Source organism: Felis catus, chromosome D2 (assembly GCF_018350175.1).
Source record: "Felis catus isolate Fca126 chromosome D2, F.catus_Fca126_mat1.0, whole genome shotgun sequence".
Classification (NCBI taxonomy): domain Eukaryota; kingdom Metazoa; phylum Chordata; class Mammalia; order Carnivora; family Felidae; genus Felis; species Felis catus.
Window position 1 is genome coordinate 19,565,267 of NC_058378.1, and position 117,129 is coordinate 19,682,395.

At 54.6% G+C, this 117,129-nt stretch overlaps 1 protein-coding gene, 28 non-coding genes and 1 pseudogene across 29 annotated transcripts in view; 28 read left to right on the forward strand and 2 right to left on the reverse strand.

Annotated features, from left to right (window-relative positions):
• The window catches only part of RHOU (ras homolog family member U), a 9,629-nt gene extending 4,039 nt beyond the window's left edge, over nt 1-5,590 (reverse strand). The window contains exons 1-2 of the mRNA XM_023240449.2: nt 5,107-5,590; nt 3,378-3,436 (exon numbers count right to left, since the gene is read on the reverse strand). Of these exons, the coding sequence (XP_023096217.1) occupies nt 3,378-3,436; nt 5,107-5,368 (321 nt within the window). The 5' untranslated portion in view covers nt 5,369-5,590. The remainder of the gene's footprint in view (nt 1-3,377; nt 3,437-5,106) is intronic.
• A 43,590-nt stretch (nt 5,591-49,180) lies between these two features.
• On the reverse strand, nt 49,181-50,591 carry LOC123380772 (annotated as a pseudogene).
• An 18,068-nt stretch (nt 50,592-68,659) lies between these two features.
• Nucleotides 68,660-68,778, forward strand: LOC111557201. The gene has a single exon (XR_002737057.1). It is a non-coding gene; the product is annotated as a 5S ribosomal RNA (ribosomal RNA).
• Nucleotides 68,779-69,895: 1,117 nt separating this feature from the next.
• LOC111557141 lies at nt 69,896-70,014 on the forward strand. The gene has a single exon (XR_002737000.2). It is a non-coding gene; the product is annotated as a 5S ribosomal RNA (ribosomal RNA).
• Nucleotides 70,015-71,149: 1,135 nt separating this feature from the next.
• On the forward strand, nt 71,150-71,268 carry LOC123381067. The gene has a single exon (XR_006587564.1). It is a non-coding gene; the product is annotated as a 5S ribosomal RNA (ribosomal RNA).
• A 1,119-nt stretch (nt 71,269-72,387) lies between these two features.
• On the forward strand, nt 72,388-72,506 carry LOC123381075. Its single transcript, XR_006587567.1, has one exon. It is a non-coding gene; the product is annotated as a 5S ribosomal RNA (ribosomal RNA).
• Nucleotides 72,507-73,630: 1,124 nt separating this feature from the next.
• On the forward strand, nt 73,631-73,749 carry LOC123381076. The gene has a single exon (XR_006587568.1). It is a non-coding gene; the product is annotated as a 5S ribosomal RNA (ribosomal RNA).
• Nucleotides 73,750-74,880: 1,131 nt separating this feature from the next.
• On the forward strand, nt 74,881-74,999 carry LOC111557209. The gene has a single exon (XR_002737064.1). It is a non-coding gene; the product is annotated as a 5S ribosomal RNA (ribosomal RNA).
• A 1,132-nt stretch (nt 75,000-76,131) lies between these two features.
• LOC111557147 lies at nt 76,132-76,250 on the forward strand. Its single transcript, XR_002737006.1, has one exon. It is a non-coding gene; the product is annotated as a 5S ribosomal RNA (ribosomal RNA).
• A 1,129-nt stretch (nt 76,251-77,379) lies between these two features.
• LOC123381050 lies at nt 77,380-77,498 on the forward strand. The gene has a single exon (XR_006587549.1). It is a non-coding gene; the product is annotated as a 5S ribosomal RNA (ribosomal RNA).
• A 1,124-nt stretch (nt 77,499-78,622) lies between these two features.
• Nucleotides 78,623-78,741, forward strand: LOC123381051. The gene has a single exon (XR_006587550.1). It is a non-coding gene; the product is annotated as a 5S ribosomal RNA (ribosomal RNA).
• Nucleotides 78,742-79,869: 1,128 nt separating this feature from the next.
• On the forward strand, nt 79,870-79,988 carry LOC111557169. The gene has a single exon (XR_002737028.1). It is a non-coding gene; the product is annotated as a 5S ribosomal RNA (ribosomal RNA).
• Nucleotides 79,989-81,108: 1,120 nt separating this feature from the next.
• On the forward strand, nt 81,109-81,227 carry LOC111557202. The gene has a single exon (XR_002737058.1). It is a non-coding gene; the product is annotated as a 5S ribosomal RNA (ribosomal RNA).
• A 1,125-nt stretch (nt 81,228-82,352) lies between these two features.
• LOC111557200 lies at nt 82,353-82,471 on the forward strand. The gene has a single exon (XR_002737056.1). It is a non-coding gene; the product is annotated as a 5S ribosomal RNA (ribosomal RNA).
• Nucleotides 82,472-83,591: 1,120 nt separating this feature from the next.
• On the forward strand, nt 83,592-83,710 carry LOC123381055. The gene has a single exon (XR_006587552.1). It is a non-coding gene; the product is annotated as a 5S ribosomal RNA (ribosomal RNA).
• Nucleotides 83,711-84,835: 1,125 nt separating this feature from the next.
• LOC123381056 lies at nt 84,836-84,954 on the forward strand. The gene has a single exon (XR_006587553.1). It is a non-coding gene; the product is annotated as a 5S ribosomal RNA (ribosomal RNA).
• Nucleotides 84,955-86,079: 1,125 nt separating this feature from the next.
• Nucleotides 86,080-86,198, forward strand: LOC123381057. The gene has a single exon (XR_006587554.1). It is a non-coding gene; the product is annotated as a 5S ribosomal RNA (ribosomal RNA).
• Nucleotides 86,199-87,323: 1,125 nt separating this feature from the next.
• LOC123381058 lies at nt 87,324-87,442 on the forward strand. The gene has a single exon (XR_006587555.1). It is a non-coding gene; the product is annotated as a 5S ribosomal RNA (ribosomal RNA).
• Nucleotides 87,443-88,567: 1,125 nt separating this feature from the next.
• LOC123381059 lies at nt 88,568-88,686 on the forward strand. The gene has a single exon (XR_006587556.1). It is a non-coding gene; the product is annotated as a 5S ribosomal RNA (ribosomal RNA).
• Nucleotides 88,687-89,811: 1,125 nt separating this feature from the next.
• Nucleotides 89,812-89,930, forward strand: LOC123381060. The gene has a single exon (XR_006587557.1). It is a non-coding gene; the product is annotated as a 5S ribosomal RNA (ribosomal RNA).
• A 1,120-nt stretch (nt 89,931-91,050) lies between these two features.
• On the forward strand, nt 91,051-91,169 carry LOC123381061. Its single transcript, XR_006587558.1, has one exon. It is a non-coding gene; the product is annotated as a 5S ribosomal RNA (ribosomal RNA).
• Nucleotides 91,170-92,307: 1,138 nt separating this feature from the next.
• On the forward strand, nt 92,308-92,426 carry LOC123381062. The gene has a single exon (XR_006587559.1). It is a non-coding gene; the product is annotated as a 5S ribosomal RNA (ribosomal RNA).
• A 1,125-nt stretch (nt 92,427-93,551) lies between these two features.
• LOC111557180 lies at nt 93,552-93,670 on the forward strand. The gene has a single exon (XR_002737038.1). It is a non-coding gene; the product is annotated as a 5S ribosomal RNA (ribosomal RNA).
• A 1,135-nt stretch (nt 93,671-94,805) lies between these two features.
• On the forward strand, nt 94,806-94,924 carry LOC123381063. Its single transcript, XR_006587560.1, has one exon. It is a non-coding gene; the product is annotated as a 5S ribosomal RNA (ribosomal RNA).
• A 1,125-nt stretch (nt 94,925-96,049) lies between these two features.
• On the forward strand, nt 96,050-96,168 carry LOC123381064. The gene has a single exon (XR_006587561.1). It is a non-coding gene; the product is annotated as a 5S ribosomal RNA (ribosomal RNA).
• A 1,138-nt stretch (nt 96,169-97,306) lies between these two features.
• On the forward strand, nt 97,307-97,425 carry LOC123381065. Its single transcript, XR_006587562.1, has one exon. It is a non-coding gene; the product is annotated as a 5S ribosomal RNA (ribosomal RNA).
• Nucleotides 97,426-98,563: 1,138 nt separating this feature from the next.
• Nucleotides 98,564-98,682, forward strand: LOC123381066. The gene has a single exon (XR_006587563.1). It is a non-coding gene; the product is annotated as a 5S ribosomal RNA (ribosomal RNA).
• Nucleotides 98,683-99,806: 1,124 nt separating this feature from the next.
• LOC123381068 lies at nt 99,807-99,925 on the forward strand. Its single transcript, XR_006587565.1, has one exon. It is a non-coding gene; the product is annotated as a 5S ribosomal RNA (ribosomal RNA).
• Nucleotides 99,926-101,054: 1,129 nt separating this feature from the next.
• On the forward strand, nt 101,055-101,173 carry LOC123381069. The gene has a single exon (XR_006587566.1). It is a non-coding gene; the product is annotated as a 5S ribosomal RNA (ribosomal RNA).
• A 1,127-nt stretch (nt 101,174-102,300) lies between these two features.
• Nucleotides 102,301-102,419, forward strand: LOC111559098. Its single transcript, XR_002740109.1, has one exon. It is a non-coding gene; the product is annotated as a 5S ribosomal RNA (ribosomal RNA).
• Nucleotides 102,420-117,129: the final 14,710 nt, after the last annotated feature.

Consider the following 117,129-nt stretch of genomic DNA (forward strand, 5'->3'; position numbering starts at 1 on the left):
TTGGTACCATAGAGATTTTTCCTTTTTTTTTTTTTTTTAATTTTTTAATGGTTATATTTATTTTTGAGACAGAGAGAGACAGAGCAGGGGAAGGGCAGAGAGAGAGGGAGACACAGAATCCGAAGCGGGCTTGGGGCCCTGAGCTGTCAGCACAGAACCCGACGCGGGGCTCGAACTCACAAACTGTGAGATCATGACCTGAGCCGAAGTCGGACGCTCAACCGACTGAGCCACCCAGGCGCCCCCCATAGAGATTTTTCTAAGTGCCTCAAGGGTCAAAAGGCTGAAGAACTTTCAGCTTCTCCTGGTAATGCCACCGCGAACTACTCCTATTCCAGTGACGGTCCTCTCTCTTCTGCCAAAGGTATGTTTTGCAGAGCCCTCAGTCTCCGATCTATTCTCACTCAAGACTGTGAGTCCAGTGTTAAGAGCTCCTCGTAAGGTCTCATACGCTCACCTACCTCCCTGACAGGAAGACCCGAAGGCACAAAAAGCGATTTCTAGTTCCTCATGCAGCCAAGGAGCGCCGCATTCTTGCTCCGAGCTTCCATATGAAACCAGGGCATTTGGGCCCCAGGTTAGGGCTATCTGTGCTCACGTTTCCCTGGGTTGGGACTCAGACGTGACACAAGTCATAAGGCTACGGTGAGGACTGCCTGAAGGGGTGGGGGCGGGGGGGGTTCCACTGGTTGAGTCAACATCAGGGAAATACAGCAGGTGTCAAATCAAGTCCCTTAAAAGGCAGTTTATCAGATCTGGATTAACTAAGGAAGTTGGGAAAGAACTACCACTTGGACCGGCTTTGCTGTGAGTCCAAATAAGTCCCAAATGACACCTGGGGTGTAGGGGACAAATGACTTTATCTTACCAACCGTGTAGGTTTCATAAATAGTTTTTGAAGTTAGTTTTCTACACGTCTTTAGATGGTCACCTCCTCCGTTACATAATAAGGTACGCGTTACTAACCAATACGTCAGTTAAGAAATACAGTCCAGGGGCGCCTGGGTGGCTCAGTCGGTTGAACGTCCGACTTCGGATCAGGTCATGATCTCACGGTTTGTGGGTTCGAGCCCCGCATCGGGCTCTGTGCTGACAGCATAGAGCCTGGAGCCCGCTTCGAATTCTGTGTCTCCCTCTCTCTCTGCTCCTCCCCCACTCATGCTCTGTCTCTCTCTCTCTCTCTCTCTCCTTCAAAAATAAATTAAAATAAAAAAAGGAAATTCAGTCCATCTCAACGAAAACATCACTGGGAGAGCAAGAAAAAAAAAACAAAATAATTTCCAAATAAACCAAAACGTACCAACTTGCACCAAAATCCTTCTATTTCCTTAAACAATTTCTTCATGAAAATGTCTCCAAAATTATTCTCGTGCTTCCCCCACTTTCAGACAGACCATACCTCGACAAATCAAACCCCGCCTCAATAATTCAGGATCGTTTCCACAAAGCGGTCCCGATGAGACTCCGAAGCCTCTTCCAAAACTGCTCAGAGGTTTTCTCCCCAGACCCACCTGTCCTGCACCCCGAGCCCACGTTGCCTTCCGCCTTATGGAACTTCGCTGGTTTCTTTTCACAAGTTCTCCCCACTGGTCTGTCTTCCCTCCAGACTGCAAAGTCTTGTGAGGGGCGGGCCCAGGACCTCAGTTAGCACTTCCCCAAGACCTAGCTCTCCTTTGTCTGTCTCCATGCGAAACCGAGACTCAGCCCTATTATGTGGCAGGCACCATGCAGGCAGAACCCCAACTTAGGAAGCCGTGTCTGCGGCAAGAACCAACATGTAACAGGAGAGCCCCATCAGTGGGCAGGGATGTCACTGAGCTGCTTGCTCCCCGGCTCCCCCCCCCAGGGGTCCCCAGTAACTGTGCCTTCTCGGGCCGTTAAGCTGCTCCTTCCTGCTTTAGCAGGGATGCCTATATTTATCGATGTGCTCCTCTGACCTCACCTGGAAGGTCAGAAAATCAGACATGGAGCAGGAAAAATATTCCCACTTTATGCAAAGCCATACAGCGTTCGCTATAAATACGAGGAGGGCGTCCAGAAAAGATGAAACATTGCAACGGCGGTGTTCTTTGCGTTCTCTGTTGCACAGACTACACACGGTGTTTGATTTTCCCTGCTGCGGCTGAAGGGGAAGGATGAGGAGAGAAAGAAGAGGCCGGGCTACCACTCCCGCCGCTGTGGCCCCCGCCAAACCAGCGATGAGCTGGAGACCAGAGCTGCTCAGGCTTGTATCACCTGGAGGTTTGAACTCGCTGTCCCCAGGCTAGGTGAGCAGTGTGGAAGTCCTGGCTGGGACGAGGCACTAGAGAATACTGGAAGGCCAACCTCTTAAACACGGAAGGTCACGTGACGATACCTCAGAGAGTGAAGTGGGCCCTTTTACGGGCCTACAAAGTGCCCCTCAGCATCTGCTCTAACAAAGTACAGGAAGGACTACGTGTTTGTTAACTGTCACTCTGACCAACTCAAGAGACAGCACCCTGGGTTCTCACAGGGAACGAGGAGACCTCGGTGACGAGCACCATGCCAAGGGAGGACGGGGTGATGATGAGTCCCTGGAGCTCGTCGGGGAACACCCGAATCCCCATCGCTCCCTGGGTGTCCGATCCAAGTGCCTAACCTTCCCACGATTTGGAAAGACTAAGTCCAGGTTCATTCATGACTCTGGTGCAGGACAGCTTTGACCCCTGCATCTGCTTCAGGGAACGAAGGTGGCCCTAGCGAGTCAAACCACGGCTTAGGAAACGCCATCTTTTTCTTATTTATTTATTTACTTATTTATTTATTTATTTATTTATTTATTATTTTTGAGACAGAGAGAGACAGAGCATGAGCAGGGGAGGGTCAGAGAGAGAGGGAGACACAGAATCCAGAGCAAGCTCCAGGCTCTGAACTGTCAGCACAGAGCCCGACGCGGGGCTCGAACTCACAGACCACGAGACTATGACCTGAGCCGAAGTCCGACGCTTAACGGACGGAGCCACCCCGGTGCCCCAAAACTCCATCTGTCTCTTGAGCCAATTTCTTTAATATGTGGCTGGTTGACTTCCAATGAAATGATTACATCGCCAACTAACTTTGAGTAATGATCACAGAGCATCAGTGATAATTTTTAATAAAAACCAGAGAGTAAATAAGGTCAGAAACGCCTGTGAGAAGAGAACTGTTCTTCACCCTGTTGTCCCCGTCCTGCCCACGCAAAGCTGGGCCAAACCCGGTTTTACTAGCTCAGGGCTTTACCCCCCTCCCCGTCACCCTCTCAGGGGTGGGTCTACTTCCTGAGGCTTTAGAATGACCCCGTTTATGCAAGGAGGGTATTCTGAGGCTTTTCAAAGGCTGGTTCCCTTCCCACCACTGAGCCGCGACGATACACTAACCTGCCCGGCAGTGTCACAGAGCTGGAGTCTCACAGGCCGTCCGTCCACAGAAACCACCGCTTAAAAACAAGATGAAAACAATGATCAGGGGGGGTGTCCTTTAACCCCTTTCAGGAAAACCATCGTTTTAGCTGCAACTACCAGTCTCCCTCCAAACCCTTCGGTTATTCTCGGTCCCCTAATGAATTAAAGACTGGTCTAAAACAAGGAGGCCTCCATGCAGGCACTTTTGTATACAACCCTCCTGGGCCAGCACCTCACGGCACTGCCGGGATGAGGCCGCAAGCCCCTGAGCCATCGGATGGCACCCCAGAAGGGCCTGCACTCTTCTCCCAGCCCCGGAAGATTTATTTGCCTGTCACGCTAGTTTCAAAACACCTAAAAGCAACACTGGGGGGTAAATGGGAACCAACCTTGCCGTTTTAACTCAGTGGGAAGGCTCACAAATAATTCTGTTTTCCCTTGGGATCTGTTCCAAGACTTCATGGTTTATCAGAAAATTGTAGCTTGTTTTGAGAACACGAGCAAACACAGGCTGCCTGCATTGTCCTGTTTATGGAAGCGGGCCCTACTCATCTCACCCTGTCGGCTCAAAGAGAGGATTAAAAAAGAGAAGAAAGCCTGTCCACCTTTCCACTGGGATGGGGTACTGGGCAGGGGCCTGCCTCAGGGCACAGCCTGAGGTTTCTATTTGAATTAAGCACCCAAGTTTGTCTCAGTACAACTTTCTCAGTTCTTTTAATGTTTACACTGATCAGCTGGGAGGAGGAAAGGGGGGGGGGGACCCAAAACTGTTTAGGTGGCAAACCCATTAGGTGTGGCACACTTTCATCTAGAGTACCCAAGCTCTTGCCATTGGGACTACGTGGTCAAGAAACATTTCTTTTTTTTTTTTTTTCCTTGAAGAGCAAGAGGGAATGTTTCACACTAGCCTCTGTGGATTTTCACGTTTTTGTGAATTTCAAAAAAAAAAAAAAAAATCCCCGAAAACCCCTTTATCTTTGTTTCTACCAAACTAAAACTCAGCATACCATACTTAAGAGCTGTAAATAGCTTAGAGATAACTGAAAAGATACTAAGCCATCAGAAACACAGCCAATCAGGGAGATGGAAGTAGGGGCAGTGGGGCCAAGGGAGAGGGACTCGGAAGAAACTGGGTTTACTCTCCAGGTTTAATCCGGACGGAAGCCTTTACCAGGGCCGTTTTCACCAAAGCGAGTATTTTCTGCCGTCTCCGTGGCTCTTTAAAGCGGAGACGCCCATTGTCACGGGAACCGCCAAAAGGAAAGGACCGACTCTCCGGGCCACAGGTAGGGCCACCTGCGCGTCACCTTCCCACTGAAAATCGGCAGCGGCGCCAGCAACGTCGACCTGACGCAACTTTCCTACGCAGCAAACTGACCAGGCAACCTGAACTCGACCTGTCTGATACTCGCTCGTCTGCTACTAAATTGCCCGACCATTTCTTTTCGCGTAGGCTCTGTCCCCCGTACCCCGCCCCCTCCGCCAGGCTCCGGCTTTAGGGTTCCCCACTGCCTCTGGAGGCTCCGCGCTCGCCGGGTCCCCGAGGCTCGGGAAATGCCCGGCGCTCCGCGCCTGGTCGGCTTCCCAGCTGGAGCCCTCCCGGTCCCCCACCCCCCCGCCCCGGGACCCTCGCGCCGCCCTCCCCGCCCCCCCCCGCGGCCATCGGCACCGCAGACCGCGGCCCCGCGCCCCCGGCCCCGCTCACCCGAGAAGTTGTCGAAGGCGGTGGGGATGTACTCGGTGGGGTAGCCGTTGGTGGTGTAGCTCACCACCAGGCTCGTCTTGCCCACGGCGCCGTCGCCGACGAGCACGCACTTGACGCCGCGCCCCTCGGCACCGCCCGCGCGCCCCCGGCCCCCCGGCGCCCCGGGCCCGCGCCCCCCGCGCGCCCCGCGCTCCCGGCGCGGCGGAACGGGCGGCGCCTCGCAACGGCCCGGGAATGCGGGGTCCCCCTGCTGCGGGGGCATCGGTGCGCGCGCTCGGGCGTGCAGGCGCGAGCGAGCAGGGCCCGGCCCGCCCGCCCCTCGGTCCCGGAGCCCTCCGAGAGGGACGAGCTGTCACCGACCGCGGTGGGCGCGTGCCCGGCCCCCGAGAGCGGCGGTTCCAGGCCACACGCTCCCAGACAAAGGCGGCCGGGGCGGGTCGCGGCTCTGGGCTCGGGCGGCGCCACCTGGCTCCGCTCCGCGCGGTCAGAGGACTGCGGGCCGGCCGAGCGCCGTGGAGCCCGAGCGCTCTGTCTCCTCCCGGCTTCCCGGCGACACGACGCGTGGGGGGCGGGAGGGGAGGGGAAAGAGGCGGGTCCGGCCCGGCCGCTCTGTCCCCGCGCCGAGGCCACAGCGCCCCCCGCCTGCGCGCCGGGCCCCTGCACCCGGGCCAGAGGCGGTGCTACGCCGGGCGGGTGAGGAGCGCGGTCGCCGGCTCCGGGCCGAGCGGACCCTCGCTGCTGGGGGCGCGGCTGCCGCCCGCTCTGGGGGTGGACCCTGAACACCCACTCCGGGGCGCGTGGCCCGGAGGCGACGGGTGGCCGAAGGCAGCCTCCGCCCACTCCCCGGCGGCCGAGACTGACACCACCGCCGGAGTGACCGAAGCGGTTCCGCCTTGTTGCGCCCACGCGGGCGGGGAAGCCTGAGCTTCCTCCGGTTCCCCTGGCTCCCCGCCTCCCCTTCCCGGCCGCAGCCTGTGCCGTGGGGGCCCCTTGCTGGCCACAGTGCTTCACCCAAGGGGGAAATGAAGCGTCTTGGGGACACGCCCGCAGGAGACTGAATTAAAAGGCAACTTTTTAAAGTCTTCGCTACATACAGCCCATCGTGTGATTTTTCTTCTAAGATCATTTGTCCTCCAATAGTTTGGGGACAAAATGATGTCAGGTCCAGCGCTATTGCTCGTTGGGCATGCCATGAACCAGCAAAGTAATTTGTAGATTCAATTTCTTCTTTTGCGTAAATGTTGTTTGGAGACATTAATATAATGGGGGGCGGGGAGTCCCATTTGTCTCTGACGCCTTCCTCCTACATTTAGTCAACAGTCCACGCAGAAAACAGGGGAGCCTGGTTCTAGTCAGGACGCAAAGGCTTCTCGGGGTTTACAGGTGGTTTAAGAAGCGTCACATACTATTCACATAAATACTGGCGCTACAACAGCGACAACAATAACAATAACAGCAGGAGCTAATAAATATTGAGCCTTTATGTGACAGACACTGTTGGAAGCACTCTGCCTGAACTCATTTGTTTAATCTTCACGTGACTTATACCCATTCTACAGATGAGAAAATCTCAGGCTCAGAGATATTTTAGAAATGCCCAGGTTCCACAAGGTGTCAAGTGGCAGCGACAAGATCCAAACCCAAATAGTCTAGCTCCCGAGCCTAAGCTCTTGGTTTTTCCAAGTTCTTACTTACATTCCAGTTAGTTAACATCCGGTGTAATGTTAGTTTCAGATGTACAATATAGTGATTCAATGATCCTATACATTTCAGTGCTGAGACTATGCAGCTATAGGGACACGGGGAGATTCTGTTCAAGGGACACAAAGCTTCAGTTACACGAGATAAGTTCTGGAGATCTAATGTACAGCGATGGGACTATAGTTAACAACATTGTATTGTCCTACTTGAAATTTGCTAAGAGGGCAGATCTCAAATTTCTCACCACCCACACACAAAGGTAACTATGTGAGGTGATGGATAATGTTAAGTGCCTTGACTGGGGTGAGTATTTCACTGCGTATATAGGTATTAAATTATCTTATTGTATACCTTAAATGTGCACAATTTTTAATTGTCAACTATACTGGAGGAAAAGGATACGCAGGTAAAAGAATGTTGAAAAATAGTATTATGGAGCGGTGTGTCAGGCAGCTTATTAAAATGTTTTCTTGCGGGTTTCTCTTGATGTTTATGGTATTTGTTGGCCTTTTAAGTTTTATAGCTTGTTGTGATGCATTGCTCATTTTAAATGAGTATTTTTTTAATGTTTATTTATTTTTGAGGGGGAGAGAGAGACAGACCGTGAGTGGGGGAGGGGGAGAGAGAGAGGGAGACAGAATCTGAAGCAGGTTCCAGGCTCTCCATGTTTTCAGCACAGAGCCTGATGCAGGGCTCGAATTCATGAACTGTGAGATCGTGACCTGAGCCCAAGTCGGACGCTTAACCGACTGAGACACCCAGGTGCCCCTGAATATTTATTTTTGTACCTAATCGTCGAATTGATATTTTTCTCTTAAAGAAGGCCCCCAAATTTGATAAGCTTTTAGGCTGTACAAAATTTTGCTTTACCCCCTACATCTGGCCATATGTTAATTTTTGTATCCTATAGCCTTTGACTCCTGCTTTACTCCCTTTTTAAAAAGTTTTGTTCAATTTATTTAAACTGAAAAAAAAAATTCCCCCATTTCTCCCACCCCCACCACCTCCCACCTCTTGCAACCACCAATTAGCTCTCTGTATCTGTGGGCTTATTTGGTTTTTGTTTGGTTGATTTGGTTGGTTGGTTGGTTGGTTGGTTGGTTTGTTGGTTGGTTGGTTTAGATTTCACATGTGAGATCATACAATATTCGTCTTACTCCGTTTGATTTATTTCACTTATCAAAATGCTCTCAAAGCCCATCCATGTTTTCACAGATGGCAAGATTTCATTCTTTTTTTGTGTGTGTGGCTGAATAATATTCCATTGTGCGTGTATATATAATACATTTTCTTTATCCATTCATCCATTGAAGGACACCTAAGTTGTTTCCATGTCTCCATTAAAAATAATGTTGCAACAAACTGAGGGTTGATGGAGGGGGTGGGTGGGAGGGAGGGGAGGGTGGGTGATGGGCACTGAGGAGGGCACCTGTTGGGATGAGCACTGGGTGTTGTATGGAAACCAATTTGACAACAAATTTCATATTTAAAATAATAATAATGTTGCGATGCCTAGGGAGGTGCAGATACCTTTTTGAACTAATGTTTTCACTTTCCTTGAATAAATTCTCTGAAGTAAGATTGCTGGATCATATGGTGGTTCTATTTTTAATTTTTTGGAGAAACTCCATACTGTTTCCATAAAGACTACACCAATTTACTTTCCCACCAAGCAATGTACCCAGGGTTCCCTTTTCTCCGAATCCTTAGCAACACTCGTTCTTTGCGTCTTTTCCATTACAGCTATTCTAACAGGTGTGAAGCGGTATCTCATGGTGGTTTTGATTTGCATTTCCCTGATGATTAATGCTAGTAAGCATCTTATCAAGTACCTGTTGGCCATCCATATGTTTTCGGGAATATGTCTGTTTAGATCTCCTGCCCATTTTTTCATCGGATTGTTTGAGAGTTTTTTTCGCTGTTGAGTTTCTATGCGTTGTTTATATATTTTGGGTATTAGCCCCTTATCGCACAGATGACTCACAACTACTTTCTCTCCTTCAATAAATTACTTTTTCATTTGGTTGATGGTTTTCTTTGCTGTGTGGAACCTTTTTAGTTGCACTTCTTTTTTTATGCTGTCCCCTACTAGGTTGAATATTGTCACATCCCCACTCATTTCGCCCCCTCTTTCTCGATGCAGCTTAATAAACTGCAGCCTTATCAAAAATACCCAGAACGAATTCTCCCCCTATTTATAAGAATCTGATGCTGGTGACTCAGGAGAGCAGGCTCCACGCTTCACGGTGTGGTACGTCATTCCAGATGAAAAGTGGAGAAGTGGCCTGGAGCACCAGAAACCCAACTGCGGTCCGGCCCTGCCCTCCAAGTATGTGGGTCCAAACCGAATGATACTTTTTAAATTTATTTTCTGTCTGTTTCCTCTCGCAAGGACTTTATTTTGTTTATCCCTACACCCCACACTCAGAATCACGTGGGGCAAATAATAGACTACTATTTCTATTGCTTCTGTTACACAATCAAATCTGTGTCTTGAAGCAATGACTAGGAAAGACCATGTCTCTGCTCTCTTTTAAGAATGCATTACCCCTCCCGTATCCCAATTTGACTTCACCATGACTGCACAATTGATTCAATGTCTCCACTGGGTCTTGAGGGTAGGAAATATGGGAAATGCTGGCAACTGCCTGGGCACAGAATTTCCACTCTTTTTTTTTTTTTTAATGTTTTTATTTTATTCTTGAGAGAGAGCACAAGCGGGGGAGGGGCAGAGAGAGGGGGACAGAGGATCTGAAGTGGGCTTTGCGTGGACAGCAGAGACCCTGATGTGGGGCTCAAACTCACGAACTGTGAGATCATGACCTAAGCTGAAGTCGGCTGCTCAACCAACTGGGCCGCTCAGATGCCCCACAGGATTTCCATTGTTTTTTTAAAATGTTTTTTTTCAACGTTTATTTATTTTTGGGACAGAGAGAGACAGAGCATGAACGGGGGAGGGGCAGAGAGAGAGAGAGAGAGAGACACAGAATCGGAAACAAGCTCCAGGCTCCGAACCATCAGCCCAGAGCCCGACGCGGGGCTCGAACTCCCGGACCGCGAGATCGTGACCTGGCTGAAGTCGGACGCTTAACCGACTGCGCCACCCAGGCGCCCCAGGATTTCCATTCTTAAGATCTCATCCCTGGGGCGCCTGGGTGGCTTAGTCACTTGGGCGTCCGACTTCCGCTCGGGTCATGATCTCGCGGTTTGCGAGGTCGAGCCCCACGTCTGGCTCTGTGCTGACAGCTCAGAGCCTAGAGCCTGGTTCGGATTCTGTGTCTCCCTCTCTCTCTTCCCCTCCCCTGTCTCTCTCTGTCTCAAAAATAAATAAAACATTAAAAAAAAAAAATCTCATCCCTGTTTGGCCCTCCAGCTCAGGTGTGAACATCTTCCACCCCACCCCAAACCCTTCTTCCCACTCTTCCAGAATCCCACCATTGCCCGACACACCCAGGCCAGGAGCCTGCACCCCTTTCCCCCTTCTTCCTCTGACTTATCCCTGTTTATGACACAGGTCTCAGCTGAGACGTCACTTCCTCCGGGAAGTGTTCCCTGACCCCCTGACATTGACGTACCTGTGCTTTGCTTCACCAAACTCCTGAACTCCAACACATTTTCTAGTATTTTTTTTCCAAAAAGTTCTTCTACCTGTTCCACTAGCAAAGATTATCTAATTTTGAAATCTACTAATTATCGTGAATTTATAACTTGTTTACCAATATAGTAAAACAACCGTCCTGGGGCGCCTGGGTGGCGCAGTCGGTTAAGCGTCCGACTTCAGCCCGGTCACGATCTCGCTGTCCGGGAGTTTGAGCCCCGCGTCAGGCTCTGGGCTGATGGCTCAGAGCCTGGAGCCTGTTTCCGGTTCTGTGTCTCCCTCTCTCTCTGCCCCTCCCCCGTTCATGCTCTGTTTCTCTCTGTCCCAAAAATAAATAAACGTTGAAAAAAAAATTTTTTTTTAAAAATAAATAAAACAACCGTCCTAAGGGAATCTTCACTGTGTATCTTTCACTTTTCTATCTTTTCACATATTCAAGAAGTAAGCTACCATAATTTTTTAATTAATGCATCTCTTGCCAGGATCCATCATCAGATTCAATACAAAGGTGTTTTTTCTGCTATTTATATAATATTTCACCATTTACCCATCTCTACTAAATAAATAACAGCAGATAACCAAATCAGAAGTGCATGGTTTCTGGATCTGTCATGTTAACAGGGCACATAGCTATGTGTGTTTACTCTTGTTTGTTTGTTTTTAATTATTTATTTTGAGGAGGGAGAGCGCAAGTGAGGGAGGGGCAGAGAGAGGGGGAAAGAGGATCCAAAGCAGGCTCTGCGCTGACGGGCTGACAGCAGTGAGCCCGACGTGGGGCTCGAACTCACGAACCGCAAGATCATGACCTGAGCTGAAGTCAGACGCTCCACTGACTGAGCCACCCAGCCTCCCCTCCGTGTGTTTATTCTTTCTTCAAGCCTTAACTCTTTGCCTTGGACAAACTAACCTCGTATCTTTTCTTCAGCAGTGCCCTAATTTTAAAATGTCCTATGAGAGTCCACCAGTTAGAAAATTACTTCTCGTAAACTGAAGATTCTGAGCTGTGTTGTCTGTCGCCAACAGGACACCGCTGCTTCCACTTGAGGCTGGGACTGCGTTTCCCAGAACATCCTTCTCCGCGTGGTTGCAGGCTAAAGATGTCCAATAAGAGGAGCTCCCCGGGGATTTGGAAGGTGGCAGGGTGGTAGGAGAGGGTCGTATGGCCAAGCATGATGGCAGACACACACAGAGGGACCCGGCACGCCTGCACTCTCCTCCCACTCTGTGCCCACCTCCCCATGCTTACAGCAGCCCCGAGCCTACCCCCTGTCACTGCCCCCCCAGAGGCTAGAGCTCCCACACTCACTTGTCAAGCTCGCCTTTCATGGCCACATCTGCATGGCTACTGGGTTTTCTCTCAAGTTCTAGCTGGTACCCTACACCAGTTAGCAGCTCTCTAGTAACTCCCAAATTCATGAAATCTCCTCTTCTTAGCCCCTGTACCCTGCAGTGGCTGTTTTCCTAACTGAGCCCTGGCCATACCCTTAGTCTCTCTTTTCCCACTGGGTATGCCATCATAGGGGGAAAAAAATTGACAAGGAAACTAATCTTGGCATTTCCCACTGGAAAAGGAGGGAGGAATCGTATAAACGGCATCAAACCATCAGCTGGTCCACGAGTAGGTCCTTGTCCGTCATCACAGACCCCTTAACTCTTCCATCAGCTAGTATTATGGTAAGGGGTCACGGATGTGGTTCAACATGTTGGTTTAGGTGCCCCTGTTTCCAGATGTCCTTTTGTCACTTGCCATCACCCTGTTGGTAACTGGAAAGAATAAATTAAGAGCTCCCATCGGCAGGATGAAATTTTCAGATGTGAAAATCAATCGTTAACTTGGATTGTAAGAAATATATCTGAGGGGCGCCTGGATGGCTCAGTCAGTTGAGCGACCGACTTCGGCTCAGGTCATGATCTCACAGCTTGTGCGTTCAAGCCCCGCGTCGGGCTCTGTGTTGACAGCTCAGAGCCTGGAGCCTGCTTCAGATGCTGTGTCTCCTCTCTCTGCCCCTTTCCCACTCATGCTCTGTCTTTCTCTGTCTTAGAAATAAATAAAAACATTAAAAAAGAGAAAGAAATATATCTGAAAATAAAATGTATTGTTTCTACTGATCAGATATTAGCTAGGCTGTACAGCAGTGATAATAAACTCAAAATCTTAATGTCTGGAAACATAGGAGCTATTTTGGGGTCATGCAAAGTCCACTGCAGACCTAGTGGTTCTCCAAGGCAGCTCCCTTCCAAATAGTGACTCAGGGATCCGATCTGCTTGTGTCTTGTAACCTGGGACACATGGTTTCCAGGAAAGAGAAAACGGCAGGTCGCATGCCAACTATTAAATGCTTCCTCTCAGATATGACTTCAGCCTACAGCTCTCTCTGCATGCACCATGCATGCGACAGCAATTTTGTATGGGTTCAAAACAGGAAATAATCTAAGTGTCAAAATGGTAAAGTGGGTAAGTTCATTTTGGAATTTATGTTGTACTATTTCAGTCCAGAAAATGAATGAACTGCAGATAAATACAGCGCTAACGAATCTCACTCACATAATGCGGAGTGTGAGAAGCCAGATACAAAAAAGTGTGAACGATCTGATTTGATGTATATAAAGTTTAGACAGGAGACAAACTAAACAGCATTAGAAGTCAGAGTAATTGAGGATAACTGTTACATTTGGAAAGGAGAGGGGGCCATAGGGGGCTTCTGATGTTCAGATACATTCTGAGTGGTGGTTACATAGGTGTTTGCTTTATAGTAATTAATTATTACACTATATACTTGTTTTATTCACTTTTATGAATTTCATTATATGAATGCATTCACTTTTATGAATTTCATTATAGTCATTATAAATGATTAAAAATATTCAAACCGGGGCGCCTGGGTGGCTCAGTCGGTTAAGCGTCCGACTTCAGCCAGGTCACGATCTCGCGGTCCGTGAGTTCGAGCCCCGCGTCGGGCTCTGGGCTGATGGCTCAGAGCCTGGAGCCTGTTTCCGATTCTGTGTCTCCCTCTCTCTCTGCCCCTCCCCCGTTCATGCTCTGTCTCTCTCTGTCTCAAAATAAATAAATGTTAAAAAAAATTTTTTTAATAAATAAAAAAAATAAAATAAAATAAAAATATTCAAACCTAAAAATTGTATTAAGTAGGACTGATGGGTGTTTGCATTTAAAGAACTATTTGCTTTAGCCCTAGCACAGTACTAACACACCTTTTGAACTAGATAACAAACTCTTAAAGTGAAATTTAAACAGTTTTTTAAAGTTTATTTATTTTTAAGAGAGAGAGAGAGAATGTGAGCTGGGGAGGGGCAGAGAGAGAGGGGGACACAGAATCCGAAGCAGGCTCCAGGCTCTGAGCTGTCAGCACAGAGCCCGACGCGGGGCTCGAACTCACCGTGAGATCATGCCCCGAGCGGAAGTCAGACGCTTAACTGACTGAACCACCCACGCGCCCCTTAAAGTGAAATTTAAATGTGGTGGGATTGCCCCAAATCCTATCTAGACAAACCGTTCCCACATATCATGAAGTCCTGCTGTACGTAATTTACATCTCTAATAGTTATTTTTAATATGTGCATCATCTTCCAACAAGTGCTGTTTATAGGTGTTTTAAAATTTTTAACAAACTAAACTGGTCCTGCAGGATTATTGCAAAAGACGGGAATGGCAATTTAGAGACATAAGTTCCGGGAGGAAAATGAGAGCACCAGGGAGGGCCCTCGGAGGGATGGCAGGCAACTTGGCACTGAGAACTCGCTGGAGAGGAAAGGCCGGAATCACCGCCAATGTCAAAACCAGACGCTGTGCAAGGCAGGCTGAGCCACACTGCGGGCACCTGTCCCCCTCCTCAGCCTTGGTTTATTTTCCTCTTTAAAATCCCCACTCTGGGGGCACCTGGGTGGCGCAGTCGGTTAAGCGTCCGACTTCAGCCAGGTCACGATCTCGCGGTCCGGGAGTTCGAGCCCCGCGTCGGGCTCTGGGCCGCTGGCTTGGAGCCTGGAGCCTGTTTCCGATTCTGTGTCTCCCTCTCTCTCTCTGCCCCTCCCCCGTTCATGCTCTGTCTCTCTCTGTCCCAAAAATAAATAAACGTTGAAAAAAAAATTTTTTTTTAATAAATAAATAAATAATAAAATCCCCACTCTGGGTCTTCCCAGCTGTTGCAACTCTGCCATTGGTGGGAAACACCAAGTCCGTACCCTAAGACCTGTTGCAACATTCTGGATTTGCCCTCCCAGCTGTTCTGACCTTTTTGATAGAAAAGCCTCCTTCCCAGACGTTTGCAGCAACGGATATGCTTCCAACTTCCCTCCCCAAACACACATCACAGAACCTCCCCAGGCCAAACATTTCCCAGCCGTCCAAATCCTTACACATGATAAGAACTCCTCAGAAACCCTTCTTAGCTGTTGCAAAACCTTGACCTCCTCTCATTTCTCAGCCACCCTGAAGATAAGAAGTACCATGCAATCATTTCCCAACAAGTGTAATCACCCAAGCTAGCAATTCTGAAAGAACAGGACTGTCCTGCTCCCTGCCAGAAACTGCAACCATCTCTCTTTTCGAGATCGTCCCCGCCGAGGGCCAGGAAGCACCCCCAATCCTACAACAGGGAAGAGAAGGGAATTTTCCTATTTTCCCATAGTTGTCAGAGAATGCATTGCTGGGTTTGCAGGGACAGTGTAACACACAGAATGAGCGTGTGCACGTCCAGATGCTTTACAAACCTGCCTCAGTTCGTCTTTGAGAAGAAATCGTGTAGCAGGAGGCCCGTCTTTTCTGTCATATATATCCAAAAAAGAGTGGGTCAGAAGGTGAATACTGTGTCTGCACATTGGAATTGTGCCATGAATTTTATTTGCAAGGTAAAGGAGTGTGGATGTTAGCTACCTTATTGGATGGAAGGATCCAACTCATAAACTTGATATGAATCAGCAATAATGAATCAGTTGGTTAAGTGCCTGACTTCGGCTCTGGTCATGTTCTCACGGTTCCTGGGGCCCACACTGGCGCTATGCTGACAACTCAGAGCCTGGAACCTGTTTCGGAGTCCGTGTCTCCCTCTCCGTCTCTGTCCCTCCCCCGCTTGTGCTCTCTCTTTCTCTCTCTCTAGTAAATAAACATAAAAAAAAATTTTTTAAGAGTAATAAAATTAACAAAAAGTAGAATATATGTACATCATGCCCTGTTGAAATGTTTTCAGATGCGCGTATTGCAAATTTAAAATCATTTTTACCTACGCATTAAAGTAATTCCAGAGACACTGATTGCGGCCCTTTGTTAACATAAGGACTTGTTAAGGACCAAATATTTTGTTTACAATTTTTCCTGTCGTTCTAAAATTTTGTTGCTTCAGGTGGCTCTCTAATCAATCAAAATTGGAAATCAATCAAAATATTTTACAGAGTTATCCCAGTCCGGAGAGCCCTTTCTTTTTTTTCAACGTTTATTTATTTTTGGGACAGAGAGAGACAGAGCATGAACGCGGGAGGGGCAGAGAGAGAGGGAGACACAGAATCGGAAACAGGCTCCAAGCTCTGAGCCATCATCAGCCCAGAGCCCGACGCGGGGCTCGAACTCACGGACCTCGAGATCGTGACCTGGCTGAAATCGGACGCTTAACCGACTGCACCACCCAGGCGCCCTGGGAGAGCCCTTTCTATTGTCTTTACCTACCTGACGAAATCTTAGGCATCTTTGTAGGTCTAGCAGGAGCCAATGGCCAATTTGCTATCTTTCTGTCCTCTGTGCTCACCACTTTGGGAAGTGCCCTTCTTGGTATGCTCACCCCTCACAGATGGGCTCTGCAGACATGGAGGGTAAAGAAAGGTTCACAGTTTCACTAGGGAGGCTTCCAAAGCTGGGAGGGTGGGGGTAAGGAGGAGGGGCTCTGTGCCAATGGCCCCGGGTATGGCGGCCACCATGGGCTTCTGGAAATGACTCCTAGAGCTGTATACCTCCCAAGCATGGCAGGGAACCAGATTTGGGCACCACTGGGTGAGAAATATTTCTGGGCCATTCCTCCCCTAAGAACATAGAACGAGCCTTATTATCATTGGGATCTAGTTTCTGTAGAATTTGAAACCCTGCCCTTGGGGACTCGAGGGTGCGGAGCGAATTCCTACCACACATTCTAAGAGAGCGCCTTCAAATTCCTGAACCTGAAATAACCCAGAAGATGAATACGAGCAGCAGGCAAGATTTCTGTTGATTAAAAATCTTAGTTTCCTTTTCCTTGAACCCTTCTAACAGTAGCCCTGAGATTTTGAAAGCACGTGGAATAAAATGAGATGAAATGAAATGAAATGAAGTGCAGAGAAAGGCTACCAGACAAGACGGAAAAACAGCCAACCAAAATAGGTGCTTTCGCTTGGCTCCAGCGAAGGACATGACGTCAATCCACGTGATTTGGCTCACCTCGGCCCATATCTGTTGAACGCGTCTATGTGTCAGGGGGTATATTTAAGGTCTAAAAGAACAGAGATCAACCTAGTGAAACAGGAGCTTCCAAATCATACATATTTAATATAAATACAAACGTTACCTTATCTTAGGAGGGAACTTCAAAACCCACACCCACTAGATTTAGATTAATTCAAAGGGAACTTTCTCGAGCCACCACGGGTGTACCCTTTCTTCCCAGGCAGTGGGACTTTCCTCTCTACAGAAGGGACATTGTGTGGGAGGAATGTCATTAAATTCACTCACTTAGGACATATTGATTAAGCTGCATGTGAGGCCTATGGTTCTGAGGACATGTCAATCAGCACAACAGACAAGTAAGTGAATTACGTATCATGGTAGGGGATGAAAAGCACCATAGAAGAGAGCAAGCAGGGAAAGAGAAGGGGGATGAAGCATGTTTTGTTTTTAATGTTTTATTTTATATTTGAGAGAGACAGAGAGACAGAGAGCGAGCAGGGGAGGTGCAGAGAGAGAGGGAGACACAGAATCCGAAGCAGGCTCCAGGCTCCGAGCCGTCAGCACAAAGCCCAACTCAGGGGTCGAACTCACGAGGAGTGAGATCATGACCCGAGTCGAAGTCAGACCCTCGACCGACTGAGCCACCCGGGCACCCCAAGGGATGGAGTATGTCTTAATCAGGTAGTCAGAGGAGGCCTCACACAGGTTACATCTAAGCAAAGACTTGGAAGGATGGAGGGGAGTAGGTGTGTGGGTGTCTGGGGAAGGAGCATTCTGTTGTGTTAGTCATAGTGAGCTAGTTTGATTCACCATGGAATGGGGAAGGAGCATTCTAGGCAAAAGCAACAGCAAGAGCAAAATCTCTGCTAGCAGGGACTGGGTCAACAGGTCCGAAAAACAGCAAGGAGCCTCGTGCACCTCGGAAGATGTTAGCAAGGGGGAGGATCAGGCCATGGAGGAAATGAAAAAAGGAAAATGAACCTAGGCCATGGCAGACATGGTGTCAGGTCTTCCATGTTGGATGTTGGAACTGAGATGGGTAGTAGCACCATGCGACCTGGGGTCCCGGGACCCCTGGGGCTACAGATGAAGAGCCACCGTCAAGGACGAGGGGAGCAGGGAGACCAGTTTAAGAGATGAAGAACTTGACTGGGAGTGCGGAAGTGGCAGTGGGAAGGTTTGGGACACGCCTTGAAGGCGGAGCCAGCAACGACCCTCCTGGGCGTTGGGTCTTGTGTTTGAGGGCACACAAGGAGGCAAGACAAGTCCAAGGATCATAGCCTGACAAACTGAAGTTGTCATTAACTTGGATAAGGAACACTCCAGCAGGTAGCAGGTTTGGGAAGAAAGATTAGGAATTCAGTTTGAGCCTAGGAGGTTGAGTTGCCTAGGAGATGTCCAAGAGGAAATATTGAGTGGACAGTTGAATATACAAGTCTGGAGTACACAGAGAGATGCCGTCTAGGGACGTAAGAGAGTTTCACCAGCACATGGATGAAGCATGGGAGGGCATTAGATCATCAAGGAAGGAGTGTAGACCAAGAAGCGGAGAGGCCCCAGGGCTAACCTGTGGGACTCCGACATTAAATGAAAAGGACAGACATTTAAAAACCTACAAATATTAAGTAAGACCAAATATCAGATGCCAGGAAGGGAGAAACGGAAAAGTAACCGCTACGTGCACCACCTGTATGAGTGAGAGCTTATCTGCATGGGTGCCTCCAGCCTCCCTGCACAGTAAGCCATTTGGCCCCTTTCAAATTTGAAACAATCCCTGTCTCCTTTATTTCTTTTTTTTTTTTTTTTCAATAGAACTTTACAGAAGAGTGAAGTTCCTTGTGTTTCCTAGTCCCTGTTTTTTCGTTTTTTTTTTTTTCAACGTTTATTTTTTATTTTTGGGATAGAGAGAGACAGAGCATGAACGGGGGAGGGGCAGAGAGAGAGGGAGACACAGAATCGGAAACAGGCTCCAGGCTCCGAGCCATCAGCCCAGAGCCCGACGCGGGGCTCGAACTCCCGGACCGCGAGATTGTGACCTGGCTGAAGTCGGACGCTCAACCGACTGCGCCACCCAGGCGCCCCTGTCTCCTTTATTTCTAAGGTGGCCGGTAACAAATCCAATATGGCGCTGTAGCCACCCTGTTTACAAACCGATTGCTTCATTAGTTTCTAGCTCTGGGTTGAATTTCAGCGAAGGCAGGGACGACCAAGGTCAAAACAAAGTCTGGGCAGTCGTGGGGGTGTGTCCTGAGCGCACAGCCCTGAACCAAACAGTCTGGTTTTCTTTGTTCAGCACAACCCCTGGACCTGCGCGTTGATCTCGTTGTGTCGGTAAACAGACCTGCCCAGAGTTCATTTCGCCGGATAAAATCCATGTGTGCTCCAAGCTTACTAGAACTAAGGGACAGATTTTGGGGGGCTCTACTTTGACTAATCATGAGCCCTCCAGTCTTCGATATCCTTTTAAAAAGCACTCAAATGGGGTGCCTGGGTGGCTCAGTTGAGCAGCCAACTTCAGCCCAGGTCATGATCTCATGGTTTGTGGGTTCGAGCCCCACATCGGGCTCCGTGCTGACAGCTCGTAGCCTAGAACCGCTTCAGATTCTGTGTCTTTCTCTGTCTCTCTCTGCCCCTCCCCCACTCGTTCTCTCTCTCTCTCTCTCTCTCTCTCTCTCTCTCTCTCAAAAATAAATAAGCTTTTTTTTAAATAAATAAATAAAAAGCATTAAAATATTCTGCTTATCTTAGGAAGAAAGGCTTGTAGGTGGCTGTCCTGTCTTCACATGGTCTTTCCTCTGTGCTTTTCGGTGTCCTCCTCTCCCCTTCTTGTAAGGACAATAGTCAGATGGGATTAGGGTTCTCCCTAATGACCCCATTTCTTCTAGTGACCTCTTCAAACACTGACACATTCTGAGGTAAACAGGGCGTTAGGTCCTCAGCACGTGAATGTTGGGAGACACAGTTCAGCCCATAACGATGTGGATAATATACTTGGAGACAGAATGTTTTGAGTATGTGTTTTGTATACACAGCAGTATATATTATCTATTGAGAATTACATCTGACAACCAAAGCCCTGTTTTTAAATGTTTATTTGTGGACACAAAAAATTTTTTGCTTAAGTGGCCATTATCTATTAGGAATTCTCATAATTACAGTGTGAGACCAAAATAGATATTTACAAAAGCGTACTTAAGTTTTCCGGGGGTGGGGGGTCTAGGTGGCTCAGTCAGTTGGGCATCCGACTTTGGGCTCAGGTCATGATCTCGCAGTTCGTTTGAGCCCCGCGTTGAGCTTGTTGTTATCAGTGCAGAGCCTGCTTTGGATCCTCTGTCCCCCCCCCCCAACTCTCTCTGCCCCTCTCCCACTCTCTGTCTCTCTCAAAAAAAATAAAATAAAAATAAACATTAAAAAAAAAAAGAAAAGCAATTTTCTAACATCTCCCAAAAATCCTACATCTGGGTTTCAAGACACCTCGTAGCCACGTTGCATAGTTTTCCCTTCCCTCCCCTCTTAAAGTTCCCTAAGAACGTCTAATACCGGTCCCCCGATTTCTTCACCTAGTTGATAAGGCAGTTCTCACCTTCTAGGCTGGCATCCGGCATAACCTCCTGCAGGTAGCTGGCCCCCAGTGTTGTCACACCGTGTAGTCCTTTTGCACACTAGGACTTTCACACTAAGTAGGGATGATTCATACTCAGATTATTCATAGGATATGGCAGAAATGATGGCGTGTGGCTTGTAACTCTCTCTTACAAAGCCAGCTACCATGTCATGAGGACACCAAGCAGACATATGGAGAAGAGCACATGACAAAGAACAGAGGTGTTCTGCCAATAGCCATGTGAGCGGAAGTCAAGCCTTCTGAAGATTGCAGCCTCAGCCAATACCTCGACTACAGTCTCATAAGCAAGAACCACCCAGCTAAGGTGCTTCCTAATTCTTGCCCATAAACTCAGAGATAATAAATATTTTAAGCTATGTGCTAGGATAATTTATTAGATGACCATCGATGACTAATAAACCTCCTAAGCTTGCCCCAAACCTTCATAGTGGATTCCATCTGGCCTTGAAACTTACTTGCATCATCCTGACATCTCCTCAAGTCTAGAAGCAAACTCTTGACTGTTCCTGTTTCAAAGCTCTGTTTCTTCTTAGCCCATTTATGAGAAATCCACGGATGGATAAGCGGTTCTTACTGAGGGTCAGGAAGCTCAAGGTTATGTCTTCCTCTCATTGTCCCAAATTCGCATGTAAATTTCCAACATAAGTGACGCCATGAAAATGGTCTTCTGGAACTTATTCCCGAATTCCTAGTTAAAAAATAGGATTTTATAAAATACCGAATCATCTTTACTGGAGTATCTAGTCAATATTTTATACATAGAAGAAAAACAAATGTAATTTTCACAAAGGAAGTCGATCCAGATGAAAGGATCTATAGGCATATCCTATATTATATTCAGACACGACTCAACCTTGTTAATCAAATGTGCTCATGAGGGGTTTCAAATTACCCTGATCCCTTGCTTATATCTTCTTCTGATCTGGGATAAACTTTTTCAATAGCTAGCTGGTCTCAAAGGTGCTGTGTCTGGTCCCAGAACCCAGAACTGGATTTATGCTGACAAGAGACTAGGACACTGCTGTCATTAACTGAGATGACAGGCCAGCAAGCATCATCTCTGATAAGATCATTTCCCCAAAGCTCATTCTCAATTTTTTCCTATACCAATATGCCAGAGGGCATGGCTCCAGCATCACTCGGTAATGGTAGCTCACCTTGGCAAAGGCTTTTCACGATGATGGATTAGGCGGGGTAAGCGATAAAGATACCCTTCTCCCCATTCTCCCCACCCCACCCCCTCCATGGTAGTCTGAAATATACTCTTTGGGAGTATATAGCTCACGGGTGGCAGATATTCTCGCTAACCTCTGAGAGTCTACACTGAAGTGACGCTAAATACCATAGGTCCCTAGAGGCAGAAAGACGTCATCTCCGTTCGGGGGAAGCTGTTGCTCATACAGACTGTGTTTTGAGACTTTCTGGCTCTGTCCTTGTAAAGAGCTCTGTACTTCGCAGCCAGGTGACTGACGCACAGCTTTATTATAAGGACAAGCAGAGCAATTCCACGCACCCTTTAGAGTAGGTGTATCAGGGGCGTCTGGGTGGCTCAGTCGGTTAAGGGGCCGATTTCGGCACAGGTCATGATCTCACGGTCTGTGAGTTCGAGCCCCGCGCCGGGCTCTGGGCTGACAGCTCAGAGCCTGGAGCCTGCTTCGGATTCCGTGTCTCCCTCGCTCTCTGCCCCTCCCCCACCGGCTCGCGCTCTCTCTCTCTCTCTCTCTCTCTCTCTGTCAAAAAAATGAATAAACGTTAAAAAACATAAAATTTAAAAAAATTTTAAAGTAGGTATATCAAAAAAAGCACTCTTCGACGGTTTTGAAGATCTGAAATGTTTTGGTCTTCTAAAACCCTCCTGGGACAGGCACTGCTTTTGTTTCAGTGTCACGAAAAGACTAACTCTTAACTCCAGCCCCTTCCAGCGCTGTTACAGCCTCTGATAGCACGTCCTCAGCACAGGCCTCCTAATAGGCCACAGCCCGTCCGCGTCAGGACGCCCGCACAAGTACCAGCCTCTTCCAAGTAATCCCTAGATAAGAAAATAAAAGTGAACTCTTTTATTCAAAGGTTAAAACACCGGAATGTGTGCCTGGATGCAATGTGAAGCCCTCCCTATCTTTCATGATATTCCCTCATGATGGATTTCAGATAGCACCTGAGTAAGAACAATGTACAGTTGAACTGAAAAAAAATAAAGTGTGTGTGTGTGTGTGTGTGTGTGTGTGTGTGTGTAATAGTAACTGGTTTCCACTAGTCTGGAATCTGAAACATACACAATATAAAAATAAATACAGGCAGATCTGTAGATTCATTTAATACATGCTTACTGATTGCCCACCATATGGCCCCCACTGTACTAAGTGCTGGGGGTTCAACCGTGAACAAAACACACATGGTCCTTCTGCTCATGAAACGTACTGACAGTAAACAGACAGAAAATATGAAACCACAAATTGGGTGAAGCCTTAGGAAAGAAAAATGGTGACTGGAAGCCGATAGGCAATATCCAACCACAAATTGTGTTCAGTGTTTGAAAGAAAAATAAATGGTGACAGTTCCTGGCTTTCTTATTTACAACTGCTCTCCCAATACCTGGAACCATGGCTGGCACACAAGAGGAACTTAACACGTAGAGAAGGGTTTGATGAATGCATATATTCTTCCTGAGAAATGATAACAGGAAGACAAATTATGGGAAGTCAGGGGAAAGTATGGCATAAACACTAAGGAGAAAAGTAAGCAGGAATTACCCACATGAAGTAATTCCAGGAAGAAAAAGTTCAATGGGCTTTAAGAAACTCTACATTGTTGGGGGGTGGGGGGGCGCCTGGGTGGCTCAGTTGGTTAAGCGCCCAGCTCTTGATCTAGACGCGGGTCATGATCCCAGGTTCGTGGGATCCAGCCCCCTGAAGGACTCTGTGCTGAACGTGGAGCTTGCTTAAGATTCTCTCTCCCTCTCTCTGCCTTTCTCCCCCGCTCTTTCTCTCTCTCAACACAAAGACCTCATACTTACAAAGCAATCATTACAAGAGATGCAAAGAAGCATCGATAAAAATGCACTAATAATGGAAGACTTCATTTTTTTTAACGTTTATTTATTTTTGAGAGAGAGAGAGAGAGCGAACAAGGAAGAGGCAAAGAGAGAGGGAGACAGAAAATCCGAAGCAGGTTCCAGGCTCTGAGCAGTCAGCGTGCAGGGCTGGAGCTCACAAACCGTGAGATCGTGACCTGAGCCGAAGCTGGTTGCTTAACCGACTGAGCCACCCAGGCACCCCAATAATGGGAGACTTTAATAGGCCACTCAGAACACGACAAGTCTAGTGAATCAAAGATAAATGAAGATATAGAAGAGCTAAATAACATAATCAATAAGATATAACTTATGGCTATATATTAAAGTTTTCACCATGACAGTGGAAGATACAACTCCGTCTCAAGGTATAAGGATTATTCACAAAGTGAATCATGTATCAGGTCGCAAAGAAAATAGCAAGCTCCATAAAGTAGAAATATTATATGCTAAGTGAAATAAGTCAGACAGAGAAAGACAAGTACTGTAATGATATCACTTACATGTGGATTCTAAAAAAATAAATAAATAAACCTGTAAAAGAGAGAAAGTTAAAAAAAAAAAAGGTAAAAAAGAGAGAGAGAGAAGAGAGGGAGGGAGGTGTGTGGGTGGCTCAGTGGACTAAGTGTTGAACTCTTGATTTCAGTTCAGGTCATGATCTCAGGGTTGCGAGACTGAGCCCGAACTGGAGCCTACTTAAGATTTTCTCTTTCCCTTTCCCTCTCCCTCTTCCTCTGCCCCTGGCCTGCTCACACCCATGCATTCTCTCTCTCTCTCTAAAAAAAAAAAAAGAGAGAGAAAGAGGGAAAGAAAGTAAAATGGTCATTACTAGGAGACGCAGGGTGGGGTATGCAAGGGCACAACCTTGTGCTAGATAATAAATAAATCACAGAGATCTAACGTAGAGCATAATGCATATAGACAATAATATTAGAGCATAATGAATATAGACAATAATATTATAATTATGTAATATGACAAAATCGCTACATCAGCAATCATACTACCATTATAAATGTATTAAAGTAACACCTTGTACACTTTAAATTTATGCAATATCACATGTCAAATTTACTCAATTAAACAAACAAACAAGAATCAGTTGTAGAATTCAAGGGTCGTTTTCAATGCTATTATGCATAAGACCAGTTCTCAAAAGACCTGAAGCAATCTCAGATAATCAGGGAGAATGGATTGTTGACCTAGTATATCCAATCAGAAGGGCTTAATTATAGAGGAGCCTGGGCATTATGTATGAGTGGCTTACTGGGTGTCTGAGCAGTAATCATAAAAATGAAAGGACTCGTGAAACTGGTAAATGACCAGGACCCTTACCCTTGCAAGTAAATAACAAAAGGGTCAACCAATGTCTAGGATGCAATGAAAACTCTAAGGCGTTCAGACATTGGAAGGTCAACAAGAAGGAGCCAAGAGAAAGCCATTTAAATAAAATAGCATATCAGGCTGAAGACCAAGTGGTCTCGTAGTTAACTATAATAGCAAAAGAGGGGGCGCCTGGATGGCGCAGTTGGTTAAGCGTCCGACTTCAGCCAGGTCACGATCTCGCAGTCCATGAGTTTGAGCCCCGCGTCGGGCTCTGGGCTGATGGCTCAGAGCCTGGAGCCTGTTTCCGATTCTGTGTCTCCCTCTCTCTCTGCCCCTCCCCCGTTCATGCTCTCTCTCTGTCCCCAAAAAAATAAATAAACGTTGAAAACAAAAAATTAAAATTAAAATTAAAAAAAATAGTAAAAAAGGATTGATGTGGCCTATTTGAGTGTAAATGTTATTATTTTTTTTTCCTTTTGATTGCTGAACTAAAAAAAAACAAAACAAAACAGAAGAAATGTTACATATAACAGCTCTGTTCACAAAGGAATAAAACTAAAGATTATTACTGACAAAAAAAAAAAGAAATAGACACTAAAATTACAAAATGACAACAAAAAAGAAATAGACACTAAAATTACAAAATTTCTAAAACATAACAATAATAAGAGCATAATGTATCGGAATATGTGATACACATTTAAAGCCGTGATCATAGAAAAATTCATCCTCTTAAACACTTTGATCAACAACAATAAAGGAATTAAATTCCCAGATCAAAAAGCTAGAAAAAGAACAAAACAAAGCAAACTAGAGGAAAGTACAAGGAAAGAAAACTTAAAGATAAAAAAAAAAAAATGGCAGCATGTGGGACACCTGGGTGGCTCAGCTGATTGAGTGATCGGCTCTGGGTTTGGGCTCAGGTCACGATCTCACGGTTCATGAGTTCCGGTCCCGCTTTGGGCTCCGCACTGACAGCACAGAGCCTGCTTGGGATTTTGTCTCCCTCTCTCTGCCCCTCTCTGGCTCGCTCTCTCTCTCTCTCTCTCTCAAAATAAATTAATAAACTTTAAAAGGAAAGAGTGAGTTCGGTAGAAAAACAGTAAATCTGACTAGTAAAACAAATTCCTGGTTTTCAAAAATAATGAAGAAAATAGACGAGCCGCTAGCTAAATTAATCAAGAAAAAAAGAAGAAAACACAAACATATGAAATAAGAAACGGCAAAGGGAAAATAAGTATCGAAACAGGAGGAATATAATAAATCATACGAGACTATTTTGCAGAACTCGTAGACAAATTAATTTGAAAACTTAGGTGAAATGGATAATTTTCGGGGAAATACAGTTAACCAAAATTAACCTCTTCAGATTTAGGAAGCTCCAACAGACCGATATCTATAAAATATATGGAGAAAGTTATCAAGGAACTATACCCCTGAATACACCAGGCCTACGTGGTTTCAGAGGGAAATCTTCTTCCAAAAAAGTTAATCTCTTAATTGTTCTAGATCTTTGAAAAAGGAAGAAATTTTCCTAACATTTTATGAAGAAAATATAACACTGGTACCTGAACTTGGTTTGTCTGCACTTTTTAATTTTTTATTACTTTTTTTCTTTTTTAAATAGTTGTTACCTGAACTTGCTGAAAACAGTGCAGAAAAAGAAACATTGCGAACCCATGTCATAATGAAAATTGAGATAAATTTTCAAAATGAAATACTGGTAAATAACACCATGCTAAGAAAATAATACACCATAACCGAGTTGGAATTATTCCAGGAATCCACGATGGATTCAATGTTAAGAAATCCATTATAGGGGCGCCTGGGTGGCGCAGTCGGTTAAGCGTCCGACTTCAGCCAGGTCACGATCTTGCAGTCCGTGAGTTCGAGCCCCGCGTCAGGCTCTGGGCTGATGGCTCAGAGCCTGGAGCCTGTTTCCGATTCCGTGTCTCCCTCTCTCTCTGCCCCTCCCCCGTTCATGCTCTGTCTCTGTCCCAAAAATAAATAAACGTTAAAAAAAAAAAAAAAAGAAATCCATTATATAATAAACCCTATGAATCAATTTAAGAAGAAAAATCATATGATCGCCTCCATAGATGCTACAAAACTTTTTATAAAACTCAATATCCCTTCCTGTAAAACACAAATGAAAACAGAAATTATTTGATACCTTCTTAATCATAGGTAAATAGATACATATAATTACATATCTTCGCCCTAAAGTCCGGAAGCCAGCATCTTGCTAATGGGACAACACTAGAACACCAGAGGCATTTCTGCTGGGAAGAGGAACAAAGAAAGAATGCCCATTACCACCACCACTTGCAACATTACACGGTGAGTGTGAAGCAATGCCATTAGGCAAGAGAAAGCAAAGACAGACGGCACAGATAAGACACGAAAAGAAGCAAAACTGCTTCCACTTGCAGAGGCTATGATCGTGCACCTGTCAAACTCTAGATTATCAATGATAAAACTAACTCAAACCGACTCAGACAGAACACTGACCCACAAAAATTGTTAGCTTTCATACCCACAAACAATGAGCAGTCAGCTGATGAAACCCTAGCAAAAACTCCCTTTACAATAGCAACAAAGTAAATAACATACCTAAGAATGTGCAAAACCAATATGAGGAAAACGTTTTAAACTTGCAAAAAACCCCACAAAAGTAGACTCAAATAGGTTTTGTGTAAGTCATTTGGTATTTTTTATTACGTTTTCATTTTTAAAAATTTTTTGAACGTCTAGTTATTGATTTTGAGAGGGGAGGGGCAGAGAGAGAAGGAGAGAGAGAATCCCAAGCAGGCTGCATGCTGTCAGAGCAGAGCCCGATGAGGGGCTCAGTCTCCCGAACCGAGAGATCATGACCTGAGCCTAAATCAAGAGTCAGAGGTTTAACCAACTGAGCCACCCGGGTGCCCCTGAAATTACTTGTTCTTCAGTAAGACACCTGAGCATCACGAAGATGCAGTTCTCCCCAAGCTACTTTATTAATAAAAAAGAAAAGATTTTGTCTGTAACTAATTTTTTGTAAAGAATTCCTCTTTGGGGGGCGCCTGGGTGGCGCAGTCGGTTAAGCGTCCGACTTCAGCCAGGTCATGATCTCACGGTCCGTGAGTTCGAGCCCCGCGTCAGGCTCTGGGCTGATGGCTCGGAGCCTGGAGCCTGTTTCCGATTCTGTGTCTCCCTCTCTCTCTGCCCCTCCCCCGTTCATGCTCTGTCTCTCTCTGTCCCCAAAAAAATAAATAAACGTTGAAAAAAAAAATTTAAAAAAAAAAAAAAAAAAAAAAAAGAATTCCTCTTTGGGTGTAAAAGAAAGTACTAACCCAAATAATTTTTGAACACAATATTTGGAACATATGCCTTCAGGGTAATCTAAAAAGACTTTTTAAGGGCACCTGGATGGCTCGGTTGGTTAAGTGGCCAAAGGCTCAGGTTATGATCTCACAGCTCATGAGCTCAAGCCCCGGGTGAGGCTCTGTACTGACGCCTAGAACCTGCTTGAGATTCTGTCTCCCTCTCTCTGCCCCTCCCCCACTCACACTCTGTCTCTGTCTCGCTCTCAAAAATAAATATTAAAAAATAAATAAAAAGATAAAAAGACTTTCGGGGGGGAGGGGGCACCGGACTGGCTCAGTCAGTTGAGCGTCTGACTTCAACTCAGGTCATGATCTCACTTGTTCTTGAGTTCGAGCCCCACATCAGGCTGGCTGCTGTCCTTCTGTCAGCGCAGAGCAAGCTTCCCATCCTCTGTCCCCCTCTCCCAGCCCATCACCCCCTTGTGGCCTCCCACAAATAAATAAATATTTAAAAATAAATAGAGACGGAGAGATAGAGATAATATTTGCGATGTACCTCACAGCTAAAAGAATAATCTTTCTTTTCATAATTTTTTTAAGTTTATTTACTTATTTTGAGAGAGACAGAGACAGCACAAGCCGGGGAGGGACAGAGAGAGAGAGAGAGAGAAACCCAAGCAAGTTCCCCGCTGTTAGCTTAGAGCCTGATACAGGGCTCAAACTCCCAAAACATGAGATCATGACCTGAACTGAAACAGAGTTAGACGCTCAACCGAGTGAGCCACCCAGGTGCCCAGTGAAATGGGTAATCTTTCTCTCGGTATTTATTTGTTTTGGGGAGAGAGAGAGACAGAGTGCAAGCAGGGGAGGGGCAGAGAGAGGGGGAGACACAGAATCTGAAGCAGGTTCCAGGTTCCAAGCTGTCAGTACGGAACCCAACACAGGGCTCGAACCCATGAAGCGCAGGATCGTGACCTAGGCCGAAGTCTAGGGCTTAACTGACTGAGCCACCCAGGTGCCCAGAGGCTAATCTTTCTTAACTGTAAACCATTTTTTTAAACAATGAAGAAGAAACAAAAGATGAAAAACCTGAAAAAAACAAAAACAGGCAAACAACGTGAGTTTGACAACTCACACAAAGATATAAACATGATTCTTAAACACACGCGAAAAATGTTCAACCTCACCCATCATAAGATAAATGCAAACCAAAAACTATACTGAGATCCACATTAAAGACACAGCACGTAACTATTAAGCAAACACTAATCAAAAGAAACGTAGAATGGCTAAATCAATATCAAAGTAGACATCAGAACAAAAAAATTATCAGGGATAAAAAGGAGTGGTGCATAACAATAAAAGTGTGAACTCACCACAAAAATGTATTAAGGCACTTAATAAAAACATTTCGGAATGCTAACATAAAAAGAAGAAAAAACTGGAATGCCTGGGTGGCTCAGTCCGTTGAGCGTCCGACTTCCACTCAGGTCATGATCTCACAGTCCCTAAGTTCGAGCCCCGCGTCGGGCTCTGTGCTGACAGCTCAGAGTCGAAAGCCTGCTTCGGATTCTGTGTCTCCTTCTCTCTCTGCCCCTCCCCCGCTCATGCTCTGTCTCTCTCTGTCAAAAATAAACATTAAAAAAAGATTTTTTTTAAATAATAAAAAAAGAAGAAAAAACTAATAGAACTGAAAGGAAAACACAGATAAATCCACAAGTATACTTGGATATTTCAATACTCTTCTCTCGGTAATTGATAAAATGAGTAGACAGAAAACTGGAAAAACTAAATGCTACCATCAACCAATTGGATCTAATTGACATTTATAGAGCATTCCCGGACAACAGCAGAATATATCCTTTGTAAGTACACATAAACTATTCACCAAGATAGACCATATTCCAGGCCCTAAAGCAAACTGTATCAAATTTAAAAGAATTGAAATCAAACAAAGTATGTTTGTTCTCTGACCATAGTGAATGAAATTAGAAATCAGTAATGGAAACCTCGAAAATCCCCAGTTATTAGAAAAAGTACACAGCTCACTTCTTAATAGCCCATGAGTCCAAGTCTCATGAAAAATTAGAAAATATTTTGAACTCAATGAAAAGGAAAACACAACGTTATCAACAGCCGTAGGATACAGACTGAGCAACACTAAGAGAAATTTATAGCGTTTGTTTTTTGGGTTGTTTTTTTTTTTTTTTTTTTTGGAGAAACTTGGAGCATCAAAAAAATGCTGTGCTAGAAAACTAACAGAGCTAAGCCTCCACCTTAAGAAACTAGAAAAATGGGGCGCCTGGGTGGTGCAGTCGGTTAAGCGTCCGACTTCAGCCAGGTCACGATCTCGCAGTCCGTGAGTTTGAGCCCCGTGTCAGGCTCTGGGCTGATGGCTCAGAGCCTGGAGCCTGTTTCCGATTCTGTGTCTCCCTCTCTCTCTGCCCCTCCCCCGTTCATGCTCTGTCTCTCTCTGTCCCAAAAATAAATAAACGTTGAAAAAAAAAAAAAAAACTAGAAAAAGAGCCTGGTTACAACTCAGAAAACTTGTTCTACTTTTCTTCTCCTGGGAGTCTTCATATGACAGGGGCAATGACATTCTCCTCTGGCATAGTTAGGTTTAGGCTTTGGCTTTTCAAAACTAAACCGTTTATGACCGAGGGCCCATACGTGAGCGGTAAAGCTATATGGAAAAAGAAGGGCATTATTAATAAAGTAATTAGGATATACTTACCCCTTGTTGGGTGGGGTGGGGTGGGGTGGGGACAAAGGGAGGCCCTTGACAAGAGCTCAGTAAGGAAGGGACTTTGGCTCAGGTCCTGATCTCACAGTTGGTGAGTTCAAGCCCCGCATTGGGCTCTGTGGTGACAGCTCAGAGCCTGAGACCTGTTTTGGATTCTGTGTGTGTGTGTGTGTGTGTGTGTGTGTGTGTGTGTCTGCCCCTCCCCCACTCCTGCTCTGTCCCCCTCTCTCCAAGAATAAATAAACATTAAAAAAAATTTTTTTTGACTGAATCCTGAGATACTTGGCATCTTCACCTGAATCCTGGGCTCGTTTTATTCTTTTTAATCTACAGGCTTTGGTGTGCATATGACACATTTTCTTCTTTAAAATTCGAAAAAAATGGTGTGTATTAAACATTGAATCTCTCTGTGCCAAGCTTTATTCATCTCAGGGACAACGTTTCTTTTTTTTAATATTTTTTTTTAATTTTTTTTCCAACGTTTATTTATTTTGGGGACAGAGAGAGACAGAGCATGAACGGGGGAGGGGCAGAGAGAGAGGGAGACACAGAATCGGAAACAGGCTCCAGGCTCTGAGCCATCATCAGTCCAGAGCCCGACGTGGGGCTCGAACTCCCGGACCGCGAGATCATGACCTGGCTGAAGTCGGACGCTTAACCGACTGCGCCACCCAGGTGCCCCTTTAATATTTTTTTTAAAAACTTATTCATTTTTGAGAGACAGAGAGAGAGAGCACGTGTGAGTAGGGGAGAGACAGGGAGAGAGGGAGACACAGCATCCAAAGCAGGCTCCAGGCTCCGAGCTGTCAGCACAGAGCTTGATGCGGGGCTCAAACCCACGAACTGTGAGATCATGACGTGTGCTGAAGTCGGACACCCAGCCGACTGAGCCACCCAGGCGCCCCCTCAGGGACAACTTTTCATGTGACCGCAAAACCCACCCCTGAGAACTTACTTCTAAGATAACCTTTCTAGTCAGACTTTTTTTTTCCTATTAACTTAAACAGAATAAAGAAGTTATTCTTCCAAAAATAAGTGGTCTAACCATCTGGATTTGAGGCCCCCAAGTAGGTTGCCTCTTCTGCCCGAACATGGGAGTTCAGAAGCCCAGAAGGAAACAATAAATGCAGAAAACAGATCCTTCTCTTTGTGATGGGTTATACCCAGACTTCAATCTGTAGCAAGTTTTTGTTGGGTAAGAGTTGCTCTTTACCTGTCCTCAAAGGGACTTAACTGAGTCCCTGGCCCTCAGGGACCTCAATCTAGCCTCAGGCTTGCTCAGCCATGGCCTGGGAGGGAGGACCAGGCTGTGCTGACAGGGGGTGACGTGTCACCCAGACTGCAAAATGAGTGGCTCAGAGAGAGTGATGCTGGGCTGGAGTTCCAACTTCTCAAAAGGCCAAGGCTGAAGTAGAGGAAATGTCTCTATCTGTTTGCCTATGAGAGCTGTTAGGAGCACGACCCAGTCTAGCAACTTCCCCCCGGGACTTTTGAAGATGGTCAAAAATCTTTTGACATTCCTCAGCCTAGGAGGTAGTCTCCAAGTCCCTTCCCCTTGAAACTCGGCATATTCGTGAGTGCTTGACTAAAGAATACAGTGGAAGGGTCCCCATAATAGATTCCAAGCCCACGTTTTAAGACACTGGCTGCTTCCACTTTCTGTCTTGGAACATTTGCTCAGGAGGAAGCCAGGAGCTATATAAAAAGCATAACTACCCTAGAGCCCCAGGAAGCCCAAACTAGCCATATGGAGGGGTTGTCTGAAGGGGACACTGCCTGGAAGACCGTAGTGTTCCAGTGATCCCAACCCAAGACACATGGGAGAAGCCGCAAATGACCCCCGCGCCAAGACTCCGGTAAGAAGTGCCATATTCACACCCATTAGGATGGCTTACTGGAAGGAAGGAAGGAAGGAAGGAAGGAAGGAAGGAAGGAAGGAAGGAAAAAAGGAAGGAAAGAAGGAAGGAGAAAGAAAGAAACAGGACGCCTGGGTGGCTTCAGTTGGTTAAGTGTCCAACTTTGGCTCAGGTCGTGATCTCATGGTTTGTGGGTTCGAGCCCTGTGTCGGGCTCTGTGCTGGCAGCTCAGAGCCTGGAGCCTGCTTCGGATTCTGTGTCTCCTTCTCTCTCTGCCCCTCCCCCACTCCTGCTCTCGAAAATAAATAAACATTTTTTTTTAAACTTAAAAAGAGACAGAGAAAGGAAGAAAAACAAGTTTTTAAAACTGAAAATAACAAGGACTGGCAAGGACGTGGAGAAATTAGAAGCACGGTGCAGGCACTGCGGAAAACAGTATGGTGAATTCTCAAAAAAATGAAACATGGAATTATCATGTGAACCGGTAATTCCACTCCTAGGTATTACCCAAAAGAATTGAAATCAGGGACTCCAGGAGATATTTGTACACCAATATGCCCAGCAGAATGATCTACATGCCTATCGACAGACGAATGGATACACAACATGTGATATATTCATACAATGGAATATTATTCAGCCTTAAAAAGGAAGGGATTCTGACACGGGCTACAACATGGATGAACCTTGAAGCCATTAGGCTAAGAGAAATAATCCAGTCGCTAAAGGACAAATACTGTGTGATTCCACCAGTATGAGGTACCTAGAACAGGCAAATTCATAGACACGGAAAGTAGAATGGTGGGTCCCAACAGCTCAGAGTGGGGAGCTGTTTCTTTCTTTCTTTCTTTCTTTCTTTCTTTCTTTCTTTCTTTCTTTCTTTCCTTCCTTCCTTCCTTCCTTCCTTCCTTCTTTCTTCTTTCTTTCTTCTTTCTTTCTTTCTTTCTTTCTTCTTTCTTTCTTCTTTCTTTCTTTCTTTCTTCTTTCTTTCTTTCCTTCTTTCTTCTTTCTTCTTTCTTTCTTTCTTTCTTCTTTCTTTCTTCTTTCTTTCTTTTCTTTCTTTCTTCTTTCTTTTCTTTCTTCTTCTTTCTTTCTTTCTTCTTTCTTTCTTTCTTTCTTCTTTCTTCTTTCTTTCTTCATTCTTTCTTCTTTCTTTCTTCTTTCTTCTTTCTTTCTTTCTTCTTTCTTCTTTCTTTCTTCATTCTTTCTTCTTTCTTTCTTCTTTCTTCTTTCTTCTTTCTTTCTTTCTTTCTTTCTTCTTTCTTTCTTCTTTCTTCTTTCTTTCTTCATTCTTTCTTCTTTCTTTCTTCTTTCTTCTTTCTTTCTTCTTTCTTCTTTCTTTCTTTCTTTCTTTCTTTCTTTCTTCTTTCTTCTTTCTTTCTTCTTTCTTTCTTCATTCTTTCTTCTTTCTTTCTTTCTCCTTTCTTTCTTCTTTCTTCTTTCTTTCTTTCTTTCTTTGTTCTTTCTTCTTTCTTTCTTCTTTCTTCTTTCTTTCTTCCTTCTTTCTTCCTTCTTTCTTTCTTTCTTTCTTCTTTCTTTCTTTCTTTCTTTCTTCTTCTTTCTTCTTTCTTTCTTTCTTTCTTTCTTTCTTTCTTTTTCACACAATTTATTGACAGACTGGTTTCCCTACAACCCCCAGCGGGGTGCTGCTTCTTAATGGAGACAGAGTTTCAGTTTGGGAAGACGAGAAGCTCTGGTGACAGATGGCGGTGATGGTCACACGACAACGGGAATGTACTTAATGCCACAGAACCATGCATTCAAGAATGACTAAAATGGTGACTTTCATGCCATGCACATCTTGCCACAGTCAAAAAAAGGAACCAGCCATAGAACGGTGAGAGATCATGACCGAGCACTGTTTTAATCTAAGTTTTGTAAGAAGGCCCAGAATTGTTGCTGTTTCGGAGATCAAGCATAGACTGCCCAGCCGTGTCATTCCTAAGGATGCCCATTAGCCACCCTCAAATAATACTGTGGTTCAAAACACTCTGATTACTACTTAGTCCCAACTACTCTTAGAAGTCATCTGCTTGGAGGCGCCTGGGTGGCTCAGTCGGTTAAGCATCCGACTTCGGCTCAGGTCGTGATCTCGCAGTGAGTTCGGGTCCTGCGTCGGGCTCTGTGCTGATGGCTCGGAGCCTGGAGCCTGCTTCGGATTCTGTGTCTCCCTCTCTCTCTGCTCCTCCCCCACTCACACTCTGTCTCTCTCTGTCATCTCAAAGATGACTAAATGTTTAAAAAAATTAGTAAAAAAAAAAAAAGAAGTCATCTACTCAACAGGCCTCGTGGAGGCTTCCTACTGTCACTGGCCCTCAGTTTCCCTGGGATTCTGTGCTCCTCCCTGGGGCTTGCCTTCCTCTCTGAAATGGCAGCATTTCCTACCAATCCTGGCCCCAGGGGACAGCAACTACTGAGCTCTTCGAGGACATTGCTGCCTCCCTCACTGACCCATTCCTCAACATCTTAGTGAAGGAGGGCCCTCTGGACCCCAGGGGGGTTGTAGCAAGGAGGGTGCAGGTCAACATAGCAAACCCATTCCAGCATTCCTATCTCCCTGTCCATTAGGGCCCTGCCTCTCACTAGGCCAGGAAAGTAGTCGGCATCTTAGCCTTGTTGACAGTTGATCAAGCAAGCAAGCAGCTGCTGACCCTCCCCCTGATAATCCAAACCACACCTCCCACCCACACCCTGTGCCGGCTCCAGGGGCCAGGCTGGCAGGCAGGCCAAACCTTCACCTGGGTCTCTATGCCTATCTCTCTGTAGAAGAGGAAACAAAAGGTTACACAAGCTAGAATTTCTATATCTAGAAAACCCTGAAGACTCCACCCCAAAACTGCTTGAACTAATAAATGAGTTCAGTAAAGTCACAGGGTACAAAACCAGTGCGCAGAAATTGGTTGCATGTCGATACGCTAATAATGAAACAGCCGAAAGAGAAATTAGGAAAACAATCCCATTGGCAACAATCCCATTGGCACCAAAAGTAATAAGGTGCCTAGAAATAAAGTTAACCAAAGAGGTGAAATATTTGTACTTAAAAAACTATAAAATGATGATGAAAAAATTGAAAATGACACACATTCTATTGGAATGCCTTCGTAGGCTGGAAGTACAAATATTGTTAAAATCTCCACACTCCCGTGGGTGCCTGGGTGGCCTACGTGGTTAAGCATCTGACTCTTGGTTTCAGCTCAGGTCATAATCTCACGGTTCATGAGTTTGAGCTCCACATTGGGCTCTGCGCTGACAGAGTAGAGTCTGCTTGGGATTCTCTCTCTCTCCTTCTCTCTCTCTCTCTCTCTCTCTCCCCCTCTCAAAATAAATAAACTTTAAAAAAAAAAAGAAAGTCTATATGACCCAAAGCAATCGACGAATTTAAAGCGATCCCTGTCAAAACACCAACAGCATTTTTCACAGAACTAGAACAAACAATCCCCAAATCTCTAAGGAGCCACAAAAGACCTCTCGGGCGCCTGGGTGGCTCAGTTTGTTACGCATCTGACTTGATTTTTCAGCTCAGGCTCTGTGTCCAGCTCTGTGCTGACAGCAAGGAGCCTGCTTGGGATTCTCTCCCTCTTTCTTTGCCCCTCCCCTGCTTACACGGAGCACGCACATAAATAAATAAATAAATAAATAAATAAATAATATTTAAATATTTAAATAGAGATATCAGGTTTTCTTAAATCAGGGCACATTCACAAATGTTGTAAAAACTGATTTCAGAATCACTAAGAAAAACCACACAGAGAAGCAACATCTATACCACGAGACATCGGAGGCTAACCAAGAAACCAGTCTCGAATCGCTGTGCCCAAGTAGATTCTTCATTAGGTACTGGGGAGGGGAGGGCATGAGGGGCAGGTGAAAAGACAAGGTTTTCTGTGATATTTTGGCCTGGGGTAAAAGCTGACAGCAGATACCAATAACGTGTGGATCAATGTATAATAAAAGGTTCCATAAAGTCCTTGAGTAGTTCAAAATTTTTAACCTTTGATAATGACCGTTGCTGGAGGATTTTTTAAGAGAATGTGCATATTTGCTGAAATATGCATTGTATTTTCTTCTCCACGTATCTGTAGGCTTCAATTCGATTAAACTGCTAATCTCAGGTCTCCAGTCCTCACGTGCCATCAGGATCTGAACTACGAACGCGTTGGGCACCATCATGTGGGTCAGTTGCCGCCCCCTTTCTAAAAGTGCTTGTGCAAGACATTTACACATGGCTTCCTCGTTATTACAGCCTAAATTTTGCATGGGCAAAAGCAACCACAGCACGTTTGAAGGTCTCAGGAAATCAAAAGGAAGTTTGTGATTGCATGTAATTTGCATTTACTGCGCGCTCACAATCTAATCACTCCCAAATACAATAAACTTTAGATAACACGATTAAATACTTCCGCCATGGTTTTTTCAACCTTTGTATTGACTTTCCTAACATTTGGAATGGTTGCCTTGGTGAGGAGGCCTAGCAGGAACTAGATTTATAGCTGTACTACCCGGGTCAAATTTAACCAGCCACTCCCCACAGATGCTGAAAACTAAAAATGAAAACGTATAGCCTAGGAAACTTATGTCCACACAAAACCCTGCACGTGGATGCTTGGGGCAGCTTGTTCGTAATTGCCAAGACTTGGAGCAGCCAAAATGTCCCTTAGTAGGTGAATGGATAAATAAACTGTGGTATATCTAGACAATGGAACATTAAAAAGCAATGAGCTACCAAACCATGAAAAGACATGGGAGAAACTTCAATGCATATTATCAAGTAAAAGAAGCCAATCTGAAAAGGCGACGTACTGTGTGATTCCAGCTACATCGCAGCCTGGAAAAGCCAAAACCATGGAGACGGTGAGAAGAAAATCAGTAATTGCCAGTGGTCGGTAGGAGAGTTTTTTAAAGTATGAAACTATAATGGTAGATACACGCCATTACACATTTGTCATAGAATATACAACGCCAAGAATACATGTAGTGTAAACTATGGACTTTGGGTGATAATGATATGTCCATGCAGAGTCATCAGTTGTGACAAATGTCCCACTCTGGTGGGACTGTGCCTGTGTGGCTGCGGGGGGTATATGGGAAGTCTACTTTCTGCTCAGTTTTGTTGGGAATTTAAAACTGCTCTAAGAAATAAAATCTTTTGGGGGAGCCTGGGTGGCTCAGTCGGTTAAGCATCCGACGTCGTCAGCTCAGGTCATGATCTCACGGTTCGTGAGTTCAAGCCCTGCGTCGGACTCTGTGCTGACAGCTCGGAGCCTGGCGCCTGCTTCGGATTCTGTGGCTCCTTCTTTCTCTCTGCCTCTCCCCTGCTCATGCTCTGTCTCCCTGTCTGTCTCTCAAAAATAAATAAGCATTGAAAAACAAACAAACAAATAAATAAATAAAATCTTTTAAAAAAGTGTAGCTTAAATCATCACAATAAGTCTAGTTTTCTTCACAACCAAAACTTTATAAGTAAGTGATTTAAGCCACTTTGTCCCTTTGTGTCTCAGTCCCACGGCGTCAGTGAGGAGAAATGACACAAGCAGCTTTCCCCTCCATTATGCTACCCTGTTTCCTACCTTGTTCCATGAGCAAACAGTGGCTCACTTAAATAATAGAAAATTAGTTATGTGCGCTCTGTCTTACTAGCCAACTCAGTATCATTTCTTAAATTCTCCTTTGCTTTTTGATTCTGATTATCGAGGCTTGAAAAGTTAGAAACTTGGGAGTTGGAGAGCAAATTCTGCTTTCAAATCCCTTCTTCAAGGCAGCCGTGGTTGCAATGACATAGGCTAGCCACTAGAAGGCACTATACTCATAAATCAAGGACGCCAGACTTCTCCATAGCTCCAATCTGCTAAAGAAGGACGGGCGGGGGGGGGGGGGGGGGGCTGGGGGGGTGCTGGGGGGCTCAGTGGGCCAATGGTGGCTGAGCGTCTGATTCTTTGAGTTTGGCTCAGGCTGTGATCTCACAGGTTATGATCTCATAGGTTGTGAGATCGAGCCCTACATGGGGCCCTGCTTGGAGCCCCGTGGGGAGCCCACGCCGGATGGCAGGAAGCCTGCTTGGAATTCTGTCTCTCCCTCTCTCTGTGTGTCTCTCCTGCTTGCTCGTGTGAGCGTGCTCGCTCGCTCTCTCTCTCTCTCTCTCTCAAAAATAAATAAATAAATAAATAAATAAATATAAATAAATATTTTTTTTTATTTTTTTGAAGGTCTAAGAAATTTTATTTTATTTTATTTTATTATTTCTTTTCAATATATGAACTTTATTGTCAAATTGGTTTCCATACAACACCCAGTGCTCATCCCAAAAGGTGCCCTCCTCAGTACCCATCACCCACCCTCTCCTCCCTCCCACCCCCCATCAACCCTCAGTTTGCTCTCAGTTTTTAACGGCCTCTTATGCTTTGGCTCTCTCCCACTCTAACCTCTTTTTTTTTAATAGGACAGTTACCATTTACAGATTCTACGAATAATAGTAATTAAGGGCTGTAATAGAGTAACTCTTGAAAAGAAAGGAAAGGGTAGTGGAAAAGCCCTCAGGTGCCAAACACTGCGAATCAGGGTTTCACAAAAAGGACAACAAAGTGTTTTTGAGTTAAAATGTAAGTCGTGAAGATTCAATTTGATTCAAAGTAGTTTGTTTAATCTGTATATGCTTCTGACTGGAAGACATGTCTTCACGCAGCCATTTCGTGAGTCTCTAAATACTCTAGCTATCTTCTAAAATTCTCACATGCCTAAGTAAACTCTCAGAACAATATCCTATCATGCCTCAACTCACAATTTCCAAGGGATTTCCGTGTAAAATTTTTTTTTTAAGTTTTTGTTTTTAATTAATTTATTTATTTTTGAGAAAGAGAGAGAAAGAGACTGCGGACCGCGGCTCAAGTTTCGATGCTACAGGTTCCATTGCCTTCTCAGCTCGCACGCATTAATTCATCAAGCTGGCATTTAGAGAGACTCATGTGACAAGGAACTGAGGACACCCTCAGGCCGACTGCCAGTGAGTAACCGAGGTCCTCAGTCCTACCGCTCACCAGGAGCTAAATCCTGCCAGCACCCACTCAGTAAACTTGAGAGAGGATTCTTCCCAGTCGTAGATAAGACTCAGCCCTGGCTGACACACTGATCGCAGCCTTGAAAGGGACCCTGAAGCCTTCAAGACCCAGATTCTGTGAAATAAGGGGAAGTGTGAAGTAACACATACGTGTTGTTCTGAACCACTAAGCTTTGGGGTCATTTGTTATGCCATAATAGAGAACTAATACACTCCTAGGTTTTGGGTTTTTTACATACATTCTTAGATTTGCAACAACATTATCTTGCTTTCTCACACACCTGTCTCTTTCCTCCCCTCTTTCTCAACTTAATTACAGGTAACTTGAGCCTAAGGGTTTTGTTCTAAGAGCCCTAACCTTAGTCTTTGTTCTGGAGTCACTGTTTTCTAATGAAGGGATCTCTGGGCTCTATACTCTTAGCTAGGGTCTAATCTGAAACATCTTAATACATTTGGAAGTTTAACAACAGTGTGATGGCTGTACCCTTGATCAGACCCTTGGCAAAAGGCAGGTTTTAGTATCTTCTCACTCTAAAGTCTGCTCTTTTTTGGGGAGGGGTGTGGGGGTGGGGGGGAGGGGTGAGGGGAAAGGACACAGGGAGAATGAGATTAAAGTAATTGTTTCTTTTAACCCTACAAGAGCCTGAATTCAGATACTCTCTATTCCCTTTTCTTTTCACTTGCAGGTAAGTTTTCTTTTATAAGCTATTTCAGACTGAAATCAACATGTACTGTTAATGTTCTGTACTTCAACCTCTTCCTCTGGAATAACCAGTTCTTCAGGTACATAATCTCCTTCTCAAGGTAATACCTGACAATGTTGCCAACTATTGCATCATTAAATACACGGGTAGCTATTTTTCTAGGCTCTAATGGCAGTGTTCTCATTGCCCACTATCTGACCACTAAGATAAAGACACATAATTTAGATTTTTGTTACAACAGCACCAAACTTTTGGTTCCAAGTTCCTTTGAGACAACCTAGGTGGGCTTTGCTGTGCTGACAAACAATCCCAGAGTCTCATTGACTTGATACAAGAAAAATGTATCTCTTAGCCCTGTTATATGTCCCACTTGGGGTTCAGCTGAGCCAATCAAGGACCCAAGGGGACAGTCTCCCTCTCAACACATACTTCCACAAACATTGCATCAGGGCAAAGGGAACACGATGAATTGAGCACTGGGTCTTAAAGCATCCACACAAACAACAATGAGCGAAAAGAAGCCAAGCTCCAAAAAGTGTACGTTGGATTAGTCCATCTATATACAAAACAGAAAAGATGGTCAACATCACTCATCAGCAGAGAAATGCAAAGCAAAACCACAAGGAGATGTCACCTTACACTGTCAGAATGGCTAAAATAAAAAACACAAGAGGGGCCCCTGGGCGGCCCAGGCGGTTAAGCATCAGACTTGATTTTGGCCCAGGTCATGATCTCATGGTTCATGGGATAGAGCCCTGCATTGCGCTCTGTGCTGACAGCATGGAGCCTGCTTGGGATTCTCTCTGTCTGCCTTTCTCTCTCCCTCCCTCCCCTACTCACACTTTCTCTCTTTCTCCCTCAAGATAAATAAATAACCTTTAAACACACACACACACACACACACACACACACACACACACACAAGAAACAGATACTGGTGAGGATGTGGAGAAAAAGGAAACTTCTTGCACTGTTGGTGGGAATGCAGACTGATGCACCACTGTGGAAAGCAGTGTGGAGGTTCCTCAAAAAGTTTAAAATAGAACTACCCTGCAAAGGCAGCTGGCTGGCTCAGTGGGGGAGGTAAGACTCTTGATCTCAGGGTTCTGAGCAGAGGCCCCACGTTGGGTTTACTCGAAAGAAAAAACTAAAAAACATTAAAAAAAAAAAAAAAGAACTATCCTATAATCCAGTAATCACACTATGGGATATTTAGCAAAAAAAATACAAAAACACTAATACAAAGGGACGCTTGTACCCGTATGTTTACAATAGCATTATTTGCAATAGTCAAATTACGGAAGCAGTCCAAGTATGCATCAATAAATGAAGGGATTAAGATGTGGTATAAATACGGGGCGCCTGGGTGGCTCAGTCAGTTGAGCGTCCGACTTCGGCTCAGGTCATGATCTCACAATTTGTGAGTTCGAGTCCCACGTCGGGCTCTGCTGACAGCTCAGAGCCTGGAGCCTGCTTCGGATTCTGTGTCTCCCTCTCTCTCTGCCCCTCCCCAATTTGTGCTCTGTCTCTATGAAAAATAAAAATATATATATGTGGTATAAGTATATATATATATACGTGTGTGTGTGTATATATATATGTGAACACACACACACGTGTATATATATAGAATGGAATATTAAAAAAATAATTTGAAGCATAAAAGCGACCCAATTTGTGCTCTGTCTCTATGAAAAATAAAAATATATATATGTGGTATAAGTATATATATATACGTGTGTGTGTATATATATATGTGAACACACACACACATGTATATATATATATAGAATGGAATATTAAAAAAATAATTTGAAGCATAAAAGCGACCCAACCCATGGTTGCAAGTTCTGGAGATGGAAAAAAAGGGAGCCAGGAGTCAAGGAATGTAGGGGCCTATAGAAGCTGGAAGTGGCCCTCAGCTGGCAACCAGCAAGGTTGGGCCCCCAACCCTATCACCTTGAAGAAATGCATTTTGTCAACAACTTGAATAAGCAGGAAACCAGTCGTCTCCCAGATCCTTCGGAAAGGAATGCAGCCCTATTAACACTTTGAGTTTAGCCCAGGGGCGAGACCCTTGTGAGACTTCTCACCTACAGACCTGCAAGAAAATAGGTTGGTGCTGTATGAAGGTGCTGAGATTGTGCTGCTCTACCACAGTGGCCAGAGAATTGGACCCAGCAAAGGAAGACAGGAAGGATGTGGAAGGGGGCCTGAGAGGGGCGGCTGAGATGCTCTGAGCGCCCATTTCTTGCTCCAGTCACCTGAATATGTTTCCTTTGTGGAAATTCACTAGCTGCACACTTATAATCTGGAGGTTTCTGCACACAATAAAGAGTCTCCCCTAAAACAAGCCAATGGAAGGATCTGTTCGTTGAGATCAACGCCCTAGGTATGGGGGAGTCATTTCTCTTGGGGCTTCTCAGAAGCACACAGAACTCCTCCCAGAATTTCTCACTTGACAGGCAGTAGGTAGCTTCCTGCTCCTTTGAAGTTCACCCCTAGGGGGGCATCGATACCCTCACACTTGTGGGCCCTGTGTTGGCTAAGGAGGTTCCTTAGTAATCTGACCTGGGCCAAGGTGAGACAGTGTGGCCATCTGCTCATAAACATGCAAAAAATAACCTGAACAGAGTATTTGCAAAGTGAGTTAGCAACACATGAAAAAGGATAATATACCACGTGCAAATTGGGTGTGGTCCAGAAACGCCCCGATAGCTTCATATTTGAAATCAATCCATATAACTTATGCCATCAACAGAATAACGAATGAAAATCAAATGACCATCTAAATAGGTTCCTGAAAAAATGCTTGATAAAATTCAACATCAATTCCTGACCTAAGAAAAAAAAAGGGGGGCGCTTGGGTGGCTCCCTCGGTTAAGCGACCGACCTCGGCCCAGGTCATGATCTCACGATTGGTGAGTTGGAGCCCCGCGTCAGGCTCTGTACTGACAGCTCGGAGCCTGGAGCCTGCTTCGGATTCTGTGCCTCCCCCCCTCTCTCTGCCCCTCCCCAGCTCATGCTCATACTCTCTCTCTGTCAAATATAAATAAACTTAAAAACAAGAAAAACAAAAAAGAAACTTAGCAAACTACACATAGAAAGAAAAGTCCCTATTTTGACAACAACAAACAAATCAAAACTTTAAATCAAACAATGTACCTCATGCTAAAGTGTTGCTGTCTGAAACTGGGAATGATGGGAGGTCCTAACTGATTCAATGTGTCGAGGAAATGAATTCACATGAATGTTAAGTAATGATAATAATTAGAGAGACAGAGAGATACACAGAGAAAGAGACAAATACAGAGACGAAGAAAGAATCCAAAAGAATCTACATATAATCTTTTGCAAAGTCACTGAATTTAAAGCCGTTGTGCAAAACTCAAGCCTGTGTTTTGTTTATAACAGCAATGAGTGCGTAAATAAAATTATACACACACAAAAAGGCTACAGCCTTTGAAAGAATACACTTCGAATATGTAAAACTAGGGGCACCTGGGTGGCTCCCTCTGTCAAGCCTCCACCTCTTGATTTCAGCTCAGGTCACGACTTGAAGGTTGGGAGATGGGGTGCGGCATTGGGCTCCAGGCTGGGCATAGGAAGCCTGCTATGATCCCCTCTCTCCCTTCCTTCTGCCCCTCCCTAGCTTGTGCTCCAGCACACGCTCTCTCACTCTCAAAAAAAAAAACAAAACAAAAAACAAAAAACAAAACAAAACAAAACAAAAAAAAACCCACTAAAACCAAACCTAATAAAAACGTACAAAACCTCTACTCAAAAAAAGTAGAAAACATAACTGAGAGGAATTTCAAAAACTTCATAAATGGGAAGGAGAGGTAATGGATCGTAGCCAAGATGTGAAAAAGTCGGGACATCTGGGGGCTCAGTGGATCGAGCGTCCAACTTCGGCCCACGTCACTATCTCACAGTTCGCAAGTTCCAGTCCCACATCAGGCTCTGCTGTCAGCTCACAGCCCGCTTTGGATCCTCTGTCCCCATCTCTCTGTCTTGCACTCTCTCTCTCTTTCTCAAAAACAAATAAACCTTAAAAATATGCATGTTTGAAAAAGTCAGCGTGATAAAGACCACCACCAAATTTCTGTATAGGATCCACAGCAACCTCAAGTAAAATCCTCGTAGGGTGTGTGAGTGAGTGTGTGTGTGTGTGTGTGTGTGTGTGTGTGTGAGTTTAAAAGCCAGTTCTAAGATTTATGGGAATATAAAAGACAAAGATAGATAAGAAAATATAGGAGAAGGAGATAGTTGGAAGACTAACACTCTCGGGATAGAGATTTGTTATACAGATGTTAACAACTATGACACTGTGATACCAGCACCAGATGGACGAGTAAGGACTAGGGATTCCAGAAACAGACCGATGTTCTCTTTGGACATTTGATCTCTGATGGGAGGTACTATGAAAAGTTGAGAAAGGACCATCTTTTCATTAAAGGGTTGTCGTTGAGTTATATATAAATAAGTGGGGGGGATGAAACTTGATTCCTACTCAACTAATATGCAAAAACATCATTCTTGGTGAATTACACATCTAACGTAAAAAGAAAAACAGGGGCACCTGGGTGACTCAGTGGGCTAAGCGTTTGAATTCTGCTCCGGTCATGATCTCACAGTTTGTAAGTTTGAGCCCCACCTTGGGCTCTGTGCCGACAGCTTAGATCCTTGAGCCTGCTTTGGATTCTATCTCCCTCTCTCTCTGTCCCTCTCCTGCTTGTGCTGTCTCTCTCCCTGTCAAAAATAAATAAACATTTGGAAAAAGAAACAGTAAAACAGTAAAAGTTTTTAGAATAGAACAGGAGAATATCTTCATGACTTTGAGCAGGAAATCATTTCTTAAAGGATCCAAAAGGTACTAACAACGAAGGAAAACATTGAAAACTGGGAACAAATGAAAATTAGGAATATCTGAACATCAAAAGACAGCATTAATTAAAAAATGAGGGAGGATATTTTGAATTACGTATTTGACAAAGGAAGACCCAAAGGAAAATGATAAATGGGAAAACAGGCAAGATACACCACTTCGTAACAGATATTCGGATGGCCAAGAGATGTATGACAAGGTACTGAATCTCGATTGTTATCAAAGAAATGCAAGTCAAAGCCACTAATTCCACTATCCAAAATGACAAAGCCAGTGTTCACAAGGCTGTGGAAAAACTGAAACGCTCCTACACTAGAAATCAGTAGAGTTTGGACAAATGATTTGGAAGAATCCACAAAAGTAGAACGTGAGGATTCCCTGAGACCCGGGAATACAACCTTAGATGTGCCCAACAGAAATGCAGGAGCATGGACGCCAAGAAATCTGAGGCCTCAGTACTGGAAATGCCCTAAGGCTGGAAACCTCTTGAGGTCCATCAACAGATAATTCCATTACAAACGGGATGGATGAATGAATGGAGGGTGTGTTCCAACGGCAGGGCAAGCGACTAATTTATACCTGCAAAACCATGAATTAATCTCATCAATATGATGTTGAGCTAAAAGAAAGCAATGGAAAAAGAGTACATGCTGTGAGTTTCCATGCATACGAAGCTCGAGAACAGACAAAACTCACCCACGGCTTGAGAAGGCAGGTCTGTGCTTTCCTGGGGGAAAATAAGGAGGGAAAGGGATCCAGAGAGGGGCTGCTGGTGTACCAAGAATGTTCTATTTCTTGCGCTGCGTGGTGAGTGCAGGGTGGGGTTTGGTGCCAACCTGTCATTCACTGAAAATGTTTGCATTTTTGACCTGCATATTTCAATCACGACTTTTTTTTTTTTTTAAATCAAGTAAATGCGACATTGAGACCGGAGACTGCCCTGGCTGTTTGGGTACCTTTGGGCCACGACACAAAAAGCACAGAATAAGCCGTGTTGATTGATGCTGATTACCAGGTAGAAATTAGGCGACTGCAACCCATGGAGAGTAGAGAACTATGGCCGAAAGCCAGGCCATTCACTGAGTGTCTCTTAGTACTCCGTACCCCATAGGACCGGTCAGGGGGAAACTATAGCAGCCCAGTAACCGATCAGACCACTAAAACAGGCTTGGAAAAGTACTGGAATAGTCTAGGTCATACCACCAGGTAAAAATTCCGACTTCCCCTGACCTCCTGAGGCAAAGATGACTCACGAACACAGTGAATAGTGCACTAAGGTGGATTACATTCACTTTCTTCCCACTGCTGCCTTGGAAATCCGGGGAACGTGCATCATCTTCCTTCAGGGAACAGCTCTGTCCCCATACTCTTATCGGTAGGTTTTGACTTAGCAAGAGAGGTCACTGTGACCCAAGCTCGATCCTGACTTAGAATTGTAGTGATCAATTTAAGTTCATAGAGTTTCAATTACATAACGTTAAGTACAGGGTTAAATTTGTGCTAATAAAAGTTTTTCTTGAATATGAAAAATTATATTGAAATGAAGGCCTCAGTAAATTTAAATGAATGAATGAATGAATGAATGAATGAATGAATAAAAGAAATGAACGCCCCAGATTTCCTGCTCTGTTTTCTAAAACATTTAGCGTATGTGGGGAGCCTGGGTGGCTAAGTCGGTTGAGCATCCAGCTCTGCCTCAGGTCATGATCTCACGGTTCTTGGGTTTGAGCCCCGTGTCAGGCAGGCTCTGTGCTAACAGCTCAGAGCCTGGAGCCTGCTTCAGATTCCGTGTCTCCTTCGCTCTCTGCCCCTCCCCCACTCGCGCTCGCACTGTGTCTCTCAAAAAAGTAAATGTAACAAATAAAAATTAAAAAAAAAACACATTTGGTGTATGTGAGTGCAGTCATTTTCAACCATTTAAGGACTTTTTAAAACGTATGCATAAGCACACGTGAGTGTTTACTTATATATGACCGCACCCACATGATAGTTGTCTTGCCTTTGGGATACATTCCTTGAAAAGAATTTACACGGACAGAATTCAGTTTTATTATCAAATAAATTTGTATTTAATCACAACATGTAAATTCTTTGGAGAAATGGAAACAGATAGATGTCAAGTCTTAGGGAGACGACCCCTTGGTTTCCTCGGGTCCCCTGGCAGTCATCACTATGTGAAAGTTGAAAGCGTGAAGTTTAAAGTGCCTTTTTCTGTCTGTCCTTCTCCCTCGGTTGACATATTTTTAAATGCACATTTTCACATCGAACAATAAGAATAATATGTCCACGTCTTTGTTTCCTAAAAAAAAAGACGGTAAGTCATCTACGCTGAGGATGGAGAAGAGGATCTCAACCAGGCGAGCCATCCTAGAATGTTCCAGGAAAACGTGGAACTGGCCTGTAAGTGGCAATTCTTACTGCCTTGTGAGCCAGTTGTTACATCGGCTTTTTTTTTTCTAACATTGGACCCATCTTAGAGGAGAGACTGTAGCAGATGAGAGCTCATGCTCTCTCGTTCATGATTTTCCCAAGCAATGACGTTTTTGAGAGGCATACTGAAGGTGTTAATATTTAGTAACAGAAATCTCTCCTTCCTCGTAGTCAGCCTCGTCCCCACCCTTTTCCAATCTGCTGGGCTAAGGCTGCACGACAGCTGTGCAAAAATCCTGTCAAGAGACAGATCTGCTTTGACCAGCAGTTTCTGTTCCCACCGGGAAGTTCTCCCCAACTTTGTCAGAAGGGCCGATTGACACTTGGCTGAATTCTCGCAGGAAGGTTTTTGTTCTGCTCAGTTGTTAGCACTCTGGACAGCTGCACAGAGGTGGAGGGACCACCCCTTAGTCCAATTCTATTGAGGATGGGGGTGGGTGCGGGGGTGGGGAGGGGGGGAGGAAATGGTGGGAAGGATGGATGGCTGGGCCAATTTTTGACAAAGATGTTTACTCGGGTTTTTTTTTTTTAAACCAGTAAAATAAAATTTTATTTGGCAGTTATTTCCAAAGTTACAGAGAAATGGGTCAGATGTCCCAATTAGTCGCACTGATCGCAGAAAATGCTCATAACCATTCACAGGAAATGTAGTTTCTCCTAAATTGACAGAATACTTGGAATGGACACATCGAGTCTAAACAGTTTAATCCGTAGGTGTAAAGGATTAACAGCCAGAGGCAGACTGAAGTGTCTAGTATTCTCCTGAAACAGGACTCTGGCTGCACTGTCGCTCTCCGGTCCCGGAACCCCTCCTTCACCCTCATGCTGCTCCGAGGTGCCGGGAAAGGCCTAACAACACAGGGGAGTTCAGACCCCGTGGTGTCACAGGTGCAGGCCCCCAGACCGAGTGGTTACCGAAGCAAGAACCCAGAGGAACAGAATCTTTCACTGACAAATATTTAAGTGATAGAGAGAGTTTGAAGAAATGAGAAGAACGTACGACAAGTTCTGAAGGGAAGCGCTGGCGGCCCCTCCTCCGGGGAGCCCCTCGTGCCTAATGGGCTTTGCCCTCAGCCTCGCGGGGCTCCCGTGGCCAACAGCAGTCACGACCAAAGACGCCTGTGCAAACTGGCCGTAGTCCCCGCAGACGGCGGCAGCGAGGCCCCGTCCTGGCAGACGGGGCAGAGAACCCCAAGACAGAAATCAGGCTGATCTGCTCCGGACGATTCCCTTTTCCATCCTGGGCCGGAAGTACAGACCGAAACGCCCCGTTTTAGACACGAAAGACGTGCGCGCTTTTTCACGTTCCTCCCGGAGGAACAGCGTCACCGCAGCGCAGCCTGTGGAGGGAAGACGGGGAAGGAGCCGCGTCCGTGGCGGCACCCGGGCGAACCAGGCTGGGGACCCAGGGAGCAGGTCCTCCAGGAAGCCCTCAGGAGCGGGAGATCTTGTCCGGAGGCATGAACCCCGTGTCCCCGAGGGCCCTGAGCGCCCCTCGGCCACCAGGCAGAACCACCAGTGGCTGATGCGGCCGTGGTTGAGAGAGAGGTGGAGCCAGACTTCCGGGGGGGAACGGCAGCGCCCGGCACACCATGTAGCCGATGATGTTGGCATGGCAGCTGCAGATCACGTAACTGTCCTCCTGCTGCTTGGCGTCTGCCCGGTGGATGTGGTTCCGGAAGGCGGCCTCGATCCGGGCCCCGGCTGCGTAATACTGCACAGCCTCGGGCTTCCAGTGGGACACGGGTGGGTCGGGCTCGATGGGGGCGCCTTCCCTCCGCACAAGGTCTGTGCTGACCTTGGAGACGCCTGGCAGGTGTTCGCAGTGGTGTCGATGGCCCGGGTCATGGACGAATGCACAATTTTGTTAAAGTTCAAGCCCAAGCTGGCAAGTCGGAGCCCCGTCGGTTCAGCCTGTTCACCACCCGGGGGCGTCAGCGTGCGGTCCTTTTCCTGGGAAGCATCCACGTGGTTCTGGGAGTGCCTGGCGAGGAAGATGTGTCGCGTGGCCTTGGCTTCGTCGTGGTCCAGTCTGGAGGCCGGTTCTTCTTCTCCACATTCCGGGTTCCTCTTCCGCACGTTCGCCAAGGACAGCGGTTCTCGCCTGTCCCCGTTGCAGTCCCAGACGCCCGGCCAGGGGCCCGCCGACCCCGCCCACGCCGGCACCTGGACCGCGCGCGGCTCCGCGTCCCTGCCCGCGCGGGGCTTTCCCACCGCCACGGCCGAGGATTGCAGCGCGGCCGAGCCTCCGGCCAGGCCACCGGCCGCCAGCTGCAGCACCTGTAGGAATGCCAGGCCCGCGCCTTTCCCACGCCGGCTCCGGGCAGGCGCTCCGCGTCGCTTTCTGGGGCGCCCTGGGTGGCTCAGTCGGTTGAGCGTCCGACTTCGGCTCAGGCCATGATCTCGCGGCTCGAGAGTTCGAGCCCCACGTCGGGCTCTGTGATGACAGCTCACAGCCTGGAGCCTGCGTCAGGTTCTGTGTCTCCCTCTCTCTCTGCTCCTCCCCCACTCACACTCTGCCTCTCTGTCTCACAAATAAATAAAAACGTTAAAACAAATAAACATCACTCTCTTCAGAGAGGCCTTCCCTGACCCCCACCCCCAGCGAAATCAGCCCCACTCACTCTCTACCACGTGACCTTATCTTATCCTTGTCACCGCCCTTATCAATACCTGCCATTGACTTATTTATCTTCTCGTTCGGTCCAGCAAGATCCTTGTCTGCCTCCATTGCCGAGACCAGTGCCAGGCCCCAGAAGGGGCTCATCTTTGACCCGCCGACCGCTCTGTGCTAGTGGATGGTTTTCACAAGCCAGTCGTTACATGAATTTCATGTCCACGTTCTGGTGGTGTTTAAGTACACATCTCAGTGCCCTTATGATTTTCCGTTTTAAGGACACAAAAACATGAATCGCATTCTTTTTCTTTTTTTTAATCTTAGAGAGAGCGCATGCATGAGCGAAGCAGGCAGAGAGAGAAAGAGACGGAATCTTAAGCAGACTCCACAGTCAGCATGGGGCCGGCCCGATGTGGGGCTCAATCCCACAATCCTGGGATCGTGACCCGAGCTGAAATCAGGGGTTGGATACTCAACCGACTGAGCCACCCAGGCGCCCGAAGAGTGCATCACTTTCCTTAGGCACCACCGTGACTTGGGCAGAATTCTGGATAGAAACGCATTTCACGATTAAGACGTCAAAAGGTCTTTAACTTTTAGGAAATTACCCCGGTCCGCACCGAACCGTCCTGCCATTATCACTGGCTTCAGAAAAGGCATCTGCGAGGCAAACGTGACAAAGTAGAAGTCTAGGAACTGGAAGATCAAATCTAAGCTAAAATTGTACTCGAACGAGGCAAGGCCTGTTAGTTCTACCCTACCAGTACCTTCTCACAAGTTCCAAAGTTCGGAATCAGAGACACGACCTCACCAAAGCTGGTGGACAAGCTCAGTCTCCCAGTACACTGCCTGGATCCTTGTGCTGGCTCTCAGAAAAAAAGTGAGGAGGTGCCACCTTTCATTTTTCAAGGTCAACATTTTGTCTTTAAGAAAGCACAGAGGCTTTTATGCAGCAAACACAGACCCCTAAGAGTTTCTGGGCTGAGATGCTGTCCCCGGCCCTGCTTTGTCCGAGTCACCCAGGGCAGCACCCCAAGGCCAAGGACAAGTGGAGGGAGGAAGCTGCTCGTCCCACTCCAGCTGTGAACCACCAGGGAGAGCCACTCAGCAGGTCTTCAAGGACCTAGGACCCTACTAGGTGGGGACAGCCAAGGTTGGGGGGCCGGGGGGGTTGCGGTTACGCTCTCAGAGACTCAAGCCCGTTGTGTTACCTGACGCGTATTTTTTTTCCCCCGAGGGCTGGTGAAACCTAGAGGAAATACCCGTTGCCTCCCTAGTCCCGGCTGTTTATTTCCACACAGAGATGTCACTGCTCTGCCTATGCCCTCCAGGATTTCCCACCCGGAGGTCTGACACAACCAACCATCAGGGTGCAGTCTCCTTACCGATCTGCCCTGGCCACCGTCACTGCTCGCCGTACCTGATGCCCAGACTGGCCCGGGTTTCCAGGTTCCCTGACTTTGTCTTGTTTGGGAATAGGACAGAAGAGCAGAAGAAGAGAAAGGTGACCCTGTGTTGGTGGCTTCCAGGCTTAAGATTAAGCTGACACCAAGAGCAGGGAAGTCAAGGTTCGTCAGATCAGAAATGAACAAGCCAGGGGCACATGAGCCAGCCTTCTCAAAATAAATAACTGGACAAAATATAATTAAAAGAAACTGTATCTCTGGAATCAGGATGTATCTCTGACATCGGGATGTGTCTCACCATAAATGATGTGTCTGGCATTCCATCATTTAACGGGTCTTAGTTTTAGGTGATGCAATAAAGTCGTGGTAAGTGAAGTGAGACTCAGCTTTCCCAGCACGCCGGAGGGTGGATTTAGAAAAGGTTTCAGAGGATGGGTTTGCAGAAAGTTCTTCCAGCTTCGCACCACAGCACCTTCTCCACAGTCAGTGAGCCACGGCTATGCTCTCCCTACCGAGGGTGTGTGTGTGTGTGTGGGGGGGGGGGGGATGTAGCTTCCCAATCCTTTCAGGAGCTTTCCCCGTGTGGTCAGACACCAGCCCCCGCGGGCAGACGGCGCGGCGAGACTAAAGACAGAGGCAGGCCACTCCGTGGTGGCGAGAAGCACTTTTAATAAGAGCAAAGGGAACTTAGGAGGCTTGTCTTGGGCTCAGCAAGAGAAATGGATCCTTGCACCTGTCCTCCAAATCTTAAAAGTTTCCAAAGAGGCGCTGACTGGGCTCAGTCACATGTACTGTGCAGGCGTTTTCAGCATCTCAAGGCTGTCCTCGGAGCAGCCTCCGGGAACAGAAAAGGCAAACGGAACCCACATTTCCAGAACAGGAGAGGGGGCTCCTGAGTACTGGGGTCCAGCTCAAGTCACATTCCCCAACTGGTGGGGAGGCCTTCCTTGGGCGCCCTCTCTCAGCATTAGTGGTGGAGGCTGTACCTTATATCTGCTATTTCTATGTTCTTCACAGTTCCCTTTCCTTCTTATTAGTCTCGGGTAAGGGGTGGGTGTGGGAAGGCCACCTTAGTCCTTTTTTTTTTTTTTTTTGAATTTGTTTTAATGTTTATTTATTTTTGAGAGAGAGAGACAAAGCGTGAGTGGGAGAGGGGCAGAGAGAGAGGGAGACACAGAATCCAAAGCAAGCTCCGGGCTCTGAGCTGTCAGCAAAGAGCCCAACGTGGGGCTCAAGCCCACAAACCAGGAGATCGTGACCTGAGCTGAAGTGGGAGACTTGATCAACTGAGCCACTCAGGCACCCTGGGTGTGTGTGGGGGGGGAAGCTTTATAATGAGAGAAGAGCGACACAGCCATGAGGCGGGAACAAGAAAGTGTATCGCTGTGGTAATGACTTGTGACATAGGTATCCAAAGACCACATCCAGAAAACTTGCTCCTGGGAATAAAAGCAAGCCAAGAGCCAGATTCAACACAAGCACCTTTGCCTCAACCCGTAAAATCTGTGTATGTTCACAAGCATCCCTTATTCAACGTACAGACGGACAGAGGTGTGTCACACGTTGACTTGTATGAGTTGAGGGCACTGTAGGGGTGAGGACCACAGTGAGAATCAAACACTCCAGTGTCTAACTTTAACATGGCTTCTAATCACTTCGAGGGCTTGTGAAACTCAGAGCAGGGGACTCTGCCCACAGAGTTTCAGAGTTAGGAGGTCTGGGGTGTGGCCTCAAAACCGCAGCTCTAGAAAGTTCCTAGGTGACACTACCCTCCCCTTTGAGAAACCCCGGCTTATCATCATATGATGAGCTCACCAGCAGAAAGCAGGGACCAGGGTCGTGATGGCCTTGGGGGACTCAGGCCGGACAGTGTGAGTGCAGATCCCAGTTCTGGTGCAATCACCTTAGGAAATGTGTTCGCTTTTCTTTATCTTAGTTTCCCCATCTGTAAAATGGGGATGATGGTACCCAAATGCTGGGATTCAGAGAAGAATTAAAGGAGTTAAAACGCGCAAGGTGTTTAGACCACGCCTGGCACATAGCAGGCACTTTGGAATTGAGTTTCACTGAAAAAGTACGGATCCCGGCGTCAGACCAATGGCTTTAAACTCAGTACCTTGTGAAAGTCACTTCACCATTCTGAGCTTCAGTTTTTTTACTTGTGAAACGAGGACGAAAACAACACGTGTCTTACGGGGTTTTCATGAAGATTCAAAACGCTAAGACGCTGGTTATGAAATCTTGGCAATTGAGCATATCGTCAACTTTCAGCTCCTCTAAATGGGGTCTCCTTCCGGTGAAGGGTGGTGACTCTGTGGGGTAATGCTGCCCTCTGCTGGATAAGTGTGCCTCTCTAGAGATTCAGTCGACGTTCTCCATTCACCAAGCAAAAAAGCTAACCATCTTCAACAAGTTCCTATTCTCTGAACACGTTTCTTTGGCCGCCATGATCAAACATAGTTGAATTAAATCACCGTCAGTGAATGGTTTCCTCACTTGGCAAAATCACACGCCGCTTGGCAACTTGCTTGGGTTGCAGCCTCATTTCCAACTTTTATTTTTACGAAGACACAATTGGCTGTGTTGTGAGATCCTGTTTAAGTTTTCTACTCTTCAGGGCGCCTGGGTGGCTTGGTCAGTTAGCATCCGACTCTTGACTTCGACTCAGGTCGCGATCTCCCTGTTCGGGGGTTCAAGCCCCGCATAGCGCTCCGGGCTGACAGTGTGGGGCCTGCTTGGGATTCTCTGTCTCCTCTCTCTGCCCTGCCCCCTCTCAAAATGAATACATTTTAACAAATAAAAAAAAACTTTTTAAAAAAATCACTGGTATAATTTAAAAAATGAAATAACATTTCTGCCTTTCATGATTGTTGCTTTCCTGTGAATTGGGAATATTGGGACGGCTGCCTAGTCCGGTAATGCACGCGAACGTTGTATTCTTTCAGGGTCGCTGTGGTAGGCACTTGAAACAGGGTAGCGTTATCACCTGGTCGCTGGGATGCGTCATGTGCCGAAACAGCCAGACGATACACACGGGAGCAAGTGTCCCTCTGTGTCCGGATGAAGCTTTATTTATTAATGATGGAATATGAATCTCTCTTAATTTCCGCACGTTATAAAATATCATTCTTTGATTTTTCTCAGTCACTCGTAAGAGTAAACACCATATGCAAAAACGGGAGCTGGCCAGTTTGCGTCTGCGATCTGTACCCTGCAGACCCCCGGTCTAGAATCCTCCGCCAGCGTCCATCCACATGCTGAGGGGACCAGACTGGTGAATTAAGCCGACATCATGCCCGCCTTCTTCAGACCCCTGAGGATGCCACTAATCTCTGCCATTCTGCTAGAGACAACATTTACTCTCTTGGCCAGGGGTGTACTTTTGAGCTTCCACTTGGCTTTCCTTTCTAGGGCGAATTTCACCATAGATCCAATATGTATTGAGGAATTTTGCATCAAGGTTTAAGGGATATCGGTCTATAGTTTCTTTTCTTGTAGTGTCTTTGTCTGGCTCTGGTATCGGGATGCTGGACTCTGAGAATGAGTTAGGAAGAGTTTCCTTGTCTTCCATTTTTTGGGACGAGTCGGAAAACCATTGGTGTCAGTTCCTGTCTAAACATTTGGTAGAATTCACCTGTGAAGCCATCAGATTCAGAGCTTTCCTTTGTCAGGAGGAAACACAAACATTCGGTCTATAACAAGATCTTCAAGTCCTAACAGTCTGATTTAAATGTATACAGCCTCACTTCAACAACATATAAAAGCCCCTTTCTTATTCAAGCCTGTCTCCCTCCCCTTTCAGGTGTTAATGTCACAAAATGACATCTTTATGTATTATGTGTCCCCGGGCAGACTAAGGATAGTTTCTTACGCATTCCTCTCTTAAAGCTCATAGAAAAAGTGCAGAATTACCAAATCAAAGTAACAATAATACTAGCTTTTATAAGTGCCCACACATTTAACTTTGCTTCTCCATATGGCTTCAAGCTACTACTGTCTAGTTACGAATTCCTAAAGTCTAGTGTCCTTTCATTTATTTTACGTATTTATGTATGTATGTACGTATTTGTTTGTTTATTTATTTTTAGAAAGAAAGGGGGTTGGAGAGGGGGCAGAGGGAGAGAGAGAGAGAGGGAGAGAGACAGACAGAGACAGAGACAGAGACAGAGACAGAGACACAGACAGAGAGAATCTTAAGCAGGCTCCACGCTCAGTGTGGAGCCTGGCATGGGTTTTTTTCCCACAACCCTGGGATCATGACCTGAGTTGACATCAAGAGTGGGATACTCAACCGACTGAGCCACCCAAGTGTTCCTCCTTTCACTTCAATCTGGATGACTTCCTGTAGCATTTCTCACAGGGCAGCCTTTTGTTTATCTGGGAATGTCTTCATTTCTCCCTCGTTTTTGAAGGATAGTTTGCAGGATATAGGATTCTTAGTTGACATTCATTTTTCCTTCTGGTCTCTAAGGTTTCTGACGAGAAATCTGCTGATAATCCTATGGAGGGAAATATGATTAACATTTAATATTAAATAAAAGCTTCAATAAAGCTTTAATAATGCTTCCACTTAGCTTTATTAAGGCATTAATAACGTACCTTATTTTGTCTTATGCGACAGAACATTGCTTACAGTATCATGATGTCCGTTGAGTTATAGCATCATTTTGAGACCGATCATTCGTAATTTAAAAAAAATGAATGGAATGTTTTAAGGTTAGTCATTGGGACTCTTTAAAAGCCCAACAATATTATAGATTTTCAAACTGGAAGTGAAAACGAGCTATGGAAACATCATACAGATTTTAATTTCTAATAAGGGAAATAACAATTGCCAATAACCCACGTAGACGAAAAGCTCTTTGGAGTCCTTATTTGTGAACCCAAAAAGTAAGAATAGCAATGGAAATAATCTCCGGCTGTGACTGGTCCATTTCTTGCTAACGACTTCATAAAGAGCCTGTCAAAGTAAAACAAAACACACTCTTGCGTGTCTCCTCTAGTCTCAATACTCTACTACAACGCTATTTCACTTCTCACATCAGACATGGGGAAGTTTGCACACACCAAGCAATTCTGTGACACTCTCTGGGTGTCCTATGATCTAGCTCAGTTCTGACCCTATCTACCTGATGTTATCGGATCCCACATATTAAGGACCTAGTCTCACATGGGGCACCTGGATGGCTCCGTTGGTTGAGCCTCCGGCTTCAGCTCAGGTCGTGATCTCGTGATTTGTGAGTTCAAGCCCTGCAGTGGGCTCTGTGCTGACAGCTGGAGCCTGCTTCCGATTCTCTCTCTCTTTCTCTCTCTGCCACTCACCCACTTGTGCTCTCTCTCTCTCGCTCTCTCTCTTTCTGTCTTAGAAATACTAAATGAATAAACCTAAAGAAAAAAATAAAGGACTTAGTTCTATAAATTGTGCCTGCCCCTTCAGATGCCCACAGCAAGTCCAAGGTGGTTGTTTCCATGGTGCTTCTGACTGATTGGCTACAGATTGGAGGTTACCACAAACCCCCCTGTCTTTTGGTTCAATTCACTTGCTAGAGCAGGTCACAGAATTCTGGAAATCACAGTTTACTTACTAGATTGCCAGTTGATTATAAAAGGATATTGTTCCTGGTCGAACTGGGGAGAATCCAGGTTCTGGGGCCTCCACCCAACGGGAACTCAAGAACCTGAAGTTTCTTGGTCTTGTCACGAGAATGAATTCGAGGACAGACGAGCGGCACAGCACATAAGTGACACAAGTGGCAAAGTTTATTACGACAAAAGGTACACTCGTGAGAGATGAGGGCGGAGAACGTAAGGGACAGAACCGCGTCCCGAGGTTTGGGTTTCTGTCTTGGATCAGCAATTGTTGACTAGAGGCAGCATATGCATTACTTGGGGCCGGTAACAGGGTTTCGTGCCTCTTTCTTCCCATTTTAGTCAGAGGGCTCCTGTCACGGCATCTGCCATCGTGACCTGTCTTCTTGGGAAGTACTGCCAGCACAGGTCTCTGACCTTCCCTATAGCCAGCTGGGACCTCCTCATTGCTGACCTTCAGGGATTAGGTGTCGGTTGCCTACTCCAACAATATTACTCAGGAATAGCCGGACGGAAAAGATGCAGCGGGCAAGGTATGGGGGGGAAAGACCCAGAGCGTCCCGTGCCACTCTCCCCAAATCTGCACAAGTTCACCAGCCCTAACGCTCTCCAAACCCCATCCTGCTGGGGTTCCGTGAAAGCTCCATTCCATAGGCATGGCCCATTAAATCTTTGGCCATTGTGGGTTGAACTCAACCGCCAGCCCCTCTGCCTTCCCCACCCCTCTAATCCTGATGCTGTTCCCATGGCAACCAGCCCCTATCCCTGGGGGCTTTTCCCCAAAGCCATCTTCTCAATATATATTCCGGTGTCATGGAAAGGGACATCTTATGAATAATAAAAGACCACTTTACTGCTTTCCTCACTTAGGAAATTTCAGGAGTTTTAGGAGCTCCATGAAGGGCGTTGGATACGAGAGGGAAAAGATACGATAAAATAGGCAGAGAGGGAAAGGTTAGGACTTGAGGTCCCCGGGTGGGAAAAAAACACGTATTTTGGAACGATGCTGGGAGTGTCTGACCATAGCAAACCCCCTCGGGCATAAGATCCCTCTCCAGAGTGTAACAGATAGCACCTATGCTCCCTCAGGAATTTAACACTCAAACTACCTAACTAAAAAAAGGAAACCATAAGACTTGCGTTACAGGAAGGACACTATGATCAGCCTGACTCCTCACACAATGGAGCCGAGCCAATCAGGAATGGGCAACCTGGCACCTAGAGTTACCCAGCCGGTGAGGATAGAACCTGAGAAGGAGCAGGCGGGAAGGGCAGGGAGGGCTGAGCAGAACCTTAGGAAACAAGGAGCCTTGCCTACAGTGGCTGGTATTCACTTTCCTGCCCCCTCTCTGTAAAGACCGCTTTCCTACTACTCTAATAGACTTTTGCCTGCTCCTCATTTTGTGCCCGTCTCTTCCTTCTTCCACACAGCAAGAAAACAAATCCCGGGTACTGAGGCGAAAACCCTGCAACAAGGACAGAGGAAGACCAAATCGCACATTTCTTATTATAACTCACAGTATCGCACAGCCATTGTTAGGGGATGCCAAGCACCCTTGTAAGACCACGGCCGGACCTGAGTTTTTGGTCATTTTAGCTCAGAGAGCTGCTTGTTGTAACCTGAGGGAATCTGACCACAATTAGTTTTATCCTTTTTGGGTTTTTTATCTATTTTTTTTTCCTCTACTCTTTCCCCCGCCCCCTCACTTTTCTTTTTTCTTTATTCTGTCCCTTTACCTTTTTCTCATTTTTCTTTCTTTTTTCAATTTTATTTTTTTATTCAGTTTTCATGTTTATTCATTGTTGAGCGAGAGAGAGACAGACAGACACAGCACGAGCCGGGGAGGGGCAGAGAGAGAGGGAGCCACAGGCTCCCAAGCAGGCTCCAGACTCTGAGCTGTCAGAGCCTGACGCGGGGCTCGAACCCACGAACTGTGAATCATGACCCGAGCTGAAGTCGGACACTCAACCGACTGAGCCACCCAGGCCCCCCTCTTTCTTTCTTTCTTTTTTTTTTTTTAACTTTATTTATTTATTTTGAGAGAGACACAGAGAGTGAGTGGGACAGGGGCAGAGACAGGGAGAGAGAGAATCCCAAGCAGGAACTGGAACTCACAAACCATGAGATCATGACCTGAGCCAAAACCAAGACTTGGATGCTTAAGGCACTGAGCCACCCGGGTGCCCCTCTCATGTTTCTTTCTAAATAAATCTGGAGCTAATATCTTTCAGGGACATTTTGTTTTTTCCCCTACACTTGTTCACTACCCTTCCCCCGCCACACACACATGCTCTCTCCCAAAGATAAAGCTTGTTTGAAATATGCTAAACTGATTCTCTCCCTGATAATATCTGCAGATTTGAGTTAAATAACCTAGAAAACAGGCCATCTTGTTGAATGTGATGTAACTTGGGTAAAAATTAATTTAAAAAAACCTCATATAGAGACACCCAGGTGGCTCAGTGGGCTAAGCATCTGACTTCAGCTTAGGTCCTGATCAAACAGCTTGTGGGTTTTAGCCCCGCATTGGGCTCTGCACTGACAGTGTGGAGCCTGCTTGGGATTCTCTCTCTCTCTCTCTCTCTCTGTTCCTACCCCACTTGCACTCACTCTCTCTCCCTCAAAAATAAATAAATAAAAACTTTAAGGGGAAAAAAAACCCTCATACAATGAGGAGGAAAGCTGATAAATGCAAACAAAAAAGGGCAGCCCGATGTCTGAGGCCAGGTACTCCCCTGCATGGTTTTAGTTTCTGCAATCTTGCTTGCCTCTTGCATCGGCCAGCAGCCAGGAAGCAGAAACTTCGCTAAACTAGTCCTGCCCAACCCGGAAGCACGTATATGTAAAAACTCAGTAAAACTCCAGCCCAACGTTCAGTCTTTGGAGGTGACTCCACTGACTGAGCGAACACCAGTGCAAAATAAACAGTCCGTTCTGATTCCCTGCATGCTTGTCCCCGGACAAGCTCGTGCTGGATGCCCAGCATTTGCTGTAACAACAGAATGGAGTCAGGAGGCCAGCAGGGGAAGCTCTCCTATGGGAAGGGGAATTAAAAGAGAGAGAAGGAAACCATAAGAGACGTTTGTTGTTGTTGTTATGTGTATTTATTTTTTGAGAGAGAGACAGAACACAAGCAGGGGACGGGCAGAGAGAGAGAGAGAGAGGGAGACACAGAATCCGAGGCAGGCTCCAGGCTCCGAGCTGTCAGCACAGAGCCCAACACAGGGCTCAAACTCACCAACAGCGAGATCATGACCTGAGCTGAAGACACCTTAACTGACTGTGCCACCCAGACGTCCCGGAGAGACTCTTAACGATAGAGAACAAACTGGGGGTTGATGGAGGGAGGTGAGTGGGGGATGGGCTAAATGCGTGATGGTATGAAGGTGTTATGATGAGCACGGGGTATTATATGAAAAGTATATGTGAAGCGATGCATCACTCAATTCTACTCCTGAAACCAATATTGCACTATATGCTCACTGATATGGGCAGCAAAGGCAGAAAGGAATGTAGATCAAATTAAATTTCCTTATAACCTGCAGCCTATGGACACATATAACACTTTAAGCAGGCAGAGCGTTGGTGCAAAGAGGTGGTTTTATTAAAGCATGGGGACAGAACTTAGGGGCAGAGAGAGCTGCCCTGGGATTGTAAGGAGAGACTGATGATATACTTGGGAGTTGGGGGAGGTGAAGGCTAGGAGACGTTTCCAGAAGGACTTTTATATGTTAAAGAAGACTTACAGAATCCAGAAGCATAGCTCCTGGGAAGCAAAATTTGCTTTCCCCCCTGGCAAAGCATTATCGGTAAAATGGTCTGGAGTTCCCAGAGAAATGGTTCACTCTGCCGGCCTCAAGGATTTGAGCTGCAGGTCAGAAGGAAATTTAATGTCATCTGCATTCTTTTCTGCCTCTGCTGCCCATATCAGTTTTGACAAGGTTACTTTCTTCTAGGTGATGAGAGGGGCTTATAAAGAAGATTACCTAACTAGAGCTCGATGAGGGAGCAAGAGACAGGCAGGGCAAAATACAAGCCCTCCCCCGGGTGGGGTGGGACGCGTGAGAGGTGCCTCAGGCACACCTGGCTGCCTGAAGACAAAGGAAAGAAACAAAACACTACAAAACAAATGGTTAACTGAGACATCCCAGTCCCTCGGCACAAGTGTCTCCATCAGTCTGCAAACGTCTTAGTAAATTACAGGAGAAAGGCGGCGTTATCAATAGCCTCGTTTCCAGAAACCTGTAGACTCCATTTCCTGGGGAAACGTGGGGAACAAAGGCAAGAGGGAATGGCAGGTAAAATCCAATTTCCTTATACCCTGCAGCCCATTGACAGATATCGGAGGCGGGCCGAGTACGACTTGACTCCAGGAACTCCCCACGGTCTCAATGTGAATGCTTTGCTAGAGAGACAACCTCAGCTTGACTTTCGCAAGGCCTCAGGTACCTTAGGGGTCCTCTTTGGCATAGCAAAGTCCCTCCGGAGGCCTCTCTTTTAACTTGTTGTCCCCAACCCCATAGTATCAATCCAACCATTCTTCACAAACCCCAGTTCAGCTCTTTCTGCCCACTGGCTCTGTCCCCGTGCTTTAATAAAATCACCTTTTTGCACCAACATCGTCTGTGGTCAAGAATTCTTTTGGGGGGCACCTGGGTGGCTCAGTCAGCTAAGCATCTGACTTCCACTCAGGTCACGATCTCACAGTTTGTGAGTTCCAGCCCCACATTGGGCTCTCTGCTGTCAGCGTGGAGCCCGCTTCACACCCTGTGTCCTCTCTCTGCCTCTCCCCTGACTTGTGTTTTCTCTCTGTCTCAAAAATAAGTACCAAAACATAAATTAAAAGAAAAAGAAAAACATTCTTTCCTGGCCATCGGCTCCAGGCCCCATGAACCCCATCACCACCCCAAAACTTCACCAAGCTGGTGGGGTGATTCTTAACTGAACGGTTTAAGATTTCATTTCTGAGAGAGCCAAAACTGGAATTAAATGCTGGTTTGGTGACATAGGGCTTAGCATAAATGACTCCATTTTTGGACTGGTTGTCTTGTTTTTAATAGCTTCATTTTTCAAAAAAAAAAAAATCAACCAAATTCCACTTTCAGTACAAAGGCAGAGTCTGAGTCAGTCTTCATCCTGGGTGCTCAGGGCAGGGAGAATCTCCCAAGTTCTGGTCTTTTCCATACAAAGATTTTGTGGTTGTTGTTCATTCTTTTTAATGTTCATTTATTTTTGAGAGACAGAGACAGAGCGTGGGCGGGGGAGGGGCAGAGAGAGAGAGAGGGAGACACGGAATCAGAAGCGGCTCCAGGGTCTGAGCTGTCAGCGCAGAGCCCAACGTGGGGCTCCAACTCACAAGCCTTGAGATCGTGACCTGCCCCGAGATCACGACCTGAGCCCAAGTCGGCTGCTCGACTGACTGAGCCACCCAGGCGCCCCTCCATACAAAGTTTTCGATGTCCTCCACTGTATGGAACCTGTAATTTTATGGAGAAAAGGAAATCTAATATAGACTAAAATATAAAAACTTGTTGAGAATATTGGGTTAAAGAACAAAAATTCAAACGAGTAACTTTAAAAGCCTAATCGGTGGGGTGCCTGGGTGGCTCAGTCGGTCGGGCGTCCGACTTTGGCTCAGGTCATGATCTCGCAGTTTGTGAGTTCGAGCCCTGCATCAGGCTCTGTGTGGACAGCTCAGAGCCTGGAACCTGCTTCAGATTTTACATTTCTCTCTCACTCCAAAATAAAGAAACATTAAAAAAATAAAAGTTCTAGTTGGTTTTAGTCGAGGACTCTCGAACTGGACAGCATGCCATCTGACAAAGAGAAGGAAGCTGCACCACAGGGAAGCCTTTTATAGGCAGAACTGAGGTAGAACAATTGGTTATTAGCAAAAGAAAAGAAAGGATTCTTTGAGGCAAGGTCACCTTCCCTTAGGGGAAAGATCAGGGAGGTCTCCTCCTGCAAATTACCTCTCTGGTGCTGATCTGGAGAATTCCAGCCCATGTGGTTGGTTCAAAATTCCACTCCTGGGAGAGAGGCTGAAACTGAAGTTGGGTTTAAGGTGATAAGTCTTGTGGTGATGAGTCTTTCGGGATTTCCTATAAGTGACTCCATCCTGGCCTGTTGTTTGACAAGTGCAGTGTTCATCCATCCTTTATTTGTTCACTCGTGTTCACCCTTCAAAGTGCCTGTGACGTGTCTTGTCCTTCAGGGCTGTTTTCAAATATAGTATGTAAGTCTATATATATATATATATATATATATATATATATATATAAATTTTTTAATGTTTATTCATTTATTTTTTTGAGAGACAGAGAAAGAGAGAAAGCATGAGGTGGGAGGAAAGGCAGAGAGAGAGAGACAGAGAAATCCCAAGCAGGCTCCGGGCTGTCAGCACAGAGCCCAGCGCGGTGCTCAATCCCACCAACCACGAGACCGTGACCTGAACCAAAACCAAGAGTCTGACGCTTCACTGACTAAGCCCCCGAGGCGCCCCTAAAACATAGTGTGTGAATAGAAAATTTCAGTTTTCTGAAATCGGCAGATCGGATCAGGGGCCAACAGCTCGGGGGATGACTGCCATTGAAAATATAATTTGTTTCTCACAGAACCCAAGAGGAGGGGCCGTGCCATGAGGGGACCACATAGGAAAGCACCAGAACAGGCCAGGAGGCAAAGAGAGAGGGAGGAAGCATAGACAAGAGCCTTTACTGTGGTCTCTAAACGAAGGGTTGAAAACAAGACAACCGGTCCACACCGGAGTCACAAAATTGCGCATAGGCCCCACGTCACCTGTAGAGAGCAAAATGGAGTCTGTCGCGTCGAGCAGGGGCCTGTGTCAAGCAGCGCCACAAACAGTTTAAGGGACTGCCGCCGGCAGCGTCCGCCGACACCCCAGAACTGATAAGAAGCAAAACCAGAGGAGGTCTACAGGGGCCCCAAACGGCTGAAATCCCTTTAAGAAGGGGAAGATTTTCACAGCAAACGGTCAGGCTCTTCAGACACACCTCTCTATGTCTGACCACTTCAAACGGGCGACTGCCACCCGATGAATCTCCATACAGAACTGAGATCCTTCACTACGTGGGCATCGTGAGCGGTAAGTGCCAAGAGATGACCCAGACCAAGGCCTTCTCTCAACCGCACCCCCACAGACGACTTTGAGACGGGTTCGTGAACTTCCGACACCCTTCCCAGGGTGTTGTGTGGCCGCTCTTACGTTCTGCTCTGTGCGCCGTGTAAGAAGCCGAGTTTCGTCAGACGGTGAAAGGTCACTGAGTTGGCAGTCCAGTGCCGGGCACGTAGTAGAGGCTCAAAAAGTAGTGCATGAACAACCCTTCCTGTGACTTGACGTGTCCTCGTTCGTGCTTTCCTCATTGGGTGAGTGTCCGCGCCCGCTGGTACATCAGGGGCTTTAAGGAACATAGTGGACACGATAATACCTCGCCGAAGCCTGACACATAACGCGGCTGCATAAACTGGGAAGACCGCGGGCCCTGAGGCCTCAACCTAGCCCAATCCAAAGATGTCGCTGAAGGCTTTTGGTCTCCTCACAAAAAAGAATTCCAGGAGAGGTCCAACACGGTGGATGAGTGGTACAAAGTTTATGAAAGTGAAAGTATACCCTTTAGATGTGAGACTGGGTACTGAGAGAGAGAGCGAGAGCGAGAGAGAGAGAGAGAGAGAGAGAGAGAGAGAGCGAGCTGTGTGCCCTGGGGTTTGGGTTTCTCTGTTTTATCGACAAAGGGTAAAATCTTCACTACTTGGGAACTAGCCTTCTTGGAAGCAGGGTTTTGTGCCTTTTCTTCCCTATTTGGTCAAGGGTTTTCTGTGATGGCACACGCCATCTTGGGCCTGTCCGGTCTGATCCAGCCTCTTGTGGCTTTGTTTTAGAGTACTGCCAGGAATGGCTTCTGATTCTGATTTTCCTGATAGCTGGCCAGAACTTCCTCTTCTGCCGGCCTCCAGGCGTCCTACAACGGCCTACTCTGACAATAGTACCGGCTCAAGAAGCACTTTTTTTCTTTAATGTTTCTTTGAAAGCATACAGGGGGACGGGGGGGACAGAGGATCTCAGGCAGGCGCTGCCCTTACAGCAGGGAGCTGAAATCGGGAGTCCAACTCACTGATGGCAGGCGACACCATGGCCTGAGACGAAGTCAGACACTCAGCCCACTGAGAAGCCCAGGTGCCCCTCGGTAAGCATTTCTGGTGGAATGAATGTGCCACGTACCGCACTGAACTCAAGTACGAGAACCAACAACGATGGGCATCGTCGAGGCCCGTAAGGGACTCATAATCTATTTTGAGGCCACATATGGTTTAAAGAAACAATTATAGAATCAGTCTGATGGAAGATGGTCGTGAAACAAACACTCTCAAAACTTGGTGGTTTAAAGCGATTTATTATTATTATCTCTCATAATTCTGCGCATTCTCTGGGTTCATCTGGGTGGTAAAGACTCAGAGTTTCTACAGCTGCTGCCACCAAATGGCCATCAAATGCCATCAAATGAAACAGCTGTCCTCTTAAGGCTCAGCTGACTGGGCCTCCTAGATGTCTCCCTCACGTACAGGCAGCAGGGGCTGCTGCTGGCCAGCTGGGAGCTGGCCGGCCATTTGACCACAGAGCGTGAGCGAGACCTCTCTGTGGGGCTCCCCGTTCTCAGGAGCAGAGTCTGGATTCCCAGCGGCAGCAAAACTCGGAGCAAGACTGCTGAGGGAGAAATCAAAAACATCCAGGCCTCTTAAAAGGCAGGCCCAGAATTGCTTAAGCGTCACGGCGACTGAAAGAGCAGACCTAGGCCGGCCCACTAGTGACCATGTCCCCGACATGGCCGCAGAAAGAAGTTCCTGCTCAACCCTCCGAACACGCCTCCTCCCCTTGAGTAACTTATGTTTTCTAAGAAAGCAGGCTACCGATTGAGGCATTCTTCCCAAGTCTGAAGTGGGAGGAAGGGGAGTGTGAGAGGCGTGGAAAGTGTGAGTGGAAGAGGGAGGGCTTCTCTCAGGTGGGGGCCAGAGGCAGGAGCCCTCAACCCTGTCCAGGCTTAGAATGACCTGGGAGCATGTTACCCCTCCCCAAACCAATTCATCAGAGTCTCCGGGGATGGCGTTTGATGCTAGGTATTTCTATAGCACAGCAAGGCTGACAGCCAACGGTTAATAGGGGACCAGTGAGAAACGTTCTGTATACACCGAGGCCAAACATGTTAGATAGAGATCCTCAGACACAGTGGTTCTTAAACTTCAGGTGCATCAGAATCTCCTGGAAGACTTGTTCAAACACAGATTGCTGAGCCCCAGCCCCAGAGTTTCTGATTCCCTAGGTCTGTGACCACCAGGCCCCACATTTGCATTTTTAACAAGTTCCAAGTGACTCTGATAATTGCTGATTGGGACCACACTTTGGCAGCCAATCGGCTGAGTCCACGACCCTTCCCCAGCCAATCGGCTAAGGCCATGATCCCTATAAAACCTTTGTGGTTTTGACGCCGTCTCTCTTTCTCTCCAGTATGTCACCGCCGCGTCGATGCAGGTAGGAGATTGAGCTCGAGCTAGCTGGAATAAAGGCTCTTGGCTTCTGCATCGGACTCGGCTCCCTGGTGGTCTTTGGGGATCACGAATTCGGGGCATAACACTACCATTCTCTACTGGTCACAACAATCCTAAGCCAGACCAGATTTAGTAGGGTGGAAAAAGGGACAGACCCTACATCTCGAAGGAGGGGGTGGTGTCATGCATCTAATGGGGGCAAGTATAGATGGTGTATATGTTTATAAAATACAGTAGAGCTCCTAAAGGATGCTACTATTGATCTGATGATGAGTGCCCTTTGTCCCCGATGAGGCCAAGTCTTCCCCATTCCGACACGAGCTCAGGACACCAGAAGGCCCACCACCCCGGGCCCAGAGGCGCTGTTGGCATGGCATGCAGGTCCTCGCTCTCGTTCTGACCGCACAGGCCAAGGCGAGGCTGCGCCCAAAGGCCAGAAGAGCCAGGAGAAGCAGGGAGAATCGCTTGGAGGAATTACTCGCAAGGGAGTGCTCCCGCCCACCAACACATGCATACACATGTGTGCGCACGCGCGCACACACACACACACACACACACACATTACCACCACCCCCACCCCCACCAGAACACACACACATCTCATGCCTGGGCCTGACAGGAATGGGAGGAGGGATCAGACGGGCCTCCTGAGGCCTAGGCTGCAAGCCCTTGGGATCCAAGGAGTCATAAGTCAGCTTCAAGCCACTGCCGCTTTGCCTATACCCGCCCCAGCACCATGACCCTCCCGAGGGGTAGCTGTCTCTCCAACACAGCCTCTTTGTGTGTGGTTCCTAGAGGGTGGGGGGTCTCTGTGTTGGATAGTCCAGAGGTCGCTGCTTCAATACCGCTCCCACTCCCTCTCCGACGCCATCTCTGTCTCCCTCACTCTTTCCATCTCCCTCTCCACACCCCCCCTCCCCTTGTCCCTCTTATTCTGACTCTCCCTATCTACCTATCTCTTATCCCAACGTGTTCCTTTCTCTGTCAATCACCTTGAAAGGGTGTCTCTCGGTCCTTGAACTGTCTACCTATCTGGGAATAGATCTATTCTCCTGAACCAGGATGTGGTGTGCGTGGGTGGGGTAGGAGGCGAGCAAGGGTCTCCGTAAACGGAGCTGGCTGGGACTGGTGATATTCTCGGGGAGCACAGGGGGCTCCCGGTAGGGTTTGAAAAGGTGGGGCAGACAGGAGGGAAGAGCCAGGAGGCTGGCTGAAAGAGCCATAGGGCTGGGGAGGAGGCACTGACAACACTGCAGAGCGGGCCCTGAAGGGAGGGCCTGCCAGACGGCCCACGGTCACTTTCACCTTCTTCCCAGTGAGCATCCCAATGTGGTGTGGTGAGGGGCGGTGCGGTGCGGGGCCGCGCGGTGCGGTGCGGGGATGCGAGGTGCGGTGCGGTGCGAGATGGAAGCGGAGGCGAGCGTGGGGCCAAGCCGGGAGCAGCCTACAAGAGTCCCAGGACCGGCGAAGGCCGTGGTTTGCGCCACAGCGCCTTGCCTGGGTCCTCTTGGGCCGCCTCCGCCACCCACGCGGGGCCCGCGGCGGAGGGCGGCGGCAGCCAGGCAGGCAGGCAGGCAGGCGCGTGCACGGGTGGAGCGCGGCACCCGCTGGGTTGGGACGCCTGGAGCAGGCTCTTGAGGCGCCCAGCGGCAGCGGCCGGCGTCTACGGCCATACCACCCTGAACGCGCCCGATCTCGTCTGATCTCGGAAGCTAAGCAGGGTCGGGCCTGGTTAGTACTTGGATGGGAGACCGCCTGGGAATACCGGGTGCTGTAGGCTTTTGCCTTCGGCCTGTTGCCTCTGGCCTCCTTGACCTCTCCTTTGGCGCCCGCCGCCCCTCCCCCCTCCCACCGTGTGTCCCTCTCTCCCCGGGGAGCGGGGATCCGGGGGCCAAACACACCCCGGCCGCTGCTCCCTCAGCCCCTCCCGGGCCGGTTCAGCGGCCTGGCCTGGCCTAGCCTGGCCCCGCCCCGCCACGCCCCGCCCCCCGAGCCCGCACACCCCACGGCACTTCACAAGGGGTCCGCTCGCCGCTCCCCGCTTCCCGCACCAGGCTAAATCCCGCTGCCCCGGCTGGAAGCCACGCCCCGGCTTTGCACCTTTCCCGACACTGCACCCGCACGGAAGGGGTGGGGGGGTGCGGTGAGGGCGGGTCCGGGGGCTGGCGCCTGGGGACTGGAGGGTGGGGGCTGGGTGGGTGGATACAAGAACCCAGGAGCGGGCGGGGCAGCGAGACCCCAGACTCAGATTCCGCCACAGGCCTGGGCTCCCTGGGTCCCGGACCTCTTCCCTCCCTGGAGCCCTCATCCCCAGGGTCCCCGGCGTTGCGCGAGGCCCAGCTAGGGCAGCGGGCCCGGGCTGGTGATGTTCTCTGGGGGCGCTGGGGCCTCCGGTGTGGCCTTGCATCAGGTGGGCGGACGGGAGGGAAAGGCCGGGGAGGGGGGGGGCGGGGGCTGGCTGGGCTCGCCCTGAGACTGGGGAGGAGGAGCTGAGAGCCCGGCGAGGGGTGGGGGGCCCAGAAGGCACGGCCGGCCGGATGCCCCACGCTCGCTTCCACCCTCTTCCCAGTGAGCGGCCCGACGTGGTGCGGTGCGGTGCGGTGCGGTGCGGTGCGGGATGCAAGCGGAGGCGGGCGTGGGGCCAAGCCTGGAGCAGCCTGCAAGAGTCCCGGGACCGGCGAAGGCCGTGGCTTGCGCCACAGCGCCTTGCCGGGGTCCTCTTGGGCCGCTTCCGCCACCCGCCCGGGGCCCGCGGCGGAGGGCGGCGGCAGCCAGGCAGGCAGGCAGGCAGGCTGGCAGGCAGGCAGGCAGTCAGGCGCGTGCACGGCTGGAGCGCGGCACCGCTGAGTTGGGACGCCTGGAGCAGGCTCTTGAGGCGCCCAGCGGCAGCGGCCGGCGTCTACGGCCATACCACCCTGAACGCGCCCGATCTCGTCTGATCTCGGAAGCTAAGCAGGGTCGGGCCTGGTTAGTACTTGGATGGGAGACCGCCTGGGAATACCGGGTGCTGTAGACTTTTGCCTTTGGCCTTTTGCCTTCGGCCTGTTGCCTCTGGCCTCCTTGACCTCTCCTTTGGCGCCCGCCGCCCCTCCCCCCTCCCTCCGTGTGTCCCTCTCCCCCCCGGGGAGCGCGGCTCCGGGGGCCAAACACACCCCGGCCGCTGCTCCCTCAGCCCCTCCCGGGCCGGTTCAGCGGCCTGGCCTGGCCTAGCCTGGCCCCGCCCCGCCACGCCCCGCCCCCCGAGCCCGCACACCCCACGGCACTTCACAAGGGGTCCGCTCGCCGCTCCCCGCTTCCCGCACCAGGCTAAATCCCACTGCCCCGGCTGGAAGCCACGCCCCGGCTTTGCACCTTTCCCGACACTGCACCCGCACGGAAGGGGTGGGGGGGTGCGGTGAGGGCGGGTCCGGGGGCTGGCGCCTGGGGACTGGAGGGTGGGGGCTGGGTGGGTGGATACAAGAACCCAGGAGCGGGCGGGGCAGCGAGACCCCAGACTCAGATTCCGCCACAGGCCTGGGCTCCCTGGGTCCCGGACCTCTTCCCTCCCTGGAGCCCTCATCCCCAGGGTCCCCGGCGTTGCGCGAGGCCCAGCTAGGGCAGCGGGCCCGGGCTGGTGATGTTCTCTGGGGGCGCTGGGGCCTCCGGTGTGGCCTTGCATCAGGTGGGCGGACGGGAGGGAAAGGCCGGGGAGGGGGGGGGCGGGGGCTGGCCGGGCTCGCCCTGAGACTGGGGAGGAGGCGCTGAGAGCCCGGCGAGGGGTGGGGGGCCCAGAAGGCACGGCCGGCCGGATGCCCCACGCTCGCTTCCACCTTCTTCCCAGTGAGCGGCCCGACTTGGTGCGGTGCGGTGCGGTGCGGTGCGGGATGCAAGCGGAGGCGGGCGTGGGGCCAAGCCTGGAGCAGCCTGCAAGAGTCCCGGGACCGGCGAAGGCCGTGGCTTGCGCCACAGCGCCTTGCCGGGGTCCTCTTGGGCCGCTTCCGCCACCCGCCCGGGGCCCGCGGCGGAGGGCGGCGGCAGCCAGGCAGGCAGGCAGGCAGGCAGGCAGGCTGGCAGGCAGGCAGGCAGTCAGGCGCGTGCACGGCTGGAGCGCGGCACCGCTGAGTTGGGACGCCTGGAGCAGGCTCTTGAGGCGCCCAGCGGCAGCGGCCGGCGTCTACGGCCATACCACCCTGAACGCGCCCGATCTCGTCTGATCTCGGAAGCTAAGCAGGGTCGGGCCTGGTTAGTACTTGGATGGGAGACCGCCTGGGAATACCGGGTGCTGTAGGCTTTTGCCTTCGACCTGTTGCCTCTGGCCTCCTTGACCTCTCCTTTGGCGCCCGCCGCCCCTCCCCCCTCCCTCCGTGTGTCCCTCTCCCCCCGGGGAGCGCGGCTCCGGGGGCCAAACACACCCCGGCCGCTGCTCCCTCAGCCCCTCCCGGGCCGGTTCAGCGGCCTGGCCTGGCCTAGCCTGGCCCCGCCCCGCCCCGCCCCCCGAGCCCGCACACCCCACGGCACTTCACAAGGGGTCCGCTCGCCGCTCCCCGCTTCCCGCACCAGGCTAAATCCCACTGCCCCGGCTGGAAGCCACGCCCCGGCTTTGCACCTTTCCCGACACTGCACCCGCACGGAAGGGGTGGGGGGTGCGGTGAGGGCGGGTCCGGGGGCTGGCGCCTGGGGACTGGAGGGTGGGGGCTGGGTGGGTGGATACAAGAACCCAGGAGCGGGCGGGGCAGCGAGACCCCAGACTCAGATTCCGCCACAGGCCTGGGCTCCCTGGGTCCCGGACCTCTTCCCTCCCTGGAGCCCTCATCCCCAGGGTCCCCGGCGTTGCGCGAGGCCCAGCTAGGGCAGCGGGCCCGGGCTGGTGATGTTCTCTGGGGGCGCTGGGGCCTCCGGTGTGGCCTTGCATCAGGTGGGCGGACGGGAGGGAAAGGCCGGGGAGGGGGGGGGCGGGGGCTGGCCGGGCTCGCCCTGAGACTGGGGAGGAGGCGCTGAGAGCCCGGCGAGGGGTGGGGGGCCCAGAAGGCACGGCCGGCCGGATGCCCCACGCTCGCTTCCACCTTCTTCCCAGTGAGCGGCCCGACGTGGTGCGGTGCGGTGCGGTGCGGTGCGGTGCGGGATGCAAGCGGAGGCGGGCGTGGGGCCAAGCCTGGAGCAGCCTGCAAGAGTCCCGGGACCGGCGAAGGCCGTGGCTTGCGCCACAGCGCCTTGCCGGGGTCCTCTTGGGCCGCTTCCGCCACCCGCCCGGGGCCCGCGGCGGAGGGCGGCGGCAGCCAGGCAGGCAGGCAGGCAGGCAGGCAGGCTGGCAGGCAGGCAGGCAGTCAGGCGCGTGCACGGCTGGAGCGCGGCACCGCTGAGTTGGGACGCCTGGAGCAGGCTCTTGAGGCGCCCAGCGGCAGCGGCCGGCGTCTACGGCCATACCACCCTGAACGCGCCCGATCTCGTCTGATCTCGGAAGCTAAGCAGGGTCGGGCCTGGTTAGTACTTGGATGGGAGACCGCCTGGGAATACCGGGTGCTGTAGGCTTTTGCCTTCGACCTGTTGCCTCTGGCCTCCTTGACCTCTCCTTTGGCGCCCGCCGCCCCTCCCCCCTCCCTCCGTGTGTCCCTCTCCCCCCGGGGAGCGCGGCTCCGGGGGCCAAACACACCCCGGCCGCTGCTCCCTCAGCCCCTCCCGGGCCGGTTCAGCGGCCTGGCCTGGCCTAGCCTGGCCCCGCCCCGCCACGCCCCGCCCCCCGAGCCCGCACACCCCACGGCACTTCACAAGGGGTCCGCTCGCCGCTCCCCGCTTCCCGCACCAGGCTAAATCCCACTGCCCCGGCTGGAAGCCACGCCCCGGCTTTGCACCTTTCCCGACACTGCACCCGCACGGAAGGGGTGGGGGGTGCGGTGAGGGCGGGTCCGGGGGCTGGCGCCTGGGGACTGGAGGGTGGGGGCTGGGTGGGTGGATACAAGAACCCAGGAGCGGGCGGGGCAGCGAGACCCCAGACTCAGATTCCGCCACAGGCCTGGGCTCCCTGGGTCCCGGACCTCTTCCCTCCCTGGAGCCCTCATCCCCAGGGTCCCCGGCGTTGCGCGAGGCCCAGCTAGGGCAGCGGGCCCGGGCTGGTGATGTTCTCTGGGGGCGCTGGGGCCTCCGGTGTGGCCTTGCATCAGGTGGGCGGACGGGAGGGAAAGGCCGGGGAGGGGGGGGGCGGGGGCTGGCCGGGCTCGCCCTGAGACTGGGGAGGAGGCGCTGAGAGCCCGGCGAGGGGTGGGGGGCCCAGAAGGCACGGCCGGCCGGATGCCCCACGCTCGCTTCCACCCTCTTCCCAGTGAGCGGCCCGACGTGGTGCGGTGCGGTGCGGTGCGGTGCGGTGCGGGATGCAAGCGGAGGCGGGCGTGGGGCCAAGCCTGGAGCAGCCTGCAAGAGTCCCGGGACCGGCGAAGGCCGTGGCTTGCGCCACAGCGCCTTGCCGGGGTCCTCTTGGGCCGCTTCCGCCACCCGCCCGGGGCCCGCGGCGGAGGGCGGCGGCAGCCAGGCAGGCAGGCAGGCAGGCAGGCAGGCTGGCAGGCAGGCAGGCAGTCAGGCGCGTGCACGGCTGGAGCGCGGCACCGCTGAGTTGGGACGCCTGGAGCAGGCTCTTGAGGCGCCCAGCGGCAGCGGCCGGCGTCTACGGCCATACCACCCTGAACGCGCCCGATCTCGTCTGATCTCGGAAGCTAAGCAGGGTCGGGCCTGGTTAGTACTTGGATGGGAGACCGCCTGGGAATACCGGGTGCTGTAGGCTTTTGCCTTCGACCTGTTGCCTCTGGCCTCCTTGACCTCTCCTTTGGCGCCCGCCGCCCCTCCCCCCTCCCTCCGTGTGTCCCTCTCCCCCCGGGGAGCGCGGCTCCGGGGGCCAAACACACCCCGGCCGCTGCTCCCTCAGCCCCTCCCGGGCCGGTTCAGCGGCCTGGCCTGGCCTAGCCTGGCCCCGCCCCGCCACGCCCCGCCCCCCGAGCCCGCACACCCCACGGCACTTCACAAGGGGTCCGCTCGCCGCTCCCCGCTTCCCGCACCAGGCTAAATCCCACTGCCCCGGCTGGAAGCCACGCCCCGGCTTTGCACCTTTCCCGACACTGCACCCGCACGGAAGGGGTGGGGGGTGCGGTGAGGGCGGGTCCGGGGGCTGGCGCCTGGGGACTGGAGGGTGGGGGCTGGGTGGGTGGATACAAGAACCCAGGAGCGGGCGGGGCAGCGAGACCCCAGACTCAGATTCCGCCACAGGCCTGGGCTCCCTGGGTCCCGGACCTCTTCCCTCCCTGGAGCCCTCATCCCCAGGGTCCCCGGCGTTGCGCGAGGCCCAGCTAGGGCAGCGGGCCCGGGCTGGTGATGTTCTCTGGGGGCGCTGGGGCCTCCGGTGTGGCCTTGCATCAGGTGGGCGGACGGGAGGGAAAGGCCGGGGAGGGGGGGGGCGGGGGCTGGCCGGGCTCGCCCTGAGACTGGGGAGGAGGCGCTGAGAGCCCGGCGAGGGGTGGGGGGCCCAGAAGGCACGGCCGGCCGGATGCCCCACGCTCGCTTCCACCTTCTTCCCAGTGAGCGGCCCGACGTGGTGCGGTGCGGTGCGGTGCGGTGCGGGATGCAAGCGGAGGCGGGCGTGGGGCCAAGCCTGGAGCAGCCTGCAAGAGTCCCGGGACCGGCGAAGGCCGTGGCTTGCGCCACAGCGCCTTGCCGGGGTCCTCTTGGGCCGCTTCCGCCACCCGCCCGGGGCCCGCGGCGGAGGGCGGCGGCAGCCAGGCAGGCAGGCAGGCAGGCAGGCAGGCAGGCAGGCTGGCTGGCAGGCAGGCAGGCAGTCAGGCGCGTGCACGGCTGGAGCGCGGCACCGCTGAGTTGGGACGCCTGGAGCAGGCTCTTGAGGCGCCCAGCGGCAGCGGCCGGCGTCTACGGCCATACCACCCTGAACGCGCCCGATCTCGTCTGATCTCGGAAGCTAAGCAGGGTCGGGCCTGGTTAGTACTTGGATGGGAGACCGCCTGGGAATACCGGGTGCTGTAGGCTTTTGCCTTCGGCCTGTTGCCTCTGGCCTCCTTGACCTCTCCTTTGGCGCCCGCCGCCCCTCCCCCCTCCCTCCGTGTGTCCCTCTCCCCCCGGGGAGCGCGGCTCCGGGGGCCAAACACACCCCGGCCGCTGCTCCCTCAGCCCCTCCCGGGCCGGTTCAGCGGCCTGGCCTGGCCTAGCCTGGCCCCGCCCCGCCACGCCCCGCCCCCCGAGCCCGCACACCCCACGGCACTTCACAAGGGGTCCGCTCGCCGCTCCCCGCTTCCCGCACCAGGCTAAATCCCACTGCCCCGGCTGGAAGCCACGCCCCGGCTTTGCACCTTTCCCGACACTGCACCCGCACGGAAGGGGTGGGGGGGTGCGGTGAGGGCGGGTCCGGGGGCTGGCGCCTGGGGACTGGAGGGTGGGGGCTGGGTGGGTGGATACAAGAACCCAGGAGCGGGCGGGGCAGCGAGACCCCAGACTCAGATTCCGCCACAGGCCTGGGCTCCCTGGGTCCCGGACCTCTTCCCTCCCTGGAGCCCTCATCCCCAGGGTCCCCGGCGTTGCGCGAGGCCCAGCTAGGGCAGCGGGCCCGGGCTGGTGATGTTCTCTGGGGGCGCTGGGGCCTCCGGTGTGGCCTTGCATCAGGTGGGCGGACGGGAGGGAAAGGCCGGGGAGGGGGGGGGCGGGGGCTGGCCGGGCTCGCCCTGAGACTGGGGAGGAGGCGCTGAGAGCCCGGCGAGGGGTGGGGGGCCCAGAAGGCACGGCCGGCCGGATGCCCCACGCTCGCTTCCACCCTCTTCCCAGTGAGCGGCCCGACGTGGTGCGGTGCGGTGCGGTGCGGTGCGGGATGCAAGCGGAGGCGGGCGTGGGGCCAAGCCTGGAGCAGCCTGCAAGAGTCCCGGGACCGGCGAAGGCCGTGGCTTGCGCCACAGCGCCTTGCCGGGGTCCTCTTGGGCCGCTTCCGCCACCCGCCCGGGGCCCGCGGCGGAGGGCGGCGGCAGCCAGGCAGGCAGGCAGGCAGGCAGGCAGGCAGGCAGGCTGGCTGGCAGGCAGGCAGGCAGTCAGGCGCGTGCACGGCTGGAGCGCGGCACCGCTGAGTTGGGACGCCTGGAGCAGGCTCTTGAGGCGCCCAGCGGCAGCGGCCGGCGTCTACGGCCATACCACCCTGAACGCGCCCGATCTCGTCTGATCTCGGAAGCTAAGCAGGGTCGGGCCTGGTTAGTACTTGGATGGGAGACCGCCTGGGAATACCGGGTGCTGTAGGCTTTTGCCTTCGGCCTGTTGCCTCTGGCCTCCTTGACCTCTCCTTTGGCGCCCGCCGCCCCTCCCCCCTCCCTCCGTGTGTCCCTCTCCCCCCGGGGAGCGCGGCTCCGGGGGCCAAACACACCCCGGCCGCTGCTCCCTCAGCCCCTCCCGGGCCGGTTCAGCGGCCTGGCCTGGCCTAGCCTGGCCCCGCCCCGCCACGCCCCGCCCCCCGAGCCCGCACACCCCACGGCACTTCACAAGGGGTCCGCTCGCCGCTCCCCGCTTCCCGCACCAGGCTAAATCCCACTGCCCCGGCTGGAAGCCACGCCCCGGCTTTGCACCTTTCCCGACACTGCACCCGCACGGAAGGGGTGGGGGGTGCGGTGAGGGCGGGTCCGGGGGCTGGCGCCTGGGGACTGGAGGGTGGGGGCTGGGTGGGTGGATACAAGAACCCAGGAGCGGGCGGGGCAGCGAGACCCCAGACTCAGATTCCGCCACAGGCCTGGGCTCCCTGGGTCCCGGACCTCTTCCCTCCCTGGAGCCCTCATCCCCAGGGTCCCCGGCGTTGCGCGAGGCCCAGCTAGGGCAGCGGGCCCGGGCTGGTGATGTTCTCTGGGGGCGCTGGGGCCTCCGGTGTGGCCTTGCATCAGGTGGGCGGACGGGAGGGAAAGGCCGGGGAGGGGGGGGGCGGGGGCTGGCCGGGCTCGCCCTGAGACTGGGGAGGAGGCGCTGAGAGCCCGGCGAGGGGTGGGGGGCCCAGAAGGCACGGCCGGCCGGATGCCCCACGCTCGCTTCCACCCTCTTCCCAGTGAGCGGCCCGACGTGGTGCGGTGCGGTGCGGTGCGGTGCGGTGCGGTGCGGGATGCAAGCGGAGGCGGGCGTGGGGCCAAGCCTGGAGCAGCCTGCAAGAGTCCCGGGACCGGCGAAGGCCGTGGCTTGCGCCACAGCGCCTTGCCGGGGTCCTCTTGGGCCGCTTCCGCCACCCGCCCGGGGCCCGCGGCGGAGGGCGGCGGCAGCCAGGCAGGCAGGCAGGCAGGCAGGCAGGCTGGCAGGCAGGCAGGCAGTCAGGCGCGTGCACGGCTGGAGCGCGGCACCGCTGAGTTGGGACGCCTGGAGCAGGCTCTTGAGGCGCCCAGCGGCAGCGGCCGGCGTCTACGGCCATACCACCCTGAACGCGCCCGATCTCGTCTGATCTCGGAAGCTAAGCAGGGTCGGGCCTGGTTAGTACTTGGATGGGAGACCGCCTGGGAATACCGGGTGCTGTAGGCTTTTGCCTTCGACCTGTTGCCTCTGGCCTCCTTGACCTCTCCTTTGGCGCCCGCCGCCCCTCCCCCCTCCCTCCGTGTGTCCCTCTCCCCCCGGGGAGCGCGGCTCCGGGGGCCAAACACACCCCGGCCGCTGCTCCCTCAGCCCCTCCCGGGCCGGTTCAGCGGCCTGGCCTGGCCTAGCCTGGCCCCGCCCCGCCACGCCCCGCCCCCCGAGCCCGCACACCCCACGGCACTTCACAAGGGGTCCGCTCGCCGCTCCCCGCTTCCCGCACCAGGCTAAATCCCACTGCCCCGGCTGGAAGCCACGCCCCGGCTTTGCACCTTTCCCGACACTGCACCCGCACGGAAGGGGTGGGGGGTGCGGTGAGGGCGGGTCCGGGGGCTGGCGCCTGGGGACTGGAGGGTGGGGGCTGGGTGGGTGGATACAAGAACCCAGGAGCGGGCGGGGCAGCGAGACCCCAGACTCAGATTCCGCCACAGGCCTGGGCTCCCTGGGTCCCGGACCTCTTCCCTCCCTGGAGCCCTCATCCCCAGGGTCCCCGGCGTTGCGCGAGGCCCAGCTAGGGCAGCGGGCCCGGGCTGGTGATGTTCTCTGGGGGCGCTGGGGCCTCCGGTGTGGCCTTGCATCAGGTGGGCGGACGGGAGGGAAAGGCCGGGGAGGGGGGGGGCGGGGGCTGGCCGGGCTCGCCCTGAGACTGGGGAGGAGGCGCTGAGAGCCCGGCGAGGGGTGGGGGGCCCAGAAGGCACGGCCGGCCGGATGCCCCACGCTCGCTTCCACCCTCTTCCCAGTGAGCGGCCCGACGTGGTGCGGTGCGGTGCGGTGCGGTGCGGTGCGGGATGCAAGCGGAGGCGGGCGTGGGGCCAAGCCTGGAGCAGCCTGCAAGAGTCCCGGGACCGGCGAAGGCCGTGGCTTGCGCCACAGCGCCTTGCCGGGGTCCTCTTGGGCCGCTTCCGCCACCCGCCCGGGGCCCGCGGCGGAGGGCGGCGGCAGCCAGGCAGGCAGGCAGGCAGGCAGGCAGGCTGGCAGGCAGGCAGGCAGTCAGGCGCGTGCACGGCTGGAGCGCGGCACCGCTGAGTTGGGACGCCTGGAGCAGGCTCTTGAGGCGCCCAGCGGCAGCGGCCGGCGTCTACGGCCATACCACCCTGAACGCGCCCGATCTCGTCTGATCTCGGAAGCTAAGCAGGGTCGGGCCTGGTTAGTACTTGGATGGGAGACCGCCTGGGAATACCGGGTGCTGTAGGCTTTTGCCTTCGACCTGTTGCCTCTGGCCTCCTTGACCTCTCCTTTGGCGCCCGCCGCCCCTCCCCCCTCCCTCCGTGTGTCCCTCTCCCCCCGGGGAGCGCGGCTCCGGGGGCCAAACACACCCCGGCCGCTGCTCCCTCAGCCCCTCCCGGGCCGGTTCAGCGGCCTGGCCTGGCCTAGCCTGGCCCCGCCCCGCCACGCCCCGCCCCCCGAGCCCGCACACCCCACGGCACTTCACAAGGGGTCCGCTCGCCGCTCCCCGCTTCCCGCACCAGGCTAAATCCCACTGCCCCGGCTGGAAGCCACGCCCCGGCTTTGCACCTTTCCCGACACTGCACCCGCACGGAAGGGGTGGGGGGGTGCGGTGAGGGCGGGTCCGGGGGCTGGCGCCTGGGGACTGGAGGGTGGGGGCTGGGTGGGTGGATACAAGAACCCAGGAGCGGGCGGGGCAGCGAGACCCCAGACTCAGATTCCGCCACAGGCCTGGGCTCCCTGGGTCCCGGACCTCTTCCCTCCCTGGAGCCCTCATCCCCAGGGTCCCCGGCGTTGCGCGAGGCCCAGCTAGGGCAGCGGGCCCGGGCTGGTGATGTTCTCTGGGGGCGCTGGGGCCTCCGGTGTGGCCTTGCATCAGGTGGGCGGACGGGAGGGAAAGGCCGGGGAGGGGGGGGGCGGGGGCTGGCCGGGCTCGCCCTGAGACTGGGGAGGAGGCGCTGAGAGCCCGGCGAGGGGTGGGGGGCCCAGAAGGCACGGCCGGCCGGATGCCCCACGCTCGCTTCCACCCTCTTCCCAGTGAGCGGCCCGACGTGGTGCGGTGCGGTGCGGTGCGGTGCGGGATGCAAGCGGAGGCGGGCGTGGGGCCAAGCCTGGAGCAGCCTGCAAGAGTCCCGGGACCGGCGAAGGCCGTGGCTTGCGCCACAGCGCCTTGCCGGGGTCCTCTTGGGCCGCTTCCGCCACCCGCCCGGGGCCCGCGGCGGAGGGCGGCGGCAGCCAGGCAGGCAGGCAGGCAGGCAGGCAGGCAGGCAGGCTGGCAGGCAGGCAGGCAGTCAGGCGCGTGCACGGCTGGAGCGCGGCACCGCTGAGTTGGGACGCCTGGAGCAGGCTCTTGAGGCGCCCAGCGGCAGCGGCCGGCGTCTACGGCCATACCACCCTGAACGCGCCCGATCTCGTCTGATCTCGGAAGCTAAGCAGGGTCGGGCCTGGTTAGTACTTGGATGGGAGACCGCCTGGGAATACCGGGTGCTGTAGGCTTTTGCCTTCGGCCTGTTGCCTCTGGCCTCCTTGACCTCTCCTTTGGCGCCCGCCGCCCCTCCCCCCTCCCTCCGTGTGTCCCTCTCCCCCCGGGGAGCGCGGCTCCGGGGGCCAAACACACCCCGGCCGCTGCTCCCTCAGCCCCTCCCGGGCCGGTTCAGCGGCCTGGCCTGGCCTAGCCTGGCCCCGCCCCGCCACGCCCCGCCCCCCGAGCCCGCACACCCCACGGCACTTCACAAGGGGTCCGCTCGCCGCTCCCCGCTTCCCGCACCAGGCTAAATCCCACTGCCCCGGCTGGAAGCCACGCCCCGGCTTTGCACCTTTCCCGACACTGCACCCGCACGGAAGGGGTGGGGGGGTGCGGTGAGGGCGGGTCCGGGGGCTGGCGCCTGGGGACTGGAGGGTGGGGGCTGGGTGGGTGGATACAAGAACCCAGGAGCGGGCGGGGCAGCGAGACCCCAGACTCAGATTCCGCCACAGGCCTGGGCTCCCTGGGTCCCGGACCTCTTCCCTCCCTGGAGCCCTCATCCCCAGGGTCCCCGGCGTTGCGCGAGGCCCAGCTAGGGCAGCGGGCCCGGGCTGGTGATGTTCTCTGGGGGCGCTGGGGCCTCCGGTGTGGCCTTGCATCAGGTGGGCGGACGGGAGGGAAAGGCCGGGGAGGGGGGGGGCGGGGGCTGGCCGGGCTCGCCCTGAGACTGGGGAGGAGGCGCTGAGAGCCCGGCGAGGGGTGGGGGGCCCAGAAGGCACGGCCGGCCGGATGCCCCACGCTCGCTTCCACCCTCTTCCCAGTGAGCGGCCCGACGTGGTGCGGTGCGGTGCGGTGCGGTGCGGGATGCAAGCGGAGGCGGGCGTGGGGCCAAGCCTGGAGCAGCCTGCAAGAGTCCCGGGACCGGCGAAGGCCGTGGCTTGCGCCACAGCGCCTTGCCGGGGTCCTCTTGGGCCGCTTCCGCCACCCGCCCGGGGCCCGCGGCGGAGGGCGGCGGCAGCCAGGCAGGCAGGCAGGCAGGCAGGCAGGCTGGCAGGCAGGCAGGCAGTCAGGCGCGTGCACGGCTGGAGCGCGGCACCGCTGAGTTGGGACGCCTGGAGCAGGCTCTTGAGGCGCCCAGCGGCAGCGGCCGGCGTCTACGGCCATACCACCCTGAACGCGCCCGATCTCGTCTGATCTCGGAAGCTAAGCAGGGTCGGGCCTGGTTAGTACTTGGATGGGAGACCGCCTGGGAATACCGGGTGCTGTAGGCTTTTGCCTTCGGCCTGTTGCCTCTGGCCTCCTTGACCTCTCCTTTGGCGCCCGCCGCCCCTCCCCCCTCCCTCCGTGTGTCCCTCTCCCCCCGGGGAGCGCGGCTCCGGGGGCCAAACACACCCCGGCCGCTGCTCCCTCAGCCCCTCCCGGGCCGGTTCAGCGGCCTGGCCTGGCCTAGCCTGGCCCCGCCCCGCCACGCCCCGCCCCCCGAGCCCGCACACCCCACGGCACTTCACAAGGGGTCCGCTCGCCGCTCCCCGCTTCCCGCACCAGGCTAAATCCCACTGCCCCGGCTGGAAGCCACGCCCCGGCTTTGCACCTTTCCCGACACTGCACCCGCACGGAAGGGGTGGGGGGGTGCGGTGAGGGCGGGTCCGGGGGCTGGCGCCTGGGGACTGGAGGGTGGGGGCTGGGTGGGTGGATACAAGAACCCAGGAGCGGGCGGGGCAGCGAGACCCCAGACTCAGATTCCGCCACAGGCCTGGGCTCCCTGGGTCCCGGACCTCTTCCCTCCCTGGAGCCCTCATCCCCAGGGTCCCCGGCGTTGCGCGAGGCCCAGCTAGGGCAGCGGGCCCGGGCTGGTGATGTTCTCTGGGGGCGCTGGGGCCTCCGGTGTGGCCTTGCATCAGGTGGGCGGACGGGAGGGAAAGGCCGGGGAGGGGGGGGGCGGGGGCTGGCCGGGCTCGCCCTGAGACTGGGGAGGAGGCGCTGAGAGCCCGGCGAGGGGTGGGGGGCCCAGAAGGCACGGCCGGCCGGATGCCCCACGCTCGCTTCCACCCTCTTCCCAGTGAGCGGCCCGACGTGGTGCGGTGCGGTGCGGTGCGGTGCGGTGCGGGATGCAAGCGGAGGCGGGCGTGGGGCCAAGCCTGGAGCAGCCTGCAAGAGTCCCGGGACCGGCGAAGGCCGTGGCTTGCGCCACAGCGCCTTGCCGGGGTCCTCTTGGGCCGCTTCCGCCACCCGCCCGGGGCCCGCGGCGGAGGGCGGCGGCAGCCAGGCAGGCAGGCAGGCAGGCAGGCAGGCTGGCAGGCAGGCAGGCAGTCAGGCGCGTGCACGGCTGGAGCGCGGCACCGCTGAGTTGGGACGCCTGGAGCAGGCTCTTGAGGCGCCCAGCGGCAGCGGCCGGCGTCTACGGCCATACCACCCTGAACGCGCCCGATCTCGTCTGATCTCGGAAGCTAAGCAGGGTCGGGCCTGGTTAGTACTTGGATGGGAGACCGCCTGGGAATACCGGGTGCTGTAGGCTTTTGCCTTCGGCCTGTTGCCTCTGGCCTCCTTGACCTCTCCTTTGGCGCCCGCCGCCCCTCCCCCCTCCCTCCGTGTGTCCCTCTCCCCCCGGGGAGCGCGGCTCCGGGGGCCAAACACACCCCGGCCGCTGCTCCCTCAGCCCCTCCCGGGCCGGTTCAGCGGCCTGGCCTGGCCTAGCCTGGCCCCGCCCCGCCACGCCCCGCCCCCCGAGCCCGCACACCCCACGGCACTTCACAAGGGGTCCGCTCGCCGCTCCCCGCTTCCCGCACCAGGCTAAATCCCACTGCCCCGGCTGGAAGCCACGCCCCGGCTTTGCACCTTTCCCGACACTGCACCCGCACGGAAGGGGTGGGGGGGTGCGGTGAGGGCGGGTCCGGGGGCTGGCGCCTGGGGACTGGAGGGTGGGGGCTGGGTGGGTGGATACAAGAACCCAGGAGCGGGCGGGGCAGCGAGACCCCAGACTCAGATTCCGCCACAGGCCTGGGCTCCCTGGGTCCCGGACCTCTTCCCTCCCTGGAGCCCTCATCCCCAGGGTCCCCGGCGTTGCGCGAGGCCCAGCTAGGGCAGCGGGCCCGGGCTGGTGATGTTCTCTGGGGGCGCTGGGGCCTCCGGTGTGGCCTTGCATCAGGTGGGCGGACGGGAGGGAAAGGCCGGGGAGGGGGGGGGCGGGGGCTGGCCGGGCTCGCCCTGAGACTGGGGAGGAGGCGCTGAGAGCCCGGCGAGGGGTGGGGGGCCCAGAAGGCACGGCCGGCCGGATGCCCCACGCTCGCTTCCACCCTCTTCCCAGTGAGCGGCCCGACGTGGTGCGGTGCGGTGCGGTGCGGTGCGGGATGCAAGCGGAGGCGGGCGTGGGGCCAAGCCTGGAGCAGCCTGCAAGAGTCCCGGGACCGGCGAAGGCCGTGGCTTGCGCCACAGCGCCTTGCCGGGGTCCTCTTGGGCCGCTTCCGCCACCCGCCCGGGGCCCGCGGCGGAGGGCGGCGGCAGCCAGGCAGGCAGGCAGGCAGGCAGGCAGGCTGGCAGGCAGGCAGGCAGTCAGGCGCGTGCACGGCTGGAGCGCGGCACCGCTGAGTTGGGACGCCTGGAGCAGGCTCTTGAGGCGCCCAGCGGCAGCGGCCGGCGTCTACGGCCATACCACCCTGAACGCGCCCGATCTCGTCTGATCTCGGAAGCTAAGCAGGGTCGGGCCTGGTTAGTACTTGGATGGGAGACCGCCTGGGAATACCGGGTGCTGTAGGCTTTTGCCTTCGGCCTGTTGCCTCTGGCCTCCTTGACCTCTCCTTTGGCGCCCGCCGCCCCTCCCCCCTCCCTCCGTGTGTCCCTCTCCCCCCGGGGAGCGCGGCTCCGGGGGCCAAACACACCCCGGCCGCTGCTCCCTCAGCCCCTCCCGGGCCGGTTCAGCGGCCTGGCCTGGCCTAGCCTGGCCCCGCCCCGCCACGCCCCGCCCCCCGAGCCCGCACACCCCACGGCACTTCACAAGGGGTCCGCTCGCCGCTCCCCGCTTCCCGCACCAGGCTAAATCCCACTGCCCCGGCTGGAAGCCACGCCCCGGCTTTGCACCTTTCCCGACACTGCACCCGCACGGAAGGGGTGGGGGGGTGCGGTGAGGGCGGGTCCGGGGGCTGGCGCCTGGGGACTGGAGGGTGGGGGCTGGGTGGGTGGATACAAGAACCCAGGAGCGGGCGGGGCAGCGAGACCCCAGACTCAGATTCCGCCACAGGCCTGGGCTCCCTGGGTCCCGGACCTCTTCCCTCCCTGGAGCCCTCATCCCCAGGGTCCCCGGCGTTGCGCGAGGCCCAGCTAGGGCAGCGGGCCCGGGCTGGTGATGTTCTCTGGGGGCGCTGGGGCCTCCGGTGTGGCCTTGCATCAGGTGGGCGGACGGGAGGGAAAGGCCGGGGAGGGGGGGGGCGGGGGCTGGCCGGGCTCGCCCTGAGACTGGGGAGGAGGCGCTGAGAGCCCGGCGAGGGGTGGGGGGCCCAGAAGGCACGGCCGGCCGGATGCCCCACGCTCGCTTCCACCCTCTTCCCAGTGAGCGGCCCGACGTGGTGCGGTGCGGTGCGGTGCGGTGCGGTGCGGGATGCAAGCGGAGGCGGGCGTGGGGCCAAGCCTGGAGCAGCCTGCAAGAGTCCCGGGACCGGCGAAGGCCGTGGCTTGCGCCACAGCGCCTTGCCGGGGTCCTCTTGGGCCGCTTCCGCCACCCGCCCGGGGCCCGCGGCGGAGGGCGGCGGCAGCCAGGCAGGCAGGCAGGCAGGCAGGCAGGCTGGCAGGCAGGCAGGCAGTCAGGCGCGTGCACGGCTGGAGCGCGGCACCGCTGAGTTGGGACGCCTGGAGCAGGCTCTTGAGGCGCCCAGCGGCAGCGGCCGGCGTCTACGGCCATACCACCCTGAACGCGCCCGATCTCGTCTGATCTCGGAAGCTAAGCAGGGTCGGGCCTGGTTAGTACTTGGATGGGAGACCGCCTGGGAATACCGGGTGCTGTAGGCTTTTGCCTTCGGCCTGTTGCCTCTGGCCTCCTTGACCTCTCCTTTGGCGCCCGCCGCCCCTCCCCCCTCCCTCCGTGTGTCCCTCTCCCCCCGGGGAGCGCGGCTCCGGGGGCCAAACACACCCCGGCCGCTGCTCCCTCAGCCCCTCCCGGGCCGGTTCAGCGGCCTGGCCTGGCCTAGCCTGGCCCCGCCCCGCCACGCCCCGCCCCCCGAGCCCGCACACCCCACGGCACTTCACAAGGGGTCCGCTCGCCGCTCCCCGCTTCCCGCACCAGGCTAAATCCCACTGCCCCGGCTGGAAGCCACGCCCCGGCTTTGCACCTTTCCCGACACTGCACCCGCACGGAAGGGGTGGGGGGGTGCGGTGAGGGCGGGTCCGGGGGCTGGCGCCTGGGGACTGGAGGGTGGGGGCTGGGTGGGTGGATACAAGAACCCAGGAGCGGGCGGGGCAGCGAGACCCCAGACTCAGATTCCGCCACAGGCCTGGGCTCCCTGGGTCCCGGACCTCTTCCCTCCCTGGAGCCCTCATCCCCAGGGTCCCCGGCGTTGCGCGAGGCCCAGCTAGGGCAGCGGGCCCGGGCTGGTGATGTTCTCTGGGGGCGCTGGGGCCTCCGGTGTGGCCTTGCATCAGGTGGGCGGACGGGAGGGAAAGGCCGGGGAGGGGGGGGGCGGGGGCTGGCCGGGCTCGCCCTGAGACTGGGGAGGAGGCGCTGAGAGCCCGGCGAGGGGTGGGGGGCCCAGAAGGCACGGCCGGCCGGATGCCCCACGCTCGCTTCCACCCTCTTCCCAGTGAGCGGCCCGACGTGGTGCGGTGCGGTGCGGTGCGGTGCGGTGCGGGATGCAAGCGGAGGCGGGCGTGGGGCCAAGCCTGGAGCAGCCTGCAAGAGTCCCGGGACCGGCGAAGGCCGTGGCTTGCGCCACAGCGCCTTGCCGGGGTCCTCTTGGGCCGCTTCCGCCACCCGCCCGGGGCCCGCGGCGGAGGGCGGCGGCAGCCAGGCAGGCAGGCAGGCAGGCAGGCAGGCTGGCAGGCAGGCAGGCAGTCAGGCGCGTGCACGGCTGGAGCGCGGCACCGCTGAGTTGGGACGCCTGGAGCAGGCTCTTGAGGCGCCCAGCGGCAGCGGCCGGCGTCTACGGCCATACCACCCTGAACGCGCCCGATCTCGTCTGATCTCGGAAGCTAAGCAGGGTCGGGCCTGGTTAGTACTTGGATGGGAGACCGCCTGGGAATACCGGGTGCTGTAGGCTTTTGCCTTCGGCCTGTTGCCTCTGGCCTCCTTGACCTCTCCTTTGGCGCCCGCCGCCCCTCCCCCCTCCCTCCGTGTGTCCCTCTCCCCCCGGGGAGCGCGGCTCCGGGGGCCAAACACACCCCGGCCGCTGCTCCCTCAGCCCCTCCCGGGCCGGTTCAGCGGCCTGGCCTGGCCTAGCCTGGCCCCGCCCCGCCACGCCCCGCCCCCCGAGCCCGCACACCCCACGGCACTTCACAAGGGGTCCGCTCGCCGCTCCCCGCTTCCCGCACCAGGCTAAATCCCACTGCCCCGGCTGGAAGCCACGCCCCGGCTTTGCACCTTTCCCGACACTGCACCCGCACGGAAGGGGTGGGGGGGTGCGGTGAGGGCGGGTCCGGGGGCTGGCGCCTGGGGACTGGAGGGTGGGGGCTGGGTGGGTGGATACAAGAACCCAGGAGCGGGCGGGGCAGCGAGACCCCAGACTCAGATTCCGCCACAGGCCTGGGCTCCCTGGGTCCCGGACCTCTTCCCTCCCTGGAGCCCTCATCCCCAGGGTCCCCGGCGTTGCGCGAGGCCCAGCTAGGGCAGCGGGCCCGGGCTGGTGATGTTCTCTGGGGGCGCTGGGGCCTCCGGTGTGGCCTTGCATCAGGTGGGCGGACGGGAGGGAAAGGCCGGGGAGGGGGGGGGCGGGGGCTGGCCGGGCTCGCCCTGAGACTGGGGAGGAGGCGCTGAGAGCCCGGCGAGGGGTGGGGGGCCCAGAAGGCACGGCCGGCCGGATGCCCCACGCTCGCTTCCACCCTCTTCCCAGTGAGCGGCCCGACGTGGTGCGGTGCGGTGCGGTGCGGTGCGGTGCGGGATGCAAGCGGAGGCGGGCGTGGGGCCAAGCCTGGAGCAGCCTGCAAGAGTCCCGGGACCGGCGAAGGCCGTGGCTTGCGCCACAGCGCCTTGCCGGGGTCCTCTTGGGCCGCTTCCGCCACCCGCCCGGGGCCCGCGGCGGAGGGCGGCGGCAGCCAGGCAGGCAGGCAGGCAGGCAGGCAGGCTGGCAGGCAGGCAGGCAGTCAGGCGCGTGCACGGCTGGAGCGCGGCACCGCTGAGTTGGGACGCCTGGAGCAGGCTCTTGAGGCGCCCAGCGGCAGCGGCCGGCGTCTACGGCCATACCACCCTGAACGCGCCCGATCTCGTCTGATCTCGGAAGCTAAGCAGGGTCGGGCCTGGTTAGTACTTGGATGGGAGACCGCCTGGGAATACCGGGTGCTGTAGGCTTTTGCCTTCGGCCTGTTGCCTCTGGCCTCCTTGACCTCTCCTTTGGCGCCCGCCGCCCCTCCCCCCTCCCTCCGTGTGTCCCTCTCCCCCCGGGGAGCGCGGCTCCGGGGGCCAAACACACCCCGGCCGCTGCTCCCTCAGCCCCTCCCGGGCCGGTTCAGCGGCCTGGCCTGGCCTAGCCTGGCCCCGCCCCGCCACGCCCCGCCCCCCGAGCCCGCACACCCCACGGCACTTCACAAGGGGTCCGCTCGCCGCTCCCCGCTTCCCGCACCAGGCTAAATCCCACTGCCCCGGCTGGAAGCCACGCCCCGGCTTTGCACCTTTCCCGACACTGCACCCGCACGGAAGGGGTGGGGGGGTGCGGTGAGGGCGGGTCCGGGGGCTGGCGCCTGGGGACTGGAGGGTGGGGGCTGGGTGGGTGGATACAAGAACCCAGGAGCGGGCGGGGCAGCGAGACCCCAGACTCAGATTCCGCCACAGGCCTGGGCTCCCTGGGTCCCGGACCTCTTCCCTCCCTGGAGCCCTCATCCCCAGGGTCCCCGGCGTTGCGCGAGGCCCAGCTAGGGCAGCGGGCCCGGGCTGGTGATGTTCTCTGGGGGCGCTGGGGCCTCCGGTGTGGCCTTGCATCAGGTGGGCGGACGGGAGGGAAAGGCCGGGGAGGGGGGGGGCGGGGGCTGGCCGGGCTCGCCCTGAGACTGGGGAGGAGGCGCTGAGAGCCCGGCGAGGGGTGGGGGGCCCAGAAGGCACGGCCGGCCGGATGCCCCACGCTCGCTTCCACCCTCTTCCCAGTGAGCGGCCCGACGTGGTGCGGTGCGGTGCGGTGCGGTGCGGTGCGGGATGCAAGCGGAGGCGGGCGTGGGGCCAAGCCTGGAGCAGCCTGCAAGAGTCCCGGGACCGGCGAAGGCCGTGGCTTGCGCCACAGCGCCTTGCCGGGGTCCTCTTGGGCCGCTTCCGCCACCCGCCCGGGGCCCGCGGCGGAGGGCGGCGGCAGCCAGGCAGGCAGGCAGGCAGGCAGGCAGGCTGGCAGGCAGGCAGGCAGTCAGGCGCGTGCACGGCTGGAGCGCGGCACCGCTGAGTTGGGACGCCTGGAGCAGGCTCTTGAGGCGCCCAGCGGCAGCGGCCGGCGTCTACGGCCATACCACCCTGAACGCGCCCGATCTCGTCTGATCTCGGAAGCTAAGCAGGGTCGGGCCTGGTTAGTACTTGGATGGGAGACCGCCTGGGAATACCGGGTGCTGTAGGCTTTTGCCTTCGACCTGTTGCCTCTGGCCTCCTTGACCTCTCCTTTGGCGCCCGCCGCCCCTCCCCCCTCCCTCCGTGTGTCCCTCTCCCCCCGGGGAGCGCGGCTCCGGGGGCCAAACACACCCCGGCCGCTGCTCCCTCAGCCCCTCCCGGGCCGGTTCAGCGGCCTGGCCTGGCCTAGCCTGGCCCCGCCCCGCCACGCCCCGCCCCCCGAGCCCGCACACCCCACGGCACTTCACAAGGGGTCCGCTCGCCGCTCCCCGCTTCCCGCACCAGGCTAAATCCCACTGCCCCGGCTGGAAGCCACGCCCCGGCTTTGCACCTTTCCCGACACTGCACCCGCACGGAAGGGGTGGGGGGGTGCGGTGAGGGCGGGTCCGGGGGCTGGCGCCTGGGGACTGGAGGGTGGGGGCTGGGTGGGTGGATACAAGAACCCAGGAGCGGGCGGGGCAGCGAGACCCCAGACTCAGATTCCGCCACAGGCCTGGGCTCCCTGGGTCCCGGACCTCTTCCCTCCCTGGAGCCCTCATCCCCAGGGTCCCCGGCGTTGCGCGAGGCCCAGCTAGGGCAGCGGGCCCGGGCTGGTGATGTTCTCTGGGGGCGCTGGGGCCTCCGGTGTGGCCTTGCATCAGGTGGGCGGACGGGAGGGAAAGGCCGGGGAGGGGGGGGGCGGGGGCTGGCCGGGCTCGCCCTGAGACTGGGGAGGAGGCGCTGAGAGCCCGGCGAGGGGTGGGGGGCCCAGAAGGCACGGCCGGCCGGATGCCCCACGCTCGCTTCCACCCTCTTCCCAGTGAGCGGCCCGACGTGGTGCGGTGCGGTGCGGTGCGGTGCGGTGCGGGATGCAAGCGGAGGCGGGCGTGGGGCCAAGCCTGGAGCAGCCTGCAAGAGTCCCGGGACCGGCGAAGGCCGTGGCTTGCGCCACAGCGCCTTGCCGGGGTCCTCTTGGGCCGCTTCCGCCACCCGCCCGGGGCCCGCGGCGGAGGGCGGCGGCAGCCAGGCAGGCAGGCAGGCAGGCAGGCAGGCTGGCAGGCAGGCAGGCAGTCAGGCGCGTGCACGGCTGGAGCGCGGCACCGCTGAGTTGGGACGCCTGGAGCAGGCTCTTGAGGCGCCCAGCGGCAGCGGCCGGCGTCTACGGCCATACCACCCTGAACGCGCCCGATCTCGTCTGATCTCGGAAGCTAAGCAGGGTCGGGCCTGGTTAGTACTTGGATGGGAGACCGCCTGGGAATACCGGGTGCTGTAGGCTTTTGCCTTCGACCTGTTGCCTCTGGCCTCCTTGACCTCTCCTTTGGCGCCCGCCGCCCCTCCCCCCTCCCTCCGTGTGTCCCTCTCCCCCCGGGGAGCGCGGCTCCGGGGGCCAAACACACCCCGGCCGCTGCTCCCTCAGCCCCTCCCGGGCCGGTTCAGCGGCCTGGCCTGGCCTAGCCTGGCCCCGCCCCGCCACGCCCCGCCCCCCGAGCCCGCACACCCCACGGCACTTCACAAGGGGTCCGCTCGCCGCTCCCCGCTTCCCGCACCAGGCTAAATCCCACTGCCCCGGCTGGAAGCCACGCCCCGGCTTTGCACCTTTCCCGACACTGCACCCGCACGGAAGGGGTGGGGGGGTGCGGTGAGGGCGGGTCCGGGGGCTGGCGCCTGGGGACTGGAGGGTGGGGGCTGGGTGGGTGGATACAAGAACCCAGGAGCGGGCGGGGCAGCGAGACCCCAGACTCAGATTCCGCCACAGGCCTGGGCTCCCTGGGTCCCGGACCTCTTCCCTCCCTGGAGCCCTCATCCCCAGGGTCCCCGGCGTTGCGCGAGGCCCAGCTAGGGCAGCGGGCCCGGGCTGGTGATGTTCTCTGGGGGCGCTGGGGCCTCCGGTGTGGCCTTGCATCAGGTGGGCGGACGGGAGGGAAAGGCCGGGGAGGGGGGGGGCGGGGGCTGGCCGGGCTCGCCCTGAGACTGGGGAGGAGGCGCTGAGAGCCCGGCGAGGGGTGGGGGGCCCAGAAGGCACGGCCGGCCGGATGCCCCACGCTCGCTTCCACCCTCTTCCCAGTGAGCGGCCCGACGTGGTGCGGTGCGGTGCGGTGCGGTGCGGGATGCAAGCGGAGGCGGGCGTGGGGCCAAGCCTGGAGCAGCCTGCAAGAGTCCCGGGACCGGCGAAGGCCGTGGCTTGCGCCACAGCGCCTTGCCGGGGTCCTCTTGGGCCGCTTCCGCCACCCGCCCGGGGCCCGCGGCGGAGGGCGGCGGCAGCCAGGCAGGCAGGCAGGCAGGCAGGCAGGCTGGCAGGCAGGCAGGCAGTCAGGCGCGTGCACGGCTGGAGCGCGGCACCGCTGAGTTGGGACGCCTGGAGCAGGCTCTTGAGGCGCCCAGCGGCAGCGGCCGGCGTCTACGGCCATACCACCCTGAACGCGCCCGATCTCGTCTGATCTCGGAAGCTAAGCAGGGTCGGGCCTGGTTAGTACTTGGATGGGAGACCGCCTGGGAATACCGGGTGCTGTAGGCTTTTGCCTTTGGCCTTTTGCCTTCGGCCTGTTGCCTCTGGCCTCCTTGACCTCTCCTTTGGCGCCCGCCGCCCCTCCCCCCTCCCTCCGTGTGTCCCTCTCCCCCCGGGGAGCGCGGCTCCGGGGGCCAAACACACCCCGGCCGCTGCTCCCTCAGCCCCTCCCGGGCCGGTTCAGCGGCCTGGCCTGGCCTAGCCTGGCCCCGCCCCGCCACGCCCCGCCCCCCGAGCCCGCACACCCCACGGCACTTCACAAGGGGTCCGCTCGCCGCTCCCCGCTTCCCGCACCAGGCTAAATCCCACTGCCCCGGCTGGAAGCCACGCCCCGGCTTTGCACCTTTCCCGACACTGCACCCGCACGGAAGGGGTGGGGGGTGCGGTGAGGGCGGGTCCGGGGGCTGGCGCCTGGGGACTGGAGGGTGGGGGCTGGGTGGGTGGATACAAGAACCCAGGAGCGGGCGGGGCAGCGAGACCCCAGACTCAGATTCCGCCACAGGCCTGGGCTCCCTGGGTCCCGGACCTCTTCCCTCCCTGGAGCCCTCATCCCCAGGGTCCCCGGCGTTGCGCGAGGCCCAGCTAGGGCAGCGGGCCCGGGCTGGTGATGTTCTCTGGGGGCGCTGGGGCCTCCGGTGTGGCCTTGCATCAGGTGGGCGGACGGGAGGGAAAGGCCGGGGAGGGGGGGGGCGGGGGCTGGCCGGGCTCGCCCTGAGACTGGGGAGGAGGCGCTGAGAGCCCGGCGAGGGGTGGGGGGCCCAGAAGGCACGGCCGGCCGGATGCCCCACGCTCGCTTCCACCCTCTTCCCAGTGAGCGGCCCGACGTGGTGCGGTGCGGTGCGGTGCGGTGCGGTGCGGGATGCAAGCGGAGGCGGGCGTGGGGCCAAGCCTGGAGCAGCCTGCAAGAGTCCCGGGACCGGCGAAGGCCGTGGCTTGCGCCACAGCGCCTTGCCGGGGTCCTCTTGGGCCGCTTCCGCCACCCGCCCGGGGCCCGCGGCGGAGGGCGGCGGCAGCCAGGCAGGCAGGCAGGCAGGCAGGCAGGCTGGCAGGCAGGCAGGCAGTCAGGCGCGTGCACGGCTGGAGCGCGGCACCGCTGAGTTGGGACGCCTGGAGCAGGCTCTTGAGGCGCCCAGCGGCAGCGGCCGGCGTCTACGGCCATACCACCCTGAACGCGCCCGATCTCGTCTGATCTCGGAAGCTAAGCAGGGTCGGGCCTGGTTAGTACTTGGATGGGAGACCGCCTGGGAATACCGGGTGCTGTAGGCTTTTGCCTTCGACCTGTTGCCTCTGGCCTCCTTGACCTCTCCTTTGGCGCCCGCCGCCCCTCCCCCCTCCCTCCGTGTGTCCCTCTCCCCCCGGGGAGCGCGGCTCCGGGGGCCAAACACACCCCGGCCGCTGCTCCCTCAGCCCCTCCCGGGCCGGTTCAGCGGCCTGGCCTGGCCTAGCCTGGCCCCGCCCCGCCACGCCCCGCCCCCCGAGCCCGCACACCCCACGGCACTTCACAAGGGGTCCGCTCGCCGCTCCCCGCTTCCCGCACCAGGCTAAATCCCACTGCCCCGGCTGGAAGCCACGCCCCGGCTTTGCACCTTTCCCGACACTGCACCCGCACGGAAGGGGTGGGGGGGTGCGGTGAGGGCGGGTCCGGGGGCTGGCGCCTGGGGACTGGAGGGTGGGGGCTGGGTGGGTGGATACAAGAACCCAGGAGCGGGCGGGGCAGCGAGACCCCAGACTCAGATTCCGCCACAGGCCTGGGCTCCCTGGGTCCCGGACCTCTTCCCTCCCTGGAGCCCTCATCCCCAGGGTCCCCGGCGTTGCGCGAGGCCCAGCTAGGGCAGCGGGCCCGGGCTGGTGATGTTCTCTGGGGGCGCTGGGGCCTCCGGTGTGGCCTTGCATCAGGTGGGCGGACGGGAGGGAAAGGCCGGGGAGGGGGGGGGCGGGGGCTGGCCGGGCTCGCCCTGAGACTGGGGAGGAGGCGCTGAGAGCCCGGCGAGGGGTGGGGGGCCCAGAAGGCACGGCCGGCCGGATGCCCCACGCTCGCTTCCACCCTCTTCCCAGTGAGCGGCCCGACGTGGTGCGGTGCGGTGCGGTGCGGTGCGGTGCGGGATGCAAGCGGAGGCGGGCGTGGGGCCAAGCCTGGAGCAGCCTGCAAGAGTCCCGGGACCGGCGAAGGCCGTGGCTTGCGCCACAGCGCCTTGCCGGGGTCCTCTTGGGCCGCTTCCGCCACCCGCCCGGGGCCCGCGGCGGAGGGCGGCGGCAGCCAGGCAGGCAGGCAGGCAGGCAGGCAGGCTGGCAGGCAGGCAGGCAGTCAGGCGCGTGCACGGCTGGAGCGCGGCACCGCTGAGTTGGGACGCCTGGAGCAGGCTCTTGAGGCGCCCAGCGGCAGCGGCCGGCGTCTACGGCCATACCACCCTGAACGCGCCCGATCTCGTCTGATCTCGGAAGCTAAGCAGGGTCGGGCCTGGTTAGTACTTGGATGGGAGACCGCCTGGGAATACCGGGTGCTGTAGGCTTTTGCCTTTGGCCTTTTGCCTTCGGCCTGTTGCCTCTGGCCTCCTTGACCTCTCCTTTGGCGCCCGCCGCCCCTCCCCCCTCCCTCCGTGTGTCCCTCTCCCCCCGGGGAGCGCGGCTCCGGGGGCCAAACACACCCCGGCCGCTGCTCCCTCAGCCCCTCCCGGGCCGGTTCAGCGGCCTGGCCTGGCCTAGCCTGGCCCCGCCCCGCCACGCCCCGCCCCCCGAGCCCGCACACCCCACGGCACTTCACAAGGGGTCCGCTCGCCGCTCCCCGCTTCCCGCACCAGGCTAAATCCCACTGCCCCGGCTGGAAGCCACGCCCCGGCTTTGCACCTTTCCCGACACTGCACCCGCACGGAAGGGGTGGGGGGGTGCGGTGAGGGCGGGTCCGGGGGCTGGCGCCTGGGGACTGGAGGGTGGGGGCTGGGTGGGTGGATACAAGAACCCAGGAGCGGGCGGGGCAGCGAGACCCCAGACTCAGATTCCGCCACAGGCCTGGGCTCCCTGGGTCCCGGACCTCTTCCCTCCCTGGAGCCCTCATCCCCAGGGTCCCCGGCGTTGCGCGAGGCCCAGCTAGGGCAGCGGGCCCGGGCTGGTGATGTTCTCTGGGGGCGCTGGGGCCTCCGGTGTGGCCTTGCATCAGGTGGGCGGACGGGAGGGAAAGGCCGGGGAGGGGGGGGGCGGGGGCTGGCCGGGCTCGCCCTGAGACTGGGGAGGAGGCGCTGAGAGCCCGGCGAGGGGTGGGGGGCCCAGAAGGCACGGCCGGCCGGATGCCCCACGCTCGCTTCCACCCTCTTCCCAGTGAGCGGCCCGACGTGGGTGCGGTGCGGTGCGGTGCGGTGCGGGATGCAAGCGGAGGCGGGCGTGGGGCCAAGCCTGGAGCAGCCTGCAAGAGTCCCGGGACCGGCGAAGGCCGTGGCTTGCGCCACAGCGCCTTGCCGGGGTCCTCTTGGGCCGCTTCCGCCACCCGCCCGGGGCCCGCGGCGGAGGGCGGCGGCAGCCAGGCAGGCAGGCAGGCAGGCAGGCAGGCTGGCAGGCAGGCAGGCAGTCAGGCGCGTGCACGGCTGGAGCGCGGCACCGCTGAGTTGGGACGCCTGGAGCAGGCTCTTGAGGCGCCCAGCGGCAGCGGCCGGCGTCTACGGCCATACCACCCTGAACGCGCCCGATCTCGTCTGATCTCGGAAGCTAAGCAGGGTCGGGCCTGGTTAGTACTTGGATGGGAGACCGCCTGGGAATACCGGGTGCTGTAGGCTTTTGCCTTCGGCCTGTTGCCTCTGGCCTCCTTGACCTCTCCTTTGGCGCCCGCCGCCCCTCCCCCCTCCCTCCGTGTGTCCCTCTCCCCCCGGGGAGCGCGGCTCCGGGGGCCAAACACACCCCGGCCGCTGCTCCCTCAGCCCCTCCCGGGCCGGTTCAGCGGCCTGGCCTGGCCTAGCCTGGCCCCGCCCCGCCACGCCCCGCCCCCCGAGCCCGCACACCCCACGGCACTTCACAAGGGGTCCGCTCGCCGCTCCCCGCTTCCCGCACCAGGCTAAATCCCACTGCCCCGGCTGGAAGCCACGCCCCGGCTTTGCACCTTTCCCGACACTGCACCCGCACGGAAGGGGTGGGGGGGTGCGGTGAGGGCGGGTCCGGGGGCTGGCGCCTGGGGACTGGAGGGTGGGGGCTGGGTGGGTGGATACAAGAACCCAGGAGCGGGCGGGGCAGCGAGACCCCAGACTCAGATTCCGCCACAGGCCTGGGCTCCCTGGGTCCCGGACCTCTTCCCTCCCTGGAGCCCTCATCCCCAGGGTCCCCGGCGTTGCGCGAGGCCCAGCTAGGGCAGCGGGCCCGGGCTGGTGATGTTCTCTGGGGGCGCTGGGGCCTCCGGTGTGGCCTTGCATCAGGTGGGCGGACGGGAGGGAAAGGCCGGGGAGGGGGGGGGCGGGGGCTGGCCGGGCTCGCCCTGAGACTGGGGAGGAGGCGCTGAGAGCCCGGCGAGGGGTGGGGGGCCCAGAAGGCACGGCCGGCCGGATGCCCCACGCTCGCTTCCACCCTCTTCCCAGTGAGCGGCCCGACGTGGTGCGGTGCGGTGCGGTGCGGTGCGGTGCGGGATGCAAGCGGAGGCGGGCGTGGGGCCAAGCCTGGAGCAGCCTGCAAGAGTCCCGGGACCGGCGAAGGCCGTGGCTTGCGCCACAGCGCCTTGCCGGGGTCCTCTTGGGCCGCTTCCGCCACCCGCCCGGGGCCCGCGGCGGAGGGCGGCGGCAGCCAGGCAGGCAGGCAGGCAGGCAGGCAGGCTGGCAGGCAGGCAGGCAGTCAGGCGCGTGCACGGCTGGAGCGCGGCACCGCTGAGTTGGGACGCCTGGAGCAGGCTCTTGAGGCGCCCAGCGGCAGCGGCCGGCGTCTACGGCCATACCACCCTGAACGCGCCCGATCTCGTCTGATCTCGGAAGCTAAGCAGGGTCGGGCCTGGTTAGTACTTGGATGGGAGACCGCCTGGGAATACCGGGTGCTGTAGGCTTTTGCCTTTGGCCTTTTGCCTTCGGCCTGTTGCCTCTGGCCTCCTTGACCTCTCCTTTGGCGCCCGCCGCCCCTCCCCCCTCCCTCCGTGTGTCCCTCTCCCCCCGGGGAGCGCGGCTCCGGGGGCCAAACACACCCCGGCCGCTGCTCCCTCAGCCCCTCCCGGGCCGGTTCAGCGGCCTGGCCTGGCCTAGCCTGGCCCCGCCCCGCCACGCCCCGCCCCCCGAGCCCGCACACCCCACGGCACTTCACAAGGGGTCCGCTCGCCGCTCCCCGCTTCCCGCACCAGGCTAAATCCCACTGCCCCGGCTGGAAGCCACGCCCCGGCTTTGCACCTTTCCCGACACTGCACCCGCACGGAAGGGGTGGGGGGTGCGGTGAGGGCGGGTCCGGGGGCTGGCGCCTGGGGACTGGAGGGTGGGGGCTGGGTGGGTGGATACAAGAACCCAGGAGCGGGCGGGGCAGCGAGACCCCAGACTCAGATTCCGCCACAGGCCTGGGCTCCCTGGGTCCCGGACCTCTTCCCTCCCTGGAGCCCTCATCCCCAGGGTCCCCGGCGTTGCGCGAGGCCCAGCTAGGGCAGCGGGCCCGGGCTGGTGATGTTCTCTGGGGGCGCTGGGGCCTCCGGTGTGGCCTTGCATCAGGTGGGCGGACGGGAGGGAAAGGCCGGGGAGGGGGGGGGCGGGGGCTGGCCGGGCTCGCCCTGAGACTGGGGAGGAGGCGCTGAGAGCCCGGCGAGGGGTGGGGGGCCCAGAAGGCACGGCCGGCCGGATGCCCCACGCTCGCTTCCACCCTCTTCCCAGTGAGCGGCCCGACGTGGTGCGGTGCGGTGCGGTGCGGTGCGGTGCGGGATGCAAGCGGAGGCGGGCGTGGGGCCAAGCCTGGAGCAGCCTGCAAGAGTCCCGGGACCGGCGAAGGCCGTGGCTTGCGCCACAGCGCCTTGCCGGGGTCCTCTTGGGCCGCTTCCGCCACCCGCCCGGGGCCCGCGGCGGAGGGCGGCGGCAGCCAGGCAGGCAGGCAGGCAGGCAGGCAGGCTGGCAGGCAGGCAGGCAGTCAGGCGCGTGCACGGCTGGAGCGCGGCACCGCTGAGTTGGGACGCCTGGAGCAGGCTCTTGAGGCGCCCAGCGGCAGCGGCCGGCGTCTACGGCCATACCACCCTGAACGCGCCCGATCTCGTCTGATCTCGGAAGCTAAGCAGGGTCGGGCCTGGTTAGTACTTGGATGGGAGACCGCCTGGGAATACCGGGTGCTGTAGGCTTTTGCCTTTGGCCTTTTGCCTTCGGCCTGTTGCCTCTGGCCTCCTTGACCTCTCCTTTGGCGCCCGCCGCCCCTCCCCCCTCCCTCCGTGTGTCCCTCTCCCCCCGGGGAGCGCGGCTCCGGGGGCCAAACACACCCCGGCCGCTGCTCCCTCAGCCCCTCCCGGGCCGGTTCAGCGGCCTGGCCTGGCCTAGCCTGGCCCCGCCCCGCCACGCCCCGCCCCCCGAGCCCGCACACCCCACGGCACTTCACAAGGGGTCCGCTCGCCGCTCCCCGCTTCCCGCACCAGGCTAAATCCCACTGCCCCGGCTGGAAGCCACGCCCCGGCTTTGCACCTTTCCCGACACTGCACCCGCACGGAAGGGGTGGGGGGTGCGGTGAGGGCGGGTCCGGGGGCTGGCGCCTGGGGACTGGAGGGTGGGGGCTGGGTGGGTGGATACAAGAACCCAGGAGCGGGCGGGGCAGCGAGACCCCAGACTCAGATTCCGCCACAGGCCTGGGCTCCCTGGGTCCCGGACCTCTTCCCTCCCTGGAGCCCTCATCCCCAGGGTCCCCGGCGTTGCGCGAGGCCCAGCTAGGGCAGCGGGCCCGGGCTGGTGATGTTCTCTGGGGGCGCTGGGGCCTCCGGTGTGGCCTTGCATCAGGTGGGCGGACGGGAGGGAAAGGCCGGGGAGGGGGGGGGCGGGGGCTGGCCGGGCTCGCCCTGAGACTGGGGAGGAGGCGCTGAGAGCCCGGCGAGGGGTGGGGGGCCCAGAAGGCACGGCCGGCCGGATGCCCCACGCTCGCTTCCACCCTCTTCCCAGTGAGCGGCCCGACGTGGTGCGGTGCGGTGCGGTGCGGTGCGGTGCGGGATGCAAGCGGAGGCGGGCGTGGGGCCAAGCCTGGAGCAGCCTGCAAGAGTCCCGGGACCGGCGAAGGCCGTGGCTTGCGCCACAGCGCCTTGCCGGGGTCCTCTTGGGCCGCTTCCGCCACCCGCCCGGGGCCCGCGGCGGAGGGCGGCGGCAGCCAGGCAGGCAGGCAGGCAGGCAGGCAGGCTGGCAGGCAGGCAGGCAGTCAGGCGCGTGCACGGCTGGAGCGCGGCACCGCTGAGTTGGGACGCCTGGAGCAGGCTCTTGAGGCGCCCAGCGGCAGCGGCCGGCGTCTACGGCCATACCACCCTGAACGCGCCCGATCTCGTCTGATCTCGGAAGCTAAGCAGGGTCGGGCCTGGTTAGTACTTGGATGGGAGACCGCCTGGGAATACCGGGTGCTGTAGGCTTTTGCCTTCGGCCTGTTGCCTCTGGCCTCCTTGACCTCTCCTTTGGCGCCCGCCGCCCCTCCCCCCTCCCTCCGTGTGTCCCTCTCCCCCCGGGGAGCGCGGCTCCGGGGGCCAAACACACCCCGGCCGCTGCTCCCTCAGCCCCTCCCGGGCCGGTTCAGCGGCCTGGCCTGGCCTAGCCTGGCCCCGCCCCGCCACGCCCCGCCCCCCGAGCCCGCACACCCCACGGCACTTCACAAGGGGTCCGCTCGCCGCTCCCCGCTTCCCGCACCAGGCTAAATCCCACTGCCCCGGCTGGAAGCCACGCCCCGGCTTTGCACCTTTCCCGACACTGCACCCGCACGGAAGGGGTGGGGGGTGCGGTGAGGGCGGGTCCGGGGGCTGGCGCCTGGGGACTGGAGGGTGGGGGCTGGGTGGGTGGATACAAGAACCCAGGAGCGGGCGGGGCAGCGAGACCCCAGACTCAGATTCCGCCACAGGCCTGGGCTCCCTGGGTCCCGGACCTCTTCCCTCCCTGGAGCCCTCATCCCCAGGGTCCCCGGCGTTGCGCGAGGCCCAGCTAGGGCAGCGGGCCCGGGCTGGTGATGTTCTCTGGGGGCGCTGGGGCCTCCGGTGTGGCCTTGCATCAGGTGGGCGGACGGGAGGGAAAGGCCGGGGAGGGGGGGGGCGGGGGCTGGCCGGGCTCGCCCTGAGACTGGGGAGGAGGCGCTGAGAGCCCGGCGAGGGGTGGGGGGCCCAGAAGGCACGGCCGGCCGGATGCCCCACGCTCGCTTCCACCCTCTTCCCAGTGAGCGGCCCGACGTGGTGCGGTGCGGTGCGGTGCGGTGCGGTGCGGGATGCAAGCGGAGGCGGGCGTGGGGCCAAGCCTGGAGCAGCCTGCAAGAGTCCCGGGACCGGCGAAGGCCGTGGCTTGCGCCACAGCGCCTTGCCGGGGTCCTCTTGGGCCGCTTCCGCCACCCGCCCGGGGCCCGCGGCGGAGGGCGGCGGCAGCCAGGCAGGCAGGCAGGCAGGCAGGCAGGCTGGCAGGCAGGCAGGCAGTCAGGCGCGTGCACGGCTGGAGCGCGGCACCGCTGAGTTGGGACGCCTGGAGCAGGCTCTTGAGGCGCCCAGCGGCAGCGGCCGGCGTCTACGGCCATACCACCCTGAACGCGCCCGATCTCGTCTGATCTCGGAAGCTAAGCAGGGTCGGGCCTGGTTAGTACTTGGATGGGAGACCGCCTGGGAATACCGGGTGCTGTAGGCTTTTGCCTTTGGCCTTTTGCCTTCGGCCTGTTGCCTCTGGCCTCCTTGACCTCTCCTTTGGCGCCCGCCGCCCCTCCCCCCTCCCTCCGTGTGTCCCTCTCCCCCCGGGGAGCGCGGCTCCGGGGGCCAAACACACCCCGGCCGCTGCTCCCTCAGCCCCTCCCGGGCCGGTTCAGCGGCCTGGCCTGGCCTAGCCTGGCCCCGCCCCGCCACGCCCCGCCCCCCGAGCCCGCACACCCCACGGCACTTCACAAGGGGTCCGCTCGCCGCTCCCCGCTTCCCGCACCAGGCTAAATCCCACTGCCCCGGCTGGAAGCCACGCCCCGGCTTTGCACCTTTCCCGACACTGCACCCGCACGGAAGGGGTGGGGGGTGCGGTGAGGGCGGGTCCGGGGGCTGGCGCCTGGGGACTGGAGGGTGGGGGCTGGGTGGGTGGATACAAGAACCCAGGAGCGGGCGGGGCAGCGAGACCCCAGACTCAGATTCCGCCACAGGCCTGGGCTCCCTGGGTCCCGGACCTCTTCCCTCCCTGGAGCCCTCATCCCCAGGGTCCCCGGCGTTGCGCGAGGCCCAGCTAGGGCAGCGGGCCCGGGCTGGTGATGTTCTCTGGGGGCGCTGGGGCCTCCGGTGTGGCCTTGCATCAGGTGGGCGGACGGGAGGGAAAGGCCGGGGAGGGGGGGGGCGGGGGCTGGCCGGGCTCGCCCTGAGACTGGGGAGGAGGCGCTGAGAGCCCGGCGAGGGGTGGGGGGCCCAGAAGGCACGGCCGGCCGGATGCCCCACGCTCGCTTCCACCCTCTTCCCAGTGAGCGGCCCGACGTGGTGCGGTGCGGTGCGGTGCGGTGCGGGATGCAAGCGGAGGCGGGCGTGGGGCCAAGCCTGGAGCAGCCTGCAAGAGTCCCGGGACCGGCGAAGGCCGTGGCTTGCGCCACAGCGCCTTGCCGGGGTCCTCTTGGGCCGCTTCCGCCACCCGCCCGGGGCCCGCGGCGGAGGGCGGCGGCAGCCAGGCAGGCAGGCAGGCAGGCAGGCTGGCAGGCAGGCAGGCAGTCAGGCGCGTGCACGGCTGGAGCGCGGCACCGCTGAGTTGGGACGCCTGGAGCAGGCTCTTGAGGCGCCCAGCGGCAGCGGCCGGCGTCTACGGCCATACCACCCTGAACGCGCCCGATCTCGTCTGATCTCGGAAGCTAAGCAGGGTCGGGCCTGGTTAGTACTTGGATGGGAGACCGCCTGGGAATACCGGGTGCTGTAGGCTTTTGCCTTCGACCTGTTGCCTCTGGCCTCCTTGACCTCTCCTTTGGCGCCCGCCGCCCCTCCCCCCTCCCTCCGTGTGTCCCTCTCCCCCCGGGGAGCGCGGCTCCGGGGGCCAAACACACCCCGGCCGCTGCTCCCTCAGCCCCTCCCGGGCCGGTTCAGCGGCCTGGCCTGGCCTAGCCTGGCCCCGCCCCGCCACGCCCCGCCCCCCGAGCCCGCACACCCCACGGCACTTCACAAGGGGTCCGCTCGCCGCTCCCCGCTTCCCGCACCAGGCTAAATCCCACTGCCCCGGCTGGAAGCCACGCCCCGGCTTTGCACCTTTCCCGACACTGCACCCGCACGGAAGGGGTGGGGGGGTGCGGTGAGGGCGGGTCCGGGGGCTGGCGCCTGGGGACTGGAGGGTGGGGGCTGGGTGGGTGGATACAAGAACCCAGGAGCGGGCGGGGCAGCGAGACCCCAGACTCAGATTCCGCCACAGGCCTGGGCTCCCTGGGTCCCGGACCTCTTCCCTCCCTGGAGCCCTCATCCCCAGGGTCCCCGGCGTTGCGCGAGGCCCAGCTAGGGCAGCGGGCCCGGGCTGGTGATGTTCTCTGGGGGCGCTGGGGCCTCCGGTGTGGCCTTGCATCAGGTGGGCGGACGGGAGGGAAAGGCCGGGGAGGGGGGGGGCGGGGGCTGGCCGGGCTCGCCCTGAGACTGGGGAGGAGGCGCTGAGAGCCCGGCGAGGGGTGGGGGGCCCAGAAGGCACGGCCGGCCGGATGCCCCACGCTCGCTTCCACCCTCTTCCCAGTGAGCGGCCCGACGTGGTGCGGTGCGGTGCGGTGCGGTGCGGTGCGGGATGCAAGCGGAGGCGGGCGTGGGGCCAAGCCTGGAGCAGCCTGCAAGAGTCCCGGGACCGGCGAAGGCCGTGGCTTGCGCCACAGCGCCTTGCCGGGGTCCTCTTGGGCCTGGCTTCCGCCACCCGCCCGGGGCCCGCGGCGGAGGGCGGCGGCAGCCAGGCAGGCAGGCAGGCAGGCAGGCAGGCTGGCAGGCAGGCAGGCAGTCAGGCGCGTGCACGGCTGGAGCGCGGCACCGCTGAGTTGGGACGCCTGGAGCAGGCTCTTGAGGCGCCCAGCGGCAGCGGCCGGCGTCTACGGCCATACCACCCTGAACGCGCCCGATCTCGTCTGATCTCGGAAGCTAAGCAGGGTCGGGCCTGGTTAGTACTTGGATGGGAGACCGCCTGGGAATACCGGGTGCTGTAGGCTTTTGCCTTCGGCCTGTTGCCTCTGGCCTCCTTGACCTCTCCTTTGGCGCCCGCCGCCCCTCCCCCCTCCCTCCGTGTGTCCCTCTCCCCCCGGGGAGCGCGGCTCCGGGGGCCAAACACACCCCGGCCGCTGCTCCCTCAGCCCCTCCCGGGCCGGTTCAGCGGCCTGGCCTGGCCTAGCCTGGCCCCGCCCCGCCACGCCCCGCCCCCCGAGCCCGCACACCCCACGGCACTTCACAAGGGGTCCGCTCGCCGCTCCCCGCTTCCCGCACCAGGCTAAATCCCACTGCCCCGGCTGGAAGCCACGCCCCGGCTTTGCACCTTTCCCGACACTGCACCCGCACGGAAGGGGTGGGGGGTGCGGTGAGGGCGGGTCCGGGGGCTGGCGCCTGGGGACTGGAGGGTGGAGGGCTGGGTTGAGGCGTGGATACAAGAACCCAGGAGTGGCGGGCGGGGCAGCGAGACCCCAGACTCAGATTCCGCCACAGGCCTGGGCTCCCTGGGTCCCGGACCTCTTCCCTCCCTGGAGCCCTCATCCCCAGGGTCCCCGGCGTTGCGCGAGGCCCAGCTAGGGCAGCGGGCCCGGGCTGGTGATGTTCTCTGGGGGCGCTCGGGGCCTCCGGTGTGGCCTTGCATCAGGTGGGCGGACGGGAGGGAATGGCCAGTTTTTGGTTTGCGCTTGCCCTCTTGGTGGGGAGGAGGGGCTGAGAATCTGCTGGGCTGGAAGGCAAGACTGGTCTTATGTCCCTTCTTCAGCGTCCTGGTTCCAAATTAGCAGCCTTCTAAAAAAAGAAGGCTTTTAACAGGTGTGTTTTAGGTTTGACAGAGGTGTGTTTCCTTCCTGGGTCAGCCAGTAAGATATGTACTTTCACCAGTAAGATATATGATAGAGTGTAAAGTTTCAACTTGTAATGGTTTGTTGAAACTATCGATTATTGGACTAAGTGAATTATGTCAGTCAGAAATATACAAGTACCATGTAATATTGTAATCATTCACGGGTTAGAAGTAAAGAATCACTGGAAATAAGAGAGCGAGATCGTGAGGAAGAGACAAAGTGAGAGAGTGAGAGCGAGTAGAGTATCAAGTAACAGACCCTACTATGATAATAGTTTGATAGTACTAGAGGGAAGGTGGTTGCTGGGGTAGTTTTCGCACCACGTGAAGGAGATTGAAATGGGTACCTGCAAAAATGCACACTGGGTAATTTTTGGACCCTGAAACTACTTAACTCTTTGTATTAACCTTTTGAAATCAAAGAGACTACAAAAAATGCAATTTGAAAAAGAAACAAAATGAAATGAGTACCTGTCCAATCGTTTAGTAGGTGAATTGCATGAGATTGTAGTTATGGCACCCTTGCCAGGACTGCTGTGGGTTCTGAACTACGTTGGGGGGGGGGCACGTGGGTGGCTCAGTGAGTTGAGTGTCCGACTTGGGCTCAGATCATGATCTTGCTGTCTGTGAGTTCGAGCCCTTTGTCGGGCCTTGTGCTGATAGCTCAGAGCCTGTGTCTCCCTCTCTCTCTGCCCCTTCCCTACTCATGCTGTGTCTTTCTCTGTCTCTCAAAGATGAACATGAAAAACAATTTAAAAAAAAGAACTACCTTAGAAGAAGTTACAATGTCCTCTAAGTCACATTGCATCGAAACTCCTCTCTTTCCCGTGCAGAAATAGTTAGCAGTAGTTGTGCAGGTATTGAAGAAGAATGAGGATGACAATGTCTTACAGATAGACAAAGGCAGCTTAACAATGGAAGGTTAGTGGGAAATACTCTGTGCATGCCATCCTGGGCCTGTAGTTTTGACGCTCATGACGCAAGTCAAATAACAGGTTCATTTTGTATGAATTCCTTTTTTTTTTCAACGTTTATTTATTTTTGGGACAGAGAGAGACAGAGCATGAACGGGGGAGGGGCAGAGAGAGGGAGACACAGAATCGGAAACAGGCTCTGTTAGCCATCAGCCCAGAGCCTGGCACGGGGCTCGAACTCACGGACCGTGAGATCGTGACCTGGCTGAAGTCGGACGCTTAACCGACTGCGCCACCCAAGCGCCCCAATGTATGAATTCCTTTAAAGGCCACCCATCCTTCCTCTGTGTCCAGCACTATATCTTCATTAGTTACTGGGACAAAATGTGATCTGTGCCCATGTGGAGATCACTGCCAATGTGGAAGACAGAGGTGAAAAGGGGGTCCATGTGGTTAGTAGGGAAGGGAGACAGCATGGGTCATTGAGAGCAGAGACCTGCACTTCAAAGGAAACTTCCTCCAAAAGGAAAATTGGCACGAAGGTCTTGGAAAGGAATGAATTAGAGCTTTTGGAAAAGTGTTTTTATATTGAATAAAAGATGTGTTATCATCTCACCTGTGTATTTATTCCTGGAACGTAGGTTTAAACTGGAGGGGATCGGGTGTCTATCTGGCAATTTGTCTCACCAAATTATAGCATTGTGGCAGAAATCTGCTAGGCCTCTTTAGTTTTTCCAAGGACTTCTCTATTCCTGTGACAATCAAGTCATTCTCTTTGGAAACCTCCATTGGGTCCTCTTCCTTATTGACTTTCCTTAGATTTTGAAGCAGCTTAACCCAACCAGGTTACATTTGCCGGTAGCTTTCTGTGTTCTTTGGAAAGACAAAATAAGGCTGATGAAGGAAATAAGAATCCTGGCATTCAAGGGCAATCACAGCCTACACTGTTTTTCTACCTTAAGCATTATTTTCAGAGAGTGGAATCACAATGTGAGTTTGGCTTTTTCGTTGGGCAAACTGTTTTGTTTCTGTTTTTATTCTTATTTTCATTTCAACTGGGTAAACCCTACTTCGTATCTTTAAATATCCATTTACATTGGTTCTCAATTTTTTGTTACCCTACTCCTCCTAGGGAAAAATCTTCACCTGCTGCCAGTGCCCTTAATAGTACACATAAATGGGAACAAGTAGCCATAGAAGGGGGAGCGCTTGCTGACGTTGCTTCTTTAAAAAGTCATAACAGGGTGGCTGCACCAGTTTGTATTGTGACCAGCACTGCAAGAGTGTTCCCCTTTCTCCAAATCTCACCGACAACGGTTCTTTCTTGTGTGGTTCATTTTAGCCATTCTAGCAGGTGTGAGGTGGTCTCTCGTCATGGTTTTGCTTTGCATTCCTTAATGCACAGTGACGTTGAGCATCTTTCCATATGTCTGTTAGCCATCTGGAAGTCTTCTTTGGGAAAGTGTCTATTCATGCCTTCTGCCCATTTCATAACTGGGCTGTTTGGTTTTGGGTGCTGAGTTTGATAAGTTGTTTCTAGATTTTGATCCTAACCCTTTATCAGATATGTGTCTTGCAAATATCTTCTCCCATGCTGTGGGCTGCTTTTAGTTTTGTTCATTGTTTCCTCCACTGTGCAGAAGGTTTTGTCTTGATGAGAATATTACTCAGCCATCAAAAAGCATGGAGTCTTGCCATTTGAAACTATGTGGATGGAACTAGAACGTATTGTGCTAAGCTAAATGAGTCCATCTGAGAAAGACAAAGATACAATTTCACTAGTATGTGGAATTTAACATATGAGAAGGTGAGGACGAGAAGAGAGGTAGACTTAAAAAAATTTTTTTAATGTTTATTTATTTCTGAGACAGAGAGAGACAGAGCATGAGTGGGGGAGGGGCAGAGGGAGAGGGAGACACAGAATCCGAAGCAGGCTCTAGGCTCTGAGCTGTCAGCACAGAGCCTGACGCGGGGCTCAAACTCACAGATTGAGATCATGACCTGAGCCGACGTCAGACACTCAACCGACTGAGCCACCCAGGTGGACCTAGAAAAGAGGTAGACTTTTAATGATAAAGAACAAACTGAGAGTTGATGGAGGGATGTGGGTGGGAGATGGGCTAGATGGGTGGTGGGTACTAAGGAGGGCACTTGTGATGAGCACTGGGTGTTGTACGTAACTGATGAATCACGGAATTTGACTTCTGAAACCTATATGTTAACTAACTAAAATTTAAATTAAAATAAGAAACAGAAATCTAAACAGCCCACTCCCTCGGTCATGGTCCATTAAATGGTTTTGACAGCAGTGTGTGACATTCTCTCAGGCACCATCATTCTAGAGGCTGTATCATGGTCCTGTAGCCAGAGGAATCGGATCCTCTCTGAGAAGGAGGCGTCCCATTCAGGGCTCTTAGAGAAAAAGCAGAGGTGACACATGCCTACATGAAAGTCTGTGCAAATCCCTAGTCACTGTCTTTGCTCTCCAGAATCAGACCCCTCCCCACCGGAATCAAAGGTGATGGCAACTGAAATCATGGCAACAATCACCCTCCAGTAAGAGAGTCGAGGCCCCTCTCGCTACTGAAAAATGAGTGCCCTGATGTCTAATGCACAACAAGGGGTTTAGTTTCAGGAGTGTGAGTTTTTGCTAGTTTTGTGGATGAGAAATTACACCAAACTCATCGTCCTAAGTTCACTTTTCTAATGAGTGAGGCTGGATGTTTACCACTTCCTGCCATTTCCAAAATGTAGCCACTGTTCTCAGTTCTGGGTGAGCCTGCTGAACACACTCTCCTGGACATCCCCCGGGGACACAGACAGTGATCTGTGTCCAGTCAGGAAATGTCACTCCTTGTGAAACCACTAAGCTGTTAGTGAGGGGAGCTCAGTTTCCAGATTTCAGGACAGAAATTCTGTCACTTACTTCTTACTTGCTTTGTCCCGTGTTTGTTCCATCTCTCTCTGTCTGTCTACTCCTCTTTCTCTCTCTCTCTGTATCTCTCTCTCTCTCTCTCCTTCCCTTTTCCCTCTCTCTCTCTGCTCTCTGTCCTCATTTGCTCCCTCTGTCTCTCCGCTCACCCTGGAAATGGGGAATCAAACACTTCAGTTAGGGAATACCATATGAGAACATGATACAGGAGAGTAAGAAGCAAGTTTCCAAGTCAAAAGATTGAAATAGGCTCTCAGTTGCAACTGAGTTCTGACACTGTCTGTGTGAGTGAGCTTGGAAGGAAAGTATCACCCTTTTGAGTCTCCATTGAGACCACAACCCTGGCTTCATAGAGACTTACTTTGAGGCAGGGTCACACAGCTATGCTGTGACTGGATTCCTCTCCTACAAAAATTGTGAGCTATTCAATATTTGTAGTTTTAAGGTTCTAAATATCTAGACAATTCTGTCAGAGAGGAATGGAAAGCTAATAGTCTACCAGGTCCCAGCATCTGGTCTATGCTCTGGCTCCTCTCTGCCTCTCTCCTCCCAGGATCCCACAGCCACATTATCCACCTTTCTGATGTGTCTGGACGAACTTGATTCTGTCTCCTATTCTTGGCCACAGCAATATCTTCTCCTGACACGTTGCAGACACGGGCAGGGTGGTTCCCTCTTGTCATTCTGGCCCCAGCAGATGTCACCTCCAGTGACTCCCCAGGCTGTCCTCACAGCACACTTGTTTTTTTTCACTATTACAGTCCTTGAACCCCTTCCCTTTTTATTGGGACAAATCTTGTCTTTCATACCTTCGTTCATCTCCCCACCAGACTGTGGAGACCTGGCAGGCGGGGACCGCTTTGTCATTGCCAGCCTTTCAGTTAGGCCCACCAGATCCCTAGCACAAAGTGCGTGCTTGGAGCAGTTACTGAATGAAGAAATTGAAGGACTGTGGAGCCCTCTGTCTAGATTTAATGGGCTTACTCTGTGGAGATAACTGCTATTCATGGGAGATTCCCGTTGTATCTGAGGCAGGGGGATTCCAGAATGACCTCTGCACGAACTTTCCCTTGTTCCGTTCCTCCAGCAAGTCTCAGGGTGCACCACGGACACAGGAGGCTGCCTGTTCCCTGGTGCCCGGCGCTAGCACTGCAGCCACAGGCATGAAGACCACCAAACAGAATCAGCGCCCTGACCCCAGCTTAACCTAATCGGACCTAAACCTAAGCTAACAGGCCCTCGAAGGTCCCTGAGTAAAGCTCATAAGCCACACGCCCAAGAGCTGTGCTATGGACCTCAGGTTTCTGTCGTTCCCCTTTGTCCATCCCCAGTGTATACTCGTGACTCGTGAGGCATCCTTCCGTCGGCCAGCAAAATGAACCCCTGTTTCCCAATGAAGAGCCCGGGGACCCCGGACTGTTACTGGACTTGGGCTCTGGCGTCAGTGTACAGGGCTCTGACATGTCCTTCCCTATCCCCACCCCTCACCGCCCCAAGTCCCCAAACCTCTCTAGGCTCTAAAGTCTTCAGCAAGCATCAAGTCCTTCTCTAGTCTCTCAGAACACAGTGAGGCATTGATCGAGAACCAAGGCCAGTTGACACTTTATGATTTTACGGAACTCAGGAGAAACCCACTGGCAACACAACTGATTATGGGAGAACACCAAAGCCTTTTCTTCTTTAGCTATTGTGAAACTACTGGGAGTTAGTTCATCATAATTCCAGGTGCCTAGAGAGGTGGACTGTAGGACCCTAGTCCTTTCCTCTGGAGGCTGGGTCAAGGATGGTCCTGGGTGCAGCAGAAACCTACAAACATTAAGAATCTCTTGCCCGTATTTGGGCCTTTGTGCATGCAGCTGTGACAATGGATGCTGCTGCCCCATGGCTGTGCTCTCTCTCACCTGTTTCTTCTTTCTGTCTTGTTATTGCCCAGTGTCCAGTCCCTCGAACATACCTTTCAGTGTGTGTGTGTGTGCCAGTGCATATGTGGGAATTAGAATAGCAACGTGAACTCAAATAGACAGGAAGTGCTGACATGATTTCTCCTAGAATATTTGTCTCTCATTTTTAGAGCAAACTTGATGGGAGAGCTTTAAGCTATTGCCAGTTGCACCAAAGATACTTTGTCAGTTACATGGAAATTACCCTAACGGAGAGGTATAAACTCTGTACTCTGAAATCTCATGAACGAAATGCAAGAGGGCACAAAGAAATGGGAAACCTCTCCATGCCCATGGTTTGGAGTACAAATGGTTAAAATGTCTACACTACCCCAAGCAATCGACACGTTAGCGCAATGCCTATCAAAATACCACCACCATCTTTCACAGAACAAAAGATCCTAAAATTTGTATGGAATGATAAGAGTCCCCAAATAAAGAGATGCTAAAAACCAAAGCAAAACTGGAGACATCATTGTGGACATATTACAAAGAGGACTCAAAACAAACAAAAGAAATAAAAACAAAACAAACAAAAACCTAATGATTTATTGTGACTGACTCACTTATTCCAAGAATATTTCTTAGTTTCTCTTTAAGCTTCTACCTCAGCAGTAGTCGAATAAAATCTAATGTTTGCCACTCAGATATTTAGAATAAATGAAGGAAAATAGGACAGAAGAATGTGCTGTCATGAAGATTCAACATTTCTTTATGACATTTTCTACTCACAGGTGTTTCTAAATATGCGACCTCCTCATTTCTAGGGGATAGGAGAACGTGACCCCATGCAGGAACCACAACTGACAGACTGTCTTTCAAGTGAATTGAGATATTTCTATATTTCTGTCAGATATCACTTTCCTGTTTGGCAATCCCACAGAAGTACTCACAGCTCAACCATTGGGAGACTTTGCACTTTAGCAACATAGGTTATTGTAAAGTCTATGTGGCCAGAGACATAAAAACACACAGTGATGTGTCCCTGTGTGATGAATGCAGTCCAGAAACAGGTGTCATGCTGCAAAGCAATCAGGTTAGATGTTAAAGAGAATAGAGAATATAAGACGCTAATGCAATTCAAAGCAGGTGGTGCTGGAAAGCGCCCACCTCACTTCAGGGTCAAGAAGAGACTGGGATCAGGGGCCAGATTCAGGAGCAACTGGTCTGTCCTCAGACAGTGACAAGAAGCTCTAGGCGAGCTCCCACTCGGTGGTGTGCTACCCCACAGCAATTCTTTTGCCATGTTGGGGAAGAAAGGTTGTCCTTGCATGCCTAAGAAGTCAGGGCCAGGCAGGATTGTGTTGGCTCAGATGGTTACTTCCTGCTCTCTCCCAACCTCCTGGAATGCCTGTGCTTCCTGAGTTCTGAGATGCTAATGGTTTGTCCAAGCAAAGTGCATACCTTGCCTAAGGAGGGAGAAACAAGAATCTCCATAAATAAAGATCAGAGACCATCTCCAGGGACTTGGGGGTCAGCCAGGAGCCAGATAAGATCCTTCAAATCACCACTGCTCTATCGCTGAAGGAAAGGAATATAAGAAAGTGATAGCCCTTTTACATACAGGGCTCCTAAGTGTAGCGACTGGGGGTTCCCCTGAGGCCTGGCCCACTGAGGTTAGTGCTGACACCAACCTGGCCCAGGAAAAAGTGCTAGTGACTTCATTGGAAGCTTTATACCATTTTCTTCGGTGAGAAAGACATCTGGCCTTCAGTGCATCCCTTCAGATTCCCTTGCTCTTTCATTAATGAGGATATCATTATGGGACATTCACAGACATAATCTAGGAGCATTTTCTGACGGTAATCATGGAGTTGTGACCAGTTGCCAGGCATCTAGGATGGCCTGGGCAATAGGAATCCATGGGCCTCCTCTGCAAGACCTACCTTGGCCAAAGATGTCATCGGGGATCGGAACCGTTCAGCCCAAGAGGCTTGCTTTGTGCACAGGGGCAGAGGAGGTTCGGAAGGATCCGATCTCCTTTCTGGATCAAGGGCCTAGGGCCATGTTGAGGAGCTACAGGGCTGTCAGTCAGACAGTGCCCAGTCCTTCCCGGGGAGCCTGCACTCACACCGTGTGTCATCACATAGCACTTAATTTCTGATATCGAAAAGGAAAGGTTGACCTCCTGCCAGTAAGAACTCTGTGTCTGGCTGGTTTCTGTTGCCATGGGACCATTGCCCTGCTGTCTACCCACCCCTTTCGGGAAAGCCTGAGCTACCTACCCCCTGAGACAGGGGTCGTGCGTGTAAAGTCCGTTCACTGAGAAGGTTGGGGCACAATACTCCAAGACTAAAATACCAGAGCCTGAATCTGAAGACTTGCCAGGAGCAAGAGCCTACCTTGTGAGTCACAAGGGCCTCTCTATCCACAGATGGGAATGGCTTGAAGCCTGGCCAGAGCTTGACACTTTGCTGACCATATTGACGTTGGGGTGCATGACGCTGCTCACGGGACTCCCTGGTACAGCTAGTGGGTGTTCCATTTCTCTTCAGGCCACAGGTCTTTTTCACTCCTTGGAACCCACACTTGCCCAAGGAGTTGTGCTGGTAACATCAGCTCCAGCTTCTTTCTGTTTTCACCTGAGATGAAGAACCTTAGCCCTCAGTGTATCTTTTCAATTTTCTTACACTTATCCTCACTGTGTGTTCATTGGGAGACATTCGTGCTGGAGTCGGGCAGCCTTTGTCTCCAATTTTATTGGTGGAGTCTTGCCAAGTTCCCATCAATTTGGAATCGCTTGAGGAACTGATGCTCTTCTGGTGTCTGCCAGGTGTATCTTGGGAACAGGAGGTACTGGGGACATGAATGTGTGAAGCACAAGAGGCTTGCTTGTGGGTAGTGGCAGGTGATATTGGGAGACAGTTGGCCTCACTGCTGTGGTAAAAGTTGATAGAGATGTGGCCTTTAGGGCCAGTCAGAAGGAAAAAAAATAATCAGATAGGGCTAGCTAGTCTTTTTTTTCATACTTTACTGATAAATTAGCTTCCATACAACACCCAGTGCTCATCCCAACACGTGCCCTCCTCAATGCCCATCACCCATTTTCCCTCTCCCCCACCACCCATCCACCCTCCATTTGTTCTCTGTATTTAAGGGTCTCTTATGGTTTGCCTCCATCCCTCTCTGTTTGTAACTACTTTTTCCCCTTCCCTTCCCCTCGGTCTTCTCTTATGCTTCTCAAGAAGCACATGTGAGTGAAAACATATGATATGTATCCTTCTCTGACTGACATGTCGCTCAACATACAACCTTCCCATTGCATCCACGTTGCTGCCAATGACATGCTTTCACTCTTTCTCAATGCAGATAGGGCCGATTAACTCCCAGTGAGCACACATGAAGGTTGTTTTCAACCCCCCGAACAACTAATTTCTGATATCAACGAAAACATGTTGTCCTCCTCAAACCGTTGGGCGTTGAAGTCTCTTGTTTGTGCAGTGACTCTTACTGTGCTCTTTGCCCCCGCCACAGACTGCCTCAACATCCTGCTCTTGGAGACTTTCAGGGATCCTGCATGCCCAGTCGTTGCGCCAGCAGGTGATCGTCAAAGAAACGACTCAAAAAGAACTAAACAGAATCAGAACCCAGTCCTACACACTTGGGCATCAGCTCGTGTGGAGACTCTGCCCTCCAGGTCACCACTGCTTTTACCCACGGACAGGAAAAGCTGCAAAGCTGGCAAGTGCCCCAACCCCCCTACACTGTTTGAGGTCAGATGTTGGGTTTCTTTTGCTACATTCAGGCTCCCAGGTGTAACTAAAATAGGTTCTATTTCTCTAGAACCCACAGGTTTTCCATAGTCATAGGACACGAAGCTTCCCTGGGGAATTGTGCTGGTCACTTCCTTCACAGATTTGTTTCATTATCATCTGGGACAGAGAGTTGGGACCCAACTGTATCCCTTCTGATTCCCTTGATCTCTTTCTAAACAGGTTTTCCAGTGAGGGACTGAGTTTCCTAGCCTGGAACTATGTCTCTCTGATTTTAATTGTGGAGTCCTGCTACATTGCCCTAGATCCAGGGGAACATGGACAGTGGGTTCTCCATGGGCTCACCTGTGACACCTCTCTTGGCAAGAGAAGGCAAAAAGTCTTCTGGGATGGGGCAAGTGTTTTTGGGAGGGAGCCATCTTCACTTGTGTGCAAGGGGAGTTGGAGATCAGAGGTCAGAGTCAGGAACCGTGTAACTGTTACTCAGAGAGTGCCCAGCATTCACAAGCAGCTAACACATGGCGATTCCCAAGGACACATTGCCCTCCCTTACTGAGACCTGTGTGCTTGTTAGCCTGAGGGCTGTTGGTGACCCTGTTCCACAGGCCGCTGTGAGGTAACCACATGATGAGAAGTCCAGTGTTGGAGCATGAGCATTGTTCTTCCCCAGGTGGTCAGGGCAGACAGTCCATTCAAAGACTCGGGGACCAGAGCCCAATTCCACAGACATGGCTGCCAGCCAGCACAGAGAAGCCAACACTGAGATAGATCGCGAGGGCCTCTTGCCACTGGTTGTAAGTGGAAGGCCAGAGCCAGAAGCCTTCCTGCCCTACGTAGCTCAGGATGCAGTGCGCTTGTGATCGGTGCTTCCTTTCATGCCAACCCCACAGACGTTTCCTTCTTACTCTCAGGACACCTAGCTTGCCTGGAAAATAGTGCTCATGTCCGCAGTCCCATTTTAATTCCATTTTCATCTGAGCTGAACAACTTATGTCCCCAGTGTGTTTCTTCTCACTTCTTATTCTTATTTTGATTATGATTATCATCATAATCATCATTGTTATTTATTGACCAGTTCCTCCCTGTGGAGCTTTGGTGGAAGCAGTCTGGAAGCCTCCCTTCTGATTTTTCATTGTCAACTCCTTTAAAGCAGGGTCCCTGGATGTGGGACAGCTTGGAAAATTAGTGCCTCATGGGCTTCCCTGGCAAACGTACACTGGCAACAGGAAGCAGGTACCCCAGTGCGTTGGAAAGCATTGAGCACAAGAGGTTTGCCTGTGGACAAAAGGCCGGGTGGAAAGCAGGCTGCCTTCCTTCTAGGGCAAAGGAAATATATCAGCAGGAAGGAGTCAGGAGCAACGCAGCTGCCACCCAGACAGCAATCTCTGGCAGCTTCTCTGACTGACTAATTTCACTTAGCATAATATCCTCCAGTTCCATCCACCTAGTTGCAAAAGGGAAGATTTCATTCATTTTGATAAGGCACCGCCCTTTCTTCCTGGCGGAAGGTGAGAGGCTGCTCACAGGTCTCTCTCTGAAACCCAGCGATCCACTGAGGAAATCCCAGGCATCTGGAGGGATCCGTGTGTAACACGATGAAGAGGAAAAACGTCAGGAGGACGTCTGCCGCCAGGGCAAGTCGTCAGGCGTGCAGACCTTTTCAGGACTCCAGGACATCCTCCCACACTTCACACGGCTTTGTGAAGAAATCCGAAGGAGGGAAGGAGGAAGTGCATTTGACTAACCAAACAGCTCAACCGGTTTTCAGACACATTGAGAAAATACAGAAAATGACAAGTTTCCAAAGATTTATAGCTGCATAAAGTTTTCTCTTCGTGCCAACAGAAATCACTGCTGCAACCTGCCAGCATACATCTCCTCATGGCCTCCAGTGTTTGTTCCTTGTAAATGATGACTTTGCTACAAGTAATAAATTCTATTACTGTGAGTTAAACACGTACTCACACATGCAAACACAACACACAAAAGGGCCACCAGGGTGGCCCACTAGGTCAAGCGTCCAACTTTCGACTCAGGTCATGATCCCGAGGTTTGTGGGTTCGAGCCCTTTGTCCAGCTCTGTGCTGTAAACTAGGAGCCTGGAGCCTGCTTCTGATTCTGTCTCCCTGTCTCTCTGCTCCTCCCCTGCTCACACCCTGTCTCCCTCTCTCAAAAAGGAATAAACATAAATAAATAAATAAATAAATAAATAACCCAAGTAATCCTCTCTGGAGGGACCGTGTTGCAGCTGGGAGACAAACACAGCACAGGGAATGCTGTCTGCATGAGAAGCAGGGAGATTCGGGAGCAAAGGGAGAAGCCGGCTGCCCTTCTAATGAACGGTTATGGTTACTGCCCAGAGATCAAGACACCAATCCGTCAAGCCACCGAGTCCCCACTAACTCCCAGAAATGATACAGCAGCCTCGACAGGCACCACACGGTTAGACATTACAGAGCAGAGAAACAAAGTGCCCTCTTTCCCTAGAAACAAGCCAGTGTCAAGCATATGCCACTTACATCCATGAACCACTCTGTCACACACAAGAACCACACCACAGGGTCCCCGGCATCCCATCTACACATCCATTTGGTCAAGCACATCACTGAGCCCGGCCCAGGCTCAAAGGGAGGCCTTAGACTCCACCTCTCAAAGGGAGTTGTAGCGAAGCACCTACCTCCCATCGCGACTTTGATGTCATCATAGGCCACCTCTCAGCAAGTCGATGATGTCACTGCTTGTAGGACACATCCTGATGTCACGCGCATCAAAATGTGAAAGCAGGGTCAAGATGGAATCGTGATGTAGCACTTGCATGCTTATTTGTGAGAGGAGACATGTCTCCACTGCCGGTGCAGCTCAAAGTTCGAACCCGGGCTACTTTACGTTCCAAAGTGAGGGCCAGGGAGCAGTTATTCCAGGCTGAGACCATCTATCGCATGGAGGGGATCCCTAAACAACCACTAATGTTTTCTATTCTAGAAACTTCTGCACAAATGCCAAAGGAACATGTACAGTAAACCCTCATGAATGCATCACCCATCTTCCACCAGTATCAACCCACATGGTCTCTTAATCATTGATGCATACCCTGACCTAACCCAGGGCGTCGAATTCCCAGATGGTGGGTGAGTTCACGTGTAACTACTGGGACATACGGTGGCACCGTGAGCCCTTTGTGTTCTACTCCTTGCAATCCACGTGGCTGAGCAATACATATCGCTTTATTACCTAGATGCCACCGGGTAAATCTGAAATGGATTTGCCAGGGCTCACACTGGCCACAAATGAGTTTGTAGGGAAGCAAGGGGAGGAACGGTTAGAATAGTATCACATGGGGTAGGGAGGGGAGTAAAAACCAAGGTGGGGGCAGCCACAGTTTCTCTTGAAAGAATGAGTGTGGTGGCACTTTGGGCAACACGTTAAAAACAGGGGCCCCTGGGTGGCTCAGCTAGTTGAGTGTCCAACTTCCGTTCAGGTCATGATCTTATCATTGATGAGTTCAAGCCCTGCGTCAGGCTCTATACTGACAGCCCAGAGCATGGAGCCTGTTTTGGATTCTATGTCTCCCTGTATCTCTGCCCCTCTCCCAGTAGCATTCTGTGTGTGTGTCTCTCTCTCCCTCTCAAAAAGAAACAAACATTAAAACATTTGAAAAAGTAAAAAAAAAAACAAAAAAAAACAGGGTCACTCAGCTGCCAATCGGGGGAGTATACAACTCTTGTAGGAGGGTCATGGGTCTGTGCAGACGTTATTTAAAATCTTTAAAAAATAAATCGAAATTAGGGGCACCTGGGTGGCTCAGTCTGTGTAGCTTCTGACTCTTGATTTCAGCTCACATCATGACCTTTTTGTTGGTGAGAGTTGTGTCCCATGTCGGCTTTGTGCTGACAGTGAGGAACCTGCTTGGGATTGTCTCTCCCTCTGTCTCTGCCCCTCCTCCTCCTCTCTCTCTCTGTCCCTCTCAAAATGAATACAATTTTTACAAAATTTAAAAGATAACATAAATGGAAAAGAAAATAAGGTGTTGGAGACGAAGACACCCTCAACCTTCTATTTGTGCAATGTGACAATCCCTCACTCACTGCTTTAATTACAAGTTAAATATTTTGTTAATTTTATATTTTTTACGTTCATTTTGAGAGCAAGCACTTGTGTGAGTGGGGGAGGGGAGAGAGAGAATGCCAAGCAGGGTCCGTGCTGTCAGTGTAGAGACCGATGCCATGCTCAAACCCCACAAACCGTGAGACTATGACCTGAGAAGAGATCAAGAGGCAGACGCTCAACCAAGCCACACCGGCACCCCTAGTTAAGAATTTTTAAAGCAATTTCCATTATTTTATTCTCATTGTAAGTTTAAAAATAGCTTTTACTT